The sequence below is a fragment of the Symsagittifera roscoffensis genome, unplaced genomic scaffold (assembly GCF_963678635.1).
Source record: "Symsagittifera roscoffensis unplaced genomic scaffold, txSymRosc1.1 SCAFFOLD_140, whole genome shotgun sequence".
NCBI lineage: Eukaryota > Metazoa > Xenacoelomorpha > Acoela > Convolutidae > Symsagittifera > Symsagittifera roscoffensis.
The window spans coordinates 1-126,000 of NW_026971414.1; the positions used below are offsets into that span (position 1 = coordinate 1).

At 31.5% G+C, this 126,000-nt stretch overlaps 1 protein-coding gene across 1 annotated transcript; it reads right to left on the minus strand.

The window, feature by feature from the left end:
• Positions 1-39,867: 39,867 nt before the first annotated feature.
• LOC134856435 (uncharacterized) lies at positions 39,868-106,770 on the minus strand. Its single transcript, XM_063872716.1, has 3 exons — positions 106,296-106,770; positions 44,780-44,935; positions 39,868-40,358 (listed from the first exon to the last, which is right to left on the minus strand). Exons 1-3 carry the CDS (start codon positions 106,495-106,497, stop codon positions 40,012-40,014), a joined length of 705 nt encoding a protein of 234 aa, XP_063728786.1. The 5' UTR covers positions 106,498-106,770; the 3' UTR covers positions 39,868-40,011.
• Between the last annotated feature and the right edge of the window lie 19,230 nt (positions 106,771-126,000).

Below are 126,000 nucleotides of genomic sequence, written 5' to 3' on the forward strand. Positions count from 1 at the left end.
TGTATTGTATTGTATTGTATTGTATTGTATTGTATTGTATTGTATTGTATTGTATTGTATTGTATTGTATTGTATTGTATTGTATTGTATTGTATTGTATTGTATTGTATTGTATTGTATTGTATTGTATTGTATTGTATGTATTGTATTGTATTGTATTGTATTGTATTGTATTGTATTGTATTGTATTTGTATTGTACTGTATTGTATTGTATTGTATTGTATTGTATTGTATTCTATTGTATTGTATTGTTTTGTTTTACATTTTTTTGTATTGTATTGTTTTACATTTTATTGTATTGTATTGTTTTATATTGTAAAGTATTGTATTGTATTGTATTGTATTGTATTGTATTGTACTGTATTGTATTGTATTGTATTGTATTGTATGTATTGTATTGTATAGTATTGTTTGTATTGTATTGTATTGTATTGTATTGTATTGTATTGTTTGTATTGTATTGTATTGTATTGTATTGTATTGTATTGTATTGTATTGTATTGTATTGTATTGTATTGTATTGTATTGTATTGTATTGTATTGTATTGTATTGTATTGTATTGTATTGTATTGTATTGTAGTTGTATTGTATTGTATTTGTATCGTATTGTATTGTTTTGTATTGTATTGTGTTGTATTGTTTTGTATTGTATTGTATTGTATTGTATTGTATTGTATTGTATTGTATTGTATTGTATTGTATTGTATTGTATTGTATTGTTTTGTATTTTATTGTTTTGTATTGTGTTGTTTTGTATTGTATTGTAGTGTTTTGTATTGTATTGTGTGGTATTGTATTATATTGTTTTGTAATGTATTGTTTTGTATAGAATTGTATTGTATTGCATTGTATTGTTTTGTGTTTTGTGTTACATTGTATTGATTTTTAATCTTTTTTTTTGTATTGTACCTGCCTTGCAATGTTTTGTATTTCATGTGTTTTTTTTTGTTTTGTATTGTTTTGTATTGTATTGTATTATATTGTTTTGTATTGTTTTGTATTGTATTGTATTGTGTTGTATTGTATTTTATTGTATTGTATTGTATTGAATTATTTTGTATTGTATTGTATTGTATTGTATCGTATTGTATTATATTGTTTTGTATTGTTTTGTATTGTATTGTTTTGTGTTGTATTGTATTTTATTGTATTGTATTGTATTAAATTATTTTGTATTGTTTTGTTTTATATTTTAATGTATTATATTGTATTATATTGTTTTACTGTATTTTACTGTATTGTATTGTTTTGTATTGTATTGTATTGTACTGTATTGTATTGTTTTGTATTGTATTGTATTGTATTGTATTGTATTGTGTTGTATTCTATTGTTTTGTTTTGTTTTGTAATGTATTGTATTGTATTGTATTGTTTTGTATTGTATTGTATTGTATTGTATTGTATTGTATTGTGTTGTATTGTATTGTTTTGTTTTACATTTTTTTGTATTGTATTGTTTTATATTGTAATGTGTTGTACTGTATTGTATTGTATTGTATTGTATTGTATTGTATTGTATTGTATTGTATTGTATTGTATTGTATTGTATTGTATTGTATTGTATTGTATTGTATTGTTTTGTATTGTATTGTATTGTATTCTATTGTATTGTATTGTTTTGTTTTACATTTTTTTGTATTGTATTGTTTTACATTTTATAGTATTGTATTGTTTTATATTGTAAAGTATTGTATTGTATTGTATTGTATTGAGTTGTATTGTATTGTATTGTATTGTATTGTATTGTATTGTATTGTATTGTATTGTATTGTATTGTATTGTATTGTATTGTATTGTATTGTATTGTATTGTATTGTATTGTATTGTATTGTATTCTATTGTATTGTATTGTTTTGTTTTACATTTTTTTGTATTGTACTGTTTTACATTTTATTGTATTGTATTGTTTTATATTGTAAAGTATTGTATTGTATTGTATTGTATTGTATTGTATTGTATTGTATTGTATTGTATTGTATTGTATTGTATTGTATTGTATTGTATTGTATTGTATTGTATTGTATTGTATTGTATTGTATTGTATTGTATTGTATCGTATTGTATTGTTTTGTATTGTATTGTGTTGTATTGTTTTGTATTGTATTGTATTGTATTGTATTGTATTGTATTGTATTCTATTGTATTGTATTGTATTGTATTGTATTGTATTGTATTGTATTGTATTGTATTGTATTGTATTGTATTGTATTGTATTGTATTGTTTTGTATTTTATTGTTTTGTATTGTATTGTATTGTTTTGTATTGTGTTGTTTTGTATTGTATTGTAGTGTTTTGTATTGTATTGTGTGGTATTGTATTATATTGTTTTGTAATGTATTGTTTTGTATAGAATTGTATTGTATTGCATTGCATTGTTTTGTGTTTTGTGTTACATTGTATTGATTTTTAATCTTTTTTTTTGTATTGTACTGCCTTGCAATGTTTTGTTTTTCATGTGTTTTTTTTTGTTTTGTATTGTTTTGTATTGTATTGTTTTGTGTTGTATTGTATTTTATTGTATTGTATTGTATTAAATTATTTTGTATTGTTTTGTTTTATATTTTAATGTATTATATTGTATTATATTGTTTTACTGTATTTTACTGTATTGTATTGTTTTGTATTGTATTGTATTGTACTGTATTGTATTGTTTTGTATTGTATTGTATTGTATTGTATTGTATTGTGTTGTATTCTATTGTTTTGTTTTGTTTTGTAATGTATTGTATTGTATTGTATTGTTTTGTATTGTATTGTATTGTATTGTATTGTATTGTATTGTGTTGTATTGTATTGTTTTGTTTTACATTTTTTTGTATTGTATTGTTTTATATTGTAATGTGTTGTACTGTATTGTATTGTATTGTATTGTTTTGTATTGTATTGTATTGTATTGTATTGTATTGTATTGTATTGTATTGTATTGTATTGTATTGTATTGTTTTGTATTGTATTGTATTGTATTCTATTGTATTGTATTGTTTTGTTTTACATTTTTTTGTATTGTATTGTTTTACATTTTATAGTATTGTATTGTTTTATATTGTAAAGTATTGTATTGTATTGTATTGTATTGAGTTGTATTGTATTGTATTGTATTGTATTGTATTGTATTGTATTGTATTGTATTGTATTGTATTGTATTGTATTGTATTGTATTGTATTGTATTGTATTGTATTGTATTGTATTGTATTGTATTGTATTGTATTGTATTCTATTGTATTGTATTGTTTTGTTTTACATTTTTTTGTATTGTACTGTTTTACATTTTATTGTATTGTATTGTTTTATATTGTAAAGTATTGTATTGTATTGTATTGTATTGTATTGTATTGTATTGTATTGTATTGTATTGTATTGTATTGTATTGTATTGTATAGTATTGTATTGTATTGTATTGTATTGTATTGTATTGTATTGTATCGTATTGTATTGTTTTGTATTGTATTGTGTTGTATTGTTTTGTATTGTATTGTATTGTATTGTATTGTATTGTATTGTATTCTATTGTATTGTATTGTATTGTATTGTATTGTATTGTATTGTATTGTATTGTATTGTATTGTATTGTATTGTATTGTATTGTATTGTTTTGTATTTTATTGTTTTGTATTGTATTGTATTGTTTTGTATTGTGTTGTTTTGTATTGTATTGTAGTGTTTTGTATTGTATTGTGTGGTATTGTATTATATTGTTTTGTAATGTATTGTTTTGTATAGAATTGTATTGTATTGCATTGCATTGTTTTGTGTTTTGTGTTACATTGTATTGATTTTTAATCTTTTTTTTTGTATTGTACTGCCTTGCAATGTTTTGTTTTTCATGTGTTTTTTTTTGTTTTGTATTGTTTTTTTATTGTATTGTATTATATTGTTTTGTATTGTTTTGTGTTGTATTGTATTGTGTTGTTTTGTATTATATTGTTTTGTATTGTTTTGTATTGTATTGTATTGAATTATTTTGTATTGTATTGTATTGTATTGTATTGTATTGCATTGTATTGTATTGTATTGTATTGTATTGTATTATATTGTTTTGTATTGTTTTGTATTGTATTGTATTGTGTTGTATTGTATTTTATTGTATTGTATTGTATTAAATTATTTTGTATTGTATTGTATTGTATTGTTTTTTTTTTTTATATTTTAATGTATTATTTTGTATTATATTGTTTTGTATTGTATTGTATTTTACTGTATTGTATTGTTTTGTATTGTATTGTATTGTACTGTATTGTATTGTTTTGTATTGTATTGTTTTTTTTGTATTGTTTTGTTTTGTTTTGTAATGTATTGTATTGTATTGTATTGTTTTGTATTGTATTGTATTGTATTGTATTGTATTGTATTGTGTTGTATTGTATTGTTTTGTTTTACATTTTTTTGTATTGTATTGTTTTATATTGTAATGTATTGTACTGTATTGTATTGTATTGTATTGTATTGTATTGTATTGTATTGTATTGTATTGTATTGTATTGTATTGTATTGTATTGTATTGTATTGTATTGTATTGTATTGTATTGTATTGTATTCTATTGTATTGTATTGTTTTGTTTTACATTTTTTTGTATTGTATTGTTTTACATTTTATTGTATTGTATTGTTTTATATTGTAAAGTATTGTATTGTATTGTATTGTATTGAGTTGTATTGTATTGTATTGTATTGTATTGTATTGTATTGTATTGTATTGTATTGTATTGTATTGTATTGTATTGTATTGTATTGTATTGTATTGTATTGTATTGTATTGTATTGTATTGTATTGTATTGTATTGTATTGTATTGTATTGTATTGTATTGTATTGTATTGTATTGTATTGTATTGTATTGTATTGTATTGTATTGTATTGTATTGTATTGTATTGTATTGTATTGTATTGTATTGTATTGTATTGTATTGTATTGTATTGTATTGTTTTGTATTGTATTGTATTGTATTGTATTGTATTGTATTGTATTGTATTGTATTGTATTGTATCGTATTGTATTGTTTTGTATTGTATTGTGTTGTATTGTATTGTATTGTATTGTATTGTATTGTATTGTATTGTATTGTATTGTATTGTATTGTATTGTATTGTATTGTATTGTATTGTATTGTATTGTATTGTTTTGTATTTTATTGTTTTGTATTGTATTGTATTGTTTTGTATTGTGTTGTTTTGTATTGTATTGTAGTGTTTTGTATTGTATTGTGTGGTATTGTATTATATTGTTTTGTAATGTATTGTTTTGTATAGAATTGTAATGTATTGCATTGTATTGTTTTGTGTTTTGTGTTACATTGTATTGATTTTTAATGTTTTTTTTTGTATTGTACTGCCTTGCAATGTTTTGTATTTCATTTGTTTTTTTTTGTTTTGTATTGTATTGTATTTTATTGTATTATATTGTTTTGTATTGTTTTGTATTGCATTGTATTGTGTTGTATTGTATTTTATTGTATTGTATTGTATTGAATTATTTTGTATTGTATTGTATTGTATTGTATTGTATTGGCTTGTATTGTCTTGTGTTGTATTGTATTTTATTGTATTGTATTGTATTAAATTATTTTGTATTGTATTGTATTGTATTGTTTTGTTTTATATTTTAATGTATTATATTGTATTATATTGTTTTGTATTGTGTTGTATTTTACTGTATTGTATTGTTTTGTATTGTATTGTATTGTACTGTATTGTATTGTTTTGTATTGTATTGTTTTGTATTGTATTGTTTTGTTTTGTTTTGTAATGTATTGTATTGTATTGTATTGTATTGTTTTGTATTGTATTGTATTGTATTGTATTGTATTGTATTGTGTTGTATTGTATTGTTTTGTTTTACATTTTTTTGTATTGTATTGTTTTATATTGTAATGTATTGTACTGTATTGTATTGTATTGTATTGTATTGTATTGTATTGTATTGTATTGTATTGTATTGTATTGTTTTGTATTGTATTGTATTGTATTGTATTGTATTGTATTGTTTTGTATTGTATTGTATTGTAGTGTATTGTACTGTATTGTATTGTATTGTATTGTATTGTATTGTATTGTATTGTATTGTATTGTATTGTATTGTTTTGTATTGTATTGTATTGTATTGTATTGTATTGTATTGTATTGTATTGTATTGTATTGTATTGTATTGTATTGTATTGTAGTGTATTGTATTGTATTGTATAGTATTGTATTGTATTGTATTGTATTGTATTGTATTGTATTGTATTGTATTGTATTGTATTGTATTGTATTGTATTGTATTGTATTGTATTGTATTGTATTGTATTGTATTGTATTGTATTGTATTGTATTGTATTGTATTGTATTGTATTGTATTGTATTGTATTGTATTGTATTGTATTGTTTTGTTTTGTATTGTTTTGTATTGTATTGTATTGTATTGTATTGTATTGTTTTGTATTGTATTGTATTGTATTGTATTGTATTGTATTGTATTGTTTTGTATTGTATTGTATTGTATTGTATTGTATTGTATTGTATTGTATTGTATTGTATTGTATTGTATTGTATTGTATTGTATTGTATTGTATTGTATTGTATTATGTTGTATTATTTTGTATTGTTTTGTATTGTATTGTATGGTATTGTTTTGTTTTGTATTGTATTAAAATGTACTGTATTCCTTTTTTTGTTTTTTTTTTGCATTGAATTGTACTTTATGTATTGTTTTGTAAGGTATTGTTTTTTAACGATTTGCTGTGTATGATATTGCATTCTTACGTATTATATTTCATGTATTTAATTGTTTTGTAATGTATTGTATTGTTTTTTACGTTGGTCTTTTGTTTTGTTTCGCAATGTGTTTTTTTTGTATCGATTTGAATTGTTTTGTATAGTTTTGTATTGTATCGTAGTGTATTGTATTGTATTGTTTTGTTTTGTATTCTATTCTTTGTATTGTTTTGTATTGTACTGTTTTGTATTGTATTGTATTGTATTGTATTTTATTGTTTTGTATGGTAATGTTTTGCATTGGATTGTTTTGTTTTATATTGTTTTGCATTATAATGAATTGTTTTTTTTTGTATTGTTTTGTTTTGTATTGTATTGTTTTGTATTGTATTGAAATACATTGTATTGCATTGTGTTGTATTGTATGTAGTGTATTGTATTGTATTGTTTTTTGTTGTATCGTATTGTATTGTATTGTAATGTATTGTATTGCTTTGAATTATGTTGTATTTTATTGTATTGTTTTGTTTTCTTTTGTTTTGTTTTGTTTTGTTTTGTATTGTATTGTATTGTATTCTGTTGCATTTTATTGTATTGTATTGTAATGTATTGTATTGTATTGTGTTGTATTGTATTGTATTGTATTGTATTGTATGGTATTGTTTTGTTTTGTATTGTATTGTAATGTATTGTATTGTTTCGTATTATTATGTATTGTTTTGTATTGAAATGTTCTTTATTGAATTGTAATGTATTTTCTTGTATTGTTTTGTATTGAATAGTTTTTTTGTATGTTTTTTTGTTTCCATTTGTTAGGTATGATTTTGTTGTAGAATGACTGTTTGAATTGGAATAGATCATATTTGATTTTTCTTATATTAGTTTTTTTTCTTTTCCAATTTATGGTTTTGCTTTATATTGTTTTTATCGTTATGTTTCGTAATTTATTATAATGTCTTCTTTAGTAATTTTTTAATTTGTTTTCTTTTGAGTTTTATAAAATTGTATTGCTTTGCTTTGTGTTTTATTTTATAGTATTATCGTATTTTATTGTAGTAATTATGCTGTGCTTATTCGAAAGTTTTCGTTTTGTTTTGTTTTGTTTTGAGCAATTTGTCTTGTTTTGTTTCGATTTTTTTGTCGTGTACTAAATTGGTTTGTGTTGTTTTGTTTTATTTGTTTTCTTTTGTTTTTTTTTGCATTTGTTGTCATGAATCGCGTTGCAAATAATTCTTGTGTTTTTTTTTAGTTTTCTAGTTGTAGTATTCTGTTTTGTTTGTGTGTGGCGTTGATTTCTGCACAGTTTTTTTTTAGTTTGAATGGTATGGATTTGTTTCATTCCATTATTTTTCACGCCAACAAAAACAGTTCTTTTTCCTTTCTTTTTGTTCTTAACTTTTTTTTGTAATCCTCTGTATTCTTATTCAAGTTTTATTTTATTTTTATTTGCGTTGAGTTGCATTTAATTGTTTTGTGTTCTTTGGTTTTAGCATGTATTGCACCGATTGTTATGTTTTGTGTTCTTGTTAACTGTATGTTTCTTTCATTTGCAAAAAAAGTTTTAGGTTGTTTTTTTGAAATGATTTTTTTGTTTTGTTTAGCATAATTGAAAACAATTCTGCACAGTAAAAAAATGTTATCCTTTAGGTTATCTTTACTCAATGTTCTGTTTTACTCGGCTACATGACTCTGTTTTGACAAACTGTTTACTAATGTTTCGTCATTATGGTATGATATTGTTTTTTCAAAATTTTGAAAAATACCCGTTCGTATTTCTCCTATGCCTTTAGCATGCTCGTTCTTTCGAATGCTTTACCATTGTCTGTTTCATTTCGTCCATTTCACTTTAGATTTGTATTCCCTTTCTCTAGTTTTGCGTTGTACAAGATTGCTTTTCTTCTTGAAATATTTTGATGCTCGACTTAAAATTCTTTACTCTGTTTCAATAACCATAGCATTTCTTCTCTCTATTTAATTTAAACTGTCCTCAGCTAAAACTTAGGATAAATAGTTTTTTACTGTTAGCTTTTCAACTTTTTGAAGCTGTGTATTTCCCATCGTTCTTGAGAAAAACGTTTTGAAAATTTTTCTGCCGAATCGATTTTTTTTCTCTGAGGAATCAAAACAAAGCGACAACAAACTAAAGCAAGTTAGTTCGACATTTTCGACTTAAAATTTTTCGGATCAAAAATTTAACTACAAAACAAGATAAAATTTCAACATGCTGAATACTCTGCAATCTAATTGAAACGAGGAGCTTTACTGCAAAATTTCAATATTTTAATTGGGAAGGTTACCAAACAAATTGAGTAAGTCAATTGTATTACTTTGATTGGTTGTGCTCATTTTTTTAGGATCATCAAGGTTCGACAGAATCATTAAGAGATTCGTAAGAACTGCACCATATTGCAATGGATGTGAAACAGGTGTTTTCGCTGGGGACATTAAAAAGGGATCCCAGAGATACAATAACTGCGTTGAACACCGTGGATTGGCAGATGATCCATCCTCAGTAAAAGCAATGCTGAAAGCAATTATGATAGTGTCGCCTGTCATCTCTTCTGATTTCTTGCAAAAACAAGTTTTACAATAAAGAAAACGATTGGCCCTTAATCGAATTGTTTAAACAGTACGGAAGATAAATTTTCAACAAAAAGCTGAAAGTTTTTTAGTCACACCATCACTATTTTTGAAAAAAGTATCTCGACAAATTAGAATTTGATAACTGTTTTTTCTAAATAGAAGTATCAGTCTCTTTTTAGAAACCCCGTAGCTGTACAGTTTCTGAATAAAACGAAAACAGACGTTTTGTTTTAAAGTCTGAAAACACGAAATTGGACAAAATATGATACAAAACAGTATTAAAAAAACAATATACTAGCAAAAAATAGTAAGATAAAAAATTATGATAAAAAATCAAACCAAAAAACTAAAACTAAATAATAAAAAATGATTCAATTAGCACTTGTTATTAAATAATTCGATTTTATTAGAATATGATTTTATTCAAAAAAATTAAAACGAAATATTAAAAGATGATGTAATACGATTTAAAACAAACAAATGAAGACGTTTTTAAGTCATACAGCTATGAAAAAATTATATAAAAATTTGTAGGTTAAAATAACCTATCTTATTTTAAATTCAAAAAATTTTTTTACGAAAACAAGAATACAATAAAAGGTATAATAGAGAAGCGGAAAAAAAATTAGCAATATAATATAATATATTACAATATGATGTAACTTAATATAATGAAAAACAATATTTTGTGACACAATATAGGACAGTATGATATAAAATAATATAAAATAATTTAATTTTTTATGGTCTAAAATATTATATGACACATTATTATAATTCAAAAAAAGTAGCAAAATTTAATACAAAAAATTACAATTTTATCTTTTCACAAAAAAAAATTGCCATTTAATTTAGTTTTTTGTAGAGAAAAGTAATAAATAATAACAAAAAACCCTATCAAAAAGTTTATGATAAAATAAATGACAACAATTTATAAAATGAAACAAAAAATTTTAACGGAGTCTGAAACTTTCTAATGTTATTACTGAAACTAGTAAACTAAAATTGTCAACATTTTTTTCAATAAGAGTATTTTAAAAATCTATAGAAACTAAAGTTTTACAAATTAAATATCAAAAGTATAGTATTTGAAAACTAGTAGTAAAGTAGATATAGAGCGTAAAATAAACAAACTTTAGACAGATGCTGAAACATTTGATGACTTGTAAATAACACTTTTCAATTTATGAGTTTTGACAAGTTTTAGAAAAAATTTTAATCAAAACTTCTTTTTAATACTCAACATAGAAAAGCTTATATCTCGTTCCAAAAATCAGTTTGATTCTGATAATTGTTCCTTTTTTGCTGTAATAGTAATAGATGTTGGAAGTGATCAGGGGGGGGGGGGGGGTGTGGGGGTGGGGTGTGGTGTGTGACCTGCTTGTTTTAAGATAGAGAATAGAGCATCCGGTCATACTGGTATGTAATTTTTTGGGCTTTAGAGTCAGCCATGAATTATGATATGGAACAGACTTTGTAAAATCTCAGATTTTGGTAAATGGTAAGAGAATGGTAAAACTGTGTTTTTAAGCTTTTTTTTCGCAAAAACTTTGGCGGGCATAATCTAATTGGCAAATATCAAGACTTAATCACGTGCCAGTTGTCGAATGAAGGTATTTCTTATGTTTTTGTGTTCATGGTAAGTCATTGGTATTAGTTTTGCACAGAAGTTATGGTTTTTTATCCAAAAAATTGGGAATTTTTTTCTATGAAAAAAAAGACAAAACACGATAAGATTTGATATAGTTTGACCTTTTAACTGTTTTAATAGATGATGTTTTTTCTGAAAAACAGTTTTCTATTTAGCTGCAACTATGTTGAAACGTAACTGAAACGCAGCTAAATTTTCCGAATACTCGGAAAAAGTGCCAAAACTCATAATTTGAAAACTGTTATTTACAAGTCATCAAATATTTCAGCGTCTGTCTAAAGTTTTTTAACTCTCTATTTCTAATTTACCACTAATTTTTGTCCAAGATGTTTTCTACAAAGTGAGCAACAACAGTTCAAGAATCATTTCATAAAATCATTTCGAGTTTTTTGTGATCTTTTCCATGTTTCGATTTTCACTTGGATTTTTATATGATTAATCAAAATTTCTTTTTAATAGTCAAAACAGAAAAGCTTACATCTAGTTCCAAACTGATTTAAACAGTTTAATTTTTGATAATGTTCAGTTTTTTGCTAACTTACGATAAACACAAATTTTATTCGATTTTTGACACAATTATCTTCTTAGGTTCGTATGTGAAACAGATTGCAGGAATTTTCAATGTCAATTGAAAAACTGCATATTTTTCCTACTAAAAGTGTTGGATGTGTGCACTGTTCTAAAATTCTCGAATTGTTCTTCATATTCATCTTTTCTAGTCGTCAATGAGCTATGTCCTCAAAATTATTTCTACAGCAGAGCTTTATAATAATTTTTCTTTGACAATTCAAGTAAATATATAACTCGAATGCAGATTTTTGATTGCTATTCTATTTATAAACCTCCAGTTGTCATGACAATTTACTGAAGATAAGAGTTTTAGATAGAAAACTGTATCATTTAATTGAAAGTTCATTAGTCCAAAGCAATTTTGGCATCAAGAAAGCCACTTTATACAACGAACATTTTGAATCAGATAACTGTAGATTGATCTGGTTTCCCTTGATTTCTATTTTTGCAGTGAAGTTTAATTCAAAAATGTAACTTTAAATCTGGAGTTGTTCAAAGAATTGTAAAAGCATCCCATTTTTTCTTCTGTTTGTGAAATAATAATCATTTTTCTTAAATTTTCTGAAAAACAATAGAAAAGTTATGATTTTCAGTAATGGACATTTTAAAATGGTTCTCCTTGAACGCACTCCCAGACAAAAAACTAGGAAGGATAGCTAGGCAAAACAATTCAATTAATCGATGTTTTACAAAATTCATGATCTTTTTGAAATTTTATGAAAAACATTTTAAAAGTAGGTTTACATTTATGAGTTTATACTATGTACTTTTACCGCAATTTCAAGGCAACCGCTTCGCCGCAAAACTTGGCTGATTCGCTGTCAACACAACATATTTGCTGTCAGTAACAAATGTAGATAAAATAGTTTTGGATCAGTTCCATTGAGAGTTTAACAATAATTTAAATTGATTGTTGCTATAGTTTGTCATATCATTAATCAGAACCTTTGAAGAAAATTAATTTATCTAAATTGTGTAAATTGTTTGTCTTTTCCAGTCTCAGAAAAAACATAAGTAAACTCATTGTATTAGTCATATTTTTGGTATGTTTTCAAAATTACCTTTTCGTGGAGTGTGTTTGGAGACTGATGAGTTTGCTTTCCATAAACATGGAAAATTTTAATTTGACAAGAAGAATGCTTCTTGTTGATATGTTTATTCAATTCCTTGCTGCTATATGTATGAAAACTACAATTTTCAAACTTTGAAACTCAACAGGTTTTACGATATCTTGACGCATATTTAAGTGTATAGTCTCCTTCCCACTCAAGACATGCATTTCGTTTTTTCTATTCAGTGACGACATCCTAATATTTAAAGAAAGAATTTGAGATAAAATGATAAGATTCTTATTCTTGGACTTGTTTTTAGGGAATCACCAATCAAAATCACCATCAAAATCTCAAAATAAGGAAGACTCAGAAAGCAAACAATGAAAAACAGAAACTTGAAAAAATGGTTCATCAGAAGTTTCAACAAAAAATACGTTTTTTTAATATTGTTGTCCAAAAGAGACAATTATTAAAAGAAAATAGTATTTGAACAATTTCTTAAAATTTTCCATAAAAACAACGGAAAACAAACAAAATGATTTGTTTACTAAGTCAATTTTGATTGAATTTTAGGTTTTGTCATTTTCCCTAAGCATTTTCTCCAGGATCGCTGTTTCTGGCTCTCGATGTTAATTTCAGTTTGAACAAAAAGTTTTGAACCAAGAGTTTTCCAATAATCAAACAAACATGCGAAAATTCACAAGGCATTACTGAACTTTACAGTTATCAACAATAATAAAATCTCCAACAATTTGGGCCAATTCTTTGAACTTTTTCCTTTTTCTTCATTTTCCTTTGCAAATAAGACTCGAATCGGAATTTAGGGTGCCTTGTTGACACGCTACTTTTTCATTGTGACAGAACCCTTCCTCATGTCGAATATTGCTATTTCAAAAACTCTACTACGAAAGTCGAGCCATCATATATACTTACAAACATATGTACAATTCGAAGTCTTTCAGCATCGTGAATAACATTATTGCGGTTTGCTCACCAGATGGATTTGCATGGGTATTTTGAGTTTTTCCAAACCATTTCTTTTGAAGATTTGGCAGCAGAGTTCACAATTGAGACCAAGCATATCTCCTTATTCTGGTTTGATTTTTTAAAAATTGATTATAATTCGGACCAGAATTTTTTCTGGAGTACATTTTTTGAAAAAAAAATGAAGTGATCAGATGAGGGTAAAAAAGAGGAATGATTTAAGAGTGATTGAAAACGAAGAGTCAAAGAAACAGTAAGAGTCATTTTAGTTTCCATATAATGACGTACTTCAAAATATGGAATTTTTTTGTATGAAATTTCCATATATAGAAATTGCGTAGGCGTTAATTCTTCTGTGTAAATCCACAATTTTTGGCCAAAATTATTCTTCCAGATGGCAGTTGCTATTTGTCAAGCTCTCTCCAGCTTCTATTCAGAATACAATGAGGTTCTTTCAGTAGTTTCCACTGCTTAACCTTTAAGAAACAAGATTTTGCCAATGCCAATGCCAAAAAAGGCCAATTAAAAATGAGAAGAAAATGCATTATACCCAGTGATTAGGAAAATTTAAATTGTAAAAAAAATAAAGAAAAAATTTTTATACGAAAAAACTTTGCGTTAGTTTTCAATTTCCTGATCATTTTATTCCTCATGTGCTGCATCAGGCTGTCTTCTTACCAAAAATAAATTATCCTGTTGAATCAATTTCAAATCTCCTTGTTTTTTCTATCACGAAATGTTTCTCAAATTTCCTCAAATTTTGTTTCGTTTGAAGTATATGAGAACCCATATTTTTCTCACGAAAGTTTCTTAGATAAATCCAACTCTTTTCTTAATTCTCTGATTCTTTTTGTCTCGAATTTTCTCCAACCTGAAGATTTAGGATAATTTGCTCACCTACTTGGGAGATTTGATTAAATTGATTGATTTTTTGTTAATAAAATGTTTTGTAGAACAACTTTTTTGTTGGACTACACAATAAGCAGAATTTTTCAAGAACAGTTACTCTCAGAAATCGAAAGACTACACCATTTATGTGATGAACACAAATCTCACAATCAAGACATGCAACTCATTTTTTCTATTCAGTGACGACAGCCTAAGATTTAAAGAAAGAATTTAGATAAAATGGCATTATTTGGGAACCCCAAAATTTTTCGTAGGAGATATACAATTATTTCAATTATTGTTTCATTATTAAAATTACAGAAATTATGCTGGCATCTCAATCAATTGTTTTTCACGTGAAAAAAATCAGATTGGATTCCATCCTATTTGGTGCAGCTGAAACATCAATCTACCAATCTGATTGTAGTTCAAATAACTATGCAATTTTCGAAAAATTTCCTATCAACCAATCAGTATCAAGCTTTGTTTTCTCGGAAAATTCAACAGTTTTGATATCAGACAATCATAATGAAGTTTTACTCCTCAGGGAACTTTCAACATTTTTCGTGACTTAGCTCTAATGGAAATTTTATTGTTTTGCATAGAAATCAATGAAAACGATTTGTCATCAACCAATCTTTTCCGAGAATTAACTCCAATCGAAATTTTATTGTTTTGCATAGAAATCAAGGAAAATGAGTTTCCCTTAGAATAAAATCCCAAAAGATCTTGATATCAACCAATCAGAATAAAGCTTTCCTTCTTTTGGTGATCATTTTCAAAATTCACTAACAGAATGAAGTCTTCACAGAGGCTTAGAACAATTCCATATTATAGAGCAGTGTATACATCTAACAATTTTGTTAGAAAATAGATACAGTTTTTGAATTGACATTGAAAATTCCTCCAATATGTTTCCAATACGAACCTAAGAAGATAATCGCAGAAAACTGAACATTTAACAAAAACTAAACTGATTCAATCAGTTTGGAACTAGATATATGAGCAGTTTCAAAGTCACTCAATCATTTTGATTTACCCAAGTTTTGTGATTTTCCTGGTCCTAAATTTTTTTTAATTTAAAGGATCTTCCTTTGGCTTAATAGTTAATTCTTGATCACTCAATCTGAGTCCATTGTTGTCGTTAAAAACTTTGCTCAAAAGTCTGGCAATAATATTTTTTAACAAATAACCTCTGCAGTTTTTTCAGCTCTCAAATTAAAATTTTTTTGATCGAGACAATTTTCTATCTAAAGTAAATTTATTTCCAAATTATTTGATAAACACCAGCGAATTTCTGTTTTGAAATGTCTTTTATTGGATTTTTTTTTTCAAATATAAAAGCGTTAACAATTGCAAAAAGAAGCGTTAACAATTGTTAACAATTGTTCATAAAAGCGTTAACAATCTTTTGGACTTGAATAATACTTCGGAAATCTTACTGGACTTGAATAATACTTCGGATCTCTCTAGGCAATGTCACAATCAACCACTTCTTCAAAACGTGTCATTTTATTAAATGTTAACTTATAAGCAAAAAAATGTTTCCCCATCCCATATCCGCAATTTCTTCAAATTTTGTTTCGTTTGAATTATATGAGAACCCATATTTTTCTCACGTAAGTTTTTTAGATAAATCTAACTCTTTTCTTAATTCTCTGATTGTTTTGTCTCGAATTCTCTCCATCCTGAAAGATTTAGGATAATTTGCTCATCTACTTGGGAGAATTGATTAAATTGATTGATTTTTTTGAAATAAAATGTTTTGTAGAACAGGTTTTTTGTTGGTGGACTACACAATGAGCAGAATTTTTCAAGAACAGTCACTCTCAGAAATCGAAAGACTACACCATTTATGTGATGAACACAAATCTATCAATCCCTCGCTGTAGCAGTACTCAAGGTACCTTATGCAGCATACCCCTTATCAGGCAGCTGCTCTAACTTCATCGATTATGAAGGAACTATCCTCTGGTATTATAATTGTACTAAAAAGTATCACCACTTTATGTTTTGGAAATCTTAATGGACTTAAACAATTCTTCGGATCTCTCAGGCCAATGTTACAATCAACCACTTCTTCAAAACGTGTCATTTTATTAAAAGTGAACTTATAAGCAAAAAAACGTTTCCCTATCCCATATCCGCAATTTTTTCAAATTTTGTTTCGTTTGAATTATATGAGAACCCATATTTTTATCACGTAAGTTTCTTAGATAAATCTAACTCTTTTCTTAATTCTCTGATTCTTTTTGTCTCGAATTCTCTTCATCCTGAAAGATTTAGGATAATTTGCTCACCTACTTGGGAGATTTTATTAAATTGATTGATTTTTTTATTATAAAATGTTTTCTAGAACAGGTTTTTTGTTGGACTACACAATGAGCAGAATTTTTCAAGAGCAGTCACTCTCAGAAATCGAAAGATCACACCATTTATGTGATGAACACGAATCTCACAATCATTCGCTTTAGCAGTACTCAAGGTACCTTATGCAGGATACCTTTTATCAGGCAGCTGCTCTAACTTCATCAATTATGAAGGAACTATCCTCTGATTTTATAATTGTACTAAAAAGTATCACCACTTTATGTTTTCGAAGACAAGAGATGCTATCAATACATACTTATAATACATAAAAGAAGTATATTTTTGGGACACGTTATCGCGCCTCACATGCCACAATGTAGTACACTTTAACCCAAAAGACGATAAAAATTATAATCTAATTCTAAACCCTACTTTAAAGCCACCTTTTAAGTAATTATCACCTGAAAGCAAAAAAACCCTACATTTTATATGCATATACTCCAAATCGGACATACAACATCACAACCGATCACAACATTTTCAAGAAAACTTTTCAAAGAAGGATACAATCCAGTGACAGTCAACCGATCAAAACCTCAGCAAACTAGACGAAACGGCAGGTTTTTTCAGATGTCTACCGTAGACACTACATTTGATTTTTTAAAGACATTAAAGTTAAATTCGCCTAAATGGAGAAAATTATCGCCCATAGGGATATCAATATATCCTGGCTAAAGATAACAATAGTTTTCGTTTTTTAAATATCAAAAAATTTTCCTATGATGGCTCTATTATATTTTAGATTGACTAAAACATATGCAGTGTTTAACTTTTATCTTCTCAAAAGTTAAATGAATCTATAACACCTGGGCAAAAAGCACACAAATCAATACATAATCTAGCGTAGCTCAAATTTTTTTTTTCATTGTTTTTGGAGTTTTTTGTACCTCTATTAACAAAATTTTTCTAGATATTCAAATTAGCAAATACAGTGAAAGTCTAGTTAGAAAACCAAACATGTACGATACACCACGAGACAGTACAAAAACTACACTTACACCATCATCACATCTACACAGTTTACAAAATCTTCACCCTTGATCAATAATCCCTCAAAGTTGTTGAAATACACTTTCGACCACCAAACGAATGACAAATATAATTAACCTTCAACGTATCCCTACATCCATCTCAATTAGCACTCCAACAATCTATTATCGACAATACATAAAAACAAATCTATGAAAAATAGCAGAGGTTAATTTATCGTTCTAAAAAAATCATCTGTTTAACCCACGTTTAGCCGACAAGTTGGATCCTTCAAACTTTCCCTTTACTATCTATCTAATCTCCCACGCAGTTTGTCTGTCTTGTAACTCACCACTCAAGGACTCTGAGTACTCAAATCAAACAGATTTAGTACTATTTCTAGTTTCAATAGCTCAGAACTCGAAACACCCGATGACTTCCTAGACTCCGAACCCAGTCCCACTAACTTTTCTCAATCACCTTTTCAACCCATATCTTTCCCTACCCCTGTTGAAAATGCTTCCTCAACCTCCTCGCACATTGACGTTGCCCCTCTCCTTTCCCCTCTTTCCAGTAATGCAACTGATGTACCAAGCACCATCACAGATGACCGGCTAGAGCATGATTTAGACGGTTTTATTACCCATCAGCAACAAGTTCATAACACCAGCGACTCATAAAATTTTCGTCAACTAACTCACTCTGCTTCAACCTCCGAAACTTAAATCCTTTCTGTCCATATTGCCCCCAAACGCACACAAAGATTTTTTATGAAACGTATACACCCGAAAACTACACTAAAGTTCCTCATTAACCACCCATCATCATCACCCTCTTGTATCATCACCCACGTTTAACTAACAACATTAGTAGGGGTAGTTTAATAGGAAGTAAACTTTCTCTAGTTTCCCAAATACACCTTTTACGACGGAGATAATTCAGCCAAACGAGCACAATATGTCTCTGAACATTCCCCTAAATCATGCCTCTTAAATCAGATGTGTCTCTTAAATCAAACACTTAATCGATTCTTTGCACAAAAAGCTAACCGATATTCTATTGATCACTATGATCATACTGTCGTCGGATATATGGAAAACTCACCAAATGACACTGGCCCTAACGTAAGCGCACAACAAACAGAAAAGTTTTTCATTAAACCAGAATATACTTTTAATATCGATAGTACTAATAGAAAATTACAAGTACAAAAACACAAAAACAACTGATAGTAAATTAAAAACACAAAAGCACACGAACCATTTTTCAATTTTAATTTTTCAACACGAAAAGATTTCGATATTAGTTGTTCTCATGAATTTGTGTTGAAAACTAAACTATAACACACTTACACATATTATAAATTCATCCAACGCCCCATCATTATTCAGCATGAGTACATACAACACATCAAATTCACCCTAACAGAAAATTCTCCAAAGTTTCAAATTTAACCATAAAATAGACAACCTCATACAAACTTCTAGCCACGAATTTTCAGCAGTCACCGAAGAAGTCAATATCATCCGAGCGCTTGAACTTCTTTGGTCACTCATTCGCACTAAAAACCTAATCCGCATGCCTGCCAAGCTTTCAGTAACCTGCGACTCTATCAAAACTGACTTCCCCATGGTTTTTTCCCCGATCCAGACCCTTCGTAATTATGATTTCATTTGATCACTAATTCAAATTTATAAAACACTCATCATTTTCACACCTTTGTTTCACCTATTCTTCTTAGATTTCACCAGCCACTCATCTACAAGAAAAAAATAAAAATCAAAGTCAAACTTTATTTCATTTTTCAAAATATACCATGAAAAAATTATTAAATAAACCATGAAATAACTAAAATGCAACAGCAATAAATTGATAAAAGTGCTGTAAGTTTAAAATACGAAGTAGTAAAGTAAAAATGGAAAAAACTAATAAAATTAGCCTTTATATGTGTGTTTCTTCTTGTAATCTTTGGTTTTCTCATTTCACTCGCCCATATTTTACGCACTTTTTCCTCCCAATTTGAGCAACTTGCCACCGTAAAATTGTTTAATATATAAATTTCTTGTTTACAAACTGACTGATGACAATTAGAACTTGCTTTCTTTTGTTTCAAACTTTCTTCCACCCGGTTGGAAGAAACTATAAACAAGCGTAAGCTAACCAACGCAGCTTACTTATGCAAGTGAACTAACCGCAAGTAGAGAAAGTCTCTTGATACCCAAACCAGATTAAACCCAAATTGAAACTGGACAAAATATTTTTTGAAACTCGTTTTATAGTTTTATAAATAAAACTTGAAACAAAAAAAACACCAAAGGAACCATACAAATCACAAAATTTTTGGAACAAGGACACAACCAAAAAACAAAAGGGAAAAACAACTGATAAATAGAACAAAAGGTTGAGTACGAAAAGAGATTTTGCTCAAAAAAACGGTAAATTTTTACTCCGGCAACTGGCCTAAACCACCAGTAAAGAACTTCCTGAGAATACTCTAAAGCCAACCTCAAACACCAAGCTAATTCAGGTTAACGACACACTCCATTTGGTGGACGAGAGTAGCTCTAGGGTGAGCGAATCTTCAAAATCACCGTATCTAGTAAATACAAACATATATTGAAAAAGTGAGTTAGGACCGAAGTGTATAACTCATAGAGTAATTTCGGATAGGGTACACCGTCTGCTCGTCACGCTATCTTATTTTCGGCCGGATAGATTCGTGCAACTTCTTAGTCTAATACCGATCCTAATCTTACTCTTATACTATCTAGTCTCAGGTTGTTTAACTAGTCTCTGCTAGGCTCAATAGATCTAGGGTATACTGGTTTATTGCGGCTGCTGAAGTACTCGGGAGAGTCCAACTAATTTCTAAGTTAAATTCAAATCTCTCTGGTGCTGAAATTACAAGTAATTTCAGCACTTACAAATAAGTGGATTGTTAGTTAGATGGATCATGATTGGTTAATATTAAATACTTTACATTGGTAAAATATCTAATTTATCCAATCATAAAATGTAGTTTAGATCAGGTTCCACCCATCCGGGTTTTACAGAGTTTTTTAGAATAGTTTTTCTGCAATTCGAAGGATGGATGATGGACGTTGGTATTTGGCGAACATCATATTTCTTTTCCGTTTTCTCTTGTTAGAGAAGTTCCAGGAAGCTGGAATTAGGGACATCAAACGTTGTGTCATCTTGTGACAACGACTGTGTCTCCGCAACAAACTCAAATCTGATTTCAGAATGGTTGGCTATGTCAGGTTTTTCTGTTTCTCGTGGAGAACTTCTTTTGTGTCTGATCTTGTCTGGGAATGGCGTGGAGATTGTGCGTGGAGGGGATGCCTGGTTACTCGGATCTGTACGTATACTTGAACATCGAGGTGATCATTGGTCTAGTTCAATGAAGTCCTTTTCTGCGAAGTCAAGTCGTACTCTAAATCCTTTGAGTTGTGACTGTGAGCGGCATATTGATTGTGGTTGGCCATTCTTTCTCGAGTGTAGTGGGGTCGTTTTGTCTTTGGATGTTCGTCCTTGGTGTTGTATTCTGATCTATGTATTGCATAATGTAATTTACATTTTATAAAACTTTTATTAGTTTAATATTTTTTAATTATGATTTTAGTTAGTTGTTTTCACAAAAGCTTTTTGTTTTAGTTCAGTTATTTTGAAGAGTTACTCACCCTTGAGTAGCTCTTATTAAAAATAGGAGTGTGTGTCACAAAGCTTGGATGTAGCGCGGTGGGTTAGGCCGGCTATAGCATGCTCAGGACGTCCTCTTCTGGTGGGTTAGGTTAGGCCAGGAGTGGGAGTATGATTGCATGCGGTTTTTGTGAGAGGTCCTGTTATGTGACAACATTTTATGTTGGGTTTGTTGTGGTTTTTCTTATGTCTTGTTGGTTGTGTCCTTTTTTCAAAAATCAAATTGTTTGTGGTATGGGTTTGTCTTTCGACTTTTTTGTGTTTTATTATTTCTTTCTTAGACTTTATAATAGTCTTCAAAAGAATAAATTATCCAGTTTTAAACTGGGTTAATCCGGTTTGGGTACCGTTGGTTTCCTTTTCTTAGTCATGCTGTTATTCTATGATTTGTGGTATTTAGTAAGCTGCGTTGGTTAGTGTTGTTTAGTGTATGATTCCTTTCCAACCGGGTTAAAGGAAAGTTTGAAACGTGTTATCTTGTGTTAGAGTTGTTGAGTGTGAAAGCTTGAAACTGAAATTCATTATTTTAAACAATTCTTTGTGGGCGAGCTGTGCGAGTGTGGATAGAATTTCTGTGCGAATGAATGGAAATATCAAAAGGTTAGTACTGCATTTTCGTTTTTATCAATTTACTACATAGAATTTTTAATTTTACTGCTATTATTGGGAAAAATTAATTTACAAATTTTCATCATAATTAGATTTACTGCTTGTGGGGAAAAATTTAAAAATTAATTTACTGCATTGGTATTAAATTTATTTAATTTGTTGGTGCAAAAGATTAATAGAATTTTTAAATTGTTTGAAGAAGTTTTCGATTTTTTATTTTTCTTTTGTGAATTTTTTAGATGATCGTTGGATGAAGGCTAAAATGCTAAAGAAAACATGGATAAAGAATGGTGAGTTTCTAATATTTGAATTAGTTAGTAATATGTATAATTCATACTTACCTGTTAGTCGTCGGGGAAAAAACCATGAGGGAAGATGTCGTGGATGAGATCTGAAGTTGTTAGTAATTTAGCTAAAATGCGGATGATATTTTTAGTTTGAAGCAGTGGCCAAAGCAATAGAAGTGCTTTAATGGTGGTTAGTTCTTCAGTGCCAACTGCAAATTCATAAGGTGTGTTTTGGATTAGATTATATAATTTGTGATTGAATTTAGTGTTATGGATGATTTATATATTCACGAGCTGTTCCTGGTTTTGCTGGGAAAGGATAGTTGGGGAACTTTCTTTTAAAAGTGCGGTAAGCTCTATTAGTGCTGAGTGAAGATTCAGTAGATGTGGATGATGGTGCTAATGATTCGGTATAAACTGAAGAGGGTGTAGGGGTAGGGGGGTTGGATGAATCTATTGTGGATGAAATTCGGTTTATGGTTGGGGTGTCAAGGTGGTAGGGTTGTTGTTGTAGGGTAATAAAATTATCTAGTTCTGGGGAGATTCGGGGGGTGTCTGGAGAATGAGATGATTGGTCTGAATGAAGTGAGGAGTAGGTTGGAGTGACTTGGGAAGCATAAGAGGGTGTAGAATTGATTGGGTCAGGGTTATTTGGTAGTATGGGTTGAAAAGGGGGTTGGGAAAAATTTGAAGGATTGGTGTGGAAATTATTGGATGGAGATGGTTCAGAGTCGGCAAATATATCGGGGGTTTCAATATTCGGGTTATTGAGTTGTGAGGTGGAGTATAAAACTGAGATGTGTGAATTAGTATCGGAATTCATGCCTGATGTTACATTACTGGATGGGAAATCGGGTGGCGGAAAAGCAAAAAGTGGTATTATTGGGATTAGAGTGGTAAGGTTGGTTGGGTGGGAATTTGATCGGTGTAGGGATCCAAGTTGTCGGCTCATCGTGGGCTAAAAAAAATATTATTTTGAGACTGAAAAGCGGTGGTATGGGGTTGTTCAATAATTTGTTCATAAGTATTATCATCTTGTGACTGGTGTGTCATTATATGTTGGATGGGACTTTGTGATATGGTTGGTCGAAAATTTGGATTATGTGTTATTGCTAAATTTCGAAAATTACGTGGGACTAGGGATAATGGATGGTTATGTGGTAGGGGTGGTAACTGTGGTGCTGTTGGCGTTGTGTCTACATTGTTATGTTCTTCGTCGTATGTGTTCTGTCTGGTTGCTATTTTTGTGTTATATTCTTTTATTTGTGCATCTAAAAGAATTTTGTTTATAGATGTAGAAAAGATTCCAAAAAATCCTGCAAAGAGTATGCGTGCTACGCTTGCTTGTCTGTTTACTTGTGTGTGTATAGCACATGTGTTGTAGATTCCTTTTAATAGTGAGAAAAGAAATCCAATAAAGTTAAACATTGCGTATAAAATAGTCAATTTTTCTAAGATGTAGTAGGACCATCCTAGAAAATCAAGAATTTCGTTTTTGAGTGTTACAAAGCTAAAAATATTGATGGGTAATATATCTTGGGGACGGTATTTTTCACCGTTTAGATATATATAATCTTTAATGTCTTTAAAATATCCGCTATAGTCTTGCGTATAGATGTCTGCAAATCCTGCGGTTTCGGCAAGTTTGCGTAAGTTTTGGTCAATTGATTGTCTTTGTATTGTGTCCATCTGTGTTAATAATTCTTGGAATTGTTGTGTTCTAATGTGATGTTGAATATCTGATTTTGAATATACTCCTATTGATTGTAAGTCTATATTTGGGTTTCGAGCGATAGCGCGAATGCTTTCTGGTGAAAATTTTTTGAGTGATTGCATTAATGTGGGATATGGGGTGAGAAGGTAATATTTATCTTCATCAGGGTTTAGTTGTACTACATTGTGGCTATTTTCTGATCCACATGGGACTGCGGTATCCCAGAAATAGGTTCTTCGTGAAAGTGTGTCAACGAAATGTACTTTATTCTTATAAAAGATAGGTATTCTTTTATAGCATCGTTTATCTTCAAAAACGTATAGTGGTGATATTTTTTTAGTACAAGTATAAAACCATAAGATATTTCCTTCATAGTCTAAAAAATTTGATCTATTTCCTGCGTAGGGTATTTTTAATACTGCTAGTGCAAGTGATTGTAATATTTATGTTCTTTCTAATTCACATAGTTGGTGTAGTGTTTCTAATTCAGAGAGTGACATTTCTTGAAAAATTCGGCTAATCGTGTAGTCTAGTTTCATATCTAAGTGAATATCATAGTGGATATTACCGAAATATGTACTATTCATTAGTGATAGTTCTTGTAAACGTGTGCTTTGAGCGTCTTGGGGCTTTAAATGTCCACCAGGTTGACCTGTATTCTTTTGAAAATTAACTGGTATATATGATGTTCCTTCATTTAGGGGTTTACTTGTGGCGTATGGGTCGACTTTTATCTTTCCAGTGGTCATGTCGAATCCATTTTCGTATTCAACTAGTATTTCAGAGTATTGTGTTTTGTGGAGTGGGTTTTTATATTTACATGCAAGTTCTGTTTCTTGATATACTTGAAAACGTGTTAATTTATTTTCTATATTTTGAATGTTTCGAAAATCAGAACTTATTTTTCGTAATGGATTTACTTGTTCATATGGTATTGATTGTATAAAATATTTTTCGTGAAATTTTATCATACGAGCGTGTATTTTTGCTACTTAAAATGTTGTACATGTGTCTTCAGGGAACCAAACAATTGTTGCTTGTGTTCGTGTTGTAGGGTCATTTTTACAAGGTAATCTGATTCCTTGATAGATCATTGTGTTGTCTGATAAATCTCGTGTGAGTTGTATTTTTTCGAGTTGTATTTTCCAATCAAAAAACATTATCTCTTGGTATCCTTTATTTTTTGTGTCTGCTTTGCAGTTTGATGGGTTATTTATACCAATGTGTGGTATCCAATGTTTGTCGTGTATGTCGTAGGTTAATCGTCCGTGTGCGCCGTTATATGGGTATTTGTCATCTAGTTTTATATGTCCTTGGTATCTTTCAAGTTGTGATTGATGTACAGAGTCTGAAAAAACTTGAAAGCATACTAACTTTCTTTCTGAGTTTTTATTTTGTGTGATATTTAGTCTAAGTAACTCGTTTTTACAATCTTTGGGATTTAGGTGTAAAAGTCGTTCTATATTACTCTGGTAAAATGATTCATGGTCAAGTCGGTTTTTATTTCCGTTCGAGACTTGTGAACAATGTACTTTCTTTTCGGAAAATGTTGCTGTGAATTTATATCCTGTAACTGTTGTTGCTCGGGCTTTTGAATAAAGTGTTGCTATTACATTCGTAGTTTCTATTGCTTGGGGTTCTGTTTCGCATTGTGATACTTGATTTATTGCATACTTGTGTAGTGTTTTTTGTTCGTTTTCTTCACAATCGTAATGTGTTACTAATAAATCTTGGGGTCCTGTGCGGGGAGAAGGGTTTATGTTTTGATTTGAGATTACTAGAAAAGGGAGTTGGAGAAAAATTAATAATTTTAGAATATACATGTGTATGATAATCCTGAGTATGGGTTATAAAATGTGATGTAACCAATTGTCTTTTTGGTATATCTGTCGTATTTATATATTACTTCAGTGGTTATAAATGGTGGTGGTAGTGATTGAGCTGTTATGTTTGGTGGATTTAATGGGTAGGGATGTTGAGTAATGTTGTTTAATTTAACTGTGATTTCAAACTTTAATTGTAAACTGTTTTGTTGGAGTATTTGGATATTGTGATCACGGATATCGTCGTGAATGTCTTGTCGATATTGTAATCTATTAAGTGCCCAGTTGTGAAGGCGATTACTTTCTAGATGTTGTCCAAATAATGGTGGAAGTGCTGTAAATGTATTCCAATCTAGTCTTAAAGGGATATTTGTTGATGATTGTTCTCGATATCTTGCGTCGAGATTATTTGGAAAATTTAAGTTGTAAGGCGTCGGTGAAACTTGACTAAGTGATGGTGTTGATGGTAGTGATAATGTTTCTGGTAGTGATGAGGATGTTGTATCTGTAGAAATGTCTATGGGGTCATTGATTAAATTTGGTTCACCTTGTGTAAATGATTGTGTTGTCCAATATGGTAGTCGTGATGTTTGGTTTGGGGGGTTAAAGGGATTCTCACGTATTTGTTCAGATGTTGGTGTTGAACCTAAGTAATCCGAGGGTAGGCTTGAAGTACTTCGTTGTGAAAGAAGTGTAGGGGTTTCTGGTAAGATACCGGTGGAATTTTCTGGAGTGCTTTGTGATGGTGATTGAGGTATTTCAAAGTGAACTCGGGGAGTTTGAAAATTTCTATTTCGTCGAGGATGTATAATTTGTCTATTTAATTCTGTTGTGTTTTGGTTCTGACTAAGATTTCGTATTCTACTTAGTTCTTGTGGTAGTGTTGGGTATAGGTTATATGTTGGTTCACTTAAAGGTGCTTGTCGTTGAGCTGGTTCTAGTGGTTCAGATAAACGAGCGTGTCGTTCTTCAAAAGTGTATGGGTTATCTTGAAAGGAAATTCGTGTAGATGTTTGAGGGTTTTGAGTAGTTGAAGGTGTCGTTGGGTTATCTTGGGATGATGTCGGTGAAGACTGACTTTGTGACTGTTGGGTAGCAATTTTTGATAGGTTTTTGATTTATTATTTTAGTGAAAAAGTTTATGTTTATTATAGTATTCTTCTAAAAAAAGAATTAGAAGGATTGTTGCTAGAGCGAATGTGATGGTTGCTTTCTTTATACATTTGCACATGGTCAAAATGAGGGATGATAGAAATGTTATGAAAATTATAAATAGTAAAAAAATATCAGTTCTACTGAAAATAGTTCGTATCATTTAGACAAGTTGTATGAATCGTACCTGTGGATATAATCAAGGGTTTTTGAAAGTTAGAGAAATAGTTCGAATATAGTGTAGAAAATTTAAAAAATATTACAAAAAATGATTAAGATTATTAGAAAAGATTCAAGGATATCAAAAAGAAATATTATGAAAGTTTCAAGTATCGTAAAAAATTGTTTGAGGTTTGTGATAATTTTAGTGACTGTTTGATAGAAGAGCATTTAAGAAATGACTTCTTGATCGAATTTTTTTTGTTGTTTGGGGCAATTTTCAAGTGTGGTCGGATTATTTATTAGTTTTTTGACAAGTGGGTTGAGTTTGGTAAAAAATTGTTGGGGGCAGTTTTTGTGGTGATCGGGAGGTCGTCTTTTTTCTTTATTTTTGTTTGTCAAATGATCCGGGGTATGGTGAGAATTTTGTACTTTAGGCTAATTAAAATGTTCGTTTTGTTACTTTAGGCTAATTTTACAGATTTGTTTTGGGGGTATTTGAGGTCTGAGTTGGGGAAATATTGTTGATCTTTGAGTTATTAGATAAGGGACGGTTATGATATTATGGTGATATTTATTTTAGTTGTCAAGTTGGAGTGTTTTGCTTATTTTTGACCTGGAGGTCGTAAAGTTATAGTTATAGATATGCCTGGAGTTTTATATTATTCGTCTAATTGATCTGAGTTTAAGTTAGAGAAGGTGACGGATTGGATGAATCCTATTGGTCTAAATTTGAACTAGAATCATTGCGTGTTTGTCAGCATGTTATTTTGAAAAATGAACATTCAAAATGTTTCAAAGGTTTCAAGACTGTGAAATATAAAATTAACGTTGTTTTTGAAATTCGACTTTCTTTAATATTTTAGATTGTGGGATGAATATCTTGTAATTTTTACGTGGTTGATTTCTAAGTCGTGAAGACTTTCTATGTTCTGATTTGTCGATTTGCTCTTGGGGTATTATTTGTTCGGTCATTTTTCTATTTTTTCTTTCTTTTTGAGATGTTTTTTGGTCTAGGTTTTTTGTATTGTTTTTTGTGGTGGTTGATTTTGTATTTTTATTTCCGAGGTGAATATCATTTTGTTCCTTTGTTGTGTTTTCCGTATGTGGGTCATTTTGAATAACTTTTAAACCTGTAAAAGAATATAATTGAGTTAGTTCGCGGAGTGCGTATTCTTTTGGATAATAAGGTAATAAGTTATTTCGGTGCTGAACGATTTCTTTTTTGTCTGAGTCGGTGATTTTATATGTGACATCAGTGGGTTTTGCAATTATTTGGTATGGTCCTTTACGAAGGGGTTGTAATTTTTTAGAAATTCCTTTTTGAGTATTAAAATTGGGTATTAAAACAAATGTTCCAATTTTTAAATCGGAGGCTGGTGTAAAGCGTGAATTTACTTGTTCATTAATGTTTTGTCTTTGTAAAAACTTTTTTGTTATTTTTTGATAAATTTCATTGTGTTTTTTATCTCTATTTAAAATCCATTCGGTGTGTGTACCGGAGGCTAATTTAAGAATTTGTGGGTGATGAAAATGATCTTCATCGTGTGTATGTAATGGTAGGTTATAACAAATTGAGTCTTTATTTGCTTGACAATAACCTTGTGCGTTTTTATGAGAGTTTGCTGTAAACATTATTGGTTTGCGTGGCTTTTGGTTAAAAACCATTTCATATGGTGACATTCCTAAAGTTGTTGTGATTTGTGAATTATATGCTAAGGGGAATAGTTTTACATCTGCTGACCATTCGGTATATCTTGTATCATTTCCATTGATGATACATCTAGGATATTCTTGTAATGAACGGTTCATACCTTCGACTAAGCCGTTTGTCCAAGGTGCGTGAGATGTACGTGGTTTGTGTTTAATGTTATATAAATGACATAGCGTGATGATTTCATTATTTATGAATTCTGTACCATTGTCTGTAACTAAAATTTCTGGTAGTCCAAATTTTGCTATCCAGTGTTCATAAAGCGTTGTGTAAGCATAATAAGCGTTACAATGTGGTACTGGGTTAAGTGCTACATAATGTGTAAATGCGTCAACAATTACCATAATGTAGGAGTTTCCTTCTGATGAGGGTGAAATTGGTCCTTTAGTATCAAATGAGATACGGTGGTTAAAGTACAAACTTTGTCCTTTAAAATCTTGTTTTTGTGCTATTTGTTTTTGATTTGGGTAAGGTTTATTTAATTGACATACTATACAGTCATTGCATAGTACTTTTATCCAAATTGGTGCATTTGGGAAATAAAAGTTTTGTATAAAATTTGAATATGTTTTTTCTGATCCAGAGTGTCCTTTAATATTTTGTGTATGTGAAATATTAAAAGCTATGAGAATCATACTTAAAGGGAGACAGGGAACTGTAGATTCATTTAAGTTATATTCTAAAAGGTCTGTTTTTTCGTTAATTGTTGTGTTATTAAATTTGCGAAAGTATCGGAGGAGTGTTTTGTTTCCTAGAATAGTTGATTCTGCCTTGATAGGTTTAGTTTTATTTTTGTGCCATGATTTCAGTTGTCGAATTACTGGGTCAAGATTTTGATATTGTTTCAGTGTTGAAATTGTAATTGTTTTCGTTGGAGGGAGAAAAACGTTTTCAACCTCTAATTTAGATAAGGGTATTGTATCAAGTGGGTCATGGAGGTCAAAAACTTGATTTATTGTGTATTTTGAATCGTTTGTTTGTGGTCCTGATAAGTTTATTTTATCAGTTAAATTTTCTTTTTCAATTAGTGGAAAATGGTCTTTTTTAGGCGGGTGTTGTTTTATCCTTTTTTGTTGGGTGTTATTTTTTATCCATTGTGAATATGGGATTGGTTTAAAAGTTGATGTTCCAAGTAGATCAACTTCATAGTGATTATTTTGACAATCTAAATAAAGTGGGAAATGTTGTAAACTATTTATTTGTGATTGTTCAATGTCAGTTTTTACTGCATATTTGCATTCCAATCGGGGTGATGTTTCATTTTCTGCAAGATAGAATTTTATATTTTTGGGTATTTCAACTGTGGTTTTACGTGTAAGTAATTCAGGTGGCGTATTTCGACTTAAAGTGTCTGGTAATGCAAGATTTTTTCCTGCAGTCCAAACTATATGTAAGTTTGGGAATTTCATTAAAATTAGTTGAAATCTATAAGCTCGGTGGTTTGGATTAGACTTTTGTGTAAAAAGGAAAATGATTGGTTTATGGTCTGTGAATAGAACTGTGGGATGTTTTGATCCAAGTATCAGAAATTCATATTCTGTTAGTGTATATATTATGGCTGTACATTCTCTCATTAGGGTTGAGAGTCGTAGCTCTGCTTGAGTGAATAATCGAGAATTTGCTGATATGAGGTTCATTTTATTTGTACCATTATGTGATTGTAATAATGCTGCGCCGATGCCAAAGTTCGAAGCATCGCACATTGCATAAAATGGTTGATCGGGATCTGGAATTGTGTTTGAAATTTGTTCAGTTAAGAGTTTCTTTATTTCTTCAAATCGTGCTTGATGTTCTGTATTCCATTCAAAATTATTTTGTTGTCTAAGTATATTGTAGAATGGTCGTAGATATAATTGCATTTTATAAACATATTTGCTTAAAAAGTTTAACATTCCAAGGAATTCTTGGATTTTCTTCTTATTTTTTGGTGGTTGGAGTTTTTGAATAGCGTCTATGCGTGATTTCAATGGAGTGATTGTTTTTCTTTCTATATTATGTCCTAAGAATTTAACTCTTGTCAAAAAGAAGTGTGATTTATCGGGGGCGGCCTTCAGATTTTCGTTCTGAAGTATTTGGTGATATTGTTCTAAAACATTGAACATTTCTTCTTTAGTCTGTGATTGCATAAAAACATCGTCTAAATAGGTGATTGCGTTTTTCTTGAGTATTAGTGGTCGAAAAATTTTACTCATAAAAGCTGAAAATGCTGCTGGTCCTATGGATATTCCATAGAATAAGCGGTTGAATTCATATTGATGGTTTCCAATAACAAATTGTGTTAAACGTCGTGATTGTTCATCTAGTGGCATTTGATTATATGCACTATTCATGTCGGCGGTGGTAAAGTATTTTCCGTTTATTTTTGTTAAAATAACTTGTATTGGTTCAATGGGCCAATTACACTTTGATTCATCTATGAGTGAGTTGAGGTATCTAGCATCGAGAACGATTTTTAATGATTCTCCTTTAGCTAGAATGATAACAGGGTTGATAAATGTGTTGCCTTTTGGTTGTTCTTCTTTGTTTACTGGTGATATAATGTTGTATTGTTCTAAAATGTCGAGTAATCTGTTCACTTTATCGTGTAAGTGAATTGGTACTTTACTTGCTCTTTGTTTTTTGAAAACTGCGTCTGGTTTTAATGGGAGATGTAGTGATGAGCTGATTTTGCCAACATCAAATTTGGATGTTGCATAGACTGATGAACATTTAATTAGCTGTTTGGCTAATTTTTCAAATTCGTCTTGTGTTATTTGTGAATGTTGGAAATTAAACATTGTTAAAAATTTCTGTTGATTCTCTGTGTAGTTACTTATGTTGAATGTAGGTTTGAAATTTGGGGTTTTTGTGAAATAATCCGTATTTCTGTTTTCGTTACTTATTATATTATTTATAGATAATTCTTCATTAAGGATTGTGGATTGGCAAATATCTAGTAATTGGAGTATATTATTTACACGATATGCTTTTTCGTGTATTGGTGATATTGTAGCGTTGGTTTCGCAATAGCCTAAAAGTCCTAAAGGTAATGTTACTTGGTAAGGTGTATTGTTGTATACATGTAAGGAAATAATATCTGAATTCGAGTTTTTCAAATATTTTATTGATGAGATTGTGATTTTGAAAAACTTATGAATAGGTTTGAATTCAAAATCTGACATATAAAATTTTTGTTTGTTCTGCTTTTTATCATATTGGTGAACTCGCTTTATTGAAAAATTGTATATGTTTCCTGATAGTGGTTTCAGGTGTTTTCTTTGTTGGTTATATATTGGGTAGAATTTTGAAAAGAATGGTGGTTGTTTATTTAATCTTTGAAAAATTGTTAGAGATGTGTCTTTTGTTTTTGTATATTTATCTTTGATTAATATTTTACTATTCAAGATGTTGATTGTTGGTATATATTTCGAGATAAATGGTATTCCAATGATATTGTGTTTAATATCAGTGATATGGAATATTTGTTTAAATGGTTTGGTTAAAATTTTGTTTTGGTCCATTGTTCTTGTGGGGAGAAGAAATAATTGAATTTTTCCGTAGTTTATTAATGTTGATCCTTGTGCTGTTGCTAGTTTGCTGGAAGTTTCAAGAGGTGTTAGCTTTGGGTGTAAGGTTTTTATTTCATTCCATGTGGGAATGTTTATTATATTTGATTCTGCTCCTGAATCAATTAAAAAATCAATTTCAAGATCTGGTGGTTGAAATTCTTTGTTTCTTGGACTTTCTAAGAGAAATGGTATTGTCCAAATTTTTTCTTTGGGTTGTTCTTTTTGTATATTCTGATAGATGTGATTTGTATTCAAGCATTTTGTTTTGTCATTCTCATTGGGTTGATTTGTAGTGTTAATTCCATTAGTTTCTTGCGTCGTTGGTGTGGAATGTATGGGTTTTGTATAATAATTGTGAAGAAATTCTGATTGATTTTCATATATGTGTGATGAAAATGGTTGTTCATATATAACAGGTTCATAGTCATTTTCGACTTTTATCATATTGATGGAGAGAGTGTTTTCTGCGTCGCTTTCTGAATCTGATGATCCACAGTTTATTTGATTGAGTTGTAACGTATCAGTTACTGTATCATCAATACCTGGAGGGTCTGATGTTGTTTCTGGATTAGATTGTACTTGATTAATATGTCTTTGATGTTTAGGTGTACTACTTCTGTGGCGATTATTAGAATTATTATAGTGATTATTATTCCGGTGTGGTGATTGGGAATAATTTCTATAACGATTATTATAACTTGAGTGTCGATTTTGTGAATTATTTCGCGATCTATTTTGATAATTACCGTTTGATCTATTATATGAGTTATTTCTTGATCGATTGTTTGGATAATACTGATTTCGGTTGTTGGGATAGCTTCTATTTCGATTATTGGAATAGTTTCTATTTCTATTATATGATGAGTTTCGTGAATAATTGTTTGGATAGTATCTATTTCTTGATTGGGAATTAGATCTAGAAACAAATTGTGTTGTGTTTGAATTAGATCTGGAGTAGTTATTTCTACTATTTGGTCTATTGTAGTGATTTTGTGACGAATTTTGTGTATTTCTTCGTTCTGGCGATCTTCCTCTATAACTTGAGTTATGTGGTGATTGGTTTCTTGTATAATTTGTATTGTTTGGGAGTGGTTTTCCTGAACTTTTGTTACTGTATACATTTTTGTTTGGTAGGTTTTGATCTTTTTTCATGTATTGATAGAATGACTTATTTGGTTCTTTGTATTTTTGAGGTTTATTTTGATTGTCTTGCTGTTTTTGTCTACATTCAGAAATACTATGTCCGTATCGTCGGCAATAATTACACCATTTTTTGAAAGATGGTTTGCCTTTAAAGTTTGGGTGTTTTTCGTAAATATTGAGTATTTCAGTGATTTTTTCAACGAGGTCTGTATCTGATTCCTGTATATTGTTTATATTTGTGGAAGCTGTTTCAATTCTGTTAACGTATTGTAATTTCAGATTTTCCGTTTCTTCGAGTTTCATTGTGATTTCTGCTTGTTCTAGTTTGTCTACTAGTTTTCGAAAATCTAAATCGGGTTCTCGAATTGAAGAAGGATGGGATGCTCTCTTTTTTATTGCTATTTTCCTTAATTGTGGTGTTAAGGTCATCATTAAGATTTCTGTCATCTTTGTGTTTTTATAGTCGTGGGTATTTAATGAATATGCTTTTCGAACTAGTGTTTCGATTCGTACTGCTAATTGCTTGATGGTTTCGTTTGGTAATCTGCGAATTTCATTACATAAAACTCTTTGTTGTTGTTTGTTTCTTTCGGAGTCAAACATTTTTGAAAATTCTTGTGTAAACCTTTTCCAATTTGATTTTATTTCTAGAGGCAATACTGAAAACCATTTTTGGGCTGCGCCATCTAAAGTTGTTTGTATCAACGCTGTGCGTCGATGTATCCAGTTTTGATGTAGTGGCGTATTAATTGGTTCAGGTCCTATATTTAAAATCAAATTTGCTGTTACTGCATTTAAATAGTCTTCTACAGAATATTCAGGGTCTGTTCCTGTGAATACCATTAAAGGTTTATTTGATGTTATTGATGATCCACCCATAAGGTATGGATTCATTGCCATTTGTAATGATTCTGCTGCATTTGGCATTTGAGAAAAATTTGAAAGTTGATTTCTTGTTATTTCGTGTTGTTGAAGATAATATGGGAGTGGTATTTCATTTTGCATTTGTGTTGGTTGATACGAGTGTGCAATCATTGGGTTTTGTTGCTGATTTGATTGAAAAGATTGTGTATTAATTGGGTTTTGTTGCTGAATTGGTTGTTGATTTTGTGTATCTATTGGTTGTGGAGAAAAAATTCTATGATATGTATGTGGTTTCTGTATTCCTTGTCCACGATATTCTTGATTATAAGGTGCAAATATATCTGGTTGTAAGAAATCATCATCTGAGGATAAGTAATCCATTTGATAAGGTGTTTGTTTTTTGTTTTTATTTTGCTGAAAAAATGGATAATTTTCACTACGATCCTGTGGAGGATGTAAATTTGTTTGGAAATTTACTGAATTAGGTGGTGCCATTGAGTTATCCCAGTTTCGAGATCTTGTACAATTACTAAAATTTTTTCGTGGTTGATAATTTGTTTTTGATGGATGTGTGTAATTATAATTATGGTCTGCAAAATTGTTTCTAGTGAACGTTTTGCGTGTTTCTGGCGGTATTGTCATGGGTCTGTATGTTTGGTAATCCATGTGTGAATATTTTGGGGCAACCGAAGGTTTAACGGTTGATTGTAAGGTTACCTGTGTTTGTGAAGGGTTTGTATTTCTTGGTGTTGTTAAATTTAGACGTATTGGTGAAATACTTTGTTGTGTAGTTGTTGTGTATACTATTTCTTCATTTATGAAGTGTGATGGTGTCTGGATATCTTGTTGAGTAAGATTCCTAGTTCCACTGAGGTTTTCATTGTGTATGACTGAAGAGTTTAAACTATTATTTTTTATGTCGGGTAAAAATGTATTATAGTTTAATGGTGTTGCATCAATGGTTAATGGTGTTACTTTTACATAATCTCTTACATAAGATATTGTACTTATTGCTTGACTGGAGATTGATTGTGGAATATTTATGAATGCATGATGAGACCATTCGGGGTCCCAAACATAGTCTGATTGTTCTGTGATGGCAGTATCATCGTTTGAATTTTGAGGTCTAAAATTTTTTCTTGCATGTGAAATTAAATCTATATTATGTGTGAAATAATCTATTATAAACCATGCCAAAATTTTTTGTAAGTCGTGTTTTGTATGTTGTGAAACTTCATCTTTCGTGAAATTTTCTTTAATGATATTTAGAAAACTAGAGAGTAGTGTGATTTCATGTCGTACTCTTATATGTTTCGATGTTTCTGTCGGTGAGACATTTGGGAGTGGGATTTCGTTTTCTAATATCGAGATATAACTGTATATTATTGCAAAAACTTCATTGGTGAATATGGAGTTTGCTCTTTGTGAGTTATGATATTGTATGCTTTTTATATATTCGGAGAATACTTTTGAAAATTCTAAATCAAGGTCGTCTGTTTGAATTATATATTTACTGTGATTCTGGTTTGGTGAGCTGAATTCTATGGAGTAGATTCCGTATTGTTGTGTTAGGTTACATATATCTTTTAGATAGTGATCGATAATTTGTCTTTTGATTTTTACATCTGGGAACTCTGTTTTACATGGACTGATTCCGGGTTCAAATAAATTTAAAAGTAAATTTTTGCAAAATATATGCTGTCCTCTATCAGTGGTTGCATCTACTATAAAGGGGAAGATATCATCATCATCTGGACTTTCTTCACCTGGGGTGTGCGTTGAGCTCATTTTTTCGTTCGATGACTGTTAATATGTAATTATCAATGTGTCTAATTGGTTGATTCCAATTGTATAAATATACTGGTTTGTGTTTATACTGCTTTTTTATTCTTCTTTTTCCTCTTTTTGATGAATTTGAAGTTGTTTCTGAGTCAGAGAAATATAATTGATCGTGAATTGGGCAATTTTTATCTATGGATTCTTTTAGTTTATAAAGTTCGTCTAAACTGTTGGTTTCTGATTCTGAAAATGCGTTTCGGTTTTTTGAAAATCTTTTTCGTGTTATTTGTCTTTGTTTAGTTATTATTTTTCTCTTTAGTGTTTGTCGTTTTGTTCGAATGTATCCAACTGTTTGTGTATGAGGTGTGATTACAAGGTCGTATTTTTTGTTATCTATTTCACAATTGTGTAAAACGATTGTTTGTTTATTTCCTAGGTTTTTAAATGACATAAGGTTTAGGATGACGGGTGCAAAAGGTTGTTAAATGATTTCTATTTGCTTAAACTGTTAGTCCTTACGATTTTTTGGTTAGCTTAACCTGGGTCTATTTGTTCAGGGTTGGAGAGAAAAGTATATCTATTCCGAAGAATGATTTTTTACTTTCTCGTGACTAGTATAAGCTAAGGTGTTAACTTACTTAATCTTACTTAGGGGTAGTGATTGTGTTCAAGGGTTGGAGAATAGTAAATCGATCCACAAGGTTCAGGTATAATTAGAACGCGAGTAGTTCGTTAGATACTATTTTAAACGTACTAAGTCTAAGATTTATCCTGGGTCTGGTAAGAGGGGGGATCAAGTGAAGGATGAATAACCGAAGTTCTTCACTGTTTATCCTAATTTGAATGATTAGTTTTGTTTTGAAAATTTCTATTAGTCCTGGGTTTTTAGAAAGGGTTGGATAGTGAATCGACGTTTGAGGTCGTTAGACACTAGTTAAGTGGGTGGGGGAGAACAAAGTTGTTCTTTTTGATCCAAGGATAGGCCTTGATGATCAAGTTTTAAATTTAATTAAGTAGAAAATGATTTAAGATCCAAGGATAAGCCTTGATGATCTGATTTTAAATTTAAGTGAATTTAAGTTTTAAAATGATTTAAATTTGTGTAAGGAAAAGATTTAGTGTTTTTATGATATTAGTGAGCTTATGAATGCTGTTATGTTTAGGTGATGAAGCTGGAACAACAGGATGATTTATGATTACTAACCATTTATTGTCATGCTACTAATTTTTATTTTGATTTTTCAATAAATATTTTTCAAACATGTTTTGTATATTACTGCAGAATTTAGGGAAACGATCTGAGATCTTTTTATCAATCGTTATTGTATATTAATAATTTTGTTTAGCGCCTGTAATGATTTTGAAGATTGACTTCAAAATTTTAGGTTTGCAAATGAAAATCTAAATTCATTGCTAGAAGTATTCTAAATACAAAAGTTTGTTCTGGCTTTTGCCGAACTATCATATAACTATATGGTAAGTTTCTACTTTGTCGTATGTCGTCTCTGGTTCGAGGTCTTCTTCCAATTCCGGGTAGTTCTGTTATGGTTCGGAATATTGGCTCTGATCTATTGAGTCGTAGAGACATTTCGATTAAATTATCGTCGTATAACATTTTGTAAATGTTTTGTCTAATTTCTAATCTATTTTTGGTTAATTCTAAGCTATTAAGGTCTTGTTTGAGACTTATGGTCGCACCAGATGAGTTAGGACCGAAGTGTATAACTCATAGAGTAATTTCGGATAGGGTACACCGTCTGCTCGTCACGCTTATTTTCGGCCGGATAGATTCGTGCAACTTCTTAGTCTAATACCGATCCTAATCTTACTCTTATACTATCTAGTCTCAGGTTGTTTAACTAGTCTCTGCTAGGCTCAATAGATCTAGGGTATACTGGTTTATTGCGGCTGCTGAAGTACTCGGGAGAGTCCAACTAATTTCTAAGTTAAATTCAAATCTCTCTGGTGCTGAAATTACAAGTAATTTCAGCACTTACAAATAAGTGGATTGTTAGTTAGATGGATCATGATTGGTTAATATTAAACACTTTACATTGGTAAAATATCTAATTTATCCAATCATAAAATGTAGTTTAGATCAGGTTCCAAAAGGATTTCTTCAAATATATCTTCAAATAAATAATGAAAAAAGATTTCTTTAGAGCAAAAAGAGCGAGCGAGCAGAAACTCGATGACATTCGGACTGTGGAATGGCAAATCTAATGGTCTGTTGCCGTAGTCACAAACCTCCCAGGATTTAAAGTATGGAACCAACATCGCAGCAAAGGTACTCATTGAACAAGAACAATGGCCAACTCGATGTTGAAATCAATACAAATCATATTCTCTTGGCGCTTCAGACAGAGAAAACAAACCCTATCTCACTATTCTATGAATCGTTGAGTGGAGCATGCATGTAGTCTCGCTCTAATTAACGAAATCGACACGTCGTTGTTTAAAACTCTGCAAACTTGTCACAATCCCTCACTCAATTACGATACAATAAACCCAATTCTACGAGCAGCTGTACTCCTTCTCTTTCAACGAAGACAACTACTCCACCACAAGCAACTGCCTCTATCTATTCCTTCATGCAACCACTGCTTCAAATTAATCTACTCCAAAGAATCAAGAAACCTCTCCAACCATCCTTCACAAGAACAAAATAAAACTTAAAACGCTCTAAACCGCGGATGGGTGGAACCAGTTCAAAATATGTATTTATTTGATCCTATTTTATTCCTGATGAGCTATCTCTGTAAAACACTTAGAACTAACTAATCTTGATCCATAAGTAACACTTACAATAAATTGTAAGACTGAAACTATTTATTGTTTCATCCAGAACAGAATAAAATTAACTTAGCAAACAGTTGCTCTTTCTCAGAATAAATCTTGATATCTAGCCTCGCAAACAACCGTAAACACTAGATCTATTGAGACTAGGAGGTATAAGAGCAAGATTAAGATCGGTATGAGACTAAGAAGTTGCACGAATCTATCCGGCCGAAAATAAGATAACAGACAATGGTTATTTGTCCGAGACAACATCTAGTAAATAAAAGATATAAACTAAAAAGTTACCACACATATAAACGTATATGTAAAGGAAATCGGCAAACAAAATGCCGATTCCACTTACAATTTGCGGATTCCATTTACAATTTGCGGATTCGGCTTACATTTCGCGGATTCCACTTACAGTTGCGGATTCCACAACAGCTCATAGTAATGATTCAAATGTCCTAACATTTGTTTGTGGATTCCACAAACTGTTCTGGATTCAACAAATAACGTTGCAGATTCGGCAAATTCGCCCATTTTGGAGCGATTTTGAGCGGTACAAGGTTTTACAAGATCAAAGAAAAGTAACAATGTTGCGGATTCCTCAAAAAATCTGATTTTTGCCTGTTGCTGAATCCGTTTACAATGCAGAGAATGCACAGTTTGGCCTCGTAATGTTTCTGACAGACAAAAAAATTCTTTTCAAATCTTAAAAATAATTTTTATTAATTTTTTTCAATCTTTTCTAAATTTCGTGACTTCAATCTTTGTGATCAGAACATTCATAGCTATTTGTCCATTAACCGCTGTCTGTTAACCATTGTCTGATATTTTTTACAGCGTGCACAAAGATGTGATTTCAAGACAATGCATAATGAGAGCACCAGCCAATTTATCAATTGAGAAAACAGCCTTAGAAATCAAACCGTTTTCGCAGTGAAAACCATTCCTGACTTTCAATAAACAGTTCAAGAATTTAAAAACTGGTCTTTTGAGTCTGCTCTTTGCAATTAGAGTTCATTATAAGGCGCATTTTGTGATGGTTGTCTCGTTGGTCATCGGCGTGATTTGTTTTCAACTGTTCCTCAAATAATGAATATCCGGGAGGCTGCTCGCTTACAATTAGTTGTGGTTTGTCATCCATTTGCGGCTGTTGAGTCTTCTTGCCTTGGAAACTCAGAGAGAGGATAAAGAGATCAGCCAAGAGAGCGAAAGAGAGAAACCAGGATAACCAAGTGAGGCCAGACCCCCAACCTACTTGTTGTCTTTCGACTCTCTTGAAGTCGGTTGTCATGCAAACGCTCGTCAGAAGAATGAATGTCTCTGAAAAAAAAGTTATCAAATTTAAAATCAGTTAAAGAAAGTCGCCTACTTTTGTCCAAATTATTCCTAAAAATTATTAAGTAGCGCAAATTTTTTTTTGTAAATTGATCCCGAGCAAACTGTTAACATATTTGCAGGGGAATTTGCAACATTGCTATTTCTTTTTGATCTACTGTGCTGTTTTGGATTCCACGAACAAATAGCTTGAACACTGTATTGTTTAAAAGGGTGGCGTCTCTCATGCTTGAAGGACCGAATGCTTGAAATTAATTTTAGCTTACTTTCAGCCAATCAGAGTTGAGTATTCAAAATCTAAAAATAAATCGCAAAAATGTCAAAGTAAGAAAATAAATCCAGGCCATTAGTGTTAATAATGACCGATTAGATAATAAGCAGATGAGTTTCAAGACTGAAAAACTCCTATGATTTTGAACTCTTTAATCTTGATGACTATCTGAAAAGTAATGCGGTTGTAACCCGCAATCTGTAATATTTTTAATTATTTTCCACTGATTTAATATATTTTCTGTTAATATTGACTTCGATATTGTGAGAGAGGCATTTAGCCAATAGAAGCGCTTAGCGATTTTGATTGTTTGAATCTTTTCAAGCATTCGGTCCTTCAAGCATGAGAACCCTCCCCCTTTAAAAGTGCTCCAAAAATAGCTATTTCGCTGAATCCGGAACATAATTTGCGGAAGCTGGAACAGTTTATAGAATCCACAGTTTTGTATTAATTTCATTATATGTTAAAATTTTGCGGAATCTACTTACATTTGCGGAATCAGTTTTCAGTTCGCAAAATCCGCTTACATTTTGCGGAACGCAGAACAACTAAATTTATTCGCTATTTACGGGAGCCCTGACCAAACTATTGTTCTGACAAAGTTTACAATTTTTTATGTGCGGAATCCACGGAAAATTTGAAACATGTTTCAAATTTGTCTCTTGATTTCAGTGACGAACAAACATTACTATGTACGACTCGTAATAATATTTTTTTGAACTCGAACGACTTAAAAACTGCTGAAAATACTATTTAAACTTTTGATAATAACTTTTGGATTCCGCTCAAAAATATTTAGTTCTAAGCCATCGCGTGTTTTTTGGTCGGGAATTGAGAAGAATTTTAACTTTTGGAGCAAAAAAGTTGTTTTTTTAGCACAGTTTCAGTTTTTGAACCAAATGAATGCGCTTTTTATGCGCACTTTCCGCTGAAAAAAATTTGAGTGGAAACAATTGAACGTCTAGCAGCTTGTCATGATTCTTTGAGTACAAAAACTGTTCTTATATTTTAACAGAAGGAAATTTTCATGATGAGAAATTACAAATTTTGCAGGACAGAGGTGAACCCCATTATATCATTCAAAATTCTCTACTGATCAAAGGAAAACCACTGAATCAACTAAGTTTGTCCTAGTCTGCGCCAAAAAACAAGTAAAGATGTGTTTTTGTTCCTGCTCAAACATTTTAGTAGTTCCTGATATCTTTTGTTGCAATTGATCTTAGGATATTTAAGGAGCTTTTCTCTAATTTTGAATCAAATCAAGCATTTTTCGTTAACTTTTTGTCCTTCTTGTTTGCTGAATGAAATTTGACACAATGGGGTGAGCATAACTCATTCCTAGTAGAAAACTCTGTGCAATCCTTTGATCCAATGGTTGGTTTTTTAATTTCAATTTTCGCATTGTTGAATTTACTCAACAAATCGGGTTTGAAATCTGGATCTTTTTGTAGAATTCTTCGTAGATACTCCTCCAAACCATGTTTTTATCGAAAAACTTGAGATATGATCGGAGCTACTCGAGCACAAAGGTTTGAGCGTATAATGATTCTAGTAACAGCTTCAAGACTTTTTCAAGAATGAGAGCCAGCGCGATAAACGGTTTCTTTTTCTTTCTCAAGACGTATCTTTCCTGTTTTTAAACGTCAGTCCTATTTCTATTGTTTTGTGCCAATTTTCCTGAGCAAAATGAAAGCAGCACTTTTTTTAGACGCTGTGGTAAATCCGACTTGAAAGCAGAAACAATGTATTTTTAGTCAATTATATAATTTCTTTTGGCTCTGGGTTAAGTTTACGTTGAACTTTGATTTTTGTTGTAACCGAATGTGTTTAGTTAGGAGGGAGCAATTATTTAAAACATCATGTAAAGTGTATGCTTGATAGAATAAAGATGAGAAACTTTTAAATGTGCCATCATTGTGCCAAAATGTGTAACGCCCGAGATTTTTCAAGTTTGCCTCACTGGTGAACACAGGCAGTCTATTGGAAAAACCCGGCTAATTTATTGGTTTTTCGACCATTTTCCAGTTTCCCCCCTTTCAAATTTAATTTTGAAAAGCTTATTTAACGTTGCCATAATAAAATGAAATTTGGCGTGGTGAACAAATCGACAACTGTGAACGGATTTGTTGTTCATACTTTACAGCGTAACATCACGCATTTAGCCGTAATAACAGGTAAATCAAATATAAAACTCGGTATTTTGAAAGGGGGGAACTGGAAAAGAGCCAATTGTTTGAATTTCTACTTACGAATTTTCCCCCACAATTTTTTTTCTACGTTCCAGTTTTAATGGTTAGGTTTTTTACCATGTTTTTAAAGAAATTTTTTGATTTTTCGACAAGTGTAGAAAGAATACTTTTCATTTTTTGGGCTTAGTACTGAGTATAAATGATCCAATTTTTTCTCCGCAAATAAGCTATGATATGGGAATACTTGTGATTAGCAAGATTTTTTTGGATCATCTCCCAGTAGTTAAACCGCTTTTTTCAATAAATTGAACTTCAACTAATTTTTCATCTTCAAAGATCCAGATTTGCTTTTCCGCTGATTTTTAGTGAGTTGCAACATTTTCTGAATGCGTAGAAGCATATTTAGAAATCAAAATGATAATTTAACAATTTAAGCAAGCAATGTTTTGGGCGCAATCATTAGTGATAAACGAAGAAGAAAATGTCCCATGTCTTTCCACAATTGTTGTTTCAATTTAGTATAAGATCAATTGATGTTTAATGGGGGAAACTGGTCTTGACTTAGGGGTAATTAGATGATTTTCTCACAAATTATAGCGTTTTTTTTAATTGTGGTTATTGCTATTTTCTACGAGTTGTCTGTTCTTGCGATTTGTCCTGTTTCAGCAGCTCTCATGACAGCAAGTAGTTACAATCGAGTTTTAATTTAAAATAGGGTACCTAAATTGGTTGCTTTTGAGGATTGAGTAATTCTTTTAAACCGTGGAAAGACTCAGTGATTTGAGAGAAGCCAAATGCGAAACAAAAATGTGAAACAAAAAATGTGAAACAAAAATGTGAAACAAGCTTTCAAAGATTATCCATCCCGGTTTTTGATTGGCTGAAAATTCTAACTGAGAATGGAGTTAATATCCTCCCTCTGACAGATTTTGATGTGAGGATGTTTTCTGGTCCCAGTTTTAGGTTCAATGCTTCAGTTTTTTGGCTATTCTAAACAATTTTTGTTCGAATTCTGATATACAGCTTTAATAAATAAAGCATCGCACAAAAAAAAACTTAAACAACAAAGACTGCTTGTAGCAGAGAAAAGTTCTGAATTTTTACTTTGCAAATTTATGTTATAGTTTGCATTCAAGAATGGGTCGATTCGATCACTTAATCTGTCTCAAGCAATTCTGTTCGAAAATTTTGAGCGAAATACCAAGGAAAATTAACACACAACATTTTCAAATTTTTTGGAGATTTTTGTTGACTCAAATCTGCTCTTAACAAGGCAATAACCCAAGTCTTCGACAGGCCTAATTCATGTTTTTTCTGTCCTAAAAGTTCGACAGGCCTAAAAATTTTAGTGTAATGGAAAGTTCAGACATTGAAAATTCATAGTTTTCTTAGGCCAGAGGAATATCGTTTGCCGAAATTTAAATGAGTTTAAAATAGTCAAATTAGAAACCAATAACTATTTTGAAAGTGATCAAAGTATCTAAGTCAGCAACAAGAATTTTGTTTGTTTCTAGATGGAATAGTGCACAAAAGTTTACTGGTTTTCTCTCGCAGCCTACAAAGTTGGAATTAAACATATTGAGTTATAGATAATTTGCAGCATTTTGTAAGAATCTCGGAAGATTCTTGAAAGATGCTTTCCCTCTATCATTATTTCTACAAGATAATCTCCGACTTGCAAGAACATACAAGATTATACCTCCGCCTCGTAAGATCTTGCAAGATAACTCTTTTTTGCAAGAATTTTGCAACATCTTAGAAGACAGCCCCACCTTGATCGACTAGACGGATTAGATCACTACGCTTCGACAATTTGCTCTAACCGGTTAGGCGTGATTGTTAAAGCGATAAAAAAGATGGGCTCAAAAATTCAAAGAAAAAGTTTTGTAGTCCATCAGAATTGGGAAACAAAAAATTGGAGTTTCTAATATGACACAACAACTCACGGTGCAGAAAAGCGCACAAAAGTGCTGCAATGATGAGAGCTCCTTTGTCATCTTTGACCGGCAACAGGATCATTATCAGAAGTATTCCCAGTGGGATACAAGACACATGATCTGCGATTATGCACACTCTTGCAGCTTTGATTGTGCTGGGGATATCTAAAAAGTACAAAATTATAGAAAAAATATTAGCTAAAAAATGAAAAACTGGAACCTAATCCAAACTACATTTTATTATTTATTACTTAGACATTTAATCACTGTAAATTTTTTAATATTAACCAATCACAATCCATCTAACTAACTACCCACTTATTTGTAAGTGCTGAAATTACTTGTAATTTCAGCACCAGAGAGATTTGAATTTAACTTAGAAAATAGTTGACTCTCCCCAGTACTTCAGCAGCCGCAACAATACCAGTATACTCTAGATCTATTGAGCCTAGCAGAGACTAGTTAAACACCCTGAGACTAGTAGTAATAAGAGTAAGATTAGGATCGGTATTAGACTTAGAAGTTGCACGAATCTATCCGGCCGAAAATAAGATAGCGTGACGAGCAGACAGTGTACCCTATCCGAAATTACTCTATGAGCTAGACCTCCATACCTAACTCATCTGGTGCGACCATAAGTCTCGAACAAGACCTTAAAAAACAAATTAGCTTAGAAAAAATAGATTAGAAAATAGACAAAAACATTTTCAAAATGTTATACGACAATAATTTAATTGAATGGTCTCTACGACTCAATAAATCAAAACCACTCTTCCGAACAATACTAGAACAACGACGTATTGGAAACAGACCTCGGACAAGAGACGACATACGACTATGAAGAAACTTACCGAATAGTTTCATGATCGTACGGCAAAAGCCACAACAAACTTTTATATTTAGAATTATACCGGCAATGAATTTAGATTTCCATTCGCAAACATAAAGTTCTTGAAGAAAAATCTTCAATGCATTTACCAGGCGCTAAATAAATTATTAATGTTCAATAACGATTGATAAAAACATCACTAATTGTTTCTTCAACTGCAGTACTATATAAAACATATTTTAAAATAATTTATTCAAAATAAAAACAAAAATTAGTAGCATGACAATAAATCGTTAGTAAGCATTAATTATCCTGTTGTCCCAGCTTCATCACCTAATCATAACAGCCATCATAAATAAACTAACTTCATCAAAACTAAAAGTCACAAATTGTTATTTCAAAATTTTAAACTTTATACTTTCTAAATCTAAAAACTTCTTAATCTTAAACCAGATCATCAAGGCTTATTCTTGGATCTAATTTAATTTTCTATCCTAAATTTTAATTCTGATCATCAAGGCTTATCCTTGGATCAAAAGAACAATTTTGTTCTCCCACACCCACCTATCAAGTGTCTAACGACCTCAAACGTCGATTCACTCTCCAACCTTCTCAAAAGACCTAGGACTAATAGAAATTTTTCAAGCACTAACCATTTAAATTAGGCTAAACAGTGAAGAACTTCGGTTATTCATCCTTCACTTGACCCCTCCTCTTATACGACCCAGGATAATCTTAGACTTAGTAAGTTTAAAATAGTACCTAACGAACTACTTGCGTTCTAATTATACCTGAACCTTGTGGATCGATTTACTATTCTCCAACCCTTGAACACAATCACTACCCCTAAGTAAGATTAAGTAAGTTAACACCTTAGCTTATATTAGCCACGAGAAAGTAAAAATCATTCTCCGGAATCGATATACTTTTCTCTCCAACCCTGAATAAAAAAACCCAGGCTAAGCTAACCAAAAAATCGTAAGGACTAACAGTCTTTAAAACCACTTACAAACAACCTTGCACCCATCATCCTAAACCTTATGTCATTAAAAAATCTAGCAAATAAACAAACAATCGTCATACACAATTGTCAAATTGAAAATCAAAAATACGATCTTGTTATAACCCCGCATACACAAAAAAATGAATACATTCACACAAAACGGCAATCACTAAAAAGAACAATTCAAAGAAAACAAAGACAGATAACACGAAAAAGATTTTCAAAACACCGAAACGCATTTTTCGACTCAGAAGTCAGTAGTCTTGACGCACTATACAAAGTAGAAGATTCAATAAATCAGTCTTATCCAATTCAGGATTCAGTATATTTTTCCGACTCAGAAACAAATACAGTTTCATCGAAAAAAGGAAAAAAAAGAATAAAAAAGAAACACAAGCATAAACCAGTACATCTATACAATTGGAGTCAACCAATCAGACACATTAACAATTATCTATTAACAGTCATCAAACGTAACAATGAGCAGCCATACTCAAAGTGAAAAAAGCATAGATCACGAACAAGCATTTCCTTTTGTTATAGACTCAGATACTGATAAAGGACAAATAAAATCTGTAAAAATTTACTCATAAATCTATTTGAACCAGGAATCAGTCCATGTAAAACAGAATTTCCAGATGTAAGAATAAGAAGACAACTAATAGATCACTATATAAAAGATATCGCAAAAATAACACAACAATACGGTATCTACACTATAGGAATCTGGACACCAGAAAACAAGAAATATTTTGTTCAAACAGATGATCTTGATCTCGAATTTTCAAAAGTATTCACAGAATATATTAAAAATATACAATACCATAACTCACAGAGAGCAAACTCAATATTCACAAATGAAGTTTTTGCCTTAATATACACAAATCTAAATATATTAGAAACAACAGAAACCCAAAGTACATCACCAATTCAGACATCTAGACACACCAAGGTTAGAAACAAAATCACTGCATTTTCTACATTTTTATACGCAATCTGTGAAAATTTTTCAAATAATGACGTTTCACAAAATTCCAAACACGACTTACAAAAAATATTAGCATGGTTTATAATTGATTATTTCGGACATAATATAGATTTAATACACGAAGCAAGAAAAAATTTTAGACTTCAAAGTAACACTGACGACACAGTCATTCATGAACAATCAGATTATGTTTGGGACCCCGATTGGTCTCATCCATTATTTATACACTTCCCAAATGCTATTTCAAGTCAAGCGATAGATACAATATCTTTTCACTGAAATTATATAAATATTATACCATTAACAATTGACGCCACACCTTTAAATTATAATACATTTTTGCCTGATACACAAACTAATAGTTTAAACTCAACGGTTATTCATAATGAAGACCTCAAGGGAACTCGAAATCTTACACAACAAGATATTCAAACACCATCACAGTTCATAAATGAAGAAATTGTTCACACGACAATAACAACTACGCAACAAAGTATTTCACCAATACATCCAAATTTCACAACACCAAAAAATAATAAAGTGACATCACCACAAAGAACATTACAATCAACTGTAAAACCTTCAGCCATTTTAGCCCCTAAATTTTCACATATGGATTACCAAACATATAGACCAATGACAAGACCACCAAAACCAAGAAGGACATTCACAAGAAATAATTTTGCAGAACACAATTATAATTACACACATCCACCATGAACAAACTACTCGCCACGAAAACCTAATAATAATCATGTATATTCCCACAATTGAGATAGACCAACGACAACCAACAATTCAGTAAATTTTCAACCTAATCAGCATCCTACACAAGATTATAGTGAAAATTACCCATTTTTTCAATAAAATAAAAATCGACAACAGAAATCTCACCATACGGATTATGTATCATCCGATGATGATCATTTACCAGATATTTTTGAAACATACATACAAGAGTATCGAACACGAAAACCACAACATACTCAATATAAAAGAATTTTTCCTGAAAACCCGCTAGATACTCAGCATCAACAACCACAAATGCCAAACTCATACAATACACAATTTTTTCAACCAATGCAAACACAAAATCCAATGACTATGCATTCATATCCACCAAATCAAATGCAAAATGAAATCCCATTACCATATTATCTACAACAACATGAAATCACAAAAAATCAATTGACAAATTTTTCACAAATACCAATTCACAAATGACGATGAACCCATATCTCATGGGAGGATCATCAATAACATCAAATAAACCACTCATGGTATTTACAGGAACAGACCCTAAATACTCAGTAGAAGACTACTTAAACGCAGTAACAGCAAATCTGATTTTAAATATAGGACCTGAACCAATAAATACACCACTCCATCACAATTGGATACATCGCCGCACAGCGTTGATACAAACAACACTAGATGGCGCAGCACAAAAATGGTTTTCAGTACAACCTATAGACATAAAATCAGATTGGAAAAGATTCACACAGGAATTCTCAAAAATGTTTGATTCTGAAAGAAACAAACAACATCAAAGAGTTTTATGTAATGAAATTCGAAGATTACCAAATGAAACGATAAAACAACTAGCAGTCAGAATCGAAACACTAGTTCGAAAAGCATATTCGCTTAATACACACAATTATAAAAACACAAAAATGACAGAAATCTTAATGATGACCTTAACACCACAATTAAGAAAAATTGCAATAAAAAAAAGAGCATCTCATCCTTCCTCAATTCGAGAACCGGATCTAGATTTCAGAAAACTAGTCGATAAATTAGAACAAGCAGAGATCACAATGAAACTCGAAGAAACAGAAAACTTGAAATTACAATATGTTAATCACATTGAAACAAAAACTACACACATTAACAATATACAAGAACCAGATGTAGACCTATCTGAAAAAATCACCGAAATTTTAAACATCTATGAAAAGAACCCAAACTGGAAAGGCAAACCATCTTTTAAGAAATGGTGTTATTACTGTCGACGATACGGACACAGTATCTCTGAATGTAGACAAAAACAGCAAGACAACCAAAATAAACCTCAAAAACACAAAGAACCAAACAAATCAGTTTATCAATACATGAAAAAAGATCAAAACCTACCAAACAAAAATGTATACAGTAACAATAGTTCTGGAAAACCACTTTCAAGCAACCAAAACTATTCTCGAAATCAATCACCGTATAACTCAAGTTATAGAGGTAGATCACCTGAACGAAGTAATTCACGAAACTTCTCACAAAATAGATATAGTCGATCAAATAGTAGAAACAATTATCCACGATCAAATTCAAACTCAACACAATTTTCTTCAGCATCCAGTTCCCAGTCAAACAGAAATAGACAGTATTCAAACAATCAGTCACGAAATTCATCTTATAATAGAAATAGAAACTATTCAAATAATAGGAACAGAAACTATTCAAACAACAGAAATAGAAGCTATTCCAACAACCGTAATAATTATCCAAACAATAGATCACGAAATAACTCATACAACAGATCAAACTATCATAGATCAAATGACAATCAACACAATAGATCCAGAAATAACTCACAAAATCGGAATTCAAGTAACAATAACCGATATAGAAATTATTCCCAATCACCTGTTAGGAATAATAATCGTCATCACAATTCCCAGTATCGACATAGAAGCAATACACCAAAACACCAAAGACAAATTAATCAAGTACAAACAAACGAAGAAATAACCCAAGACCCCCCAGGTATAGGGGAATTACAAGTAAACCACATTAATTGCGAATCAACAGACAGTGAAAGCGATACAGATAATAATATCTTAATTAACATGATAACTGTTGATAATGACTATGAATCAATCACATACGAAGAACTTTTTAGTTCACAGATATATGAAAATCAATTAGAACTCCTTAATAATTATTATTTAGGACCGACTAATAATAGTACACAAACCACCCAGGAATTACACAGAATTCACATGGAAAATTCATTTGACAAAGACAAAGCAAAAAACCTAACTACAAATCACATATATCAGAACATCCAAAAAGAACAGCCACGAGAAAAAATTTGGACAATCCCATTTCTCTTAGAAAGTCCAAAAAACAAAGAATTTCAACCACCAGATCTTGAAATTGATTTTTTAATCGATTCAGGCGCAGAATCAAATATCATCAATATTCCTACATGGAATGAAATCAATTTATTACATCCAAATTTAAAACCTTTAGAAACATCTAGCAAGTTAGCAACAGCACAAGGATCAATGTTAACGAACTATGGAGAAATCCAATTTTTCCTTGTTCCCACAAGAACAATGGAACAAAATAAAATTCTAAACAAACCATTCAAACAAACATTTCATATCACTGATATTAAGCACAATATCATAGGCATACCATTTATTACTAAGTATATACCAACCATAAATATGTTAAATAGTAAGTTACACATAACAGACAAAGACACAAAAAAAAACACCGCTTTAACATTTTTCCAAAGATTAAACGAACAACCACCATTTTTCTCCAAATTCTACCCAATTTATAATCAAGAACGAAGACACCTGAAACCACTATCAGGAACTGTCTATAAATTCTCCATAAAACAAGTTCATCAGTATAACACAAATCAACATAAACAACAACTCTTTATGTCAGATTTTGAATTCAGACCAATTCACAAATTTTTAAAAATAACTATATCATCAATAAGATATGAAAAGGATATTAATTCAGATATTATTTCACTACACGTATATAATAAGACACCAAATAAAATAACACTACCCCTAGGATTATTAGGATATTGCGAGACAAACGCAACAACCTCACCTGTAAAAGAAGTAGCATACAGAGTTAATAATATATTGCAATTACTTGACATTTGCCAATCCACAATTCTCAACGAAGAATTATCTATAAATAATATAATAAGTAATGAAAAAAGAAATACAGACTATTTCACAAAAACCCCATATTTAAAACCAACTCTTGATATAACAAAATATACAAAAGACCAACAGAAATTTATAACTATGTTCAATTTTCAACACTCACAGATAACACAAAGTGAATTTGATAAGCTAGCACAACAGCTATTAAAATTTTCATCAGTTTACGCAACATCAAAATTTGACGTAGGAAAAGTCAGTTCATCCCTACATCTTCCATTAAAACCAGATGCAATTTTCAAAAAACAAAGAGCAAGCAAAGTACCAATTCACTTACACGACAAAGTCAACAGATTATTAAATATTTTAGAACAATACGAAATTATATTACCAGTAAATAAAGAAGAACAACCAAAAGGTAACACTATTATCAACCCCGTTATTATTTTAGCAAAAGGCGAATCACTTAAGATAGTTTTAGACGCCAGATATCTCAATTCACTAATTGATGAATCCAAATGTAATTGGCCTATTGAACCCATACAAGTAATTTTAACAAAAATTAACGGAAAATATTTCACAACCGCAGATATGAACAGTGCTTACAACCAAATGCCTTTAGACAAACAGTCACAACGTCTAACACAATTCGTTATTGGAAATCAACAACACGAATTTAATCGATTATTCTATGGCATATCCATAGGACCAGCAGCTTTTTCAGCCTTCATGAGCAAAATTTTTAGACCACTAATACTAAAGAAAAACGCAATCACATATTTAGACGATGTCTTCATGCAATCGCAAACTAAAGACGAAATGTTTACAATTTTAGAGCAATATCATAAAATTCTTCAGAACGAAAATCTGAAGGCAGCCCCAGATAAATCACATTTCTTCCTAACACGAGTTTAATTTTTAGGACATAACATTAAACAAAACACTATTACTCCATTAAAATCACGCATTGACGCAATTCAAAAACTCCAGCCACCAACAAATAAAAAGAAAATTCAAGAATTCCTCGGAACGTTAAATTTCTTAAGCAAATACGTTTACAAAATGCAACCATACTTAAGACCATTTTATAACATCCTCAGACAACAAAATAATTTTGAATGGACCACTGAACATCAAACACGATTTGAAGAAATCAAAAAACTGTTAACGGAACAAATATCAAACACAATTCCAGATCCGAACCAGCCATTTTACGCTATGTGCGATGCTTCAAATTTTGGCATCGGCGCAGCACTATTACAATCACATAGTGGAACAAACAAAATGAATCTAATATCAGCAAAATCACGACTTTTTACTCAAGCCAAATTACGACTCTCCACACTAATGAGAGAATATACAGCTATAATTTATACACTTACAGAATACGAGTTTCTAATCCTTGGATCAAAACATCCAACAGTTTTATTCACAGATCACAAACCAATTGTACTTCTTTTTACACAAAAGTCAAATCCAAATCATAGAGTATATAGATTTCAACTAATTCTAATGAAATTCCCAAATTTACACATAGTTTGGACAGCAGGAAAAAATCTTGCATTACCAGACACCTTAAGTAGAAATACACCACCAGAACTACTTACACGAAAAACTACAGTTGAAATACCAAATAACATTAAATTCTATCTTGCAAAAGACGAAACATCACCCAGATTAGAATGCAAATACGCAGTAAAAACTAATATTGACCAAACGCAAATAAATAATCTACAACATTTTCCACTTTACCTAGATTGTCAAAATAATCACTACGAAGTTGATTTATTAGGTACATCAACATTCAAACCTATTCCACACTCACAATGGATAACAGATAATACAAAACAAAAGAAAACCAAACAACAATCTCAAAAGAAAGATCTTTTTCCACTAGTTGAAAAAGAAAACTTAACTGATAAAATAAATTTATCAGGACCACAAGTTAAAGACACAAAATATACTATCAACCAAGTTTTTAACCTTCGCGACCCACTTGATACAATCCCTTTATCAAAAACAGAAATTGACAATATTTTTCTACCACCAACAGAAAAAATCACACTCGAATTTTTAAAAGGATATCAAAATTTAGACCCAGTTATACGACAACTCAAATCATGGCACAAATATAAAACAAAACCAGCAAAAGCTGATACTACAATTTTAGGAAACAAAACACTTCTTCGCTATTTCCGAAAATTTAATAACAACAATAAACGAAAACACAGATCTTCTAGAATATCAACTAGATGATTTTAAAGTCCCCTGTCTTCCCTTAAGTATGATATTACTAGCATTCAATATCACTCATACACAAAATACAAAAGGACACTCCGGATCAGAAAAAACATATTCAAATTTTACACAAAATTTTTACTTTCCAAATGCCCCAATTTGGATAAAAGTATTATGCAATGACTGTATAATATGTCAACTAAACAAACCTTACCCAAATCAGAAACAAATAGCACATAAACAAGATTTTAAAGGACAAAGTCTATAGTTTAATCACAGAATATCATTTGACACAAAAGGACCAATTTCCTCATCCTCAGAAGGAAATTCATACATTATGGTCATTGTTGACGCATTTACACATTATGTAGCACTCAACCCAGTACCACATTGTAACGCTTATTACGCTTACACAACACTCTACGAACATTGGATAGCAAAATTTGGATTACCAGAAATTCTAGTAACAGACAACGGTACGGAATTCATTAATAATGAAATAATCACACTATGTCACCTGTACAACATAAAACATAAACCACGTACATCTCATGCACCTTGGACAAATGGATTAGTCGAAGGAATGAATCGTTCTCTACAAGAATACCTTAGATGTATCATAAATGGAAATGATACAAAATACACAGAATGGTCAACAGATGTAAAATTATTCCCATTAGCATACAATTCACAAATAACGACAACCTTAGGAATGTCACCATATGAAATGGTTTTCAACCAAAAACCAAGAAAACCAATAATGTTCACAGTAAATGCACATAAAAATGCACAAGGACATTGCAAACCGACTAAAGATTCAATATGCTATAACCTATCATTACATACACATGATGAAGATCATTTTCATCACCCACAAATTCTCAAATTAGCCTCCGGTACACACACCGAATGGATTTTAAACAGAGATAAAAAGCATAACGAAATCTACCAAAAAGTAACAAAGAAATTGTTACAACGACAAAATATTAATCACCAAATTAATCAACGATTTACGCCAGCCACCGATTTAAAAATAAGAACATTTGTTTTAATACCAAATTTTCAAACACAAAAAGGAATCTCTAAAAAACTGCAGCCACTTAGAAAAGGACCCTACCAAATAATTGATAAACCAACTGAAGTCACATATAAACTTACAGACACAACAAAAAAAGAAATTGTCCAACACAGAAACAATCTATTACCTTATCATCCGAAAGAATACGCTTTACGCGAACTAACTCAACTATATTCTTTCACCGGTTTAAAAGTTATTCAAAATAACACACAAATAGAGCCATTATTAAACAAAACTAATAAAAATCAACACACACAAATTCAACAACAAGACAGAATTCACAAAGACGTAAACAAATTAGATTCAAATAATTCAGTAAAAAAAAGAAAAAATAGAAAAATGATAGAAAAAATCTTGCCACAAGAACAGAAAGAAAAATCTACACATAGAGAATCATCAAGACTTAGACACCAACCACGTAAAAATTATAAAACATTCATCCCACAATCTAAAATATTAAAGAAAGTTGAATTTCAAAAATGAAATAATTTTTCCTCTTCACACATTTTCACCTTCATTTACATCTCAGACATTTTAACTTTCATATTTTCCAAATAACATGCTGAGATAAACACAAAGATTCTAGTTCAAAATCAACCAATAAGATTCACTCAAATCCACCACTTCCGAATCTCTAAATATCAACCTCTTAGCAGATAGACATTAATCTCCAGGCATATCTGTAACTATAACTTTACAACCTCCAGGTCAAAAATAAGCAACTCGATAAATTTTGACAACTAAAACAAATATCACGATAATATTCCAACCCTCCCCTATCTAATAACCCAAGATCAACAATATTTTCCCAAAATTACCCTCCAAAACCCCCCAACCAAAAATGGCAAATTAGCCTAGAGAAAAAATGAACCATGATCATTTAGCCTAATGTACAATTTTCTCAAAAATATCCCAGATTACCCACCAAATAAAAATAAAGTCAATAAGACCTCCCGAGCACCATAAAATAAGCCCTCAACAATTTTTCAAGAAACTCAACCCACTTGTCTAAAAACCAATAAATAATCCGATCACACTTGAATATAGCCCCAGCAATTCAAAAAATATTCGACGAAGAAATCATTTTCTCAAATGCTTCTTTTCTCTACAGTTCTCTTCATAAAAAACCTACTCTTAAACCTTTTCTTCAAACTTTTTCTCATTTCTAAATTTTTCATCATACTTTGTATTGACATTTTTGAATTTTTCATAGTAATACTAATAATTTTCTTTCACATAGCTTTGATTTTCTACACCCTATACGCCCTATATTCCCATTGTTCCATACTCATTGACCACATATACAGGTACGATAATTTCAAAACCAATTTAAATGAAACGAACAATTTTTAGTAGAACAGATATTTTTCTCCTATTCATAATCTTCCTCACATTTACAACATCCCTAATTATGACAATATGTAAATGTATAAAAAGGCAATAGTAACATTCGCATTAGCCACGATTCTTTTGATTCTATTCATTGAAGAATATTATAACAAACATAAATCTTCTCACTAAGTTGTTCAATATTGCAAACACACTTTCAAAATTGCTAACCAAACACCCCCAAATCAGTCTTCACCGACAACTTCCCAAGAAAATCCAACGGTACCAACAACTACCCAAAACCCGCAAACATCCACACGAATTTCATTTCAAGATAACCCATACACTTTTGAACGACACGCTCCCTTATCTGAACCCCTAGAACCAGTTCAAAGACAAGCATCACTAAGCGAACCAACATATAATTTATACCCTACACTTCAACAAGACTTAAATCGAATCCGACACATTAGCCAAAATCAAAACACAATCGAAGTAACTAGACAGATCATTCATCCAAGAAGAAATAGAAATTTTCAAACTCCTAGAATTAACTTTAGTATGCCCCAATCTCCAACCCCATCAATTTCAGAAAACTCTAGTATAACGCTCCCAGATACACCAACGCTAACTCCCAACATTCACTCAGAACATTTAGGATCAACACCAACCTCAGCACAAATACGTGAAAACCCTTTTAACCAACCTAACGCAAACGAACGCCTACCCCATTGGGCAACACAATCCTACTCTCAAGGAGAACCTAACTTAGTCAACGACCCAATAGATACTTCGTCAGAAACAACATTTTCATCTCTACCAGAAACACTATCACTTCCATCAACACCATCCCTAAGTCAAATTTCACCATCAATTTTCCCTTTAAATATCTCACACGATATTGAAACTAGATATAGTGAACAATCTACAAATATACCCCTAAAACTAGAGTGGAATACATTTGTAGCACCTCCCCCATTGTTAGGACAACATAACGAAAGCCACCGACTACACAGTTGGGCACTTAACAGATTACAATACGGACAAGATATCCACGAAGATATCCGAGAACATAACGTACAAATATTAAATCAAAACAGCCTTCAACTAAAGTTTGAAATTACAGTTAAACTCAATAATATCGTTCAACATCCTTATCCACTAAGTCCTTCAAAATTTACAGCTCAAACACTACCACCACCATTTATTACAACAGAAGTAATATATAAAAACGATAGATATACAAAAACTACAATCGGATTTATAACATTTCTTAACCCATATTCAGGACTATCATACACATGTATACTTTAAGGATATTAATCTTACTACACATCTTTTATCTTATAATTTCCGAACAAAACACAAATCCATCTCCTCGCACAGGACCTCAAGACTTACTAGTAACACACTATGATTGTGAAGAAAACGAACAAAAAACACTACAAAATACGCAATAAATCAAGTATCACAATGCGAAACAGAACCACAAGCTGTAGAAACTGCAAACATAATAGCAACACTATACTCAAAAGCCCGAGCAACAACAGTCACCGGATATAAATTTACAGCAACCTTTTCCGAAAAGAAAGTACATTGCTCACAAGTTTCAAACGGAAATAAAAACAGACTTGACCACGAATCATTTTACCAAAGTAACATTGAAAGACTTTTACATCTCAATCCCGATGATTGTAAAGTCGAATTACACAGGTTAAACCTCACAAATAACAAGCACTCAGACAGACAAATAGTACACTTCCATGTCTTTAGCGATTCTGTACACCAAGCAGAACTTGAACGCTATCAAGGACATATCAAATTAGACGACAAATACCCATTCAATGTCGCACACGGACGTTTAACTTATGACCCCGACGATAAACATTGGATACCACACATTGGAATAAACGACCCCTCAAATTGTAAAGCAGATACAAAAAATAGAGGATACCAAAAAATAATGTTTTTTGATTGGAAAATACAACTCGAAAAAATACAACTCACACGAGATTTAGAAGATAACACAATGATCTATCAAGGAATTTGATTACCTTGCAAAAATGATCAAGGATATTGTGATCCTACAACAAGAACCCAAGCAACAATTGTTTGGTTTCCCGAAGATACATGCACAACATTTCAAGTAGCAAGAATACACGCTAGAATGATAAAATTTCATGAAAAATACTTCATTGAATCCATCCCATATGAACAAGTAAACACACTTCACAAGCGAAGTTATAATTTCAGAAATCTAAATAATATAGAAATCAAATTTACACGTTTTCAAATCTACCAAGAAACAGAATTTGCATGTAAATACGCAAACCCACTCTACAAAACACAATACTCCAAAATACTTGTCGAATACGAAGAAGGTTTCGACATGACCACTGGAAAAATCAAAGTAGATCCACACGCAACAGCAAAATATAAATACGACGGAAAACCCTACACCCCAGTTAATTTTCAAAAGTCTACCAGTCAACCAGGTGGAAAATTAACACCAATTGACAGAAAAAGTACACGATTACAAGAACTATCACTTATGAACACAACATACTTTGGAAACATACATTATGACATTCATTTAGATATGAAATTAGACTACACAATTAGTAGAACTTTTCAAGAAATGTCACTTTCTGAATTAGAAAAACTACATCAAGTATGCGAACTAGAACGGACACAAATATTGCAATCACTCGCATTAGCAGTATTAAAAATACCCTATGCAGGATAATTATTATCAGGAAACAGATCAAATTTTCTTGATTACGAAGGAAACATTTTATGGTTTTATACTTGCACTAAAAAAGTATCACCATTATACGTTTTTGAAGACAAACGTTGCTATAAAAGGATACCCATATTCTATAAAAACAAAGTACATTTTGTTGACAAACTCTCAAGAAGAACATATTTTTGGGATACCGCAGTCCCATGTGGATCAGAAAATAGCCACAATGTAGTACAACTAAATCCAGACGAAGATAAATACTACCTATTAACACCATACCCTACATTAATGCAACCACTCAATTAACACCATACCCTACATTAATGTAACCACACTGAAAAAGTTTTCACCAGAAAGCATAAGAGCCATTGCTCGAAACCCCAATATAGATCTACAATCCATTGGAATTTATTCTAAATCTGATATACAACACCATATTAGAACACAACAATTCCAAGAACTACTCACAAAAATGGACACTATACAAAGACAATCAATTGATCAAAATTTAAGAAAACTTGCAGAAACCGCAGGATTTGCAGACATATACACTCAAGATTACAGTGGATATTTCAAAGATATTAAAGATTATATATACTTAAATGGCAAAAAATAAAGACCACAAGATATTTCACCCATAAATATTTTCAGTTTTTTAACCCTAAAAAACGAAACACTCGCTTTTCTAGGATGGCCCTACTACATCTTAGAACGATTGACTATCTTATACGCTATGTTTAACTTTATAGGATTTCTTTTCTCACTACTGAAAGGAATCTATAATACATGCGCTATACACACACAAGTCAACCGCCAAGCAAGTGTAGCACGCATATTATTTGCAGGATTTTTTGGAATATTTTCATCATCCATAAACAAAATACTTCTAGACGCACAAGTCAAAGAATATAATACAAAACTAGCCACAAGACCAAATACATATGACGAAGAACACAATAACGTAGATACAACACCTACAGCACCACAAGTTCCAGCCCTACCACAAAATCATCCCTTATCCCTAGTTCCCAGAAATTTTCGAAATTTAGCAATCGCAAATAATCCCAATTTTCGACCACATTCAATACACAGCCCTATCCAACATATAACGACAAATCATTTACAAAATGATAGTACATACGAACAAATTATAGAACAACCCCACACCACCACTTTTCAATCTCAAAATAATCATTTTTTTAGCACACGATGAGCCGACAACTTGGATCCCTCCACCGTTCAAATTCCCACCCAGCAAATCTCCAAAACCCAGTTCCCATTATACCACTTTTCGCTTTTCCCCACCTGATTTTGTAATTAACATACCATCCAGCACGAGTTCGGACACTAACTCAGACGCTTCAGTTTTTCGCACAATTTCACAATTTAATAACTCAGACCTTGAAACTCCCGACGAATTTGCCAACTCCGAACCCTCTCCTTCCATTTACTCCCAAACCAACCCCTCTACTTTTTCACAACCCCTTTCCGAACCATCAATGCCAGTCAACCACTACCATCCCTTTCCACTCCCTCTTATGCATCCCAAGTTACCCCAACGTATAGTTCATCCCTTTCAAACCGTTCAGCTAACAATTCCCCAGATATTCCACAAATTTCCCCAGAACTAGATAATTATATAACACTCCAACAACAAATGATCCATCCACACACCCTTACCATAAATCACCTATCCTCCATGACAACATCATCCGACCCACCAACACCAACACCACTATCTGAATATACCCAATCTTTAACACAATCATCCACCTCCACAGAATCATCAATTAGCACTAACAGAGCTTATCGCAATTTCAAAAGAAAATTCCCAAATCATCCCTTCACTACTAAACCAGGCACAGCTCAGGAATATATTGATCACCCAAAACATAAAAATACCAACCAATTTCTACAAACTAATCTACCATCATTCCATCAATACACCTTAAATACACCTACCACTAATGACGACATCACGAATTTTGTTGACGAATATGTCTTAATGCCAACACTTCATTGGACATCATACTATCACTATACTAACCCCCTTTACTTACCATTATATAATACCACAACTGATAATGAACTATGTAAAGATATGCTATACAGACTAACAACAGCACTAACACTACGACAATTCACATATGTAGGATTTAAAAAGTTATTAAAAGAATACACCGCACCCCGCGCTAACGACTTCACTATTGAATACTACGATCACAACATCATACGACCTAACAAAGACCTATTTTTAGATGATGACCGCTTTGCTAACCCACAACTAACAGAAAAATTCTTCATCTCCACACCATATATATTTACACTTAATATTTTTGATAAAAAACACGATCACATCATTTCAGAAGCCCTCATTAATACACAAGCCTATCAAAGCTTCCAAGATAAATTTGATTTATTCACACTAACCTTTCACTTCCTTACACCGCAGGAACGAGATCTGCACTGCTCCCACGATATTATGTTACGCACTAAACAAACACATACTTATACATATTATCGTTTTATCCAAAATCACTTCCATCTACACACACCTTCACGACAACCCCACCATCGTTTTCAATTCATTAACTCAAAATACACATCACCGTTTTTCCTTAATTTCACTTATTGTATCAAAAATACTAACCTTCACGGCATCCTCCGTAACTACGATCCCGTCCACCAAATGTATATAGTTTGCCCCATCATCAATGCTTTCCAGGACAAAGAATCCCGACCCTTCCTCATCCCGCACGAATTCCTACAACCCATCGAAATCCCAATCCTTGAATTTATACATAACACTAGATATAACCACAAACTTTATAACTTAATTCAAAACACACCTCATGAATTTGCAGTCGGCACCGAAGAAATAAAAATCATCAAAGCACTTCAATTGCTTTGGCCACTGCTCGAAACTAAAAATATCATTCGTATACTAGCTAAATTACTGACATCATCAGAACTAATTCAAGACCTCTTTCCCCACGGCTTTTTCCCTGAAGATTAAGATAAGTATATTTAAATTATATTCACTAATAAATATAAAGATACTAACCATTCTTTATAATGTTTCATTTCATTTTTCTAGCCCTCTCACCACCATCATCTACAAAATGAAAACAGACAAAAAAAAATAGAAAACTTTTATAAACTAGAATTCATCAAACTTCTTTGCTAAAACAATTTTGATAAAACAATTTCCATAATCTAAACTGTTCGCACTACATAATGTCTTAAAATTCATAAAAAGGTAATAAATTAATCTATAAATTTTTCCCCACCAAGCAGTAAACTTACATACGATGAAAATTTCTAACTTCGAATTCCCCCAAATGTAGTAAAATTCAAAATTCAAGCAGTAAATTTATAAATTTCTAAAGCAGTACTAACCTTTTCTATCATTCGCACAAGAATTCTATCCAAACTCGCACAGCTCGCCCACGAAGAATTGTTTAAAATAATGATTTTATGTTCCAAGCTTTAAATAACAACAACTCTCACTAATGATAACAAGTTTCCAACTTTCCTTTAACCCGGTTGGAATGAAATTATACACTATACTAAACTAACCAACGCAAATGACTAAACACCACAAATCATAAAATAACAGCATGAATAAAAAAAGAACACCAACGGTACCCAAACCGGATTAACCCAGCTTAAAACTGGATAATTTATTCTTTTGAAGACTATTACAAAGTCAACGAAAGAAATAATAAAACACAAAAAAGTCGAAAGACAAACCCATACCAAAACCAATTCGATTTTTGAAAAAAGGACACAACCATAAACAACATAAGAAAACCCAGAAAAACTTACCATATAATGTTAACACAAAACAGGACCCCTCAAAGAAACAGCACGAAATCATACTCCCACTCCTGGCCTAACCCACCAGAGAGGACTCCTGAGCATGCTCTATAGCCGGCCTAACCCACCGCGCTACACCACGCTTTGTGACCACACTTTTATTTTTAATAAGAGGTACTCAAGGGTGAGTAACTCTTCAAAATAACTGAACTAAAATAAAAAGCTTTTGTGAAAACAATTAACCAAGATCATAACTAAAAAACAATTAACAAAATTATAAAATGTAAATCATAGTATGCAGTATATAGATCATACACAACAACAAAGACGAACATCCAAAGACTAGACGACCCTATCACAACCTGAATAAGAATGACTACCAACCACAACCGACATGCCGCACACAGTCACAACTCAAAGGATTTAGAGTACGACTTGACTTCGCAGCAAAGGACTTCATTGAATCAGACCAATGACCACCTCGATGTTCAAGTATACGTACAGACCCGAGTAACAAGGCATCCCTTCCAAACACGAATTTCACGCCATTCCCAGACGAGGTTGATCACAAACAACACCCCCACAAATGCAAGCAGAAATGACATAGCAAAGCGTTTTGGATTCTGGAATCTTAAATGATTTCATTCATTGGGAATCACATTCGTTGCTGAACGATCAACTTCAGCGTCCTGGACCTTCCTTAAGGCATTGGTTCTAGTCAAGGACCTCTCTTCTCCAGAAAACGAGAAAAAAAAGAAAATGATGTTTGCCACATACCAACGTTCATCATCCATCCTTCAATTGCAGAAGAAAAGAGATAAGACTCAAGACGTTCTGTAAACCCCGGATGGGTGGAACCTAATCCAAACTACATTTTATTATTTAATACTTAGACATTTAATCACTGTAAAGTATTTAATATTAACCAATCACAATCCATCTAACTAACTGCCCACTTATTTGTAAGTGCTGAAATTACTTGTAATTTCAGCACCAGAGAGATTTGAATTTAACTTAGAAAATAGTTGACTCTCCCGAGTACTTCAGCAGCCGCAACAATACCAGTATACTCTAGATCTATTGAGCCTAGCAGAGACTAGTTAAACACCCTGAGACTAGCAGTAATAAGAGTAAGATTAGGATCGGTATTAGACTAAGAAGTTGCACGAATCTATCCGGCCGAAAATAAGATAGTGTCACGAGCAGACGGTGTACCCTATCCGAAATTACTCTATGAGCTAGACCTCCATACCTAACTCAAAACCGATTCAATGGCTTTTTTACATAGCCGTCCTAGAGTTACCCCACAGAAAATCACAGTTAGTTTAAAAAAAAATAAAAATTCCAGTGTATTCATTGTCACCCTCTGTCATTGAGTATTACATGCAACCGTCGTACTTATTTTAGGTGCAAGATTATTACCATAAAAAATTCACTAAAAATACCTGTTGTTGTTTTTTTAATCATGTAACTCAAAAAAAATTTCTTCTGCACAATTAAAAAAAACTAATTGTTTAATTTTTAACACAACTTAACGCATGATTTATTTTTCCGCTTTGATGCCAAGCCGCGACTTTTTTGCAATTTTAGCTTAAACTGTATACACTGAAGCTTATTAAAAAATCATAACTGAGATTTGTCATGCAAGTGGAATAATACTACGTTCAGTAGCTGAAGCGTTGAAATGTGTTAAATGATGAAATTTACCAAATATTAGGGCAAAAAAATTGAAGAATAAATTTGTCACCAATATTTTTGTTATCTGCTAGTAACGGTGATCATGACAGACATCCATTAGGAGACCAAACTCTGAACTGCAATTTTGTATGCATGTGTGCTACTGGATTCCAGCCTCAATTCGTTAAACATGTTCCAAAATGTAAGCGAATTTAGCATACAAAATTTCTGTGGATTCCGCTTCCGAATATATTCAACGTAAATTTCGTCGGCATCTTAATTTTATTACGGAATCCGCAAGGAGCTTATATAGCTAGTTGTTCTGGATTCTGCAAACTTAAGCGGATTCCGCAAATGTCAGTGAGTTCCTTAAATTAATAGGGATTCTACATACAATTGGCGGGTTCCCTTTACAGCTTGCGAATTCCGCTTACATCTTGCGGGTTCCACTTGAAGTTGCGGACTCCACTTAAAATTGCATTGACTATGCAGATTTTTTATTATTTGTTTATGGGTTCCAAAAACTGTAGCGGATTTGTAAAATTTTATGCGGATTCCGCAAAGTTCCTTTTTTATCGCAATTTTGAGCAATACAGTTTTTTCATCGCGATTTCGAGCAATACAGTTCATTTTCGTTTTGGCCTGTTGCGGAATCCGCCCACAATTTACAAACTGCACAGTTTGGCCTCGTAATGTGACCGCAAGTGTTTTCATACAAAAATAAGTGAACAAACCATTTTAAAGCAAAAATCTCACCTGAGTTGACCACCAGAGATCAATCGTGCTGGTCAAACGTTTAAATACATAGAATACACAGTAAAAAATGCTAGTCATTAATTTTACAAACAACTAAATGAAAAAGCTTTGAAAAAGTTTCAGGAAAGTGTTTCTATCTATGTCTGACGACATTTCGCTTTTTCAGTCAACAAAATTTTTTTTCGAAAGAAAAAGTTTTTTAAATTAAGTTTTTACTTAAAGTGAACAAAAGATAATATTTTTTTTCGTAAGAAAATTTTTTTTCAGAAGTCATCAAAAACTGGTAGCAAGTTTTTAACTTTTTTTGTAGTTTAACATTCGTAGATCGAAAATGACTAGAAAAACCTACTTCGAAGGAAAATATTCATTTTAAACAGTTTCCTTTTAAAAAGTCTGAAAAGAATTCTTCCGTGGGAATACAAAACTTTCAGAATTAAAGTAAAACTGAATGTCTATGAATTTTAAAAAAAGATTTCCCGTAATTTCAGGCACACCCCTTAACTTTTCGGCAGCCCATTTAGGCGTTTTGAGATTTATGGGATAAAATATTGACTTTTTAAACAAATAAAAAATGCTTCGTTTAATCTCCCCATGATTGTAAAGGATGTTAGTAGTAAAAGAGTGAGCAGAGGTGGGGGGATGCACACACACATGTATCCAGATAAGCAATAGAGCATCCTGTCTGCAAGCTATGGATTAAAATATGGAACAGATTTCTTATGTATTAAGATAGATTACAGGTTTTACCACAGGTTTTAGATGGTAAGATGGTAAGTTTCAGAAAAATTATCGGCGCCCGAACTTATTGGAGCTCGACTTTGCTGAAACTTGCGTTTATTAGCTAACATCTACAATTTGTGACATGTAAGGGCTATCACGTCTTTCAAAACTTCTGTATGGTAAATTTCAGATGGTAAGTTTCAGAAAAATTTTTCGAATTTTTTAAAAGTTTTACTTGCAAATAGGTTTTTATCATGAAAAAATCTTTTTATCTTGAAAAAAAAATTACATGGTAAGTTTCGACAAAAATTAAGTTTCGATATGGAGTATCAGGTCATAGATTAATATATCACAGAATAATTTTTGTTCGAAGAAGTCTATTAAATACTTATTCCATCTTATTTCTATTCCCTCAGGTTATCTGGGGAAAGTTGACAAGAAGGGATTATCTTTGACATGTTAATTTTCCGCTCCACAGGATATCAGGGCAATCTTCACAGCTCCTCATGGTTGATTACTTTTTTTATCTCACTTAATCTTATATTCTCCAGGTTATCTGGAGAATGGATGACAGATCCAATATACTTAATGACTTTATGAGTTAACTTATCATTTTCACTTAACTATCCCACGATCATATGACAAATAGCTAATACCATTTCCCCACGGAATTAATGAAGCGTGAATTGTTTTCTTGATAGATTAAAAACCATACAAAACTGAATTACATCCAATCGAATCTGATAGATTTTTCACAAGAACTAAGAGAAAAATAGCTAAAAACTTTCAAGTTTCGACCAATCAGACATTTTTATCAAATTCCTAATTTTGCCGAAGCATTTTCATTTATTCTGGAATATTTCTCGCGACGATTAATTTCAGTTCTCTTTTATCACTTTGTCTCTAATCTTTTAAAAATTCTTTAAAATTTCTGAAATTTCCAAATAATTATCTACCAAATTTCTCAATTGCTCTGCTACGGTAATTGTTTACCTTGATATAGTATTAGTATCATATTTTCTTTGTGTCTGATTTTTTTGTATGAGAATTTTTCTCAGAGGAAATTCCGCAAAATTCCTATTCCCAAAGTTTATCTATTCTATCGTTAATTCTCTCAATTGGGGGAATACAACATCAATATTCCATCATCGTCGTCCGTGTATTTTAGCAAAAAGTTAGTTGCTAAAATTATTTTTGTAAAAAAGATTAGGAATTTAGAGAGTTAAATTACATAAACAAATACAAATAAACAATTCACTACATCGTATAGTAAACTTACTGCAAAAGCTGACACTTAAAAACTAAAAATGTATTTTACACAAAATTGCCTATGAAATGTAAAACATGCACATCATGAATATTATTCAAGCTCTTCTGGAAGAATTTAAAAAGAAGAAATGCTGAATCAATTGCGTAAAATCCAAACAAGTTATCAGATTTTTGTAGCTTTCGAGGAACCATTCGTCGCTACTTTTTTGTCAACCCAAAGAATCAGCAAAGTATCAACTTTTGTCCAGTCGATTAGTCATGATCCAGTGTTCGCCTCTATCATTGCTTGGGGCTGAGTTAGTAATTGCGAAAGAATACTTTGTTAGTTGAGGTACTTTATCAGAGGGGTAAGATCCCATGTACTTGAACCTGAGTTCTTGAATTCTTTTGACAATGTTCAAAAATGAAAAAAATATATCCATCATTGCAATTGTTAACTGGTTTACATCTAAAAACAAAGAAATTGATGGTTTGATAAGACAATATAGGATGAAAAAGTATGATGAATGACTTACACGCATTTAGGTTTTGAATCAACAAAGTCCCATACACAAGCCTTATTTACTTGACAAGGTTATTGTTTTACGGTCTAATTTGAAGAAATTTCGCGAGCTTTCAGTTGAACAGCATTCATTTCTGTTTCGTCGGTTTAAGCTCTAAATAAAAACAAAATATCTAGTACAGAGACAATAACGACAGAAAGTCCCAAAAAAGTTACAATATTTTTATAGGAGCCCGAAAACTTTAAAAAAACGAACATTTTAGCAACTATTCCGAGTTAGTAAATTTGAATGCTTGATAGTCTTTCACAAAGACTATCAGTTCCGTTGATTGCTCCAAGGGAATATGTAAAAAAAAACATTTCTAATCTCAAGCTTTCTCCAATAAGTCTTAGATAACGTTGTTCAGCTGCATTCTGTAGTGAAGTTCAGTCAAACACTGGAAGATTGTGATCTTGAAAATCATCAACAAGAAGAGCAGGAAAATTGTCGTTTAACTGGATTGCTTTCATTGTTGTAACATAGGGGCGACAAAGAAAAATTGTATCTAATGAAATAAATGCTCTTCCAACCCGAACAATTCTAAGTTCTCTCAAATAAAACTGCTGATAGTGTAAAGGATTTTTATGAAAATATCTCGAAACAGCTAAGTTTTTATTCATCGCAACAGCTAATTTTCTGATTCGGGCATTATTGACCTGCATTATAAACTGGCTTTGAAGTGATGGAATGAAAAAAGTCCGTGCTATAGTTTCCATGTAATTGTAATGAGCAGGTTCCCTTTCCAGATACAATTGCAAGTATTGATGATTAGGTTCAGCTACTAAACTTCTTCTAGTAAACAGCGAACAATTAACAATTTTCAGAATAACATTTGGATTGTAAAAAAGAATATAAAATGAGGTCTAGCTCGAATTAGTTTAATTCGAGTTTTGGTTTTCGGTAGTAATAATTTTTCACAAGCAAACAACTCAATGGCAAGTCTGCCATAAAGTGAAAGTGAAAAAGTTATTTCTGATCCCGAGGAATTTGCTCTATCAATGAGCGTGTACATATCAAATGCTTCCGGAAATTCTTCAAAACTATATCCGTGACGAACAAGTTTTCCTTTAGTACTCACTGCCGACGAGTTAAATTCGTTCGATATGTGGTTTATGAGGATATAATCTATATATAATAATATTGTAAACCATTGTTTTTATAAAATAAACTTCACAATTGGCGAATATAGAATGTAGTAGATTGCTTCCAGAAATTAAGTATTTTTGCGGCTTTTCACCTGAATCTTCCTCCGATTTTGCTTTATGTTCTGCTTTTTTGAAAGCATCAAACAATCTTCCTTTGCTTGATTGAAGCTTTAAACTGAGGTAGGTATCACGCATATCCAATTAAAGATTACGGTCCGTCTCTAATTCGAACTCAATGCTGCTTTCATCTAGAGAAGTTTTGGTAAACTCTTCTTGTTTGTAAGATGAATTAATTGTTTCCAAAACGGGGACTTTATCAAAAATCTCCAAAGTAGAATTTGTAAAAGCTCCGTAACAAAAATGACCACCTTGATTTAAACATTTTTTTTTTCAAAAATGTCTTTGCGAGAGCGACTGATTTTTGAACTACTTTTTCATGAAATGGTTTTTCTACTTCTACGCTTGGTTTCCTCTTTTCCACACCCCAGTTGATTTCAAAGAGCAGATGTGTTAAGATTTTCTCGTCCAATCTCTGGAATTTCTCCAATCTCTGGAGCAGCATTTTCAAATATATTTGCTCCCATTCCTTTAACAGCTGGGACTATATATTTCTTAATAAATGGAATTGTTTTTCTCCCAAAGGTTTGTGCAAGAGAACCAAAGCGTCTTCCACGCAGTCTTGCATGTCCACCAAAAATAGGAAAATTAGCTGAATTTGAGCTACCATTTCGTATGCAGTATAAATCAAAAATGATTATCCGAAAAATTACGAAACAAAAGAACAACTTGTGAATTTCCTACAGACACAAAAGGAATAATTTCACCTGTAGTATCCCTTAATTCGATCTTTATGCTGTGCAAAAAAGATTTTAATTTTTTTTTAATTCCAGATTCGTAAAGGATTGATATTTCATTTACTGCCCTGTAGATATACGTCTCCGTTTTTTACTTTGGATATGAATGGATTACAACGCAGTAAGGTAGTTTTTGTATATCTGCTATATTACTTTCTGTAATATCACTATGAATCAAAAGTGAACTTATTCTTATAATAACGTAAGAATATTAAGGATAAGGTGGACATTTTTTTTTCATTGCAACCACTGTCTGCTCATTTTGTTCTAAATAACAAAAAAAGGCTCAAATCAGCACTTTGAGTTATTAATACTGATTAGTCCCCAGTAAAATGAACAGCTATTTTTTGTGTAATCTACCTGCTGATACATGAATTCCAAAATATTCATTTTTTTGTGCAACTATACATTTCATTTTGTCGTTCATGGCTACATCTATATTAACAATACTCCGATGCAATCCAGGTTCAATATGCGTCGGTTGAATATTTTTTTTCTCCCGTTTTCCCGACCATCGATGGAAATAAACTTCCCTCAGTAACGTTTTGGTACAATGAAAGATACAATATTTCTGAAATAGTAGCCTCTCATCATCCTTTAAGATGTATTTTTTCCGGTAGAAAAATTATAAAAGAACTAAGACTAGCGATCGGATAACAATTGAAAGAAGCATTAGAAACTATCTCAATAGTAAAAATAATCCCTGACAATTGATCAAAAGAATTTTAATCTAAAAAATGACTTACCTTTAATCTGATTTTTTTAAGCTCTTTTTTATAAAAATTTCCCATAATTCTTTCTTTTTTGAGATCTTCGATAATGTATGTAGAAGGTTTTTTTGTAGATAATGCCGAAATATCAAAAATTTTATCTGTAAACTGTGGTTTGTATCCTTTTGGGAACGGAATACTTATTTTCGCTGTTGTTTCTTCTATCCCCAGCTTCGAGTTTTGGTTTATTATATTTCATGAACCACCTTATTTTTCACATCTCTCGGAGTTTTTCCTTAAGATCGATTTTTACGACAGTTCAATGTAAAAACAAATTTCTTCAAATTGGGAACAAAATTTTCACCATGATGTTTAATGTAACAAGATATTATATTTTTTAAAGACTAAATTGCTTTCCCAGCAAATGTAGCTTTTGTTTCACTCATTGTTAGGTAAACATCAGTATCTTTCACCTTGCTAAATTTTTTGAAAATTCTCTCATATTCTGTTTCTTTAACAAGCCAAAAAAAATTTCAGGAGTGTTTTTTCGAGAATTCATTTTTTGAAAACTTGTAAAGTGTCTTTGGCAAACTTTGTTCTCAATGTTTGAACTCTGACAAATCTCGAAAAAATATCTTTAGCAACTAACAAACTTTTGAATCTATTGTTTTGACCAGCTAACTTGTCTACAAAAGCCCAGTCCATACACCAGATTTCATTGAAATTTTTAGAAAAAATTTGAAGTCTTCGGAAACGCCTGACTGTTGAAATTTTGTATACGACTTGCTGGTTTGTGAGAATTGTTCTACTTTCTTTTTTGGTAAACCACTCGCTTTACTCAAGTTGTGAATAGAACTGAACGCAGCTCTACCCCTAGAATACAATCTGTTACGTCTTACCATTTTCGATTTTGAAAAGAATCTTGAAAGGGGCAAAAGTTGTTTAGTCTTACCTTTCCAGATTTTGAAAGAGATTATGAAAGGGATTAAAGTTGCTCTGTCCTTTGCCTTGGCATTCATGTTAATAACAATTTTAGGTGGAAATTCAGTTGCTTTCAAAATAGTTAAATAAATATCAGGAAAATCGTTTTTTTTTGCTCTAGTGCACACACAAAATCTACAATAGTTTCTTTTGTATCTCAATTATCTAGTATGATACTGTCTGAATGGCTGAGTTTAATTCTAGGAGAAACCAAAATCAAATCAATAAGGTATTTCTTATCACTCGTTTTGAACCTCGCATTTACAACACTGTAAACGGAATCAAAAACTTTTTGGTACAATCTCCTCTTTTTCTTGTTTTCGTTCCAATTTTCGTTTTCCTGGAAGTGTACTCTTTGTGATTGATAAACTGAATACGGAATTGAAACTTCTTATTCCATACAATTTCAATCGTTTAATGACAAAAGGAATGATGATAAATGTCAACTTTTCCCCTTTAATTGAACTTAAAATAATTGTTCTTTTGTGTAGAGGATTTTTTTTGTGTTAACTCTGAAATATTTTTTTTTCAATATTTCACTACGTATTTTTTCCGAAGATCTTGAAGCTCTCCTTCTAATAGGTTTACTAAACATTCGCTCAGAAACTGAATGAAAATTTTTAGACAATAAAGATTGGATTGTTTTCGAAGTTTTATGGAAAATTTTTGAAATATTGGGAGAATAGAGACGTATTGTGTACTCATCGTCCAGAAACTTCGTCTCTACTGCAGCTGGTAAGTAAGATTTTGTTGGAAATGAGCCACTATTTGAGCAACTACAAAGTGAATCAACTAGTCTTGGGGCTAAATCAATCAATAAAATACCATAGGAACTGATGTTGCGTCTTGATACCATTCTTTTAATTGATATCCTAGACGTACTTGTTGACTTGATGTATTGATTTGTATAACATCTCTCGGGGACTTGAACAATTTGCGTATTTTGGAGCTCCATATCTCTTCCCAAATTGCTTTGATACAACAAACTGTGTTTGTTGTATATTGTATTCAGACCCCTGTGTCTCCCAGCAGCAGCTACTTTTACAAATTGTTGGGAGTTTGAAGCTTCTTTACAAAAAATATCAAATATAAGCAGATTCTTAGTTCCGTGATTGGGAAGATTCTCAATCAAGTCCAAATCTACTCCCTAGATAAATATAAAGCTTTTGCTTTGCATTTAACTATAAAGAAATTGATAATGTTGATAAAAAAAATTGTCGAACGCTGGTTGAAAAGTACCACTTTTTAACCAATCCAAAGTAAAATGAGATTTTCCAAGTGAGTTTCTTTCATGATTTTCTTCATCAAAAAATTTTTTTTCTAAATTTACGAGCTTTACACATTGATTGATTATCTTAACTCTAGAAAAAAAAGATGACAAGTAAATTCAATTAGAATTTTTAAAAAGTAGTTTTTTAAGATTACTATGAATTACAATTTGTTAAAAAAACATCGAGTTCATGTTCCGTATTCAAATGCTTTTCTTTCTGCTGAGTGAAGAGTTTTGTTTGCATGACGAAACGGATAGTTGCTACACCTCCAATCGTATTCTCCTCCTTTGAATATCAAAAACTGAACTTTAGGGCAAGCGTAGTCATTCAAATTAATGACCTTTGCCTCCAAAAATTCTTACAGAGTCTTACACTTTTCACAACTTTTTGCAAATATATCCGTTTCTGTTGCTTCTAGATTTTTTAAAATTCTCTCAAGTTCAATATGCTTTTTGTAACCCCTGCTCCAACTGATTCCATGAAGATGCTTTGTTCACTAAGAAGATTGGATAGTGGTTTGAATTTTTTGGGAAGAAGAAAAGAACACCCTACAGGTTATCCATCCTTATAAACTCCTAAATTTTTCACTATATTCTATTCAACACATTCAGTACCCAAAACAACAAGGCTTACTCAGTTGTTTTCTCTGAAGTTTTTTGGTTAAAAAAATTAACAATCGAACAAGGCATACACTGATGAAGCAATTATTTTAAAATAAAAAAGAAAAGTAATCCAGTCACGTGACCGAGAAAGCAGGAACTGGGGAGACTAGGTGCAACACTACAATACCCAGGTCCTTTTTTCGTAGTAGATTTCACAGATCCAGCAGAGTCATGTAGAATTGCAAGTCTAAAAATTTTGGAGTTTGCAAAAAAATTAACCTTACAGGAATTTCCGTCTCCAATTAGTCCTCTAAAAGGAAACTTTTGGTTCATTTTTTTCAAATGTATGTTCGTGTTCAAAACAATACAGACAGAAAGAAAATTATTTTTTTTTATTTGATGAGAAATCTTGCTTTATAATCACAAAAATTCTTAGAATTTCATTCGATTTTTATACGTTCAATTTTTACAGTGCATTCGTCAATAAACATACAAGATTTCTTGAAAGTCTCACATAACCTAGTAATGAAGGAAGTATATTTTTTGTTTTTTCATATTCTACTCTTTGTAAATGTAAAGACATTTTTCCATTGATTTCCAGTTCTACGATGTTCTATAAATTCAGCTTTTTTTTGGTATCGGATCAAATCATATGTGAATTTTTCTGTTACCAATTTGCAGAGTCCTTTCAAAATTATATATTTGTGAGTCTACGTCCAAATTCTGCAAGTTTGGTAATTACTAGGATTCTATAACGGATAGCGAATTTTTTTGGAATTTTTCTTGTAGAACAAAATGAAGAAATCCCAATCTATTGTGAAGTTTTGAGATTAATTTTCTTGAAAAACCAATCTTCCAACTCGTACTGTTCAATGCGAATGCTAAATAAAAAATAACTTTGAGGACATATATTTAAATTTCTAGACAACAAACATAAATAACACAATTTATTGTACAGTTTGTCCCAAGTCAATTTTCTTGAAAAGTTGGAAGGAGGGTTCAAAATAAGTTTTGCTTTTATCGATTTTTGGGACAAAGCAAATCTTCCAATTCTTGACTGATTTTTTGGAATTCGGTATAATTGGGACTAGTGTTTTTTATTGAGTACATTTTTCAATAGAAGAACAGACTGATCAGATGAAGAGAAATGAGAGAAACTTTTTTGAGATCAATTGAAAATTGAAGTAAAGAATATGACCCATTCAATTAACCATAAAAGGAACTATAATTATGAATGGAGTTTTGGTGTAAAATTATCAATTATGGAATTATGTAGGTGTTTTTATTCCTAAAAAACCCACAATTCTCAGCAAAAATTATTGTTCCAGATGGCTACAGTTATGTGTCAAGCTCTCTCCAGCTTTTATTCAATTTTTAAGGAAAGTTGCTATTTATTTCGGTTTCCAGTGACTTTTACGAAAAATATATAGTAAACCATAGTTTTTGTGTCTCTATCCACAATTCTTACTGTTCATTGGAAAAGTGTGAGTTCCACATACTTGTGATTGGTTCGTCTTTCGATCAAATTTTACAACGATTGGGTAATTTTCATTTCACATACCAAAATATCGATTGTCTTTACACTCTGAACAAATACAGATTTTATTTGAAAATTATTTCGGCAACTGGTGAAATTTTCAATCAGTTGGACCGCGCTGTTCATCACAATTCGAAATTGAAAGGAGCAAAAAACAATGCCAAATGTTGCAAAAAAAATACTGTCACGCAAAACGTTCAAACGTCATTATTATGTTCTAACCAAAAACTAGCTTCCACACAAACTATCGGTTAAGCTTTTCTGGAAAAAGTTCATTAGGTACAAAATTCAAAATATGAACATGATTTAGAAAAAAAAACTGAATGCTTTTTTGATGGTTATGGATTTGTAAATGGTTATCATGTCAATTTTTTTATGAAAAATTAAAATTAGTTTTAATCATCAGTCTATTTTCTTTCATATGCTCAGGAAATTGCCAAAAAAAACTCAGAATTACCAAAAAATTTGCAAAAAATTCTTCAAACTTGTAAACAAGATGTAAAATTTCTTTTGATTTTGAAGAAGGTGCAAAAAACAATTTCAAATTTTTTAATAAATTGCAAGAATTGGTTCAACTTTTTTGACGAGATGCGAAAAGTGTTTCACTTTTTTCGACAAAATGCGAAAAGTTTTTCAGTTTTCCTGACAGTGGGCAAAAAATGTTTCACTTTTTTTTGACGAAATCCAAAAAATGTTTCAATTTTTTTGACAAGATGCGAAAAAGATTTCCATTTCTTTTCGTCAATATGCGAAAATTAATTCATTTTTTTTGACAAAATGCGAAAAGTGCTTCAATTTATTTGCTAAAAAGCTAAAAGTGTTTCATTTTTTGACAAGTTTTGGAAAGTGCTTCACTTCTTTTGACAAAACGCAAAAGGTGTTTCAATTTTTGACAATAGGTGAAAAGTATTTCACTTTTTGACAAAATGCGAAAAGGGTTTCCCTTTTTTTGACAAAACGCGAAAAGTTTTTCTGTTTTTTTGACAAAGTGCGAAAAGTGTTTCAATTTTCTTGACAGTGGGCAAAAAATGTTTCCCTTTTTTAGACAAAATCCAAAAAGTGTTTCAATTTTTTTTGACGAGACGCGAAAAAGATTTCCATTTTTTTTCGTCAATATGCGAAAAGTGTTTCACTTTTTTTGACAAAATGCCAAAAGTGCTTCAATTTGTCTGACAAAATACTAAAAATGTTTCGTTTTTTTACGATATTTGAAAGTGCTTCACTTTTTTTGACAAAATGCAAAAAGTGTTTCAGTTTTTTGACAATACATGAGAGGTGTTTCACTTTTTTTGACAAAATGCGAAATGTGTTTCTTTTTTTTGACAAAATGCGAAAAGTGTCTCGATTTTTTGACAATAGGCGAAAGATATTTCAATTTTTGACAAAAAGCGAAAAGTGTTTCATTTTGTTTGACAAGATGCGAAAATTGTTTCTATTTTTTTGACAAAAAACAAAAGATAATTCAATTTTTACTATAGAGGTTTTTTGACAACCTGCTACGAATCATCGGGTATTTATAACTTGTTTACAAATTTTATAGTGTTTTTTCTAAACTATGTGCAAAATTAATCAAGTTTCTCAACATGTGTGCGCATTTGGAGCTCTATTTTAGGTTGTATTTTAATTGCTTTTCATTGATTTACACTGAACCTCTACTCTATTCTGAAAATTAACATGAAATAGACAAACTAATTAATAACAAAGAACTTAATGAAAACAAAACAACAATTTGTGTCAAAAACATTTAATCAGAGAGCTGTCGAGCAGCTGAAGAATTCTAGAAGTTCTCTATAGAACGCAGAGCTGGACGAGTTTCCACTGCTGGTGATTGTTGTGGAGGGGTGGTTTGGGGCGCCATTGTTTCTGCGAAACCCTCATCTTCATCTTTTTTGAGGGGGCTTTTGGCTGATCCTGCTTCCCCCAGGTGAAATTTTCAATCAATTTGACCGCGCTGTTCATCACAATTCGAAACTGAAAGGAGCAAAAAAATGCCAAATGTTGGAAAGAAATCTCTGTTAGGCAAAATGTTCAAACGTCATTTTTTATGTTCTAACCAAAAACTAGCTTCCACACAAAGTATTGGTTCAGCTGTTCTGAAGAAAGTTCGTAAGGTACAAAACTCAAAATAAGAACATGATTTAAAAAAATAATTGAATGCTTTTTTGATGGTTATGGATTTTTAAATGGTTATCATGTCAATTTTGCTTTGAAAAATTAAAATTGGTTTTGATAATCAGTCTATTTTCTTTCATATGCTCAGGAAATTGCCAAAAAAAATCAGAATTACAAAAAAATTTGCAAAAATTTCTTCAAATTTGTAAGCAAGATCTAAAATTTTTTTTGATTTTGAAGAAGGTGCAAAAAACGTTTCAAATTTTTTAATAAATTGCAAAAATTGGTTCAAATTTTTTGACAAGATGCAAAAATTGTTTAATTTTTTTCGACAAAATGCGAAAAGTGCTTCAATTTAATTGACAAAAAGCTAAAAGTGTTTCAATTTTTGACACGATTTGGAAAGTGCTTCACATTTTTGACAATATTTTAAAAGTTTTACTGTTAATTTTTGACAAAATGCAAAAATGTTTCAATTGTTTTGACAAAATGCGAGAAAATTTTTAAATTTTTTTGACACTAGGAGAAAATTATTTCATTTTTTTCGACAAAATTCGAAAATGTTTCAATTTTCTTGACAGTGGGCAAAAATTGTTTCACTTTTGTTGACAAAATACGAAATGTGTTTCTTTTTTTTGACAAAATGCGAAAAAGATTTCCATTTTTTGTTCGTCAATATGCGGAAAGTATTTCACTTTTTTTGACAAAATGCGAAAAGTGCTTCAATTTGTTTGACAAAATGCTAAAATGGTTTCATTTTTTTTGACGAGATGCGAAAAAGATTTTCACTTTTTTTCGTCAATAAGCGAAAAGTATTTCACTTTGTTTGACTGCGAAAAGTGGTACAGTATGTTTGACACTATTTTGAAAGTTTTACTGTTTTGTTTGACAAAATGCGAAAAATGTTTCTCTTTTTTTGACAAAATGCGAAAAGTGCTTCAATTTGTTTGAAAAAAAGCTAAAAGTGTTTCATTTTTTGACAAGATTTGGAAAGTACTTCACTTTTTTGACAAAACGCAAAAAGTGTTTCAATTTTTGACAATAGGCGAAAAGTATTTCTTTCTGTGACGAAATGCGAAAAATTTTTCCCTTTTTTTGACAAAACGCGAAAAGTTTTTCTGTTTTTTTTGACAAAGCGCGAAAAGTGTTTCAATTTTCTTGACAATAGGCAAAAAATGTTTCACTTTTTTTGACAAAATCCAAAAAAATGTTTCAATTTTTTTGACGAGACGCGAAAAAGATTTTCATTTTTTTTCGTCAATATGCGAAAAATGCTTCAATTTGTTTGACAAAATGCTAAAAATGTTTCGTTTTTTGACGATATTTTAAAAGTTTTACTGTTTTTTTTTTGACAAAATAAGATAATATTTCACTTTTTCCGACAAAATGCAAAAATCATTTCAACTTTTTTGACAATACATGAGAGGTGATTCACTTTTTTGACAAAATGCGAAATGTGTTTCTTTTTTTTTGACAAAATGCAAAAAGTCTCTCAATTTTTTGACAATAGGCGAAAATTATTTCACTTTTTGACAAAATGCGAAAAAAGTTTCAATTTGTTTGACAAGATGCGAAAAAGGTTTCACTTTTTTTGACAAAAAACAAAAGGTAATTCAATTCTTACTACAAAGGTTTTTTGACAACCTGCATAGAACCATCAGGTATTTATAACTTGTTTACAATTTTTTCAGTGTTTTTTCTAAAATGTGTGCGAAATTAATCAAGTTTCTTAATATGTGTGCGCATTTGGAACGCTATGTTAGGTTGTGTTTTAATTGCTTTTCATTGATTAACCCTGAACCTCTCGTCTATTCTCAAAAATAACACGGAATAGAAAAAATTAATTAATAACAAAAAACTAAATTAAAACAAAACAACATTTTAAGTCCAAAACATTTAATCAAAGAGCTGCCGAGCAGCTGAAGAATTCTAGAGGTTCTCTATAGAACGCAGAGCTGCACGAGTCTTCATTGCTGGTGGTTGCTGTGGAGGGGTGTTTTGAGGCGCCATTGTTTCTGAGAAACCCTCATCTTCATCTTTTGTGAGGAAGCTTTTGGCTGATTCTGCTTCCCCCCAGGTGAAATCTTCAATCAATTTGACCGCGCTGTTCATCACAAATCGAAACTGAAAGCAGCACAAAAAATGCCAAATGTTGGAAAGAAATCTCTGTTACGCAAAATGTTCAAACGTCATTATTTATGTTCTAACCAAAATTTAGGTTCCAAAAAGTTTTGGTTCAGCTTTTCTGCAGAAAGTTCGTAAGGTAAAAAACTCAAAATATGAACATGATTTTAAAAAAATAACTGACAGCTTTTTTTGATGGTTATGGATTTGTAAATGGTTATCATGTCAATTTTTTTTTTAAATTAAAATTAGGTTTGATAATCAGTCTTTTTTCTTTCATGTGCTTAGGAAATTGCCAAAAAAAACTCAACATTACTCGAAAATTTGCAAAATTTTATTCAAATTTGTAAAAAAGATGTAAAATTTCTTTTGATTTTGAAAAATTTGAAAAACGTTTCAATTTTTTTAACCAATTACAAAGATTGGTTCAATTTTTCTGACAAGATGCGAAAAGTCTTTAATTTTTTTTGACAAAATGCGAAAATTTTTTCAGTTTTTTTGACGAGATGCGAATAAGATTTCCATTTTTTTCGTCAATATGCGAAAAGTATTTCACTTTTTTTGACAAAATGCGAAAAGTGCTTCAATTTGTTTGACAAAAAGCTAAAAGTGTTCCATGTTTTGATACGATTTGGAAAGTGCTTTACTTTTTTTGACAAAATGCAAAAAGTGTTTCAATTTTTTGACACTATTTTAAAAGTTTTACTGTTTTTTTTGACAAAATGCGAAAAATTTCTCAATTTTTTTTTTGTAATAGGCGAAAATTATTTCAATTTTGACATATTGGGAAAAGTGTTTCAATTTGCTTGACAAGATGCAAAAAAGGTTTCACTTTTTTTGACAAAAAACAAAAGGTAATTCAATTTTTACTACAAAGGTTTTTTGACAACCTGCAACGAACCATCAGGTATTTATAACTTGTTTACAATTTTTTCAGTGTATTTTCTAAAATGTGTGCGAAATTAATCAAGTTTCTTAATATGTGTGCGCATTTGGAGCGCTATTTCAGGTTGTGTTTTACTTGCTTTTCATTGATTTATCCTGAACCTCTCGTCTATTCTCAAAATTAACATGGAATAGCAAAAACTAATTAATAACAAAAAACTAAATTAAAACAAAACAACATTTTAAGTCAAAAACATTTAATCAGAGAGCTGCCAAGCAGCTGAAGAATTCTAGAGGTTTTCTATAGAACGCAGAGCTGCACGAGTTTCCATTGCTGGTGGTTGTTGTGGAGGGGTGTTTTGAGGCGCCATTGTTTCTGAGAAACCCTCATCTTCATCTTTTGTGAGGAAGCTATTGGCTGATCCTGATTCCCCCAGGTGAAATTTTCAATCAGTTTGACCGCGCTGTTCATCACAATTTGAAACTGAAAGCAGCAAAACAAATGCCAAATGTTGGAAAAAAATCTCTCTTACGCAAAATTTTCAAACGTCATTATTTATGATCTAACCAAAAATTAGGTTCCACACAAAGTTTTGGTTCAGCTTTTCTGCAGAAAGTTCGTAAGGTAAAAAACTCAAAATATGAACATGATTTATAAAAAATAACTGACTGCTTTTTTTGATGGTTATGGATTTGTAAATGGTTATCATGTCAATTTTTTTTTAAAATTAAAATTGTTTTTGATAATCAGTCTTTTTTCTTTCATGTGCTTAGGAAATTGCCACAAAAAAACTCAACATTACTCGAAAATTTTGCAAAATTTTTTTCAAATTTGTAAAAAAGATGTAAAATTTCTTTTGATTTTGAAAAAATTGAAAAACGTTTCAATTTTTTTAACCAATTGCAAAGATTGGTTCAATTTTTCTGACAAGATGCGAAAAGTCTTTAATTTTTTTTGACAAAATGCGAAAATTTTTTCAGTTTTTTTGACGAGATGCGAATAAGATTTCCATTTTTTTTGTCAATATGCGAAAAGTATTTCACTTTTTTTGGCAAAATGCGAAAAGTGCTTCAAATTGTTTGACAAAAAGCTAAAAGTGTTCCATTTTTTGATACGATTTGGAAAGTGCTTCACTTTTTTTGACAAAATGCAAAAAGTGTTTCAATTTTTTGACACTATTTTAAAAGTTTTACTGTTTTTTTTTGACAAAATGCGAAAAATGTTTCTCTTTTTTGACAAAATGCAAAAGATGTTTCAACTTTTTCGAAAAAATGCGAAATGTGTTTCTTTTATTTTGACAAAATGCGAAAAAGATTTCCAATTTTTTTCGTCAATATGCGGAAAGTATTTCACTTTTTTTGACAAAATGCGAAAAGGGCTTCAACTTGCTTGACAAAATGCTAAAAGTTTCTCAGTTTTTATGACGAGATGGAAAAAAAATTCCAGTTTTTTCGTCATTATGCAGAAAGTATTTCACTTGTTTTGACAAAATGCGAAAAGTGCTTCAATTTAATTGACAAAAAGCTAAAAGTGTTTCATTTGCTGACACGATTTGGAAAGTGCTTCACTTTTTTTGACAAAATGCAAAACTGTTTCATTTTTTTTGACAAAATGCGAGAAAAGTTTCAGTTTTTTGACTCTAGGCGAAAATTATTTCAATTTTTTCGACAAAATGCAAAAATGTTTCAATTTTCTTGACAGTGGGCAAAAATTGCTTCACTTTTTTTGACAAAATGCGAAATGTGTTTCTTTCTTTTTTTGACAAAATGCGAAAAAGATTTCCATTTTTTTTGTCAATATGCGGAAAGTATTTCACTTTTTTTGACAAAATGCGAAAAGTGCTTCAATTTGTTTGACAAAATGCTAAAAGTGTCTCATTTTTTTTGACGAGTTGCGAAAAAGATTTTCAATTTTCTTCGTCATTATGCGAAAAGTATTTCATTTTTTTTGACAAAATGCGAAAAGTGGTACAATTTGTTTGACAAAATCCTTAAAGTGTTTCATTTTTTGACAAGATTTGGAAAATGCTTCACTTTTTTGACAAATTGCAAAAAGTGTTTCAGTTTTTTCACAAAACTTTAAAAATTTTTCTGTTTTTTTTGACAAAATGCGAAAAATGTTTCACTTTTTTCGACAAAATGCGAGAAAATTGTCAAATTTTTTGACACTAGGCGAAAAGTATTTCACTTTTTTCGACAAAATGCAAAAGATGTTTCAACTTTTTTGAAAAAATGCGAATAGTGTTTCTTTTTTTTGACAAAATGCGAATAAGATTTCCAATTTTTTTGTCAGAGAGTATTTCACTTGTCTTGACAAAATGCGAAAAGTGCTTCAATTTAATTGACAAAAAGCTAAAAGTGTTTCATTTTTTGACACGATTTGGTAAGTGCTTCACTTTTTTTGATAAAATGCAAAAATTGTTTCAATTTTTTGACAATATTTTAAAAGTTTTACTGTTTATTTTTTGACAAAATGCAAAACTGTTTCACTTTTTTTCACAAAATGCGAGAAAAATTTCAATTTTTTTGACACTAGGCAAAAATTGTTTCACTTTTTTCGACAAAATGCAAAAATGTTTCAATTTTCTTGACAGTGGGCAAAAATTGCTTCACTTTTTTTGACAAAATGCGAAATATAATTCTTTTTTTGACAAAATGCGAAAAAGATTTCCAATTTTTTCGTCAATATGCAGAGAGTATTTCACTTTTTTTGACAAAATGGAAAAATTGTTTCAATTTTTTGACAATATTTTAAAAGTTTTACTGTTTATTTTTTGACAAAATGCAAAACTGTTTCACTTTTTTTGACATAATGCAAGAAAAATTTCAATTTTTTGACACTAGGCGAAAATTGTTTCACTTTTTTCGACAAAATGCAAAAATGTTTCAATTTTTTTGACAGTGGGCAAAAATTGCTTCACTTTTTTCGACAAAATGCAAAATATGTTTCTTTTTTTGACAAAAAGCGCAAAAGATTTCCATTTTTTTCGTCAATATGCGGAAAGTATTTCACTTTTTTTGACAAAATGCTAAAAGTGTTTCATTTTTTTTGACGAGTTGCGAAAATGATTTTCATTTTTTTCGTCATTATGCAAAAAGTATTTCACTTTTTTTGACAAAATGCGAAAAGTGGTACAAAATGTTTGACAAAATGCTAAAAGTGTGTCATTTTTTGACAAGATTTGGAAAATGCTTCTTTTTTTTGACAAATTGCAAAAAATGTTTCAGTTTTTGACAAAATTTTATAAATTTTACTGTGTTTTTTGACAAAATGCAAAAGATGTTTCAACAATCTGAAAAAATGCGAGTAGTGTTTCTTTTTTTTTGACAAAATGCGAAAAAGATTTCCAATTTTTTCGTCAATATGCAGAGAGTATTTCACTTGTTTTGACAAAATGCGAAAAGTGCTTCAATTTATTTGACAAAAAGCTAAAAGTGTTTCATTTTTTGACACGATTTGGAAAGTGCTTCACTTTTTTTGGTAAAATGCAAAAATTGTTTCAATTCTTTGACAATATTTTAAAAGTTTTACTGTTTATTGTTTTTCACAAAATGCCAAACTGTTTCACTTTTTTTGACAAAATGCAAGAAAAATTTCAGTTTATTGACACTAGGCGAAAATTGTTTCACTTTTTTCGACAAAATGCAAAAATGTTTCAATTTTCTTGACAGTGGGCAAAAATTGCTTCACTTTTTTGAAAAAATGCGAAATATGTTTCTTTTTTTTTGACAAAAAGCGAAAAAGATTTCCATTTTTTTTCGTGAATATGCGGACAGTATTTCACTTTTTTTGACAAAATGCGAAAAGTGCTTCAATTTGTTTGACAAAATTCTAAAAGTGTTTCATTTTTTTTGACGAGTTGCGAAAAAGATTTTCATTTTTTTCGTCAATATGCGAAAAGCAATTCACTTTTTTTGACAAAATGCGAAAAGTGGTACAAATTGTTTGACAAAATGCTAAAAGTGTTTCATTTTTTGACAAGATTTGGAAAATGCTTCTTTTTTTTGACAAATTGCAAAAAATGTTTCATTTTTTTGACAAATTTAAAAAATTTTACTGTTTTTTTTTGACAAAATGCGAAAAATGTTTCTTTTTTTTGACAAAAAGCGAGAAAAGTTTCAAATTATTTGACACTAGGCGAAAATTATTTCACTTTTTTTGACAAAACGCAAAAAATGTTTGAATTTTTCTGAAAAAATGCGACATGTGTTTCTTTTTTTTTGACAAAATGCGAAAAAGATTTCCAATTTTTTTCGTCAATATGCGGAAAATATTTGACTTTTTATGACAAAATGCTAAAAGTGTCTCAGTTTTTATGACGAGATGCGAAAAAGATTTCCAGTTCTTTCGTCAATATGCAGGGAGTATTTCATCTGTTTTGTCAAAATGCAAAAAATGCTTCAATTTAATTGACAAAAACCTAAAAGTGTTTCATTTTTTGACACGATTTGGAAAATGCTTCACTTTTTTTGACAAAATGCAAAAATTGTTTCAATTTTTTGACAATCTTTTAAAATTTTTACTGTTTATTTTTTGACAAAATGCAAAACTGTTTCACTTTTTTTGACAAAATGCAAAAATGTTTCAATTGTTTTGACATTAGGCGAAAATTATTTCACTTTTTTTCGACAAAAAATGAAAAAAATGTTTCATTTTTTTTGACAAAATGCGAAATGAGTTTCATTTGTTTTGACAAAATGCAAAAATGTTTCAATTTTCTGTCAATAGGCGAATCGTATTTCAATTTTTTTAACAAAATGCGAAAAATGCTTCAATTTGTTTGACAAAATGCAAGTGTTTCTTTTTTTGTGACGAGTTGCGAAAAAGATTTTTAATTATTTCGTCAATATGCGAAAAGTATTTCACTTTTTTTGACAAAATGCGAAAAGTGCTTCAATTTGTTTGACAAAATTCTAAAAGTGTTTCATTTTTTTTGACGAGTTGCGAAAAAGATTTTCATTTTTTTCGTCATTATGCGAAAAGCAATTCACTTTTTTTGACAAAATGCGAAAAATGGTACAAATTGTTTGACAAAATGCTTAAAGTGTTTCATTTTTTGACAAGATTTGGAAAATGCTTCTTTTTTTTGACAAATTGCAAAAAATGTTTCAGTTTTTTGACAAATTTCAAAAATTTTACTGTTTTTTTTTGACAAAATGCGAAAAATGTTTCTTTTTTTTGACAAAAAGCGAGAAAAGTTTCAAATTATTTGACACTAGGCGAAAATTATTTCACTTTTTTTGACAAAATGCAAAAAATGTTTGAATTTTTCTGAAAAAATGCGACATGTGTTTCTTTTTTTTTGACAAAATGCGAAAAAGATTTCCAAATTTTTTCGTCAATATGCGGAAAGTATTTCACTTTTTTTGACAAAATGCTAAAAGTGTCTCAGTTTTTATGACGAGATGCGAAAAAGATTTTCAGTTCTTTCGTCAATATGCAGGGAGTATTTCATCTGTTTTGTCAAAATGCAAAAAATGCTTCAATTTAATTGACAAAAACCTAAAAGTGTTTCATTTTTTGACACGATTTGGAAAATGCTTCACTTTTTTTGACAAAATGCAAAAATTGTTTCAATTTTTTGACAATCTTTTATAATTTTTACTGTTTATTTTTTGACAAAATGCAAAACTGTTTCACTTTTTTTGACAAAATGCAAAAATGTTTCAAATGTTTTGACATTAGGCGGAAAGTATTTCACTTTTTTCGACAAAATGCAAAAGATGTTTCAATTTTCTTGACGGTGGGCAAAAATTGCTTCACTTTTTGACAAAATGCGAAATGTGTTTCTTTTTTTTTGACAAAATGCGAAAAAAATATCCATTTTTTTTCGTCAATATGCGGAAAGTATTTCAATTTTTTAACAAAATGCGAAAAATGCTTCAATTTGTTTGACAAAATGCAAGTGTTTCTTTTTTTGTGACGAGTTGCGAAAAAGATTTTCATTTTTTTGTCAATATGCCAAAAGTATTTCACTTTTTTTGACAAAATGCGAAAAATGGTACAATTTGTTTGACAAAATGCTAAAAATGTTTCATTTTTGACAAGATTTGGAAAATGCTTCAATTTTTTTAACAAATTGCAAAAAGTATTTCAATTTTTTGACAATATTTTAAAAATTTTACTGTTTTTTTTTGACAAAATGCGAAAAATGTTCCATTTTTTTTGACAAAATGCGAAATGAGTTTCATTTGTTTTGACAAAATGCAAAAATGTTTCATTTTTCTGTCAATAGGCGAATCGTATTTCACTTCTTTTAACAAAATGCGAAAAATGCTTCAATCTGTTTGACAAAATGCAAGTGTTTCTTTTTTTGTGACGAGTTGCGAAAAAGATTTTTAATTATTTCGTCAATATGCGAAAAGTATTTCACTTTTTTTGACAAAATGCGAAAAGTGCTTCAATTTGTTTGACAAAATGCTAAAAGTGTTTCATTTTTTTTGACGAGTTGCGAAAATGATTTTCATTTTTTTCGTCATTATGCAAAAAGTATTTCACTTTTTTTGACAAAATGCGAAAAGTGGTACAAAATGTTTGACAAAAAGCTAAAAGTGTTCCATTTTTTGATACGATTTGGAAAGTATTTCACTTTTTTTGACAAAATGCTAAAAGTGTCTCAGTTTTTATGACGAGATGCGAAAAAGATTTTCAGTTCTTTCGTCAATATGCAGGGAGTATTTCATCTGTTTTGTCAAAATGCAAAAAATGCTTCAATTTAATTGACAAAAACCTAAAAGTGTTTCATTTTTTGACACGATTTGGAAAATGCTTCACTTTTTTTGACAAAATGCAAAAATTGTTTCAATTTTTTGACAATCTTTTATAATTTTTACTGTTTATTTTTTGACAAAATGCAAAACTGTTTCACTTTTTTTGACAAAATGCAAAAATGTTTCAAATGTTTTGACATTAGGCGGAAAGTATTTCACTTTTTTCGACAAAATGCAAAAGATGTTTCAATTTTCTTGACGGTGGGCAAAAATTGCTTCACTTTTTGACAAAATGCGAAATGTGTTTCTTTTTTTTTGACAAAATGCGAAAAAAATATCCATTTTTTTTCGTCAATATGCGGAAAGTATTTCAATTTTTTAACAAAATGCGAAAAATGCTTCAATTTGTTTGACAAAATGCAAGTGTTTCTTTTTTTGTGACGAGTTGCGAAAAAGATTTTCATTTTTTTGTCAATATGCCAAAAGTATTTCACTTTTTTTGACAAAATGCGAAAAATGGTACAATTTGTTTGACAAAATGCTAAAAATGTTTCATTTTTGACAAGATTTGGAAAATGCTTCAATTTTTTTAACAAATTGCAAAAAGTATTTCAATTTTTTGACAATATTTTAAAAGTTTTACTGTTTTTTTTTGACAAAATGCGAAAAATGTTCCATTTTTTTTGACAAAATGCGAAATGAGTTTCATTTGTTTTGAAAAAATGCAAAAATGTTTCATTTTTCTGTCAATAGGCGAATCGTATTTCACTTCTTTTAACAAAATGCGAAAAATGCTTCAATCTGTTTGACAAAATGCAAGTGTTTCTTTTTTTGTGACGAGTTGCGAAAAAGATTTTTAATTATTTCGTCAATATGCGAAAAGTATTTCACTTTTTTTGACAAAATGCGAAAAGTGCTTCAATTTGTTTGACAAAATGCTAAAAGTGTTTCATTTTTTTTGACGAGTTGCGAAAATGATTTTCATTTTTTTCGTCATTATGCAAAAAGTATTTCACTTTTTTTGACAAAATGCGAAAAGTGGTACAAAATGTTTGACAAAAAGCTAAAAGTGTTCCATTTTTTGATACGATTTGGAAAGTATTTCACTTTTTTTGACAAAATGCTAAAAGTGTCTCAGTTTTTATGACGAGATGCGAACAAGATTTCCAGTTCTTTCGTCAATATGCAGGGAGTATTTCATCTGTTTTGTCAAAATGCAAAAAAAGCTTCAATTTAATTGACAAAAACCTAAAAGTGTTTCATTTTTTGACAAGATTTGGAAAATGCTTCTTTTTTTGACAAACTGCAAAAAATTTTTCAGTTTTTTGACAAAATTTTATAAATTTTACTGTTTTTTTTGACAAAATGCAAAAGATGTTTCAACAATCTGAAAAAATGCGAATAGTGTTTCTTTTTTTTTGACAAAATGCGAAAAAGATTAAAAATTTTTTCGTCAATATGCAGAGAGTAGTTCACTTGTTTTGACAAAATGCGAAAAGTGCTTCAATTTATTTTACAAAAAGCTTAAAGTGTTTCATTTTTTGACACGATTTGGAAAGTGCTTCACTTTTTTTGGTAAAATGCAAAAATTGTTTCAATTCTTTGACAATATTTTAAAAGTTTTACTGTTTATTTTTTTTCACAAAATGCAAAACTGTTTCACTTTTTTTGACAAAATGCAAGAAAAATTTCAATTTTTTGACACTAGGCGAAAATTGTTTCACTTTTTTCGACAAAATGCAAAAATGTTTCAATTTTCTTGACAGTGGGCAAAAATTGCTTCACTTTTTTGAAAAAATGCGAAATATGTTTCTTTTTTTTTTGACAAAAAGCGAAAAAGATTTCCATTTTTTTTCGTGAATATGCGGAAAGTATTTCACTTTTTTTGACAAAATGCGAAAAGTGCTTCAATTTGTTTGACAAAATTCTAAAAGTGTTTCATTTTTTTTGACGATTTGCGAAAAAGATTTTCATTTTTTTCGTCATTATGCGAAAAGCAATTCACTTTTTTTGACAAAATGCGAAAAGTGGTACAAATTGTTTGACAAAATGCTAAAAGTGTTTCATTTTTTGACAAGATTTGGAAAATGCTTCTTTTTTTGACAAATTGAAAAAATGTTTCAGTTTTTTGACAAATTTTAAAAATTTTACTGTTTTTTTTTGACAAAATGCGAAAAATGTTTCTTTTTTTTGACAAAAAGCGAGAAAAGTTTGAATTTTTCTGAAAAAATGCGACATGTGTTTCTTTTTTTTTTGACAAAATGCGAAAAAGATTTCCAATTTTTTTCGTCAGTATGCGGAAAGTATTTCACTTTTTTTGACAAAATGCTAAAAGTGTCTCAGTTTTTATGACGAGATGCGAACAAGATTTCCAGTTCTTTCGTCAATATGCAGGGAGTATTTCATCTGTTTTGTCAAAATGCAAAAAAAGCTTCAATTTAATTGACAAAAACCTAAAAGTGTTTCATTTTTTGACACGATTTGGAAAATGCTTCACTTTTTTTGACAAAATGCAAAAATTGTTTCAATTTTTTGACAGTCTTTTAAAATTTTTACTGTTTATTTTTTGACAAAATGCAAAACTGTTTCACTTTTTTTGACAAAATGCAAAAATGTTTCAATTGTTTTGACATTAGGCGAAAAGTATTTCACTTTTTTCGACAAAATGCAAAAGATGTTTCAATTTTCTTGACGGTGGGCAAAAATTGTTTCACTTTTTGACAAAATACGAAATGTGTTTCTTTTTTTTTGACAAAATGCGAAAAAGATATCCATTTTTTTTCGTCAATATGCGGAAAGTATTTCAATTTTTTTTGACAAAATGCGAAAAAAACTTCAATTTTTATGACACTAGGCAAAAAGTATTTCATTTTTTTCGACAAAAAATGAAAAAAATGTTCCATTTTTTTTGACAAAATGCGAAATGAGTTTCATTTGTTTTGACAAAATGCGAAAATGTTTCAACTTTCTGTCAATAGGCGAATCGTATTTCAATTTTTTTAACAAAATGCGAAAAATGCTTCAATTTGTTTTTTTTTGCTTTGGAAAGTGCTTCACTTTTTTTGGTAAAATGCAAAAATTGTTTCAATTCTTTGACAATATTTTAAAAGTTTTACTGTTTATTTTTTTTCACAAAATGCAAAACTGTTTCATTTTTTTTGACAAAATGCAAGAAAAATTTCAATTTTTTGACACTAGGCGAAAATTATTTCACTTTTGACATATTGGGAAAAGTGTTTCAATTTGTTTGACAAGATGCGAAAAAGGTTTCACTTTTTTTGACAAAAAACAAAAAGTAATTCAATTTTTACTACAAAGGTTTTTTGACAACCTGCAACGAACCATCAGGTATTTTTAACGTGTTTACATTTTTTATAGTGTTTTTTCTAAAATGTGTGCAAAATTAAACAAGTTTCTTGATATGTGTGCGAATTTGGAGCGCTAATTTAGGTTGTATTCTAATTGCTTTTCATTGATTTACCCTGAACCTCATCTATTCTCAAAATTAAAATGAAATTGAAGAAATTAATTATTAACAAAGAACTGAGTTAAAACCAAAAAAGAATTTTTTACAAAAACATTTAAACAAAGAGCTGTCGAGCAGCAGAAGAATTCTAGAGTTTCTCTATAGAACGCAGAGCTGGACGAGGTACCATTGCTGGTGGCTGTTGTGGAGGGGTGCTTTGAGGCGCCAATGTTTCTGAGAAGCCCTCATCTTCATCTTTTTTGATGGGGCTTTTGGCTGATCCTGCTTCCTCCCAAGGAAAGAGGAAGTCGTCGGCTAGTTGAGCCACAAATCTTGAGTCACGAATCTCGGGGTAGTTCATTCCCACATGCTCAGACACTTCTTCCATCATTTGCATTGCTCCAAGTTGGTTCTCTGTGATGGGTTCTTGTGTCATATGACGCTCGTTGAAATCCCTTCACGTCACTTTCACCATGTGCCAGACTTGGATTGGGATAACGATGTAGGCCAGAAAAACTCAAGAGACTGTTTTTCGCACTTGAATTTGTACTAGATAAGGCAAATGGTCTACAGAGTACATGAGGTTGCTGTTTTGCACTGAAAAGATCATTTTGAGCAACAAGTTGACTAAAAGGTATATAGTAAAAACAAGAGCAATTTAGAGCTGAGAGAGTAGCTGGTTGACGCTAGATAAGACGCTAGAATAAATAGTGATTTTCAGTTAGGAGTGAGGGATACCTACAACTCCAAAGTGTGGGCTTAACAGATCAGATTTTGTTTTACTCATTTGGATTGTAGTCGTGTCCAATCAGCTTTCAGCTCTCTTTTATGGAGTTCTTGTTTAAAAAATGTGTCCAATCGTGTCCTAGTTGGTGTATCCAGTCGGTGGACCCTTTTAAGTCCTTAAATCTTTCAAATAATTGAAAAAATTCACAAAAGCAATCGCAGAAAAAGACCAGAAGTTGTTTGCTGTACAATTCAAAAATATTGAATTTTTGGTATGTAATCAAAAAAAAAATTGCTGATTTTTGAGTAGAAAGTCAAGTTTTTGGTTTTAATGTAAATTTGAGATGATAGCTCAAATTTGATATATATTAAAAGCAAATCTCTGGAAATCTGTTTCCAAACCTGATCAAGCAGGATTTTGAGCTTTGAAAATCTTTTAAAAAATGAAGGAATTAAGAACTTTGCTGGGGAGTTTGTACAAATTTTGTTATCGGGCAAGGAAAAAAAATTTTTCGAATTATTATCATACAATTTTCTGATTAATTTAAAATTTTCGAGAATTAACAAAATTTTTTACCTTGTGAGGTCGTAAGTTTAAAGCTTTGATACGCAAATTGTCGATCAAAGTAAACTGCTTCACTATGTAAGTTTCTCTAAAGAGACCTTTACTTAGCCGGATAACTCTATCTTGGACAACATAAACGTCTAAAAAATCGTGAAAAAAGTAAGAGTCAACATCTATTTCATCAATAAGAAAATCAATCGGTGTGTTTTTTTTCTTGTAAAGGACCTCGAAGAAATTCAAATAATGATGAAAATTAAAAAAAAAAACAGTTCGCGTTTAAAAAATGCTGGAAACTGATTGGTATCGAATAAACATTGGTACTAAAACAAAACAAATCTGATTGGTTGATTTTATCTTTAAAGCAACAGTAGAAAAAAAGCTTATTTCATTCTGATTGTCTTCACGTTAAAAGCAATTGCTCTATACTTTGTAAAACTACTTGAAGTTTTTTTCTTATTTTTTCAACAATTCAAAGTAAGTTCTCAATTTTTTGACATTTTAAACATCCCGCTTTGATATGTACCAAGTACTCATTTCTTTATAGTAAAACTTAATAATTCTCCCATTTTTTAGATGCCGTTGATGAATAGAAACGAGAAAGGGCAGTGCAGGGTCTGTGGAAACATGTATATTTGTCAAAACGCAGCTCGACACCGCGAAAATTGTCAAGCAAGTATTATTTCTTGTCCTGATTGTAAGTGTTTTTCTTACAATCAACGCAAAAAAAAACAATTATCACGTGGTTAAGAAGCATACTCCACCATCTTCCAAGCAATCAACGGTTTGCTCGTCTTAGGAGAAGGAGTTTCAGCTACTATTTGCTCCAACACCATCGGAGAAAAGAACATGGAGCGAAACAACGGAAAACAACTGATACGATGGTAGTCTTGAACAGGATGGTGGAGGAGGATAGGGAATATGGAGAGAAACTAAAAGAGGAGTTGAGTGCTTGTCAACAATTCCTAGTAGATACTGAGACGGAGAATAGGAGACATAGGGTATTCAACTTTCAAACGTCACAGTTAGATACCAAGATTATAACAAGAAGCTTATGGAAGTATTCAAAAAACTGGATTCCGCGGCAAAAATCAATATCGCTTTTGGATTTGTTCTTCATAATGTCGAAATGGTAGAATATCGGTATTACTACGCCTACGAAAACAATACTTTGTTCGAAAAATCGCATTTACTGTGTACGAAAGCGGATTTGATTAAAATCCAGGGAAAGTCGAAAAAGTTTTTATCGTGGAGAAATGTACTCAAGAGCTCAAAAACGTTTCCATGGGGTGACCAGAATCTGTCTTACCCGAACCTTTACTAAGTAATCCTTCTGTAAATTGTCTTTTGCCAACCGAAGACAAGCAACCTCATAAGGATCAGTTCTGTCTGTTCCGAGCATTAGCATTGGGAACAAGGATCTTGATTCTCCTACTTCTAGATAGTTCACCAATTTTTGATCAGAGTCTGGACGTGATCCTACAAAGTTTCCCGGAATTGCAATGAAGGTTTAGCTCTCGTTGAAGAAAGGATCGGATGCAAAAGTGGGAGAATTGACACGTCGAAGTATTGGAAAGTTTGACAAAACAGTCAAACAATTAGGACTCAACGTTCATTTTATTCCTAAAAAAGATATAGAAAGTCTTTTCAATTGTTTTCGATGTCCTAGTTGTGATGGTTTTTTCAACAGATCGAATAACTTCAATAGATATCCAATGACTTGCAAAGATCGGGTGGGACACAATTATCCAATGAATGTGTATACACTTCGAGAAACGCTTCAAAAATTGGAAAGTTTCAATATCCCGGTTTTGAAAGATTACACACTGTTCAAAAACCTAGCCATTTTGAATTTCGACTCAAAATGTGTTCCATCAGATGAATTGAAAGCACCCAAAAACAAACCTGGATTGGAAAACACATTCCAATTTCTGTATCAATAACGTCAAACAAGATAGATGAACCAATTTTCATTATAACAAGGATCCTTAAAAACTGATTATTTATTATGTAACCAATTTTGAGTTTTTAGCTGGGAAAAAAAGCTCGAAATGAGAATTTAGTTTCAAGTATTTGAAAGACTAGTAAATGACCGGATTAAAATAGAAAATTATGCGCAATCCACTTAACCATTTATATTCATTTTAGAGTCCTAAAGACAAATTAATGTAATTTAGGCAATTAAGGATAAGAAACGGGTAATTTCGACAAAGTAATAAAAACTGATACAACAAGACTGTTCACACACCCGGGCGAAGCCCTGAAAGCTCCAACTACTTTTCAGCCCAAGTGAAAAGTTTTTTTTTGGTTGAATAAATGAATAACTCCCCATAAGATATTTGAAACCTTGGGGGTGTATTTATCGTCTCGTATTGTAAAAAAAGGTTACAGTTCTGGTCTCAATTCATTTTGCATGGCATCAATTTGCTTCTTACATGTCCCGGGATGACAAAAAAATTTTATCAAAAAAATTCATTTATGAAAAAATAATGCTTATCACACTCTTTCATACATTTCATCGAGCAAACATAAGTGTATGAAATTAGCAAAATAAGCATTTTTTTTCATAATATAAAAGTGTATGATAAGCATTTTATCCATAATATGAGTTTGTATGACAAGCAGTTTTTCCATAGATAAAGAGACAAAAAATTTAGTTTCGAAAAAATGTGTTTCAACCGAAACACTAACCAAGGATTTTTTGTCAAGAGAAAACCCAGATTGTGACTGGCAGTTACAACGCAGATAAACTGCATTTGGTAGGTTTAGACTTAATAGTTAATTTTAACATTTTCAGACGGAATTATATACCAAAAAAACTCTTTGAATATGGCTAGATAACTTTCATTTTTGAAAATTTTGATGGTTGAGAAGAAAAGGCCTGTTTTTTACAATTTTTTTTAAATTTAGCAAATGAAACAAAAGATGATAATCGTGTTTGCAACAAAAAAAATTGTGGGTTTTTTTGCGTAAAAAACACATTCTGGAATACGTTTTAAACACAAGAAGTCAAATTTTGCATGCAACTTTTTTTTCATAAATTTTTATTTTATCAGGAACTTACTCATACACTTACCCCTCACATATGTGTACGGCTTACATCTATTTCGCAAAAATTTAGAAAAGGTTAGTAGGTTAAGAAAACGATTAGGATGTGAGTAGTTCAGAAAAAGCTGCAGGTTTGGCTGAACCGATCGAAAAAGTTATTACAGATTTTGGTTCATGATAATCTATCAGGAACTTACACATTAACTTACACCTCACATGTGTTTACGCCTTACAACTATTTGCTCATCTAGTATAGCGGCCTTTAATTTGGTTCTTGAAAATGAAAAAAGAATTGTTAATTGTGTGAGGCAAACCATTTTGCAAAAATTAAGGTGTTAGTAGGTTAAGAAATCGATTTGGATGTGAGCAGTTCAGAAAAAGCTGCAGGTTTGGCTGAACAGTTCGAAAAAGTTATTACAGATTATAATTCATTCATAATCTATCAGGAATTCACCCCTCAATTTACCCCTCACCTGTGTTTACGCCTTACAACTATTTACTCAATTAGTATAGCGGCATTCAGTTTCGGTGTTAAAAATGAGAAGAGAATTGTTAATTGTGTGAGGCATACCATTTCGCAAAAATTGAGAAGGTGTTAGTTGACTAAGATATCAATTAGGATGTGAATAGTTCAGAAAAAGCTGCAGGTTTGGCTGAACAGTTCAAAAAAGTTATTACAGATTATAATTCATGATAATCTATCAGGAACTTACCCCTTAACTTACCCCTCACATGTGTTTACACCTTACAATTATTTAATCACTTAGTATAGCGGCATTTAATTTGGTTAAAAAAATTGAGAAGACAATTCTTAATTGTGTGAGGTATACCGTTTTGCAAAAAATAAGAAGGTGCTAGTAGGTTAAGGAATCGATTAGGATGTGAGTAGTTCAGAAAAAGCGGCAGGTTTGACTGAACAGTTCGAAAACGTTATTACAGATTGTAATTCATGATAATCTATCAGGAACTTACCCCTAAAATTACCCCTCACATGTTTTTACGCCTTACAACTATTTACTCACTTAGTATAGCGGTATTCAGTTTGGGTTTTAGAAATGAGAAGAGAACTGTTAATTGTGTGAGGCATACCATTTCGCAAAAATTAAGAAGGTGTTAGTAGGTTAAGAAATCGATTAGCGTGTGAGTAGTTCAAAAAAAGCTGCAGGTTTGGCTGAACAGTTCAAAAAAGTTATTAGAGATTATAATTCATGATAACTTATCAGGAACTTACCCCTTAACTTACCCCTCAAATGTGTTTACGCCTTACAAGTGTTTACTCACTTAATATAGCGGCATTCAATTTGGTTGTTTAAAATGAGAAGAGAACTGTCAATTGTGTGAGGCATATCATTTCGCAAAAATTAAGAAGGTGTTAGTAGTTTAAGAAATCGATTAGGGTGTGAGTAGTTCAGAAAAAGCTGCAGAATTGGCTTAACAGTTCGAAAAATTATTACATATTATAATTCATGATAATCTATCAGGCACTTACACATTAACATACCCCTCACATGTGTCTTCGCCTAACAACTATTTACTCAACTAGTATAGCGGCATTTAATTTGGTTGCTAAAATTGAGAAGAGAACTGTTAATTGTGTGAGGCATACCATTTCGCAAAAATGAAGAAGGTGTTAGTAGGTTAAGAAATCGATTAGGGTGTGAGTTATTCAGAAAAAGCTGCAGGTTTGGCTGAACAGTTCGAAAGAGTTATTAAAGATTATATTTCATGATAATCTATCAGGAACTCACCCCTTAACTTACCCCTCAAGTGTGTTTACGCCTTACAACTATTTACTCCTTTAGTATAGCGGCATTCAATTTGGTTGTTTAAAATGAGAAGAGAACTGTTAATTGTGTGAGGCATACCATTTCGCAAAAATTAAGAAAGTGTTAGTAGGTTAAGAAATCGATTAGGGTGTGAGTAGTTCAGAAAAAGCTGCAGAATTGGCTGAAAAGTTCGAAAAAATTATTACAGATTATAATTCATGATAATCTATCAGGCACTTACACATTAACATACCCCTCACATGTGTCTACGCCTTACAACTATTTACTCCTTTAGTATAGCGGCATTCAATTTGGTTGTTTAAAATGAGAAGAGAACTGTCAATTGTGTGAGGCATACCATTTCGCAAAAATTAAGAAGGTGTTAGTAGGTTAAGAAATTGATTAGGGTGTGAGTTGTTCAGAAAAAGCTGCAGAATTAGCTGAAAAGTTCGAAAAAATTATAACCGATTATAATTCATGATAATCTATCAGGCACTTACACATTAACATAACCCTCACATGTGTCTACGCCTTACAACTATTTACTCAACTAGTATAGCGGCATTTAATTTGGTTGCTAAAATTGAGAAGAGAACTGTTAATTGTGTGAGGCATACCATTTCGCAAAAATGAAGAAGGTGTTAGTAGGTTAAGAAATTGATTAGGGTGTGAGTTGTTCAGAAAAAGCTGCAGAATTAGCTGAACAGTTCGAAAAAATTATAACCGATTATAATTCATGATAATCTATCAGGCACTTACACATTAACATAACCCTCACATGTGTCTACGCCTTACAACTATTTACTCCTTTAGTATAGCGGCATTCAATTTGGTTGTTTAAAATGAGAAGAGAACTGTCAATTGTGTGAAGCAGACCATTTCGCAAAAATTAAGAAGGTGTTAGTAGGTTAAGAAATCGATTAGGGTGTGAGTTGTTCAGAAAAAGCTGCAGAATTGGCTGAACAGTTCGAAAAAATTATAACCGATTATAATTCATGATAATCTATCAGGCACTTACACATTAACATACCCCTCACATATGTCTACGTCTTACAACTATTAACTCAACTAGTATAGCGGCATTTAATTTGGTTGCTAAAATTGAGAAGAGAACTGTTAATTGTGTGAGGCATACCATTTCGCAAAAATGAAGAAGGTGTTAGTAGGTTATGAAATCGATTAGGGTGTGAGTTATTCAGAAAAAGCTGCAGGTTTGGCTGAACAGTTCGAAAGAGTTATTAAAGATTATAATTCATGATAATCTATCAGGAACTCACCCCTTAACTTACCCCTCAAGTGTGTTTACGCCTTACAACTATTTACTCCTTTAGTATAGCGGCATTCAATTTGGTTGTTTAAAATGAGAAGAGAACTGTCAATTGTGTGAGGCATACCATTTCGCAAAAATTAAGAAGGTCTTAGTAGGTTAAGAAATCGATTAGGGTGTGAGTTGTTCAGAAAAAGCTGCAGAATTGGCTGAACAGTTCGAAAAAATTATAACCGATTATAATTCATGATAATCTATCAGGCACTTACATATTAACAAACCCCTCACATGTGTCTACGCCTTACAACTATTTACTCAACTAGTATAGCGGCATTAAATTTGGTTGCTAAAATTGAGAAGAGAACTGTTAATTGTGTGAGGCATACCATTTAGCAAAAATGAAGAAGGTGTTAGTAGGTTAAGAAATCGATTAGGGTGTGAGTTATTCAGAAAAAGCTGCAGGTTTGGCTGAACAGTTCGAAAGAGTTATTAAAGATTATAATTCATGATAATCTATCAGGAACTTACCCCATAACTTACCCCTCAAGTGTGTTTACGCTTTTACAACTATTTACTCCTTTAGTATAGCGGCATTCAATTTGGTTGTTTAAAATGAGAAGAGAACTGTCAATTGTGTGAGGCATACCATTTCGCAAATATTAAGAAGGTGTTAGTAGGTTAAGAAATCGATTAGGGTGTGAGTTGTTCAGAAAAAGCTGCAAAATTGGCTGAACAGTTCGAAAAAATTATAACCGATTATAATTCATGATAATCTATCAGGCACTTACACATTAACATACCCCTCACATGTGTCTACGCCTTACAACTATTTACTCAACTAGTATAGCGGCATTTAATTTGGTTGCTAAAATTGAGAAGAGAACTGTTAACTGTGTGAGGCATACCATTTAGCAAAAATGAAGAAGGTGTTAGTAGGTTAAGAAATCGATTAGGGTGTGAGTTGTTCAGAAAAAGCTGCAGAATTGGCTGAACAGTTCGAAAAAATTATAACCGATTATAATTCATGATAATCTATCAGGCAATTACACATTAACATACCCCTCACATGTGTCTACGCCTTACAACTATTTACTCAACTAGTATAGCGGCATTTAATTTGGTTGCTAAAATTGAGAAGAGAAGTGTTAATTGTGTGAGGCATGCCATTTAGCAAAAATGAAGAAAGTGTTAGTAGGTTAAGAAATCGATTAGGGTTTGAGTTATTCAGAAAAAGCTGCAGGTTTGGCTGAACAGTTCCAAAGAGTTATTTAAGATTATAATTCATGATAATCTATCAGGAACTTACCCCATAACTTACCCCTCAAGTGTGTTTACGCTTTTACAATTATTTACTCACTTAGTATAGCGGCATTCAATTTGGTTGCTTAAAATGAGAAGAGAATTGTTAATTGTGTGAGGTATACCATTTCGCAAAAATTAAGAAGGTGTCAGTAGGTTAAGAAATCGATTAGGGTGTGAGTAGTTCAGAAAAAGCTGCAGAATTGGCTGAACAGTTCCAAAAAATTATTACAGATTATAATTCATGATAATCTATCAGGCAGTTACACATTAACATACCCCTCACAGGTGTCTACGCCTGGCAATTATTTACTCAGTTAGTTTAGCGGCATTCAATTTGGTTGTTTAAAATGAGAAGAGAACTGTTAATTGTGTGAGGCATACCATTTCGCAAAAATTAAGAAGGTGTTTGTAGGTTAATAATTCGATTAGGGTGTGAGTAGTTCAGAAAAAGCTGCAGAATTGGCTGAACAGTTCAAAAAAATTATTACAGATTATAATTCATGATAATCTATCAGGCACTTACACATTAACATACCCCTCACATGTGTCTACGCCTTACAACTATGTACTCAACTGGTATAGCGTCATTTATTTGGTTGCTAAAATTGAGAAGAGAACTGTTAATTGTGTGAGGCATACCATTTCGCAAAAATGAAGAAGGTGTTAGTAGGTTAAGAAATCGATTAGGGTGTGAGCTATTCAGAAAAAGCTGCAGGTTTGGCTGAACAGTTCGAAAGCGTTATTAAAGATTATAATTCATGATAATCTATCAGGAACTTACACATTAACATACCCCTCACATGTGTTTACGCCTTACAACTATTTACTCATCTAGTATAGCGGCATTTAATTTGGTTGTTAAAATTGAGAAGAGAACTGTTAATTGTGTGAGGCATACCATTTCGCAAAAATTAAGAAAGTGTTAGTAGGTTAAGAAATCGATTAGGGTGTGAGTAGTTCAGAAAAAGCTGCAGAAATGGCTGAACAGTTCAAAAAAGTTATTACAGATTGTAATTCATGATAATCTATCAGGAACTTGCCCCTTAACTTACCCCTCAAATGTGTTTACGCCTTACAACTATTTACTCACTTTGTATAGCGGCATTTAATTTGGTTGTTAAAAAATGAGAAGAGAACTCTTAATTGTGTGAGGCATACCATTTCGCAAAAACTAAGAAGGTGTTAGTAGGTTAAGAAATCGACTGGGGTGTGAGTAGTTCAGAAAAGCTGCAGGTTTGACTGAACAGTTCGAAAAAGTTATTACAGATTATAATTCATGATAATCCTTCAGGAACTTACCCCTTAACTTACCCCTCAAATGTGTTTATGCCTTACAACTATTTACTCATCTAGTATAGCGGCATTTAATTTGGTTGTTAAAATTGAGAAGAGAATTGTTAATTGTGTGAGGCATACCATTTCGCAAAAATTAAGAGGGTGTTAGTAGGTTAAGAAATCGATTAGGGTGTGACTAGTTCAGAAAAAGCTTCAGGTTTGGCTGAACAGTTCGAAAAAGATATTACAGATTATAATTCATGATAATCCTTCAGGAACTTACCCCTTAACTTACCCCTCAAATGTGTTTATGCCTTACAACTATTTACTCGCTTAGTATAGCGGCATTTAATTTTGTTGTTAAAATTGAGAAGAGAGTTGTTATTTGTGTGAGGCATACCATTTTGCAAAAACTAAGAAGGTGTTAGTAGGTTAAGGAATCGATTAGGATGTGAGTAGTTCTGAAAAAGCTGCAGGTTTGGCTGAACAGTTCGAAAAAATTATTACAAATTGTAATTCACGATAATCTATCAGGCTCTTACCCCTTAACTTACCCCTCACATGTGTTTACGCCTTACAACTATTTACTCATCTAGTATAGCGGCATTTAATTTGGTTGTTAAAATTGAGAAGAGAATTGTTAATTGTGTGAGGCATACCATTTCGCAAAAATTAAGAGGGTGTTAGTAGGTTAAGAAATCGATTAGGGTGTGACTAGTTCAGAAAAAGCTTCAGGTTTGGCTGAACAGTTCAAAAAAGATACTACAGATTATAATTCATGATAATCCTTTAGGAACTTACCACTTAACTTACCCCTCAAATGTGTTTATGCCTTACAACTATTTACTCACTTAGTATAGCGGCACTTAATTTGGTTGTTAAAATGAGGAGAGAACTGTTAATTGTGTGAGGCATACCATTTCGCAAAAATTAAGAAGGTGTTAGTAGGTTAAGAAATCGATTAGGATGTGAGTAGTTCTGAAAAAGCTGCAGGTTTCGCTGAACAGTTCGAAAAACTTATTACAGATTGTAATTCATGATAATCTATCAGGCTCTTACCCCTTAACTTGACCCTCACATGTGTCTACGCCTCACAACTATTTACTCATCTAGTATAGCGGCATTTAATTTGGTTGTTAAAATTGAGAAGAGAATTGTTAATTGTGTGAGGCATACCATTTCGCAAAAATTAAGAAGGTGTTAGTAGGTTCAGAAATCGATTAGGATGTGAGTAGTTCTGAAAAAGCTGCAGGTTTGGCTGAACAGTTCGAAAAACTTATTACAGATTGTATATCATGATAATCTATCAGGCGCCTACCCCTTAACTTACCCCTCACATGTGTCTACGCCTTACAACTATTTACTCACTTAGTATAGCGGCACTTAATTTGGTTGTTAAAAATGAGAAGAGAACTGTTAATTGTGTGAGGCATACCATTTCGCAAAAATTAAGAAGGTGTTAGTAGGTTAAGAAATCGATTATGATATGAGTAGTTCTGAAAAAGCTGCAGGTTTGGCTGAACAGTTCGAAAAAGCTATTACAGATTATAATTCATGATAATCTATCAAGAACTTACCCCTTAACTTACACCTCAAATGTGTTTACGCCTTACAACTATTTACTCACTTAGTATAGCGGCATTTAATTTTGTTGTTAAAAATGAGAAGAGAACTGTTAATTGTGTGAGGCATACCATTTTGCAAAAATTAAGAAGGTGTTAGTAGGTTAAGAAATCGATTAGGATGTGAGTAGTTCTGAAAAAGCTGCAGGTTTGGCTGAACAGTTCGAAAAAGTTATTACAGATTGTAATTCATGATAATCTATCAGGCTCTTACCCCTTAACTTACCCCTCACATGTGTCTACGCCTTACAACTATTTACTCACGTAGTATAGCGGCACTTATTTTAGTTGTTAAAAATGGTTAATTGTGCGAGGCATACCATTTCGCAAAAATTAAGAAGGTGTTAGTAGGTTAAGAAATCGATTAGGATGTGAGTAGTTCTGAAAAAGCTGCAGGTTTGGCTGAACAGTTCGAAAAAGTTATTACAGATTATAATTCATGATAATCTATCAGGCTGTTACCCCTTAACTTACCCCTCACATGTGTTTACGCCTTACAACTATTTACTCACTTAGTATAGCGGCATTTAATTTTGTTGTTAAAAATGAGAAGAGAACTGTTAGTTGTGTGAGGCATACCATTTTGCAAAAATTAAGAAGGTGTTAGTAGGTTAAGAAATCGATTAGGATGTGAGTAGTTCTGAAAAAGCTGCAGGTTTGGCTGAACAGTTCGAAAAAGTTATTACAGATTATAATTCATGATAATCTATCAGGCTCTTACCCCTTAACTTACCCCTCACATGTGTTTACGCCTTACAACTCTTTACTCACTTAGTATAGCGGCAATTAATTTGGTTGTTAAAACTGAGAAGAGAACTGTTAATTGTGTGAGGCATACCATTTCGCAAAAATTAAGAAGGTATTAGTAGGTTAGGAAATCGATTAGGATGTGAGTAGTACTGAAAAAGCTGCAGGTTTGGCTGAACAGTTCGAAAAAGTTATTACAGATTATAATTCATGATAATCTATCAGAAACTTACCCCTTAACTTACCCCTCACATGTGTCTACGCCTTACAACTATTTATCCACTTAGTATAGCGGCACTTAATTTGGTTGTTAAAAATGAGAAGAGAACTGATAATTGTGTGAGGCATACCATTTCGCAAAAATTAAGAAGGTGTTATTAGGTTAAGAAATCGATTAGGATGTGAGTAGTTCTGAAAAAGCTGCAGGTTTGGCTGAACAGTTCGAAAAAGTTATTACAGATTGTAATTCATGATAATCTATCAGGCTCTTACCCCTTAACTTACCCCTCACATGTGTCTACGCCTTACAACTATTTACTCACTTAGTATAGCGGCACTTAATTTGGTTGTTAAAAATGAGAAGAGAACTGTTAATTGTGTGAGGCATACCATTTCGCAAAAATTAAGAAGGTGTTAGTAGGTTAAGAAATCGATTATGATATGAGTAGTTCTGAAAAAGCTGCAGGTTTGGCTGAACAGTTCGAAAAAGTTATTACAGATTATAATTCATGATAATCCATCAAGAACTCACCCCTTAACTTACACCTCAAATGTGTTTACGCCTTACAACTATTTACTCACTTAGTATAGCGGCATTTAATTTTGTTGTTAAAAATGAGAAGAGAACTGATAATTGTGTGAGGCATACCATTTCGCAAAAATTAAGAAGGTGTTATTAGGTTAAGAAATCGATTAGGATGTGAGTAGTTCTGAAAAAGCTGCAGGTTTGGCTGAACAGTTCGAAAAAGTTATTACAAATTGTAATTCATGATAATCTATCAGGCTCTTACCCCTTAACTTACCCCTCACATGTGTCTACGCCTTACAACTATTTATCCACTTAGTATAGCGGCACTTAATTTGGTTGTTAAAAATGAGAAGAGAACTGATAATTGTGTGAGGCATACCATTTCGCAAAAATTAAGAAGGTGTTATTAGGTTAAGAAATCGATTAGGATGTGAGTAGTTCTGAAAAAGCTGCAGGTTTGGCTGAACAGTTCGAAAAAGTTATTACAGATTGTAATTCATGATAATCTATCAGGCTCTTACCCCTTAACTTACCCCTCACATGTGTCTACGCCTTACAACTATTTACTCACTTAGTATAGCGGCACTTAATTTGGTTGTTAAAAATGAGAAGAGAACTGTTAATTGTGTGAGGCATACCATTTCGCAAAAATTAAGAAGGTGTTAGTAGGTTAAGAAATCGATTATGATATGAGTAGTTCTGAAAAAGCTGCAGGTTTGGCTGAACAGTTCGAAAAAGTTATTACAGATTATAATTCATGATAATCCATCAAGAACTCACCCCTTAACTTACACCTCAAATGTGTTTACGCCTTACAACTATTTACTCACTTAGTATAGCGGCATTTAATTTTGTTGTTAAAAATGAGAAGAGAACTGTTAATTGTGTGAGGCATACCATTTTGCAAAAATTAAGAAGGTGTTAGTAGGTTAAGAAATCGATTAGGATGTGAGTAGTTCTGAAAAAGCTGCAGGTTTGGCTGAACAGTTCGAAAAAGTTATTACAGATTGTAATTCATGATAATCTATCAGGCTCTTACCCCTTAACTTACCCCTCACATGTGTCTACGCCTTACAACTATTTACTCACGTAGTATAGCGGCACTTATTTTGGTTGTGAAAACAAAAATGAGAAGAGATTTGTTAATTGTGTGAGGCATACCATTTTGCAAAAATTAAGAAGGTGTTAGTAGGCTAAGAAATCGATTATGATATGAGTAGTTCTGAAAAAGCTGCAGGTTTGGCTGAACAGTTCGAAAAAGTTATTACAGATTATAATTCATGATAATCCATCAGGCTCTTACCCCTTAACTTACCCCTCACATGTGTTTACGCCTTACAACTCTTTACTCACTTAGTATAGCGGCTTTAATTTTGTTGTTAAAATTGAGAAGAGAGTTGTTATTTGTGTGAGGCATACCATTTTGCAAAAACTAAGAAGGTGTTAGTAGGTTAAGAAATCGATTAGGATGTGAGTCGTTCTGAAAAAGCTGCAGGTTTGGCTGAACAGTTCGAAAAAATTATTACAGATTGTAATTCATGATAATCTAGCAGGCTCTTACCCCTTAACTTACCCCTCACATGTGTTTACGCCTTACAACTATTTATTCACTTAGTATAGCGGCATTCAATTTGGTTGTTAAAGATGAGAAGAGAACTGTTAATTGTGTGAGGCATACCATTTCGCAAAAATTAAGAAGGTATTAGTAGGTTGAGAAATCGATTAGGGTGGTGAGTAGTTCAGAAAAAGCTGCAGGTTTGGCTGAACAGTTCGAAAAAATTATTACAGATTATAATTCATGATAATCTATCAGGAACTTACCCCTTAATTTACCCCTCAAATGTGTTTACGCCTTACAACTATTTACTCACTTAGTATAGCGGCATTTAATTTGATTGTTAAAAATCAGCCCGGGATGACCAAAAATACTAGTCATACAATTTCCATATATGGAAAAACGCTAGTCATACACTTTCCATGCAATTCCATACGTACAGAAAATTGCATGAAATGTCTATGATTAGTATTTTTTTCATATATGGAAATTGTATAACTAGCATTTTTCCATAAACCAAAAATATTGATTTTTTACATTTTAATTTCTCAAAATTTTTTGGCTGTGTTCGTAACCGAACACAAATGACATAAACCTTGATTACTCAAACGTAGTAACCAACGGTTTGGCCGACTCGCATTAACAATGCATTGGAAACAACCTGATATGTGTTACTTCTGTCTCAGACAATTAACATTACGAAAGTAGTGAACTTTTAAATTTTGGCAATAATTTTCAAAGATGATTATTTTTAAAATTTGAATGTTTAAATTACCAGACATTTATCAAGGCATACAAAAACATGTCATACAAAGAAAGAGGAGTCTTAAACGTTTTTGAAAAAAGTTACGAAGAGAAAAGGAAAAAAATCCAATATTAGTATATCCAGGACTACGTTATACACACAAAAATTGAATTTTGCATGCAAAATTTTTTTTTTCAAAAAATGTTTGTTTGAATACAAAAATCAATTTGCAGTTGAAAAAAAAACACAAAAAAAGTCGTCGCCATCAAAAAAATGCTAGTCATACAATTTCCATATATGGAAATTGTATGACTAGTGTTTTTTTTTCAGAAAAAAAAATAAAAAAAAGTCGAAGTTTTCAGTCGTAGCAGCCCAAAAAACGCTTAAAGGTTTTGCAAGCAGTAGAATTGATTGTTCAAAGTTTTTTTTTCACAACAAAAAATTTTAAAAAAAATTCTAATCATACAATTTCAATATATTTTTTTATGAAGAGATACCAATTTCGATACCAAAACAACTATAAAACACCTTTGAAATTCGATTAAATTCATTTTGCAAGAATGTATGAAATATGTATGACCAGCATTTTTCCATAGACTAAGTGTATGAAATTGTATGATTAGCATTTTCGGTCTATAGAGGTCACCCCGGGAGAAGATAATTGTTAATTGTGTGAGGCATACCATTTCGCAAAAATTAGGGTGTTAAAAGGTTAAGAAATCGATCAGAAAAAGCTGCAGGTATAATTCTGACCCGAGAGCCTGTCTTAGGGTTGTCCATAAAAGAATCTGTGTCGATTTTGTTGATGATATGGCTTAAATTTATTTCTCATTTGTTATAGATGCTATTTTTTAAAACTTACTTGTGATATCTTCATCTTTGTAAGACTTGCATTCTCCCTGGAAGCAATATTTCCAAATACCACCATGGATGTCAATGCCTTCATATCCGGGTACATCCGACCATCTGTAACCATAAGTAGAATGGGCAGAAAGGGAGAGTGTGCAACTGACAACAAAGAGCGCCAGTGCCGTTGCGGCGAGAAATGATTTGCGCGGCATCATTTAGTTTCTGAGGCAAATTTTCTGGTTTTTAAAACAGTTTTTTAGTTTAGTAAGAAAAACCACAATGCTTGTGTTAGAATTAGATGCTGTTTTTGCAATCAAATTTGAACGCACATGTAATTCATGAATGTTTTCCTGTTTTGTGATGAAAAAACAGAGGAATAAAAATCGCTTTGCAGACGAAAAACTGCTTCTATATGAACCAGTAAAACTAAAACAAATTTATCAAATGAAACTACCAAGTAATTGCATATGCATTTTGCTCACAGTTACTTGCATGCCAGCTACGAAAATGAAGCATAACTAAACACCATTTACAGAAATTCATTTACGAAAAAAGCATGTTTGAACACAGTTTGCAAAAGTATCGGCTGAAGTCGTGCTAGGGATTTTAGCAGACCGGTTTTTTAGCAGACCATTATTTTAGCAAAGAACAATTATAAAGTCAAATAGCTAACTTCAAACATGGCCTTGGCTATTAGCGACCAGGTTACATAGCAGTATTTAGACAACCGCGTATTCAGACTCGTCAGTTATTTAGACATATACAGTTTCAACCAAACAGAATCGAGACAAAGAAGAAATTAATAGATAAATATGATTTATTTTGGATTATTTGTGTCTTTTCTCGATTCTGATTGGTTCATACAGTATTTGTCTAAATAATGACGAGTCTAAATACAGGCTGCACTCCTGGCGACCCTTTGTTCCGCTGCGCTTCAATTCAACACGAATTTAATGTGCGCGTTAATCTTTATTTTGCCGCTAATTTAGACTGTTGTGTTTTTGAAGTTGACAGTTTTGTTGACAAATCGTGAAATACATGTCTTAATTGGGGAATTTGGCCCAGAGTGAGCGTCTTTTTGAGCCTGTCAATCAATCATCTATCACTTCACTACGTTGTTCTGCTAAAAGAATCATTTGGTGGAATCCCTCATGCGCGAAGGACCAAATGCTCAAAAATATATATCAGCCAATCAGATTTCAGTAATCCAAAATTTTGAAAGTAGATAAACATTTCCAGGGACTGGAGTTTTGATATTGACTGATTATAAAAACGGCAGAGTAATGCAAAATTTTCAAATAGTCATTGGCCGCCGCAAAACTTGGACAAATTTTACATTTCAAGGGTTTCGTAATGAAAGAAGCAAAATTTTGCTTCATTGAATTAATTTTAATTGAAAAGCAATTGCGTCTTTTTAAAATTTTACTTTCGACCAATTTTGTTTTCGCTCTTCCGCACACGAGTTTTTTCGCACATTCGGTCCTTCGAGCATTAGAATAGCCCCCGACTCATTTTTCTTTTTTTACGCTAAATGACTGGTCTGCTAAAAATGATCGGTCCCCGGCTGAAGTAGATCTTATTTTCACGTTAAGTTGTTACTTGACTAGCTGGTTTACTTAAACTGTGTTTTGTTCAAATAAAAAAAAAACATTTCGATTTCTTTTTTAATGGAAAACCTAATTGTACTGGCTTCAGTTTTCCTCCAAAAAAATTGGTTGATTTTTTCTTTAATAGTACGCGTGATAATTTCCATATCATAAATGTTAAACATGAAGTGTGCATGTATAACGCTCTCAAATTCCTAAGTATGTGCAATCCACTCAACCATTTATATTCATTTTAGAGTCTTAAAGATAAATAAGGGTAATTTAGGCAATTAAGGATAAGAAACAGGTAATCTGGATTTCAACAAAGTAAGAAAATCTGATTTGACAAGACTGTTCGTACGCCCGGGCAAAGCCTTGAAAGTTCCGACTACTATTCAGGCCAACTGAGAAGTTTTTCTTGGTTGAATAATAGAAAAATTGCCCACAAGATATTTGAAACATCGGGGTGTGTTTATTGTCTCGTATTGTGATGATAAGATTAAATTTCTAGCCTCAATAAAGTTTGCAAGGCATCAATTTGCTTCCTACGCATCCCGGGTTGACAAAAAAAGCTTATCGTACAAGTTTGATTTATCAAAAAAAAATGCTTTTCATACTCTTTCATACAATTTCATGGAGCAAATGTAAATGTAAGAAAATAGCAAAATAAACATTTTTTCATAATATGAAACTGTATAATAAGCATTTTATCCATACTATGAAATTGTATGACAAGCCTTTTTTCCATAAATAAAAAGAAAAAAAATTTTGTTTCGAAAATGTGTGTTTCAACCGAAACACTAACCAAGGATTTTTTATCGATAGAAAACCCAGTGTTATGATGGTTGAGAAAATAGGCCTGTTTTTTTTTACAATTTTATTTTTTTTTAGCAGATGAAACAAAAGATAATTATCGTGTTTGCAAAACACTTTCTGGTGATCTTTGGTTTTTTGCGTAATAAACTCATCCTGGAATACGTTATAAACACAAGAAGTCTAATTTTGCAAGCAAAATTTTTTATACTGTGAAAATTTTATTTTAGCACAAAAACAAGGTTGCAACCAAAATAGAGGTTAAAAAACTTTCACCTCAAATTTTTGTTTTTCTTTTCAGAAAAAAAACATATCATGCAATTTTCATTAAATAAAATTTAATGATACGAATTTTTCTGACCGAACAAATTATTATATTTTTGATTGTCAAATTGCCCTCTATTATAGACATAATTATTTTAATTTAATTAAAAATACCCAAACACATTTTTTGGTGAATTTTTAAAATATTTTTTTTCCATGACAAAATTAATGAAAACTGTATGATACAATTTTTTTATAAAAAAATAAAAATCATTTTTCAATTACCAGAAAGCTTTAAAAGATGAAATTAGACCAAAAATGTTTATTAAAATTTTTATAAAATTTCAAACAATTTGACTGAATTTTCTATGACGAGCAATTTTTCCATCGACTTCATATATGAAACCGTACGATAAGCATTTTTCTTCTATGGATGTCAACCCGAGTGATATAAGTACGCAATATATCGCACTTTAATGATCTCAAATTCTCAAAATTAACAATTTTCTAACGCGCGTAACTTTACAAAAAAAATGACAGGCAAAATATAATTTCAAAAATTGAGCTCAGGATATGAATATCTCTCAGATTTTTAAAAGTTTCGTTTAAATAAAAAGTCGAAAAATGACTGAACAAAAAACTACACCAAGCGTAGATTTTGAGCATCAGCACTTTCTTCAAAAGTCGGAACAATAACCAGCCTCCAGTACCAAAAATAGGTTTGAATTAAGCTTCGTCATTATTTTCAATTGGGTATAATTATCTTTGTAATATGGTCTTTAGTTTTGAAGTTCCAACTTCGGTTTCTAACCTATATCGAAAATAAAAACATAGCAATTTTCTTGAGACCTCTGTACCAAAAGCAAAACACTATTGATGCACGGGGAGTTGAATAGGTCGCATAGATTCAGCCCGGGGAGTGCGGACACCCTGGTTTTGAGATACATTATAGAGTATCCGGTCCGCATTTTTTATTTTGAGATGGGGAATAAATTTCCCAATGTGTTAGGATGGATTATAGAGTTCCGGGTTTTAGATGGTAGGTTTCAGGGCTTCAAGTGGTTAGTTTTCTCAGCATCCAAATTCCCCATGTATCAAGATAGTGTTTTGATTTCCCTATGTATTGGGATTAGAAATAGATTTTCAATTTAAATAGATAAGGAACAGGTTTAAGAATTTTTGATGGTAGTTTTCAGATGGTAAGATAATAAGTCAAAAAGAATGTTGGCGCCGAGAGCAACAAATAAGCTTCTAAATAACTTCATGATAAAAAAAAAAAATCTTGTTAACCCAAGTGCGTCGTTTAAAAATAAGTGTTGAAAAAAAGTTAAATTACCGAGAAAATATTTCAATTTATTACGTGGTATACAGTTTTAGTGCATAATCGCTTACAAAATTAGAGGGTTTACTTTGTATACATCACATTCATTTTCCCGTTTAGGTTAAAAAAAGCTCAGTCCTTTCTTAGTTTGTTCATAAGTTGCAACTGTATGGTTAATCGTTTTCAATCCACCTTTACTTCACTGCCTAATCCAGTATTTGTCAATACTTAGCCATCGCTCCATCCCCAGAGTCTGCCTATCCGCGCTTGTTCAACCCTTTACTGCAAAGCTTAAATTTGTAATTTTAACTATCCAATACAACTTCTTGGTGCATCTGATCTCCTTCTTGAAATTCCAGCTCTCTTATATCATGTTTTTTCTTGTGTTTTTGTAGCAGCACGTACGGGGAAAAAGTTGCTTCTTGCGTCTGCTCTAAAATTGTTTCGACATCCCATATTTTGCTTATCAACCTACTCTGCTCGCTTGCCGCGGAATATACAATCATAAAAATTTTCTTCTGTCAATGCCAAACAGAAAAAATCAGTATCCATTTCGAGATCTTCAAAGTTGTTGACGTCGCAAGTTTTATCAAAAAAAATTATATACAGCTCCACATTCTCAACTCGGCATAGTGTAGTATTAAGAAATATACTATAATTGGTTCACGATATTCTGAAGTAAATTTAACAAGCTCCACTTCATAAAAATCTGTAGCTACAATTTTGAGTCTCTTCAAGAACTGGTTATTGATAACTTCATGGGTTGGTTTTTTCGTCTCCAAGAAACTTTGTCATTGTCAGTTTTGATCTCTCCATTGTTTGGTAGCCATAGTTGCTATTTCCTCGCAGTTTTCTTGTTTCGGCTATCACACTAGATAATGGATTTTCGTCAGCTGCTCGCCCAACATCAACAACAGACTGAGCTAAATTGTTGAATACTTTTTGAGGTGTGTATTTTACAAATCGATGAACTATTTGCACGGTTTCCAACATCCAAGTAAAAGTTAAAAAGTGGTGTAGTAAGTGTCCCATCTTGTAACATCGAGATTTTCGAAAATTGATGGGAAGTTGGAAAATTTTAGTTCGTCTGGAACAAAAAGATTGCTTCTGTAAAAATAAGATCCCACCAACTACGCACTACACTCCCACGTTTTTTCTATGGAGTATCGTTTTATTCTCGAAAGCAATTCTTTCGAATGTCGTCAACTTTAGTTAGTTTTTGTTAAAACCGATGTTTTTGAAAGTTGGTGAGAACCTGGAGAGATTTTTTGTAATTTTTCTGGAACAAAAAGATCGCTTTTGGAAGGTTTTTATCCCACCAACTACACTCCCACGTTTTTAAAAAGAGTATCTTTCTTCATTAATGCATTCTTTTTGATGAGCGTCCATTTGTCTTTTCTTGCTTGCTCGTTTGATATCATCATCAATAAGACAAGGATGAAAATAGAAACACAAACCCATTGCTTCAAAAGCAGTCTAAGAATTGTTCCAATAACTATCAACACTGAAGCAATCAATTTTTGCTGAGTTCCTGTCGTGTAGTAGTTTTCAGGTCTAGATGCTTGAAAACATGAAATCTAGAACAAAATGAATGTTTGCTTATCAAGGTGGAGGAAGTGGTAAAATAATTTGTCCTTGTTACACAATTCGCTAATTTTTGTTTTTCAACTTTAAATTAAGATACTCAATCAAGATTTGTGAATAATAGTAGTTTTCAGGTAAGCTTTTCGTTCCTTAGAACACTTTTTAAAATTAGGTTGAGATCAAAAAAGGCTATAAGAGAGTCAACCAAATTGATGTGACAAATTGTTCTCTTTTTAAATCAAAATGACTGTTTTGTTGAAAATTTTTTGAATCATTATAGATTTTTTGTACATTTTTAGATGAATCAAATAAAAACAAAAACTACTGAGGTTTTAGCTGGTAAGAATATAGCTTAGAAACATTTTCTCAATTTATCTGAAAACCTCCCACTGTTTTTTCTATTTCCACCATCAAAACGAAACAACTGTTCAGTCCTTCAAAAAACTTCCTAAATAATTGGCAGGTAGGAAAGGCAGAGAAAACAGAACAGTGATTCAACAGGACAAATTATCTCTTCTGAGAAGATCACATGGTTTGGCACATGAATAAGAAAGTGACAACAAACTGGAAAACTCAGACATTTTTTGTTTCAAATAAAAATGCTTTTGGCACTTCAGACGAATATAAAACTTTATTTATGTTTGTAAATTTGAATTGCACTTGAATTAAGGATGGTTGAACCACTTTTCGCAAAGCTCGGCATCTTTTTGGTTCCCTTCCATTTTGAGTTACGTTGAACTGCTCAACTGAACACTTATCTGAATGATGTAAAAAAAATTTGAACAAAAACTGCGTTTGAACATAAAATAATAACAAACTTTTTTTATATATATATGTAAGTAAAGCTATGTAATTTCTGCAGAACTTGGCTAATAGATGTAACAATTAAAAGCAAGCAGAACTATAAGGCATCCAAAGAAAGAATGGTTTCTGCAAAGATTTGTGGCAGCAAAAACTATTATTGAAGCAAGTCATGTATTTCGCTATTTTTTGTTTTTCAAATTTAAGTTAACATGTTCAATCAAGATTGTGAATAGTAGGAAAAGTTTTCAAGGAAACATATTGTTTTAAAAATAGTTTCAGTTCAAAAAAGCTATAAAAAAGTCAACTGAATTGATGAGACAAAGTTTTCCCTTTTTTGATCAAACTGATTGTTTTGTTGAAAAATTTTTGAATCACTATAGTAGTTATTTTGTACATTTTCAGATGATTGATATATAAGAAAAAACTGCGGAGACTTTAGCTGGAAAGAAAACAGCTTTGAAGTTTTTTTTAGTTTATATGAAAGCCTCTCACTGTTTTTTCTATTTCCACCATCAAAACGAAAAAACTGTTCAGTCCTTTAAAAAACTTCCTTGATAATTGGCAGGTAGGAAAGGCAGAGAAAACAGAACAGTGATTCAACAGGACAATTTATCTCTTCTGAGAAGATCACATGGTTTGGCACATGAATAAGAAAGTGACAACAAACTGGAAAACTCAGACATTTTTTGTTTCAAATAAAAATGCTTTTGGCACTTCAGACGAATAAAAAACTTTATTTATATTTGTAAATTTGAATTGCACTTGAATTAAGGATGGTTGAACCACTTTTCGCAAAGCTCGGCATCTTTTTGGTTCCCTTCCATTTTGAGTTACGTTGAACTGCTCAACTGAACACTTATCTGAATGATGTAAAAAAAATTTGAACAAAAACTGCGTTTGAACATAAAATAATAACAAACTTTTTTTATATATATATGTAAGTAAAGCTATGTAATTTCTGCAGAACTTGGCTAATAGATGTAACAATTAAAAGCAAGCAGAACTATAAGGCATCCAAAGAAAGAATGGTTTCTGCAAAGATTTGTGGCAGCAAAAACTATTATTGAAGCAAGTCATGTATTTCGCTATTTTTTGTTTTTCAAATATAAGTTAACATGTTCAATCAAGATTGTGAATAGTAGGAAAAGTTTTCAAGGAAATATATTATTTTAAAAATAGTTTCAGTTCAAAAAAGCTATAAAAAAGTCAACTGAATTGACGAGACAAAGTTTTCCCTTTTTTGATCAAACTGATTGTTTTGTTGAAAATTTTTTGAATCATTTTAGTTATTTTGTACATTTTCAGATGATTGATCTATAAGAAAAAACTGCGGAGATTTTAGCTGGAAAGAAAACAGCTTTGAAGTTTTTTTAGTTTATATGAAAAGCTCCCACTGTTTTTTCTATTTCCACCATCAAAACGAAAAAAACTGTTCAGTCCTTTAAAAAACTTCCTTGACAATTGGCAGGTAGGAAAGGCAGAGAAAACAGAACAGTGATTCAACAGGACAAATTATCTCTTCTGAGAAGATCACATGGTTTGGCACATGTATAAGAAAATGACGTCAAACTGGAAAACTCAGACATTTTTTGTTTCAAATAAAAATGTTTTTTGGCATTTCGGACGAATATAAAACTTTAATTATATTTGTAAATTTAAATTACACTTCAATTAAGAATTGTTGAACAACTTTTCGCAAAGCTAGGCATCTTTTTGTTTCCCTTTCATTTTGATTTACGTTGAACTGCTCAACTGAACATTTATCTGAATGATGTAATAAAAAACTTGAACAAAAACTGCGTTTGAACATAAATTAATAACAACCATTTTTTATATTAATGTAAGTAAAGCTATGTAATTTCTGAAGAACTTGGCTAATAGATGTTCCAATTAAAAGCAATTTTTTCTATTTCCACCATCAAAATGAATAAAGCTTTAAGCAGAATTAGAAATCTAACCCGACAAAAGAAGCCAAATATACTAGAATGAGCGAGTTACTGCATCCAGTTTGAAATTGGTAACGAATCTAACAAGGTTCTCAGATGTATTAAAATCTCCCGGTGAGCAAATTATCATAGATCTTTCAGAACGGAGAGAACTCGAGATTGAAAGAATCAGAAAATTTAGAGAAAGGTAGCTCTTTCTTGTAATCTACCAGAAACATTTACGGGTTTGCATATGACTTAAATGAAAGAAAAATTGATGAAACTGCTGATCTGACTGACGAAAAAAAAATTTTTTTTTCTCGCAAGTGAACATTTACTGCAAACACTATTTTTGACTAAATGGTTGATTTACACATCAACAATTCCTTCAAAGTCCGAAATGACATTCAACCATTTCAACAAAGACCTATTCTAGACGAATCCAAAGAAGTGTTCAGTCCCTTAAGAAATTTCCTACATAATTGGCAGGTAGAGAAGGTAGAGAAAACAGTGTAGTGATTCAACAGGACAAAATATCTCTTTTGAGAAAAAAACCTGGTTTGGCGCATGGATAGAAAAAAGACAACAAACTCAGACAGTTTTCGTTTCAAAAAAAACTTTTGGCATTTTAGACAAGTATAAAACTTTCTTTTGTTTTTGTTAATTTTTTCTCATTTGAATTAAGGTTTGATGAACTAACTTTTGCAAAGCTAGACATCTTTTTGGCTCCCTTCCATCTTGACTTACGCTGAACTGCTCGACTGAACACTTCTCTTTATGCTGTAACAAAATTTGAACCAAATCTGCGTTTGTACATAAAATAATGACAACCAATTTTTTTTATATATGTAAGTAAATTTATCTAATCTCTGCAGAATTTGACTAACAGATGTTCCAATCAAAAGCAATCATAACTATAAGTTCTCCAAAGACTATAAAAGATTGTGAGTGGATACAAAAACTCTTGGTTACTACAGGTTTTTCGTAAAACTAGTTCGAAGCAGAAATAAAGAGTGGCTTTTTATTATGTTCTGAATAAAAGCTAAGGAGAGCTTGACCCATTGTGGGGGCCTTCTGTAAGAATGATTTCGCAGAGATTTGTGGATTTATATAGGAGAAGTAATGCTTTCACACTTTCCACATAAGTAAACTCCCTACAAAAATTCCATATTCTGTGCTACTTTCATATATAAAAAAAATGTTGACTCTTACTGTTTACTATCATTTTCAGTTAGTCTCAGAATCGTTTCTCTCGTTTTTCCTCATCTGATCAGTTTGCTCTTCTATTCAACAATGTACTCCAGAAAAGACACTAGTCTCAACTGTTTTTCGAATGAGTTTTTTTAAAATCAAACAAGAATTGGCAGGTTTGCTTGGTCCTAATATTTCTAAAAGGGGGAAATTTACTTTGAACCTTGTTTCCAAGAGAATAGTGCAACTCGCGAAAGACAGCAATCTCGTTGAAAAAGAGTCAATCTCAACAATCAGAGAAAAATATTTTCACAATGCTGAAAATCTTGGATTCATGCATATATATGAAGGCATTACTGGCGAAAATTCAATTACGGATCAAAAGCTTGCCAACTGCAATTAAGTATACGAGAACACAACATACGACAAAGTATAGTTTGAGTAAAAACCAACAACCACAGAGTAAAAAGGCTTCCATTCATTCAATTTTAGCTCTTCACCGCAAAAACTCGTCTTGAAGCGAGTTGCCCATTTCAACTATATTTTGAATGAACTCAAATAACTGTTTCAATTTTCGGGAGACTTTATTTTTGTTGAAATTGTAAGGCTCAGTAAATGTTATGATCGTTGATTTTTTTTGTATTTGGTAATTAAAATATATTGGTTCAAAACTACTTCTTTTCAATGAAGTGTGCATTTAGAGTTAGAGCCTTGGATATTAGAGAAAAATTCAGCCAAAATACAAAATTTAATCAAAAATGGCTGAATACAAGAAACAAATATTAGTTGATTCTCCAATCTATATTAAAAAAAAAAATTGTACAGCTACTGTTTTCATCTAAGCTTATGTAAGGTTTGTTTTAATTGGAGAATCTTAAAAAAGAATCTCATTTCAGTTGAAATCATTGTCAGTTAATTTATAATTTCTGTATTTGATCGGTTGTTGTGAAACTTTTTCCATAAGTTGAGATTTCGAATCGTAACTTGAAATTGTTAAAATGAATCAAATGTCTAGTAAGTAAAAAACAATGCAATTTGTTGTAATTCCGAATTCAAACATCTTGAACAAAGATAGAAATTTTTGAAAAAATTTTTCAAAAAAAAATTTTGTTGCTGATATACATAAACGTTTTTGGAAAAGTTCAGCTGGAAAAAAAATTCGTTATCAGAAGTGTTTTCAACGTCTGAAATAGGCATTTATCGGACATTAAAGCTAAATTTCTTTAAAAAAAGAATAAGAATGATGAAGTGATGACGTTGATGAGGATTTTAATTGTTTTTGATTCTAGAGAATAACCAAAAAATTCATTAGGAAGATGAAGAGTATGCTTGATAAAAAAAGCGTTGTGCCTGAAAACTACATTTTCTATAACAAGAATAGGCTCAGACTGAGTTATCAAAAATTAACTGATAAAATCATACAAAAAAATTGATGACAAAGAAAGTCATAAGATTTTGAGTGAATAAATTTGACTGATTTCGAAAAACTTCACAAATCACATAGTTTTTTTTTAAGCTGGAGAGCTTGGCTGAACATTATTTTTGTGAATACTTTGTTTTTTAATCAAAATCAAAAAGTACAGAATTTTCAAAATGAAGAAAAGCTCATTTCTGATTGGTTGATATCAAACTGGCTAAAACTTGATTTGAAAATAAAGATTGATTTTAAGTAATTTTTGTTTGAAAATAAAAACAAATCCATCTTATGTATGGCTCGACACTGATTGGTTGACCTTGAAACTGGTGAAAATTTCATCAAAAGTAAAGCTTGATTTGGATTAGTTGATATCAAGACTTTTGAAAAACCCATGAGAATTAAGCTTAATAATATCAAAACTTTAAAAGTTGCACAATGACTAAAGCTTGACTCTGATTAGTTGATATCAAAACTTTTCGAAAAAAAAACTTTATATGTCAAGCTAGAATCTGATTGGTTGTTATCAGCTCTTTGAAAAATTAATGATAAGTAAAGCTTGATTCCGATTGCTTGGTATCAAACCTTCTGAAAAAACCATGATAAATCAAAATCGAATCTGACTGGTTGATATCAAAACTTCGAAAGTTCGATGACGAGTAAGGTTTGATTTTGATTGCTTGGTATCAGTACTTTTGAAAAAAAAACATGATAAGTAAAGCTCGTTTCTGATTGAGTGGTACGAAAACTTTCGAAAAACCAATGATAAGTAGAGATCGATTCTGATTGGTTGCTATCAAGTCATCGAGAATTCTGCGACGAAAAAAGCTTGTTTTCTTATTGATTAATATCAAATTTTTTGAAATATTCATGATAAGTAAGCTCGTTTCTTATTGTTTGGTATCAAAATTTTTGAAAAATCCACTATAAATAAAGCTCGATTCTGTTTGGTTGAGATCATAATTTTGAAAAATCTACTTTAAACAAAGCTCAGTTCTGATTAGTTGATATCGAATTTTTGAAAGTTCCAATGATTGATTAAATTTAATTCAGTTCAAATGAAGTTTATTTCAGCTACACCAAGCAAGATCATAAATTTTCTGATTTTTTTCACTTTCAAAAACAATTGGTTTACAAATTTCCATAACCTTTTTTTATTTCAAATTTTATTCATTTTTTGAGTCTATTCAAAATAGGCGCTACTTAAATTTTGGGACATTCTAAATCCCTCTTTTGATCTCAAGTTTTGAGATGTTGTTCCCTACTGATTGAGATGTCGTCACTAAAAAAGCGAAAAAGTTGCATATCTTGTATTTGGTAGAAGTTAGCGAGGAACTGAATGTTCGTATCTAGAAGAAATATTCTTCTCGTTAAAACAGACATAAAAGAGTGAGCAGAGAATGGGGACTGCAAGTTTTAAAATAGTGAGTTCAATGTCCCGTCTAATGGCTATTAAGATAGGTATTAGGTTTCCCAATGTTTTCAGATGAGTTGTATCAAGTTTCAGAAGGCAAAGTTTCAGAAATTTTTGAAGCCCGATTTTTCAATGTATCAAGATAGTGAATAAGTTTGCCGATACATTAAGGTTAGAAATAAAACTTTAAAAAATTAGGTACGGAAGAGTTTCACAAAATATTAAGATATGTTTTAGAGTTTCAGATAATAAATTGGTATCAGTTGGTATCTATATGCTTCAGACAGTAATTTTCGGGAAAAAATTAAAACTAAATTTTGCACCGATTTTTCCTGTGTGTTCAAATTTTTTTTCATGTATTAGGATTGGCAGACAAATTTGCATGTGTTGAGATTTGGTATAGAACTTGTAATGTTTTAAGATGCAATGATCTAGTACCTTGGGTAAAAAAATTGAGTTTTTGGTGCAGCAGTGTCAAGTTTTTGAAATTTTTTTAAAAAACCTCAAAGTTTTGGCAAGAGCTTTGATCGCTTCCCACATAAATGTATATATTCAACGAATATTGAATGTAGGACACAGAATGCATTTTGAGTTGTTTTTTCAATTTGTTTTTTACATGCGTTTTTAGGCAGAACCGAGGAATCTATTATGAAAAACAGTATCAATTGAACGAGCAATTTTCTGGCAGAGGTAAAATTAGTGGAAAACTTCAAACATCTAAGTGTTACTTTGTATTTTGAGCAAATTACTTTTAGCAGAAAAAAATTCTAATTGAGTAGCTATTTTGAACGTTGTCAGCAAAAATACAATTTTTGGTGATCAAATACCATCTCGCAAAACGTTTGTAGCGTCTTCGAGGTTTCTCGAAAATGTCTCTGAAGTTTCTCGAGTTTTGTCCAAAATTTCTCAAAAACTGTTAAGTGAGAGGAAATTGAAGCCAATTAAGGCATTCACAAAAACATATGTAGGAAATTGGAGATATGGGTGTTTTTCAACGAAAGTTTTGTTGTATGAAATAAGAGCAAATCTATCGGTTGTTATCTGAAAATGTTTCTATAGCAGGTCTTTGTAAGAAGTTTTTTATCTGAAATACGAGTGAAAAGACGCAATGAAACCTCATTCTTCTTTTCTAATTTTTTTTATCCAACCAAAAAATGGACAAAAAACTACATCGATTAAGCAATTTTGTAATAAAAATCTTACACAAATTTATTAAAAATAATAACATAGTTCTTAAAAATTACCGATCAACACCCTACCAATCTTTTTCCAAAAACCACTACATCCCATGACCACCCGACAGCACCAACATCTAACCAAACAAGCCAACCCCAATCATCTACACACGTATCTTGTTTGTAGAAAACCCCTATACATTTGAAGAAAGACACGTATCACTATGCGAACCTGTAGTACCAGCTTTTCGTCAAGCACCCCTAAGTGAACCACAAAACGAACCAACATATAAAATATACCCCTCCCTTCGGCAAGACTTTAACAGAACCAGACATCCAAGTAAAAATCAAACCCTGACATCTACAAAAGATAAACAACTTGTTCACCCTCGACGAAATCAAATTCTTGGCACATCAACATTTTATTTTGATACACCCTCCTCAGCATCCTCAACCCCTTTGGATTTTTCAAGGAACACAATCCAAAGCACCCCCATCGCCTCAGACAGTTTCCCGATAAAATACCCTAAATATTCCATCCGACTATTTATGTTCAACGCCAACTTCTTAAAAAATTTGTTAAAATCATTTTAACCCCCCCCCCCCCCACATCATCACAACGTATTCCACATTGGATGTCACAAGCAACTTCCCAAGGTGAAGCGGTTTTGATAAACGATACCACGAAAAATTCTTCAGGAACCTCCTAATCTTTGCCAGAAACTCTATCACCCACATCAACACCTTCAGTAACAGGTCAAACACCAACCACTACATTTCTTCTAAGCTTTCCCATTAATTTAGATGATCGATAACGTGAAATTCTAAGTACTAGTATACATTTACGACTAGTTTGGAATACACTTGTAGCACCCCTCCCCTTTTTAGTCATTACCTCGATAATATTCGACTACATAATTGGGCATTAAACCGATTACAATACAGACACGACCCAGGAGCAAGATATACAGGAACATAACATCCAAAATCCTTACTCAAGATAATTTAACCCTTAAGTTTGAAATAACAGTGATATTGAATAATTTAGTCTATCATCCACTGCCACTATCTCCACTAAATTGATCAGCTCAACCCTTGCCACCTCCATTCATCACGGCATAACTTATCAAAACGATAGATATACGAAAAAAAAACAATAGACTATTTAACATTCTTTAAGCCCTTCTCAGGTTTTTCATACAGATTCATCTTTTAGTAGTTCTTTTTCTCAAAATCCTTTTTCCCCGTGTACCTTAGAACACACATCCCATCAAAGTCCTTTTGCTTCGATTAGGACCACAAGACCTTCTGGTTATACACTATGATTGTGAAGAGAACTAAAAATGCAATACATAATTACGCAATTAACCAAGTAACACAATGAGAATCCGAACCACAAGACAGCGAATCAACAAATATATTAGTCATACTTTACTCGAAAGCGCGAGCTACAACTAATAACGAGCTATAACAGGATAAAAATTTACAGCTAATTTCTCAGAGAAGAAATTGCATTGTTCAAAATTCTCGAATCGAAATAAAAACAGACTCGATCACGAACCCTTTTACCAAAGTATACCCTTTTACCAAAATAAACTTTTTTTTTCATCTCAACCCTGAAGACTGCAGAAACAAACTGCAACGATTGAAAATAACCACAAATAGAGGCACAAATCGCAAAATGGTAAAACTAAAAGTCATCCCAGATTCTGCACAACAAGCAGAACTTAAACGACACTAAGGTCATATTAAATTAGACGATAAATACTCCGAGCACACGGACGTTTAACTTATGACTCAGATGATAAAAACTGGATACCACACATCAGAATTTATAGTACATCCAATTGTGAAACTGATACAAAAAAAACAAAAACTACTAAGAAGGAATGATTTTTTTATTGGAAAAAAATTCAATTTATAAAAACGCAATTAACAAGTAATTTAAAAGACCATACCTACTGTATCAAGGAATACGCTTACTTTGTAAAATTATCAAGGATATTGCGATCTTACTACTCGAACACAGGTAACCATCTTTTGGTTCCTGAAGACACATGCACCACGTTTCACGTTGCTAACATTCACGTTGAATTAATATAAATTCATCAGAAACTTTTCCTTAAATCAATTCCTTTTGAAAAGATGAAACCTGATCGTATAAGATTAGATGGACAGAAATATAGAAAATAAATGGAATAAAATAAAATTGTATAGAAAACAAATTCACCCATTTTCTAATTAACCCTGAACCGGATATAGCTTGTAAATATCTATATCTCAAACTATTTTTCAAGACAAAATATTCAAAAATTTTTGACAAATACGAAAAAAACTTTGACATGAGAAAAAGAAATTTAGTTATTGACCCAGCAAAACCATATCAAAACCAAAATGATGAAAAATCTTACAATCCGATGACATTTTACAATTTCATGTTGTTTCATAGAGCAATTGAATTGGGCAAAAAAAATTGAAAATTTGTTTTATTAAGCTTTCAAGCAATGAAACTCTAAAAAAAGTCAACTTTTAGAGCAAATTGATTCGCAAAAAGATTCATTAATTAACGACTGCACTACACGAAAATCAGTTTACTACAATTGGATTGACTCAAATACTTAATTGATTCATAGCACCACGCGCTAACCGATTTTCAATCAATCTCTACGATCATGCAATAATCAGGTATATGGAAGTCACCCCAAAATAAGGACGACCCCAATACTGATCCTCCCTTAACAGAAAATTTTTTTAATAAATCCAGATAAATTTTTCATATAGATAGCACTAACGAAAAACTTGATAATATAAAAGCACGCGCACTAACAAACACCAAAGCATACGAAACATTTTTAAACAAATTTATTCATTTTTCGAGAACATTTGGAGGACCGAGAAATTCACTGCTCACACGAAATTATGTAACGAACAAAACCGACACACACGTACACATATTATAGGTTTATGCAAAAATACTAACTCACCAGCACGTAAGCCACTGCAACCTTTTATGTCTATTAATTCGAAGCATACTCCACCTTATTTCTTAAACTTCACCAACTGTATTAAGTCACTTAATCCCCACGGCATCCTCCGTAATTATGATCCCATCAGACAAACGTATATATTCTGCCCACTAACCAACACTTTCCGCATTGATGACACTCGCCCCTTAATTTTCCCCACAAACATAAACAGCCCATTGAAATCACCCTATTAGAACATATTCACAACGCTAAATTCAACCACAAAATGTACATTTTAATTCAGAACCCAAATCATGAATTCTCACTCAGAGAAGAATCTAATACCAACAGAGCTCTGGAAAGTTTCTGGCCTTTGCTTTGTGCTATAAAACTGTAACTTCTCCCATGCACTTTTTACCGATACGGAACCCTCGTAAGTATGAATTTGTTGTTTTGACTAGCGAAGAAATCAAAAACACATACCAATCTCACACGTAATTCTCTTGTACTTCTTTAGATTTCATCGATCGGTCATCTTAAAGAACAACATCATATAAAAAGTCACAAACTTTTTTTTAATTTATGAACATTCTAGTTAACAATATAGTAAATTATTCTAAGCAGTAAATTCTATCACAAATAAAATAAATTGTTAACTCTGTAGTAAAAATCAAAGAATTCAAAGCCTTAATTTTGTAAAATGAATAGAAAGTACAAGGAAACTAACTTTTTCATGAATCATTTTTGTGATTTTCAATAATATCCTTTACTCTTCCACAATTCACACACTCTTTCCACCAAACTCGCCTTCGTAGATTTGTTCAACAAATGAATTTTATTTTTCAAATCTAACAGATAACAACTCTTAGTTCTTTTCCCGCGTTTCAAACTTTCCCTTGATCCGGTTGGAAGGAATGATAAGTAAGCCTACACTAACCAACTCAGCCTACTAAGACACCACAAAACTTATTAAATCTGAATAAAACATTCTTTTGATACCAACTTTCAAATTTATTTAAATCCACTTGAAACACTAAACTGTCCAAAAAAATTGATAAACAAAACAATGTATTTTTGAAAAAAAAGACACAACCAAAAATAAAAACAGAAAAACACTTGATGAAAAAAAAGTTGAACACAAAAAAACTCTGCTCAAAGAGACGGTAAAGTATACTTCATGGCCTCACCAACTAGAAAGCCGTCCTGAGCATGCTCTATAGCCAGCCTAATACACCTCGCTACACCATGCTTAGTACCCACATCATTTTTTGATAAGAGTTGCTCCAGGGTGAGCGATTTTTTAAAATAACCGAACTTAATAACGCTTTCGCGAAAATAATTTTAAAATATCATGATTAAAATTAATCTTGCTAACAAGCTATAGAATTTTATTCTATGTAAACAACATTCATAGAGCAGTTAGAAAAAGCAGCAAAGGTAGATAAAAATTTGACTAGATTCCGTTCCAGCAATGCAAATCTTATGGTTTGTTGCTGTAGTCCCAACCCTCACAGGGTTTAAAGTATGGAACCAACATCATAGCAAAGGACCATTGATGAAGAACAAGGGCCAACTCGATGTGGATCTCACATACTGATCCAAGTCACTTAGCACTTCACACAGAAAAGTCAACACTTCATCTTGCACGTAGTCTCGCTCTAGGCTAACGAAATCAACACAACATTGGATCAATCTGCAATCTTGACACAGTCACTCAAGACGATCTACAATGAGACAAGACCCACTTCTGGAACACTGACAACTGTAATTTCTCTCTGCGAAAATAACTACAACTCTTCTTCCTTCACGCATTCAGTGCTTCATCCGCTCAAAAAGAAACTACTCCAAGGAACAGAAATTTCGTCCTCCAACCTTCACTTCAATAAATAATTTAAAAACTCAAAACTCTCAAAACCCCGGATGGATGGAACCAGTTTAAAGCTAATATACAGAAACTAATTATATTCTTGATAAACTATCTCAATATATAAAAAATTTTACTAACCCTTCATGATCCATAACTAACACTGACAATTGAGTTTAGCGCTGAATCTACTTGTACTTTCAGCACCAGATCACTTTGAATAAATCTTAGAAACCATTGTTCTTCTTTGGAACAAGTTCCAGAAACCTAACCCGCGATACCAGTATACAGTAGATCTATAGAGACTAGAAGATAGAAGAGTAAGGTTAAGATTGGTATTAGATTAAGAAGTTGCTCGATGCAGGGTATTCTTAATGCTCTGAGAGAGCTCGGAAAATCAATTTGGTCGACCTAAAAAGAAGACAATAAAATGGTTTTGAAAAACATACCCCCCCCCCCCGAGAAACTCTATATCCACCCGATTTTTTATTGCTCTGAATGGTTAAAGTTACACAAGATATCACTGTTTGTAAAACATTGCATGACGTCCATTCTGTGGTATTTCAACTCAATCACGAAGAAAAATGCCGCGAGGAAAATGCCTGATTCTCATGTACTGGTTCCACAAATCGATGGATAATTTTTATTACTTATATTATACAAATCCATTTTAAAGTTAACTGGAGCCCACTTGTTTTCAATTTGTACTAACGTCTGAAGTTTGTTGGTTGCTACCAGTAAATTTTGATTCTTATATCTAGTACAGTTTACAATAATCACAATCGCACGCAGCCAGCCACTTCACGATGTAAAACAGTTTTGTTCCATCATTTTAAGACTCTTCGTATTTAGCGAGACCATTTTTTTTATGATGACATTAAAACTTCCTTAGTTTTGGCTTCACCTGATTTCATACCTCTTTCAATACGCTTTACATAAAACCCAATACAGCTGTCAAAGTGTCTCTGTCTGCATGTCAGCAAAGAAAGCCAACAGAACTTAGTAGAATAATACTGAACTTTTGAAAACCCGGGTTTCTTTATGGGGTTTTTCGAAATTGGACGTTCATTTTGAGATTTTATAAAACTGACAATGTGAAAACAACAAAGTGTAAACTTGTTCTGAATTCATTTTGAAATCACTTTGAGAGAGCTGTTTCAAAGTTCTAAATGGGCCATGATTCTTAACGCAAAAGATTTGAAATTAAGAAGAAGAAAGAAGTCACTAATCTTATCGAAGCCTTTGCTGCTTTTGGATTTGATTTTCTGATGTAAATGATTTCATTATCTACAGAAGAAATGAAGTCAATTGAATGATAAAAAACTGCAAATTTCTTAATCGGTACTGATGGATTGATCAGACAAAAAATTGAATAAATATAATGATGACGATCTTGG

Excerpts from the sequence above, each read along its gene's own strand:
- LOC134856435 (XM_063872716.1), bottom strand. The coding sequence starts at position 106,497 with ATGATGCCGCGCAAATCATTTCTCGCCGCAACGGCACTGGCGCTCTTT. Across the intron at positions 44,936-106,295 it reads CAAAGATGAAGATATCACAA|ATATCCCCAGCACAATCAAA; the intron begins GTAAGTTTTAAA and ends TGTACTTTTTAG. Across the intron at positions 40,359-44,779 it reads TTTGTGCGCTTTTCTGCACC|AGACATTCATTCTTCTGACG; the intron begins GTGAGTTGTTGT and ends CTTTTTTTTCAG.